General features: G+C 45.7%; 1 protein-coding gene and 1 pseudogene across 1 annotated transcript; one reads left to right on the top strand and one right to left on the bottom strand.

Moving 5' to 3' along the window:
* Nucleotides 1–35130: 35130 nt before the first annotated feature.
* On the top strand, nt 35131–120964 carry LOC135378427 (neprilysin-4-like). Its single transcript, XM_064611458.1, has 21 exons — nt 35131–35323; nt 47249–47373; nt 49485–49535; nt 53725–53886; nt 54678–54773; nt 58246–58451; nt 63878–64075; nt 64163–64249; nt 64504–64634; nt 68930–69155; nt 72839–72937; nt 73013–73090; nt 77693–77805; nt 78800–78858; nt 84346–84397; nt 84887–84954; nt 117083–117213; nt 119014–119079; nt 119162–119266; nt 120634–120710; nt 120830–120964. The coding sequence occupies exons 2-21, from the start codon at nt 47283–47285 to the stop codon at nt 120927–120929; spliced, it is 2196 nt and encodes a 731-aa protein (XP_064467528.1). The 5' UTR covers nt 35131–35323; nt 47249–47282; the 3' UTR covers nt 120930–120964.
* LOC135378571 (uncharacterized) lies at nt 107654–111713 on the bottom strand (annotated as a pseudogene).
* Nucleotides 120965–130926: the final 9962 nt, after the last annotated feature.

Genomic DNA, 130926 nt, shown 5'->3' with positions numbered 1-130926 from the left:
AGCTTAGTGAAATCAGTTGCTCGAAAAAGTGCATTTAATGTCACAAATTTTGCAACTAAATCCAACAACTGTCTGAAAAGATGCGACCAGTGACGTACCGAAAGGCATATTCACTACTGCGAAAGGAAAACATGTTTCTTGGCAGAGAATGACTCACGTTCTAACGATGCAGTTGGCGAAACAGCGAGCAGACGACAGCATCCAGTTGCAAGACGAGGACGATGACGATGATTCACGAGAGCAGACGACCACGTGCAGGCGATCTGGCGTAGATTCGTAGCGGAAGAGCACTTTGATTGGTTCATCTGCAGTTGACGCTTCCGGAATCGCGGACGCTGGGCGAAAATATCTGGCATGGGCAGATCGGCGTCGGACGCTCACATTTTTGACGCCTCGCGCTGGGCGTCCGACGCTGAGCGAAGTTCGCAGCTTTTTCGCTGTACATTCGCTCCATGGAGGTTGCCCTTAAAGGCAGATATATTATCTACCACAGTGATTTAGCAGACACCCGACACCCCCGAACACCCCCCTCCCCAAATATTTGGCGACACCCCCTAACTTTTTTACCTATGCACCCCCTACAAGGGGGACCTTGCTATTTCACCCTTACAAACATATCGGTAATGATACGTACAGCTGTTTCACTGTTAGAAAAAAAGGTATAAATAAGGTATAATAATGTGCTCTTATACCCCTTTTATACCTTCTGCTTCAGATACCTTCTGCTTTGGAGGGTATAGAAGAGGTACAAATTTCCTATTTATACCTCCAACCTTTCTCAAGGGTATGAAAGAGGTATAAAGGAGGGCTAACGTACCATATCACCACACGTTTATGTCCGGTACTAGGAATAGATCACCGGCTATGCCTTTCACGGTATAGATGAGGCTGCTATACCTTCTGTTTCTTTATACCTTTACGGTTTTTATACCTTTGCTTCCGCAACGTGCTGTATCACATCATTATTATTTTTTCTTGAGACAGTGTCAGCTGAGTTAAACGGATATTTAATTAAGGAACACAGACATCACTGCAGTACTATCTGAATCCACTTGGTTAGTTTATGGCTGTATGATATCTGTATTGCTGGAATGTTGAATCCTAGATGTCCTCACCCTTATAGTTGCGTACCAGACGAAAGCTTCTCCACAGGTTGTCAAGTCGCTATACGGGTGTATCAGTATTTGTTGTTCTGTAAATGTCTATCATCGTGATATGTCGTGACTTGATGACTGCGCAGAGCGATCTTGCTCCTTGAAAATTTTCTTTAGTTCTTAACTCCATATTTTCTTTTCTTTTTTTACATGGGGAGTAATGTGCACGAGCTTTGCTTTCTACTTCACAGCCGTATGCGTTTGCGTGTGTTTGTAGTACGTGTGTGTATGTCAATTACTTTTCTTCCCTCCAAAGGTGATTTTTCTAGTTCCTCCTGTAAAAATGTCTATGCCTACAGGTGTGATTTAATACCATGATGGTACTCGTGCAGACGCTCACAGGGGTATAGAGCTGTACCCCTAAAGGTATGGCATATAGCCCTTTGTTGAGGACTATTTTTCTATACCTGTAAGCGGGGTATAAAATAATACCTAAGAAGGGCTAAGTTATTGAGCAGACGATCTATACCTCTAAAGGTATAGATTTTTCTCTGAGTGTACGATGTAAATGCAATAATGACCCCCAATTATGTGCAACTCCGTCCCCCCGTGCTTGGGATTCTGGATAAACTACTGAACTACTACCCGTGCCAAGTCGCGTCATCGTGACGCCAAAGATTATGCGGGTGTTCCAAAAAGCGACGTAGCCTTCATGAAAGAGGTCAATACCGAACAAATATGCGAAAGGCGAGGTCAGCTCGATTCACCGCACAGAACTTCATGAAGCTACACGAATATTAATTTGTGGGCTTACGTTGTCACACAACTGCGATCACGAGCGACGGCACAGTAGTCGCGTCTGTGGATTCCTCTTACTGAGGGTTCTAAACCGTGCGCCGAAATCTCGAAACATGGCACACCACATTTAACGTTCCTGGTGTAAGACGGCGTGCCTGAGCAACTTACATCCTTCCGCGAAGTTGCAACCGTCCTCAGACGGGTTCGAGCCCGCGATCTTGGCATCAGCAGGCGGACACGCTACCAACTGAGCCACCGAGGGCGACGAGGCTTAGAGAACTGCACGGGCTCGGCCTTTCCAGATTTTATTCGGGCCTGGGTTTCAGCCACCGGGCCCGGGCAGGGTACGGGCTTGACAACGCCGGCCGTGGTCGGGCATGTACGCGAACATATTTCACGAGACTGGACAGCTGAATTTTCATGTTACTTTTTTTCTTTTTTCCATTGGGTGTGGGATATCATGGTGTTCTCATCTGAGAACTATCACTTTTTTATATGTGATCATGCTTATTTCGTTTAATGGGTCTAGATTTCACACGTGCACTCACACACATTTGGGGACGATTGGTGTGGCGGGCGCACTGAGAGTCCGGCACGAGGGTCAGTTAGGTTAGGTGTTCTGACATATTTCGTTCGCATGAGAGTCCGGCACAAGGGTCAGTTAGGTTAGGTGTTCTGACATATTTCGTTCGCGTGAGGGTTCGAGAGTGGGAAACTAACACCGGTGGATCCGCAATAGAACGGAGAATAGAACGGAGATGAGTCTCTCTTAAATCACGAGGTACATACATATCGCCCACGCGCCGCTGCGCGCTGCCTTCCCAAGCAAGCAAGCACCAAGCACAGAGCGGCTTGCCAGCAGAGAAACATAGCCGCTCCGTTGGAGTGTAGCTCCTCACCCACCACCAATTAGCTACGTCCCTTTCCTCGCTGCGTTGTGCTCTATAGTAAATCTAAATACGACTTCGGGACTCGAGAACTCATAGAGCACAGGCGGGCTAGGACCGGGCCTGAGGATGGAAACAGTCGGGTACGGGCTAGGCCGGGCCTGGGCCGGGCACGGGCTTGAAAATTAGGCCCGTGCAGCAGGGAAGGATAACGGACGTATTTTGGTTACCGTTTCCATTTTTGTTACTGCTATATTTTCGTTTCCGTTATCCATTTCTGATACCGGTCTTCCAATTGCGTTTCCGTTTCGTTTCCGTTACTGTTTCCGGTAATAGAACGGTTGTTACAGAGCTGTAGGAGGACGGCCCGTCCGGCTGTATCAGCACCCTGTTTTGCCGAAGTGCTGCTTCGGTGTCACGCGTACACGCAACAAAAGTAATTTTACGTCGTTGGGATGCGCACATCTTGCGAGACAAAAAAAAAAAAAAAAATGTAGGAACATGCCTTCAGTCACTCGGAGTCCAGCAACTCAAGGTGGGCAACCTTCACACAATGTAGCATTTATAAGCGAACGCTCTCAGTAGTAAATACTGCCCTGGCCACGGTGAAATGAAAAAGAAAGTCCAAAACAAGTAACTAAAAATCGTAGCCTGTCACCCTCGTGGAGTATAGTCATGCGTTGATGTCATGGAGGACTGGGATGAGGTAAGTGGCGGATGCACCCTCGAGATCTAATATGGCGCCTTCTTTCCATGCTCTCGTGTAGTATTTAGAGCATTACAGGGAATGGAGTCATCAAAATACAAAACCAAAATATAAAAAGTCACTCAAATGTCATCACACAACAGAAATAGCCATTACCCGAATTCAATACCGGACGATAAATTCGTTTCCGTTTCCGGTAATGGAGGACCGTGGTATGCGTTTCCGTTTCCGTTAGCGTTACCATCTCCAATTTCGGTAGTATACCGTTTCTGTTTCCGTTACCATTACCGTTACCCTTCCCTGCCGTGCAGTGCTCTAGCGAGGCTACAAGACGCAGGAGGCCGGAAGCCGCAGTTTATTACAGTGTATGTCCTCCTTTTCTTCTATTCTTTTTCTCCTCGGGGGATACCGCGTTTTTTGCAAATTCATCCTCCCAAAACGTATTGTACGTTTAAAAACGAGAGCACAAGCAGAAAAACACAACTCCTGTTTCACGTGATCTACAAATCTTCATTTGCTTTCTTCACTCAGTGCCTCTGTTCTTCCATAACGACGAGCGTTTTATCGAAAAACGTCCATAAACGACTAATACCCCTGTCACACGGCAAATTGAATATCATTCCCAGCGAATGATATTCGCATTGAATGACATTCGTTTCGTGTCTCACGGTGAAATCAAATGGTAATACATGCGAATGATATTCGCCCAGCGAATGAGTTCAAGGAACTCATTCGCTTTTCCCTCTCGCATCGACAGCGTACCCTCGCAGTAGAGAGGTGGCAAAAACAACAAGGATAAGCCGTTCGAAGAAATGACACGAAGGAAGGAAGGCTAAACACTGTTTTTCGGTGAACTACCGTCGTTCCTAGTCGCCACGTTGCCAAGTGCGGTGCAGATTGGCTTCTTAGTTGTCTTTGCTCGTGGTGGCTTAGCCAATTAGGTGTCTTTGAAAAGGCAACGATTTTATGAAATAATCTAATGTTTCGCTAGTTTCGAGCAGAAGAAATAAAAATATAACTAGTGTACCTGTATAACTGTTCAAATGTTCGGCCCCGGTATCTTAATTATCGACTCTGACATCATTTGCGAATGACATTCTGTTGCTTCGTGTAGCATGATGTAAGACAAACAAATGACATTCGATGTGATTGTCATTCGCTGGGAATGTCATTCGGTTCGCCGTGTGACAGGGATAGGCTTTTTTTTTTTTTTTGCTTCTGAAATCATTTTATTGAGTCTTGGGAATAGTCACTCAGAAAAGTAAATAAGTTACAGCTATAGTTCCTGCACAAATAAAGTAGATTAGTTACAGTTACTCTTCAAGAATAGTGACTAGTTAAGTTACTGTTCGAGTATCTTAGTTACTTCGCAGTTAGTTTCCAAATCAGCAAGTAGAGAGATTCGGGTTGATGGAAGTTTTTTCTATCAGTTTATTAGGTACTTGCACAAGTTACATTTGTAAATATGTTCTAAATTCCAAATCACATTGAAATAATAATAAAAGACGGATGTGCCTGCACGCTTCGTGGATGAGTGCTGCGAGACTGTGCAGCGATAGCCCTTAGGTAGTGATCAACGCTGTTTAAGAATTAAAAAGTCAATTACTTGAAGGCATTTCTTCAAGTTCGACGTAGACGACTTGCTCGCACAGTAAGTCCTATTACAGGTCATGCGTCGAACTTTCAGATTGCTACCTTCACTAGAAGTCAGATCAAATGTTTCCCAATACATGGGCCAGGCAAGCTTCTGTGGCTCATCCTGTTTTTCGACTATTTTGAATGTAATAAGTCTTACTAATTTTACTTCAGTCATGAACGCTGATGTCAGTGCCGAAATCTCTAAGTTGACCCCGTTAAGAGGCTCCGCTCCCTCATTGCGGGTTGCGAGAATAGCCTCAAATAGACGTTCGTCCACGATTGCAGTGCACCACGGGTCCAGTCAAGCCCTTACATATTTGAAAGTAGCATCACTCTCCTCCATGCGCCCGCTTTCCACCTCACTTCGCCTCGCCCCTGCCGCGCACGGCGCTCTTTTCCTTCCTTAGCGCACTTGCCAGCAGTGGGAATTGCGGGAATAAATAGTTATTTCGTTGTGTCACGCCAGCAAGTGCGCAGTTCCTTTCACCATTGACATATGAATCGCCGAATTTTGCTATGCAAATGAGCCCACACCAAAACCGGGCCGATCAGGCTGTAATAAGCTCAACGTTAAGGACCCGCTAATAAGGGTAGTTGTTGGACTATTCCTTTCGCGTCAGCGCAAATCCGCAACTTGTTTTTTTTTCTTCCTTACTGTTTATCGTCTTAAGAATTAAATGGTCCAGGCAGCACGAGGAAAGCTAGGACGAGCACGGTCCTCGCGCACTTCTCTTGCTGGACGAACCAAAGGTCAGTTGACTGCTCCCTTGCTCCTCCGGTTCTGTCTTGGAACGACACGTCGCGGTTGCCGCACAATAATAACCCCAACAGTAGTCGCGTTGTTCTGAGTTCGAATGGATTTTGCCCTCCCTTTTCTACTAGACTACCTCCTACAAGCCCCCTGCCCCACACACCTTCCAGCTGTCCTCTCTCCATCTGTCATCTGTGCGCCTCTTTAGCCACAGTTCCATTGCAGCGCTAACATACACAAAAAAAATACCCCTACAAGAGCAAGATGAGATTCAGCATAAAAAAGTAGTGAGAAGCTTCAACTTCAGTATTCTGGTTGAAGGCTCAACCAGAATACCCGTACGTAGCAGCTAGTCCTGATGAATTAATTTCATGTGACTACCATGGAAGTGGAATTGTGGAAATCAAGTGTTCTTTGGAATATCGCTATCTGAACCCTGATCATATTACGGAAACAAAAAATTACCTCTAGTACAGTACTATTCCCAGGTACAGATATCCATTGTCACTGTGCAGTTATGTAACTTCGCATGCTGGGCTCAACAGGTGGCGAAGATGTAACCTAGTATTTGTGGGTGTGGAAGATAGTGAACAAGAGAGTTGGAAAGAATCTGAAGAGCTTTTATTACTCTGGATAGTGAGCTGGCGCGACCTAGACCTCCATATCGTTTTTGTTTGTTTGTTTCTTCGTACGTACGTACGTAAGCTCAACTGAAAACTAGACCGTGCTATGACCGAGCGAGCCCACAGCGTCAGCAAATTCTGTAAGAACATACCAATTATGGTGAGGTACGGATCATTTAAGCACAGGCAAGCGGTCTGGTTGAACCGGTATAAGCTGAAAGATACCCTCTTTCCGGAGCTCTCGAAAAATGTTCGTAATGAAAGGTAATTGTAGCGTGATTTGGAGACGGGACAAGGCAAGGCGTCTAAAATACCGCACAACAGATCAACAATGAATGGCAAGACGTACATCCATAATCCTGAACGAGACTGCATTCGTGAGATTAACGCGTGCTTATATTTAGCTGACAATGTCCATCAGCGGCAGTCGAAAGCTAACCATAATAATTGTGAATTGCCGTAGTAAACAAAACTGATTGATTTCCTGCCTTTATAGGATCAAGTGCGCCTCCTATCATTTTCTGAACTCAGTCTTTGCTTGATGATACGATATCTGACTTTGTTTTTTGTTTTGTTTTTCTGAGTGGTTACAGTGTCTATCGTCGAGATAGACATAATCATGGAGGAGGAGTCTGTGTGGTTCTTGACAAATACTTCTCTAGCTGGTTAGTTGAATTTCCATCTACTTCAGCTGAGATGTTGTGGCATCGTATAAGATTACCAAATGGTCGTCCTGCTACTCTGTGTACTTATAATCAACCATCGCCAGCTCAGTGTTGTTCCCTGACTTATTAAATCGGTTCTCAACTATCAGAGATGATTTCATTCTCTTTGTGGTGATTTGAACTGCCCAACATTTTCGGCACAGTTACATGTGAAGTCGGCAAATGTGCACCATCCCCCCGAGCAACAAGCACGGACAGGCACACCGCTCAGAAATAGCACGCCGCCACCACCACCACCCTGGTATCAGTGACCACCAAATAGTTATAGCGGATTTTCTCATTCCGACGGGGCGTTGCCGAAGATATCATAGTCGTAAGCTTTATCTGCATGATAATGGTTACAACGATGGCAATAACTATACTGACTAACGTTCTTCCTGAGTTTCTCGTACTTCAGACCTCAACTCATTGCGATACACCAGTGGCGATTCCTTCAAGGATAAACTCCTCTTCCGTATTAAAACTTACATACACTCTGAGGTAGTGCAGGGGAAACTGTGATATTAACTAACTAAACTGGAACTATAATGACCTGAGGAAGTTGATTAACAGAAACAAAAGGTTGCTTTCTAATTGCGAACTCGAGCCAGTCATTTCGTGAAAACATGGCCTATGCTATAGCGCTCGGACATTGCTACTTTGGCGGCCGAGCTGGATCACGTGACCGTTGCCACCCGAACATGAGTGCCAGAAATCTAGCGGATTTAGTGGTTTAGATCACGCTAGGGGCATCGCGGTCGCTCATGAGCAAGATTGACGGAGAAACTAGATTGGGGGGTTAAGCCGGAAGCCACCACGTGGCGTGTCGAGGATGAACTCTCCCCCGTCCCTCTCCCCTCTGCACATTCGTCCAGGGGCGGATTACTGGTCATTGCATCGGTGCGTCGGCCTAACGTGGCAACGCCCACCGTCGGGCAAGCGCGTGCTGCCGACGCACACTCTGAAGTGGTCAGTAAGGACACCGTCGTCCGCTGGGTAGGCGAGCCTCGCCAGCGCGATGAGCAATGCAGCTACTCTCGATGGCAGACGCAAGTCTGTCAAGCAAAAAGCCTAAATTTGACGACATTAATTTACTTTGTATTTACCTTTAAAAAGTATAAATTTTGTTACCGCGTGGAAAGAAACCTTTTTGCACATACTTCGCTAGATGAGCACGTAAGACACGAATCAGCCAATGCGAATGCAGTGCGATATCATCTGCTGCAGTCGCCGGCTCGAAGGGAATCCTTCGGCGCTCGGAGCTGTCTCTTTCTTTTCACTCTACACATGTGTTGAAGATTAACTGCGTATTTTATTTTAACATCACATTCGTAGAAGACGAGGACGGTGATCTGTGCACTATACGCCTCGTGGAAGATTGCTATACTGACGAGAATAAAATTATTTGGTGGACTTACGGTGTGCTTCCTGACCTTTTCGAGTGGTCTCCTCCTCCTTTTTAGTTGTACAACTAAACCAAGCAGTTATTCGGGTAAGAGATCAGGACGACACACAGCCTGCTGAGGCTTCCAGAGAGGTGCCGGCTACAACAAGCAGCCAAGCTCAAAATATGCGAAGCGGAGGCAGATGTCGACGGAGGAGGGTGCCACCATCAATATCGCACCAACTCCTTGAAGAACGAAGGAGAATGGTGGAACAACAACGCCGGACCGCAGGAAGCATTGACCGCCTGTACTAGGTATGCCAATCAGAGTTACTAACAATACGGACAATAAAATATGTGCTGGCTCATTCAAGCAGGCACTGGCTCCAATATCACAATATTTTGCGCACAAGCTTCTGGAGAAAAGGCATACAAATGAATAGCGCAAGTATTGCTAGTTTTTTTTTATTGCAGTGTCCAAATATTTCATAAATAAAGAAATGTCATGTTTGTGCACGACGAAGTTAATTTCACAATGGTGGGCTACAAACACACTAACTCAGCTTATGCGGGTGCATAACATTCCCTACATGGGAAACACTCGATGCCATGTCCATGTTTCCATATACATCCTGTATGCGTATACACGAGGCTTTGGACAGCCTGAAGAAGGAAACAAACTGCTCTTCCGATAACCACGTGAAGACATCCTTGTGAGCACGAAATGCCCTCATTGATTCCACTGAAGCGGCTCCTTGGTCCTCTAGAAACGCGTACACAAGCGCCATTTTCAACGACGAACATCGCAGCGTTTTGCGTCGGCTGACCTCCTCGCCGAATGGCTACGAACGCCACACGCCCGGCGATGGTGGCAGGCTGCGCGTAAGGTCACTTCTTCCTTCTCACGACGAAGCGGGTCACGTGCAGCACGCGTTACTATGGAGACGACCCTGCGCTACGCACTGACAAGTGGCCAATAATCCGCCCCAGGTCGTCGTACACACCCTTTCCTATAGTATGGTCTGATAAAGCCCTGCTGACAGAAGTATTTTGATGCTTCACCAGAGATAGCCTCTATCGCATCCAGCTGGCCGGATTTCGTGCAGCTATTTGAAGGGATGCATTCTTCTCAGCGTAAAGAGCTTCCCATGAAGGATTCTTAAGAAACTAAGTAAAAGTGACTCAATAATTATTTAGATACTTTTGTATGTGTGCTTAGTGAAATATTACACGCATTTTTGTGTAGGTACTTGTATTTGTAACTCAATTACATAGTAACTTTCAGATTATTTTTCAGAATACTACGACAATGACTAGAAAAGCTATGATGAGCTGATACTTTATATTTCAGTGTCCGATATGTGCTAACAAGTTTATTCAGTTTGCTGTTTAATAAGCAAATACGTTTTTCTATCTGGGCGTAATGAACCAAAGCAGACACGAACGATACACACAGAAAAGTGATCATGTGTGGAGTCTCTTTCTGTGTCGTTCATTACGCCGTTACAACCCACACCCTCAACTGGTCTTAGCGTTATACTTTTCGTAGTGCGCATCGGTGACGTGTATGGAATTCATTAAATACAGAGAAAGCTGCAAAGAAAAAAAAATGTTTATATTAGCTTTATGGATCATTAATTAAATGGCAGTCACTCTCGTGATAAAAAGTAACTAAAAGTGCTGACTTAATTTTTCGGAACACACAATATAATAATTGTAACTGACGTACTTTTTTGACGTTTAACTGCCCAGTCCCCGTGTCATCATCGATGAGAAAAAAGAAAAGAAAAAGGAATCGAGCAAATATTGATATGCGTTGAATTTTGGTATCGTCTACCGCCAAAACCACACACTGCTTCACTTTAGCGAACACCTACTTGGTTTTCTATACATTAACTCCTGTTGACTGAGCGTTTCCTATATTGGAGGGTCCTTTTTTTTTTCGTGCGATTAACTCCGCAAATTATTGTGAAATCAATGTGAAAAGTTGTGGAAACCATTCTATGATAGGCAAGCCTGAGCGATGGGCAAGACACGTAAACTAACACAAACACGAAGGTTCAAAACCAGCAAGACATTTAATTGATAACAACGAACTTCATGAACATGTAGACGGTGCGAGGGAAGACAGAGAGAGGGGAATAGGGAATTGAGGACAAAATGAGTTGAAGGATGTCAAAGGAGGCGCTTGAAGGCCGAGTGGATACATACAGACGGCACACTAATACAATGGACCATTTCCATATTTGCGTCGCCCCTGGCGACGGAATGTCGAACGTCGTGTCTTTCCCCCCAATAATGGTGACGCGCTTTTCGGACTGGCACGTTGCGTGGGAAAGTAGCAAGAGAAGATTGGAAGAAAAATGCGGAAAGAGTGAAAGCGCATTGTACTCGTTACGAGACCTCAAACGTCCGCGTAACCTTGAAACCGATTATCTCCCCACAATGGACATGACAGTCTCCCGCAGGTGGGCCCATAGCGATGTTTTCCACTCAAAGATGGCGGACTCAAGGCCTGGGCATGCGCATACGCGTTGTCGGAAATGGTCCATTGCCCACACTCTGTATGGGCAACGCTTCTCTCAAAAGACGTTTTCGCCTGCCTGGTTCCCACACCAGCACCGCCGTCTGGGACCATAGGGGTTGACAATTATTACAAATTCTTAGATGATTCGACAAATTTGAATCTGTGAAATCTTGTGGTAGTACGGAACTACTGCAATTTTCTTGTTTTTCTCATTTTCTTCCATTAAGCGTTTCGGGCGAGCTTGAAACTGAGCAAGTAGATTGTGCTGTATTAGCTTAAACGCATACCCTGCTATTTGTAATTTGGCGGTCTGTAGCTTGAGAGCACTTAACACAAAATGCGAGCAAGATTTGGTCAATCCACTGGTTATCAAGGAATTTATCAAACTATTTTCACCAACTTAGAATGGCAACTCCTTCGTGGCAGAAGGGTTTTTTTTTTACTTGATGCACCATATACCCAGCATAACCCACCTTTGAAGTGTAAGGTCAAATCGAAAAACTTCAACTTCCCGTCGGTAGGATGCTCTTCCGTAAATGTTAATTCGGGGGCCGATTCACGAGCCACACGTTGCAGTTCTACCAAGCAGGAGCGGCAACGAGACATAAATATCAGATCATCGACGTATCTAGCCACAAAAACACTGTCAGGCAAACACGAATTTACATAGGCACTTAAATGAGAGTCGAGGCAACCTAAATAGATTTCAGATAAGAACGGTGCAACAGACGAACCTATGAAAATACCATCCTTTTGGGTCGATAAAACGCCATCTATGCAAGTTACATTAGAATCCAAATACAAATTCAGCAATTCAAAAAAATCACTTATTGCAATGCCAGCGTGAGACTGGAAACCATTCCCACTCTCGGGGTCGTGCTCGGACGTCCGGCCCGTGAAGGAACGCTTCGCCAACTCAATAACAAAACAATGGTTTATTTCGTACCTTTTCTCAACTAAGTTACAGCAGTCGGTCCAGGTCAACGTCCCGTCTTCCGTCTCCCCCTAACACCGTCGCGCTCCCTTTTTAACTGATTCTTGTCCCTCTCCCCCGGACTCCTTCTCGCCACTCCCCGGCAGCGGCGCCCTCTCATTACAGCAATATCGTAGTGGCCAACCGGCGGCTCCCCTACAGGTCTCCCCCCTCCCTCACACACACACAAACCCAGACCGTAAGTCTCTAAAGTTCTCTTTAAAGGGACCGAAAAGTGAATATAAACCTATCGAAACTTTATGTTCAGCGAAAAGCTTGAACCTTCAAAAGTTCAAATGTCAAAGAACTCCGCTGAAATCGCTGTAGTTTTTCTGTAATCGAATTTTCCATAATCGCATGTCAAGGGACCTAGTAGGAAACCGAGCAGTCTGTCAACAATGACATGACCCCGCGCCATCTGTCGAGGACGCATGTAATACGCGCACTTCCGGGCGCTAATCCGGCGAAAACGAAAATGGTAGTGGGCATTTGTGACCGCTTTCTACGTCGAGAATGTCGACCCTCTTGGACATAAGTGCGCTGGAATTCCGCATTCGAGAACTGTCACTCACACAGAACTGTTGTTCGTGCGTTAGCGTGCTGGAAAGTGTGTTCTTCGCAGCAGAAGATTCCTCGTCCAGAGATTAATCGGAGTCACATTCGTCCTCAGGAGTAGCTCACCGTGCCGTGAACATGGACTGCTTTGTGAAATTTCCATGTATCAGGGAGAAGCACTTATGTAAGCCGAAACAAGCGCTGTTTTTTCGTCGTGCAGGTGTTAATGTGTGAAATGCAAACCGACGGATACTACGGTGGATACTACGGTTTTTGCTGCCGAGAGGTAGAGAATGCGTGTGAAAAGCAGACAGACGATTGCATCAGAACTAACGAATATTCCGAAATACTGTGCTTTGACACCGAAGTACTGCCAGTGTCTTTTACATACATCCGAGAAACCGAAGAGCATGGCAACGTACACGGCAGCGCCATGTGGTCTTTACGCGCTACTTGAACGGCAAACTGGACGGAAAACCCTTATTTCTGCAGGAAATTCCGTTTTACCACCCGTTGGCGATTCACAAGGATATGGGGTGCTCCGTGAAAATACAATAGAAAATACTCCACTGGATCTCGATCTGCGTCATGCATGCTATTAGGGATGCTTTCCCATCAGTGCGCTGACCTGTAGAACTGTTGTCAGCACATTTTCATTTCTTGTTTGCTGCAAGTTTTTCTCATTGCTTTTTCTTTGCTGTCACTGCATACTATAATTACTAGTTTGTTCCTGGAGGGTTAAGTAACCTGTGGGCATAGATGTATTTGTAGGTTATACTCATCTCTCAATTGTATGTGAGGAGTAAGTAAGATAATTTTCATCAGTGTCATTCAGCTGAACTGTGTTCATAACTTTTAGTATACTTCTCAGTGACCACGTTTCCAACTAATAATTGAACCAAGATTGGGATTTTACACTTAATTAACTCTGTTTTGCTAAACGGAGTACTTGTAACTGATTCATTATCACGTCACCAACTAACATTTGTAAAGAAGGACTTGAGGGCTGACTTCAAGTATTATTAACCCTTGATCTGGGTTCAAAGTTAACCATGCACCATTGGTGTGCATAGTACTCCAAAATGGCTAAATAATTTATTGCATAGGTTCTCTGTTACTGTAATTGAGATGTACTTTTGTGAAGTACTTTTGACAGCCCTGCAAATTGAAACTGGCTTCACTGTACACTACAAATGCATCGTAACATTTAATTGAAATATAATATAAGAGCAGAAGCAACGTTTTGTCCCAATTCAAACTATATCTTTGTTTTTTATTGTCCAGGGATTTAGGAAATAGAGTAGGACTTCCTGCCCTCTGATGTTTTGACGTACTTGAACGTACAGTTGTAAAACCTACAGCAAAATAAACAAGAGAAGTATAAACAGTTTCGTCTTTCCCTTTTGAATTGAACAAGCCAGTTATATTTTACCATTTGTTCACTTTTGTATTCTCTGTTGGTGAAAAGATTACAGGAAAAATGATGCTGCAGATCAAACAATGACCTGTCATCTTGATGAAGATCAGAACATTTCTTCAGGCATGCTAAGTGAGAAAAAAGAAATGTACAATGAAGGTTGTACAAAAACAGCAAATCTCCGTCGACGATAACTTTATATATGTGGATGTTACCACATCGTGTAGTTTCCACCCAAAAGTAGGACTAGGCAAGGTTGTTTGGAAGGTTGTTGGGATGTTGATGTGCTATACCGTTAGAGCACATCAATATAGATGAGGGGGAAACACAGTAGACAGCGTAATGGCTGCAAACTCAAGTGAAGATTTATTCAACAGAATAAGAAACCGAAAGCATGAGCAGAGAAAGGCAGTGCCCATGCAGTGTATGGTGAACCATATTCATTTCTGAGAAGGTAGGATCGGAAGAGCAATAAAGAGAAATGACAGTTGCGTCCGAGATAGGGGAACTCTGCAAATTTTGGGATCAATATGATGTGGTAACCTTGCATGGCTCACTGCAGCTCTGACACACATTGAACAATTCCAGTAGTTGCGGCTTCAAAGACAATAAACGTTTGTTGTTGCACTGGGTATTCAAGTGTAGAGGATGCATCTCTAGAAAATTAATTAGTGTTCCTTAGTCATAAAGTCATAACTCCATCTCAACAGGAACTATTCTCGTACCCTTCAAACAAGCTAGTAGTTCTCATCGGTTTCTTCTCCTCTTGTTGACGTCATACTAATGTTCTGCACCTGTCCAAAGACTAAAAAAAGAAAAAATGTCACAAAATCTGCAACACGTAACAAATCTAGTGCTTCCATCTGTGGACTTTGCATACCTGCTTTCAGTTATTTCTGTCATGTCAACTTGAGTGCCTGGATCACACATACGAAGCAGTCTTGCGCCACTTCAACACTGAAAGGCCCCTAAAATTAAATTTGTTGATGTTGACAAAGTTGAGTACGGGACAAGTTAAATAGTTATAAAAGTTCATAAGTTAAATGGAATACGTCGTCGCTATATTATAACTTATACGTGTGTGACGCCACGCCTGTACATACCTAAGACGTTGTGTTGAACTCGTCACCTCGGTGAAGCAAAATCACTGGGTACTGAGCATCAGTGTGCTTCGGACGTCTTCGCAATTCGCCTTCTACGGCATCTTCGTAGTCATCGGCAGCAAAATGAGCTCAGCACATACCACACGACTGCTACATCTAATAACCGAGTGCTTTGAACCACATTCGTTTTCGCGCACTCTCCTGTTGAATCTTGTGGTAGAAACGCCTGCCGCCGATGGTGAACGAACAGGATTTTTGCATCCCCGAACACAAAAACCACACCACTCATATGTAGGTCTCTCGAATAATTGACACAGCAACCACAAACATGTCATTCACTTCTCTTCGCGCGACCAACACGACCGCCCACGACGTAAACAATAAACGCGATAACACAGACGACCTTGCAGATGGCGCGGCGGATCGTAGCTCGTAGCGGCGGAGTAGCTGAATGCTTTATTAACGTAAAAGCTATGGAAGTGAGCGTCATTTTTAAAATAGTGTTTAGCTGTACGATAACGTGCGCCAGCTTCGTTCTCTACAAAATTAGCTCTCACGTGGTAAGGGTTGACCAATACCTGGGAGCCCTGGACCTGAAACCCAAGTTGCTCTTTTTCGCCGTTCGCTGGCAGCACCGTCCATGTTCCGGCAATCTTCAAAATATTTATACGTAAAAAATATGCCGAACTGAGAAGTAATGCTTTGTGTGTCTTATCAAACAACGATGTTGTGCACGACAGTGGGTAAAAATATGGGGGTTATTTTTCACTTTTCGGTCCCTTTAAGTAGTCTCTGAAGTTGTTCTTCGGGGTCAAGTTCGATGAGGGAGTCATCTTCAGGGCGAGGGAGCGGGGCTCTCGCTACCTCCCCACGCAGCAGCTCAGGACGCAGACGACGCAGCATCGCAACCTCAGAGGCAACGTCGACGGCTTCGGGTCGTGTTTGCGCAGTACGGGACCGGTCGAGGTCGCTGCCTCTGTGGGTGGCGCGGTGAAGTTCTGGAACTTGGCAGACAGGGCACAAGAACCGCTGCTCGTCCGTGGAAAGTGGCTGCAACGGGTCGGCAGGGTTCCTCTCTGAAAGTGTTAGTCCCCGGAAAGGCAGGGGGGCTGTGGCGGGGTCGGCGGTCCTGAGTGGGCGTGGCTGAGACGACCACTTTGAATGCAAGGCCCACGACACGGGGTATCCCTGGTGCACTACCGTCCAAGTAGCGGCCGATCTCTGTCGTGAACCGGGGGACCTGGATCGTGGCTGGTCCGTCGTACCAGTAGCCCTGGACCAAGAACGGGATCCCCTGGCGACCTTGTCTTGCTGTCGACGACGTTTCATATTGAACCTAAGAAACAAAGGGAAAAGCAGTAAGAGGGAAACTCCACACTGCGAGCGCCTGAAAAAGCACTCCCCGAATATAAAAGTGGAAGACCGCGTAACGGTAATCACACTAAGCATTACTATAACGTGAGCACCAGGATATGGTGACCGTAATAGGGAGTTAGTGGAAATCCACTAGCTAAATCGCAGTGTCCGCATATTTAAAGGGACTCTGACCAGAAGTTCAACAAATCTTTCGTTTGCATCTATTACGAAGGGATAATATGCCTCCAAGCCACACGCGAAATATTTTGGCTGTGCGCGGCGGCAAAGTTTGCCAAATGGGGAGCTGAAAACCCACTTGGCTTTTCATCCTCAACTCGCGCAATCGGCGCCGAAATGTAGCCTCTTTGTAGTGGATATCCGCCAATTTCCGTGTGCGTGACAAAAACATGAGGTCCGTGTTTCATTGGGCGCCCGGGCCGGAAGTTCTTTTCGAGTGAGTTTGTGAGAGCGGCGGCATCCGGAAAGCGATTTTCAATATGGACGTCGAAGGAAGAAATGCTGAGATTTCAAGCCCGGAACTTTTTTCTGACCTTTCTGCGATCAAGAAAGAAATTCTGTGTGATGAACAGTTCGTGAGCCTCGCTTTCGAAACGTCGCAGATGCCGCAAATGCGCGCCGAAGTCAAAGCACGAACATCGGTCACAGGTGAAGCAAACAGGATCAGTCGCCTCTCTTCGACAGACAGGTAAGCGATGACCTTTTTAACGCACACTGTGATCGTACATGTAAACGTTCTCTGAAATTTCATGTCCTCATATTTAATGCGTACCTGCTGTTTAAGGTGCCGGTGCGGTTGGTGTGTCATAATGCCGAAGGAGATCGAATGCTTGTGCTGCAAGGAGCTCGAAAGCCCAGCCGAATGACAGCATTCGTGGATTGAATTCCGTGGGCAGCGCGAACCATGAGCGACCATATTCACAAGTAAGTCACATGTGGCCCTGTCGAACGATGTTAAAATTTGGGCGCTCAAAATTGGTTTGGCCCTGCATTAAAGTTCCTAAAAACTCCAGTACAGGGTGCAGCACATAAAAAAGACAACATAATACACAACTCTGAACTGGAGAAAAGCAATATAGGCAACTGTGTAATTGTCAGTATGCTGTGTCTTGAGTCATATTTTTATGTATTGCCCTGTGCTTAGGTTTTTAGCGATATTGCTTTCGATTCAGTGAAAAGTAAAAATATGTTGGTTTATAAAAGAATAAAGCACGTGTAATAATATGCAAGGTGTGTGCAGATAAATTGCAGTTGCTCTCAAGTACATGTGGAAATGCCACGACACACACCCTGTACTGTGACCGGTTAGCTGTTTGCCTAAACTATATTTTATGCACATCTTTGTAGAAGATACGGATATACTGCGTATTGCCAGTTTGCAAGGTGTTTTTACCACAAGCTTTGGAAAAACAAGAGCATAGTCATCCCAGCCTGTGCAGTGAACAGCACCTGGCGAGCCTTCCACACAGAAACTGCCACAGGCTTCAAGTACCCAACATCCTAACTGGAGGTATCTCTTCGCACAGCTCGTCTACCGCATTTAAAATAATTCAGCATCTGTATTTAGGATGACTTATAGCTCTCAGGATGATGCATGGTTAATGAGTTCAATATGTTGCGTTGAAACACAACACTAATCCTTTTTAGTGATTTCTTTTTAATGAGACTCGCGGAACGATAGATGAGAACTCCTTTCGTGACATTGTGTACTGTTGCTACACTGAACAATTTCTTGAGCAACACTGATGAACAAGCGAAACGCAGAGTCTGTCTTTCGAATATGCATCTTCCTTGTAACTTCTGTATATGTTAAGTGACCCATGTTGATGTCCCCCCTCATATAATGCCCACAAGGGCCTTTGAGGTATATTCATAAATAAATAAATATATAAAAAAAAGATGTAACATCTATTGTAATACCTATCCTCTCTTTGTGTGCATGATGCATAAACATTCTCTGAAGGTATGTTGTCACACTTTGCCTTATTGTGCCTAAAGCCTAATTCCACCTCTTACATCATCTTTACATCCTCAATCTCCAAAGCTGTACAATGCTAAAGTAATCATGTACTACATAAAAAAGGGGGAAGGAGGAAATTAAAAGCTGACACATCTAAAATTCAAAGAAACCCTGGTGCTTTCCCTGGGCTACTCATGTCTCATTTCTGGATCAGGTCCCCATAGAAAACAGCTTTTCTGAGCCTCAGTGATTGATTCCCTTGATTGCCCCGACTGTGAGGCAATACTCATCGGCTTGGTGGCAAGTGGACTTGCGTCTGATAGTGCGGTTTGGAAAAAAGGGAGCAAGGAACATCTCTCTACGGTCTTAAGAGGATATCAACATAACCTGTCAAGCTGTAGCATTTCATAATGCTTTCAGTAAGTACAACACTGCTCATAGAAGTTGCGACCATTCATGTTGGGAAAGCATGCTAAAGTTACCTCAGGCTGTGCATCCAGAACTGGAAGTCAGGTTCATAGAAAGCACCTTATGAGAGGAACAGCAACAGTGCCCAGTGAAGACAGCCCAGGAATTTTGTGCAGGTTTAGGGAGTCACGCATTTTAACAGTTTTGATGGAAAGCAGGGTGTGTGTAACACTGACCTCTGCTGTATGAGTTCCTGTTATCTCCAATCAGGTACCCATGCTCTAGTAATCTGGAAAAGCCTTAGCTCTCTTGCAGCAAATTGCTAGTGAATCTGAGTGTGCAAACAGGTTGTAACTGTCTTTCTATTCACCCTTCTTAGTTGCCCTAGTAAAAGCAAATACGTAATGGTGCACACAATATCTAATGCTAGTACACTAATAGCTTTGAGTGTTCTCAGGCTCCTGAAATGGAGCTACCTCGTGCATACGCTGTGCCATGTCGGCAAGAACATAAATCAGATTGCCTTTACTTTCGAAATTGGCCCTTCAGTGTTTCATGTGACTGTAAGAATGGTATCCCCTAAACAATAGGTAATAAGAATGATTTCTACAATGTAATGAGCTTTGTAAAACAACAACTTTAGTTGAAAATATATTCCAAAAGCCGGGTGACGACCTCATAATGTAACATCCTTTACTGCAAACACCGCTTAACACAACGATTAAAAACAGAGCGCAAACGTTTTGCCGCCTATCCGGGTGGCATCATCGGGACAGCAGAGGCCAAAGACGAGCACATCAGCCTACTTATGTACGAGGGCATCATACACATCCGATAGGGGCCACGGTTTGTACTACAGGCTGATGCATCATGTCTGATAAACCAGTACTCTAAGAACTTTCTAGGGCCACATCGCTAGTCATGTGCAAAGGTTACCGCACCATCAAAATTAAATATATGTCTCTTAGGCCAACAATGGTAGACTAATTCGGTCCTGGTTTGACTAGCATCAGAAGCCCAGGAAACGTCCCTTGTGTGCTCTTTTAGTCTTGTCCCACGTCTTTTGCCTGTCTCGCCAATGTAGGTTGCATCACAGTCTATGCATTTAACTTTATATGCACAGTCTTAATGCCTGATGGGCACAGTGCCCTTCAAATGGCGTATGAAACACCTTGGATGAAAGGAATGCACACCCCTGATTTGACTCCTTCGATGTTGTTTTTGACTGCTCTCTGTTGTAGCGATGATGCCACCCGGATAGGCGATGACACGTTCACTCTCTTTGTTCTCAATCGTTGTGCTAAGTCGGTGTTTTCAGTAAAGGATTCTACATTATGAATTTTGTTTGAATGATGATTAGTGGCGAGCTTCATACCCTGGGCCACTACTAACAATCGCTTGCGGTAATGTGGTGAAATGGGGTAATGAGCTTTGTAAAAAAATTACTTGGCAATCTGTCATACGTTGCAGAACCGTGTGGTGTTACATAATGGAGGGGCGTGTAATTATACAAGACAGATCACCAAAAGGCCTTGCTCCACACTAGATTAAAATGTGATGCAATTGTAACGTGACAAACGTTGCATGGTGGCGATATGATAGGTTCTCACGTGTTGTTGGCACGGTTGCGGTTAGTCAAGAAACTGCATATCCAGTTGATGGTAACAGGATAAAATTTTTATGAGGCATGTTTGGCCAACACACGAGCATAAAGCACAGTCAAAAGTCCTTACAAAATAAAAAAAGTACTGCATCTACGTGGACCCAAAAATCAAGACAGTTTAAAATGCTATGACCGAATTATGTTAGCTTTGCCTAAATACCCTTTTCTAAAGCCATGTTGGAATTTAAGAAAAAGAAATTGATAGACTCAACATGGTTAACAACGTGCTAGTATATGATGTGCTCCATTAGTTTACAGGGAACCCTAAAAAGCGGAGCTGGTTAGTAGATAGAAGGAGCATAGTTGACACCTCTTCTCAAGACAGAAATTAGCTTGTGACCTATGTCCTCGACTCAGACAGATGCACAGCGCCTCTCACACAGATTAACGCATCTTCGTTCCAGCACTTCCACCTTGAAATGTTCATCGCTGTTGAGTGGTCATTCTTAATGGTCACAGATCTTAATTGAAATGCAGGTGCATAAGGGATGCTCTCAAAAAAAAAATATTTAGTTTCAGTTCTCTTAATGTTTCCGAAAACAATCTTCACAGTGACTATTCTTCTGAAATGAACAACTCCAGAACGAAAGCAAAAATATATATCTGGCCATATCATTGTATCCAACTGAAACATGGCACTTCAATTGAATAATGGCAGTTAAAGATGATGATGATGATTCAGTTTTAATGGCACATAAGCAGCTCAGGCTATAGTGCGCCAAAACCATGGAAAAATTGTGACTATTAAAAATGAGACGATTATACTAAAATAATAATATAATGAAAATAAGCAGTCGAAGAAAAGCAAGAAACAATTGTTGGCATTGTGTGGCTTGTGTCGAGTTTTCCACACTAGGTGTTCAATAATAATGTATGCTAGATATGCTATAGCATCAAATGTACAGCGATATACACACTCAATATGTGATGGGGATATGTAAACCAACATAACACATACTTACATTTCAAGCTTCCTTGAAATTGATGAAAGCTTCATTCCACACTTTCAAGCTTCCTTGAAAGTGTGGAATGATTCATCTTTCGAAAGCAGAGGTGCAGCCCCCACGACCTTTCGTCATCTCAATGCTTCAGAGCGGCATATCTTAGTAAGGAGCCATCAGAAAGGTCACAAAAAGTATAACTGGGTTCATGAAGCGGAGGGTTCTGTGGGATACGTAAGAAAGCATACGTGTTACACAACAGCTACGCGAGAATGATCGGATGCACTTGCATGGTTTTGAGTGCGTAGATTTCGAACTGAAAAATAAATGTGCTAACCTTGTTGGAACTGCTTTTCCGTCAGAACCACACGAGAGCACACTTGGTTTCTTTAGATGAAGGTTCAAAGAATTCAACTTCATCATTTGGGTGCTTTATCGACTGCAAGTACGAAAGAGGTCCCACAACTTCTGGTCAGAGTCCCTTTAAGGCAAGGATGGGCCAATCTTTTACCTCCGGTGATCAACCTCTGTCCGAATACAAAGGGATCAAATGCTCGGGGGACTAACGAGACATTGCAATCATGCTCGACCTTATTTAGACCAGCTGAAAGCCGGCAGTTAACCTATACGGCACCTGCTGACCTGCGTAATGCGGTCCTAACGCCAGTTTTGGCGAAGCGGGGCTTTAGGTAACGAAGTCATCGGAAGCATTACAATCTTCTCACGCTATCGCATCAAGGCTAGTGTAACATGGGTTACGACTGACGAAGAGGAAGTCAGACTGTTGTGTAGACGACGACGACGACGACAATAAAGATTCATTCTTTCATGCACCATCTTACATGGTGTCAGAAGTGTCGCGAGCTGCGAAGCATTCGATTTTGGAATGGCCGATAGAAACGGCGAGTCCAGCCCCGGACAACACCTCAATCCCGTCATGATGTCAAGTTTGCTACCGCCACCCAAAGCCCTGGACACAACTGCGGCTGACACCTGGCAAGAATGGAAAAAGTGGATCATGGAATTCGACTTATTTGCGATGGCGACACACCTCGCGCAGCAGACTGACAACGTGCAGGCAGCCACCTTTCTGATTTGCATCGGAGAAGAAGGTAGGAGAATTTACAACACGTTCGCGTTCGACAGCGAAGACGATAAAAAGAAGCTGAAAGACCTCAAGGAAAAGTTTCAATCCTACCTGAAGCCCGCTGAAAATCTTACCTACCATGAGTATGTCTTCGGTAAACGAGACCAGAAACCGAATGAGCGTTTCGATGACTGGCTCACGGATTTGAAAGCAATGATACGCAACTGCGAATATGGAGATCTCTAAAACCGGATGCTTAAGAGCAGAATTGTACTGGGGACGAACGATAAACAATTGCAACAGAAGTTGATAACTGAAAACCCGACCTACGAGAAAGTTCTCGAAAGGTGCCGCATAACAGAGCGGTCACAAGAACAGTTTAAAGAGATTTCGAGCGACGAAAGAAAGTCCGAAGCATGTGCAGCTGTAAACGTCATGCAACGGAAGACCTCACACTGCCCCAGATGTGGATACCTGGAGCACCGTTCTAATTATTGCCCTGCAGCAGGCAAGATCTGCAGCAAGTGTGGGACCTTAAACCACTTCGCCAAAGTTTGTCGCAACCCACCTGAAGAGCACAGAACGAAGCACATAATTAAGGGTCACACAAGGAAACCGGCAGCTACTCGCAAGACGCATGAAAGGGAGAGGGTGAGGCAACTACAAAGTAGTCCGCACACCGAAGATGACAGCGACGAGGATTATTTCTTGAATCATTTGTCAATCGGGGGCGTAAGGAAGCATGATCGCTGGTCAATGAGACTGCGAATTGAACAAGACGACGTGCACTGCAAATTGGATACTGGAGCCAACTGTTCAGTTATTCCATCAAGACTGGTGAAGTTGCTTACTCCAAAGAAGGTTAAGAACTGCTCAACAACGCTCAGTAAGTTCTTCGGACACCGAAAGAAAGCTGTAGGGAAAGTGGCTCTACAGGTGCAGAATGCTGGTCGTTGTATTACTGAAGACTTCTACGTGGTGCAGGAAGACGTGCCCACTACACTCAGTGGATCGTTGTGTGAACGACTCGGACTGCTAAAACGAATTGAAACGATATCAGAGACAGATCCCAATCCACAAGTGCAATATTCAGTAGCAAAACCGTATGACGATATTTTCCACGGATTGGGAAAAGTAAAAGACGTCGTGTACAGCATGAAATTAAAGCCTGGAGTGCAAGGCGTCGTTCGGCCAGCCAGGAAGGTTCCAGTCGCTATGAGACAGAAAGTATACGAAGAATTGAAGAAGATGGAGCAGGATGGTGTTATCTCAAAGGTTGAGGGACCAACAGAATGGTCAAGTTACATGGTGGTGGTGGTTAAACCAAACAAAGTCAGGATATGCATTGATCCAGTCGACCTCAACAAGGCCTTATTGCGAGAACACTATCCTATGATGACGTTAGAAGATGTAGTGGAAAAAGTTGGTCATCCGAAGTGGTTTTCGACACTTGATGCTGCTTCTGGGTATTGGCAAATACTACTCGATCCTACAAGGTCTAAGCTATGTACTATGAGCACGCCGTTTGGGCGCTACCGCTTCAACAGAATGCCTTTTGGTATATGCACGGCTCCTGAAGTTTTCCAGCGAATAATGCACGAGATCTTGCATGATTTGAAAGGGGTGCAAGTCGTCATGGACGATATCCTTGTCTGGGGTGACACAAAGGAGGATCACGATGAAAATCTTCGGAACGTGCTGAAGAGGTGTCGAGAAGTCAATCTCAAGCTGAACCCTAAAAACTGCCACTTTGGAAAAAGCGAAGTGAAGTATCTCGGACATCTTCTCACGGTTGACGGCGTGAAGATAGACCCCGAACGAACAAAGTCCATAGAAGCAATTCCGGAGCCAACCAACGTCAGAAGGCTCAGAATATTCTTGGGAATGATTAATTACCTGTCCAAGTTTCTCCCGCGGTTATCAGAAAGGGCAGCGCCACTACGAGAATTACTGAAGAAGGACGTAGCGTGGGTATGGGCTGAGAGCCACCAACAAGCCTTTGAAGACCTAAAAAAGGGTCTAACGATGGCACCCGTACTAGCATACTATACGCCGACCAAACCGATCACGTTATCGGTAGATGCAAGCGAGACCGGTGTTGGCGCAGTGATACTGCAAGATGGCAAGCCTCTCAGCTATTCATCGAGAACGTTGACTGAGACTCAGCAGAACTACGCTCAAATAGAAAAAGAAATGCTGGCGATAGTTCATGGATGCACAAAGTTTCGCCAATACCTATTGGGACACAGTGTAGTGACGGTGGAAACGGATCACAAACCTCTGGAGAATATCTTCAAGAAGCCACTTCATCAGTGCCCACTGAGGCTTCAGCGTATGCGGCTCTTACTACAAGCCTACTCGATCGAAGTAAAGTACAGGCCAGGAAAGGAACAAGTTCTGTGGGATGCTTTGTCAAGGTTTCCAGACACCCAGAGGATGGTCGAACTTGAAGAAAAGGTATACGTGAATGCTCTGGAATTCGTGCCTGTCTCACAAGAAAGGCTTCGCGATATCAAGGAAGCGACCCATACAGATGACGAGTTATAACAGCTCAACAAGTATACGACCTCAGGGTGGCCCACTACAAAAGACAACGTGCATCGTCTAGCTAAGCAGTATTGGTCCTATCAAGAGGACATTCATCTCGAAGACGGAATATTGCTTCGATCAAACCGGATCATAGTACCGAGCAAATTAAGGAGGACTGTAACTAAGTTGCTTCATGCTGCGCACGCAGGAGTAGAGAAAATGAAAAGAAGGGCACGAGAGACAGTATTTTGGCCCTAAATGAATGTAGACATCGAACGAGAGCACAACGAATGTCACCAATGTCAAAAATATCAAGTGAAAAACATCAAGATGCCATTACTCAGCCACGAAGTCCCACATTACCATGGGAACGTGTCGCAATGGACTTGTTTACTCACAATCAAGAAAAATACGTTGTGATGGTGGATTTTTATTCCTTCTTCTTCGAAGTCGAAAAGTTGGGAACCACAACTGCAAGTACCATCATCAAGTTTTGTAGGACGACATTCGCAACACATGGCCTGCCAATTGCCTTGATTACCGATAATGGTCCACCGTTTTCCGGCACAGAATTCAACGACTTCTTAACCAGAATGCAAGTGAAACACATCTACTCCAGCCCATACCACCCAAGATCAAATGGGATGGCCGAAAGAGCGGTGCGCCAAGCAAAACAACTTCTGCGGAAGACAAAAACTGAGGACGAATTTTTCTACGCAATCCTGGAGTGGAGGAACACTCCAAGAGATAACATTCTCAAGTCACCAACACAACGACTCATGAGTAGAACGGCAAGGACTCTCCTTCCCACGAGTGCAAAGCAATTAGAACCGCGAATCGTTCCACCCACAGCTGTAAAAAGAAGACTGCAAGAAATACGAAGACAGCAAAAGTTCTACTACGATCGATCCTCCAAGAGCACACCGGATCTTGAAAGAAACTCCAACGTCACACTCTACGACACCTTGAGCAAGACGTGGGCGCCAGCAGTTGTTGTAGGCAAAGCCAAAACACCGAGATCGTACATTGTACAGACTCCTGAAAAGTCTTGTGTTCGCACCCGAGAACACCTTCGAGAAGCGAGAACATCCACAGCACCTGTAACTCAAGCCAACGAACCAAGAACAGAGAAAGTTCTTGAAACCGCAGGAACAAATCACCAGAGCCAAAGAGCTGAAGCTGAAACCTCATACAGGAGGTCAAACCATGAAAGGAGGCATCCTAAACGCTATCCAGAAAACGACTAAGTTAGGGTTTTGTTGTTCTGTAATCTTTTTTTTCTTTTTGTCTCTCTCTCTATATATACACGTACATTTTCTTTTTCTTTTCTTTTTTTGTTTGTTGATATCTTGGAAAGGGGGATGTAACATGGGTTACGACTGACAAAGAGGAAGTCAGAGTGTTGTGTAGACGACGACGACAATAAAGATTCATTCTTTCATGCACCATCTTACAGCTAGGAGCATGGTTTGCTCACTCCAACCAGCTAAAAACCGGCATTCAATCTAGCAGACACGACATTTAGCAGAAAGATGGCGGGAATGGCCCGGGCAACGCATCGCCTATCACTGCAACCTGCTGGATGCGCGTGATTATGACATCAATTTCGAATCCCATGGCGGTCTGATAGGCCGTCTGTTTATGAAGTGTGATAACGACTAATCGTCTGCGTGCCCCTGAAAGGAAGGCACCAGAATTCAACTCTTAACGGCGCGTGCAGCTATGCTTACGGAGGCGAAACCAACCTAGTATCGAAGCGCTGCGTCCTTAGCGTGCACAGCTCGGTTGCACGTTGCTAATGGACTCTACAGATATATGCAACGTCAAATTACGGCCCTGGAGGCACCGTAACCGAGACGTCCTGCGGGGAAGGCACTGCAGACACCATAACCCCATCGACTTGACGGCCTGAGAGAACGGGTTACCGTCTAAGAGGCCTTCATCCGACCGAAGCGACCAATCGGTGAGGCATCTCCACGGGGGGCGGCACTCATACCCATAGCTGTGAGGAGCATGCTGGGCGCCAGGCAGGCCCTGGACAGCTAGTGAAACGACTGCAAAGCTCAAAATAAACACCATGAAGGACCACCATAACGGAATAAACAAAAATAAACCCTCGATACTATTCCCCTACCTGACAATTTTGAATGTAATCCGCTTCTCTAATTAACCCATAAGAATTAGTTCAAGCAACGCACTGCGTTCCGCACACGACCGGGCGTACGAGCAAGTTCGACAACACGGGGCGTTACCCACTAGTTCCGGTGGTGCGGGAGGCATGAGGCTCGTGTGATAAGGAAATTCAAAAAATTCCGCGGTTTTCCGGCTAACCTATCACCAAGGTAGGGAAGCCAACCGGCGCCGGGACAACAGCACGACGCCGTTTAAACCATCCTAAAAAGAATGAAATTTCATAGAAAACAAAGCTCACCCAGACCCTCCGCCACCGAACGTACGAGCACATCCCTAGAAACGTTGGGCGCCAATTGTGGGAACCTATTCCACTCTCGGGGTCGTGCTCGGTTGTCCTTCCCGTGAAGAAACGCTGTGCCAACTCAACAACAAAACAATGGTTTATTTCGTACCTTTTCTTAACTAAGTTACAGCAGTCGTTCCAGGTCAACGTCCCGTCTTCCGTCTCCCCCTAACCATCCGCCGGAAGCTCCCGTTTACGCAATGGTCAGGGAAAATGGCGGGCGCCCCCACGTGACCTCCAGGAGCCACTCACAGCGTCCCCGAGCTGCAGCGCGGGAAAAAAGCTGGGGACCAGTGCGCATGCGCAGACCGACCTCCTTTCTCAACCTCCTCCCTCTTCTCTCCTCTGGTTTTTCGTCTCTCCTCTCGTCCCCCCTACCCCCCAGCCTCGTCCGTTTGTCTTCGGCGATTGCTGTAGAGGTAGAGCAACGATCATGCTGTCCAAAAGCAGACAATCAAAAAGCGATGGTGTATGACAAATCAAGTTTATTTGTCCTCGGGAACTGCCTCGAAAAAACTACAGTACATATCTTTTTACGTCTTGTAACACTGGAGCTTTAGGTGCTTCGACATCGAAGGGCAGTTCAGAAGCCAATGCTGACCTATGTGCGTCGTCGTAGCCGATGGCTGCGGGAGAACTAAAACAAAACAAAAAAAATCTATTGATGATCCGTAACTCTGCAAGAAAATCACTGCTATGATAGGCAATCGATCTTGATTTCGTATTTGAACACCAAAGCGCATTTGTCACGAATGTTCGTAGATCACAGTGAATGAACGGCTGCGACGTGCATGAGGAGCAACTGCATAACCACACATAATTTGATTAGCGGCATATCAGAAACGTACAAGTTACGGCAATGCACTGCACAATGAAACACCGCTAACGTACCGAGTGACTCGTAAATGTTGTACGTCATACACTTAACGTGATAAACCTGCGTTAGTTCCTTCGGTCACAAAAAAGTAATCAAACTTGTCTTACCGTTCACCTGCAGTACGTCGGAAAGAGTGCAGACTTCCTCTCTGACGATTTCTGCGTCCTTTGGAGGTACAGGGATTCCATGTCATGTTCGTCTTCCCGCTGTTGTGATGATCAGGTGGATGTGCCATTCCGTTCTCACATTAGCAGTTCGCAATAATCTAAATCTAAAGCATTCAAAACCCTCAAGCTACCCCTAGCGTCTGCGTGCACAACAGTTGCAGTCCGAAGTCCGAGAGAACACGCATGGCCGGACAAACGCGATGTCTCCTCTGTCGTTTTTCTTTCTCCTCCGTTCGACCGACCGTTTGGATACGCGCGCCTCAATCAAATGACTCTCGCCCAATCAGCGCGAAGGAAACTGACGCCAGTTCTTGGAGACCAATGAGCGTCCAAATATTTATACATATAATGTGCAGCCAATCAGAGATCTTCCGAGAACATGTGAACATGTGAAACAGTGTCAGAACATGTGAAAAAGTTTCATTGTGAACCAGTGAGCAGCCGCGGATGGAGGCATGGGCCGATAGAAGTTGGAGCCCACCAGCCCTCGCTAAACCTATCTTATGGTAAAAGTTCCAATATCCCACAGTTAAACCTATGTTATCTCACGTAGAGATTAGAGGGAGTAGCAGTCGGGTCTAGCGATCAGTGGAAGTGCAGTTCTAGCCTGTTAGGGAGCTCGAGACATAAGTGACCAATGAGAGGCTTGTAGTCAGATGGGCCAATGAGCACTTGCAGATAGATGATCCAGATGGCATCTACCGAGGGAGCTGAGTGACCAACGAGCGCAAGAGATGACCGGGATCTCTCTGATGAAGCTGAACCAACCCACAGCTGGACCAGGAGGCTGGTGTACCAAATAAAGGTTCAAATCATAAATTGTCGTGTGTCTTGTCTGAAGCGACTGCCTGGTGCCGACAAATTCAGGCTAGCCAATCACTGTTCAGTAGGCTTAGCGTGGACCAATCAGGGCCAGACATCGGTAAGCTTCGGTGTGAAGGGACAATCAGTAGGCTTAGCGTGGCTCGGCTTAGAAGTCAGTAGGCTTAGAATGGACCAATCAGCATGAAGTAGGCAGAGCTGGTGAAGAGTTGCGCCATCTGGTGTCAGTGGGCTTAGAACAGGCCAGTGAGGGCCAATCGGTAGTGGCCAATTAGAGCGTTTAGAAAGTCTGGTAGAGTGATCAGTAGGCTTAGCGTAGACTTGCTTAGAATGGACCAATCAACGTGAAGTGGGTGGAGCCAGTAAAGAGTTGCGCCACGAGGTAAGTAGCATGGACCAATCAGGGCCAGCCACAGCAGAACCAAGCCGTGCCCTATGATGCAGCTCGAGCAATGGCATAATTTCTATTAAATGTGTAGGGAACCTTCTTCGGCGCCGTCAGAGCATGCGCAGAAACGTTGTGAACCAATGAGCAGCAGGGTGGAGGCATGCGGTTAGCACGGGCCAATAGCAGTTGGAGCCTACCAGCGTATGACCCCCGCTAAACTTATCTTATGGTAAAAGTTACAATCTCCCACAGTTAAATTTATCTCATCTAGAGATGAGTGTGAGTGACAAATGAGTGGCTTGCAGTTCAATGGATCAATAGCAGTGGGTGAGTGACCACTTGCTGTTAGATGGACCAATCGGAGTTGGAGCCTATGAGGGAGCTGTGACCAACTAGAACCTATAAGGAGCTGGGTGAGCGACCACTTGCAGTCAGATGGACTAACGAGCAGACAACTTGCAGTTAGACTAACCAATAACAGTTGGAATCTACCGAGGGAGCTGAGTGAGCAATGAGCGCAAGATATGACCGCATAGAATTATGGACCAATGATCTCTCTGATGCAGCTGAACCAACCCACAGCTGGACTAGGAGGCTGTTGTACCAAATAAAGCTTGAAATCAACAATTGTCGTGTGTCTTGTCTGAAGCTGCTGCCTGGCTTAGGAGCGACAAATTCAGGTTAGCCAATCACCGTTCAGTAGCCTTAGCGTGGACCAATCAGGGCCAGCCATCGGTAGGCTTAGAATGGACCAATCGTTGTGAAGGGCCAGTCAGCGTGAAGTGGCCGGAATGTTGCACGCCACAAGGTAAGTTTGAACATCTGAGATAGAGCCGCAGCGGGGCCGCTGCCATCTTGAATCTCGCTAATGAAGGCTATGTTCAGCGAGCCAAACGGTGGCGGCGGCCAATCAGAGCGCTTAGAAGTCTGGGAGAGTGATCAGTAGGCTTAGAATGGACCAATCAGCGGAGCTCAGCGATTGGCGTGCACCAATCAGCGTGAAGTGGGCGGAGCCAAGTAATTAGCATAAAGGGGCGGAGCTACGGTCAGCCAATCAGCAAGCAGCAATCAGTGGGCTTAGCATGGGCCAATCAACATGAAGTGGGCAGAGCCAAGCCAACTAATTAGCAGTAAGGAGTGGAGCTACGGTCAACCAATCAACGATCAGTAGGCCTGGCATGAGCCAATCAACGTGAAGTGGGCGGAGCTAATGGCGGCCAATCAGATGGCTTTGGAATTGGCTTGTGTTGGCTTAGAACGGGATTGTGTTGGCTTAGCAGTGGATTTTGGCTTAGAATTGGATTAGAATTGGATTGGAATTGGATTAGAGAAAACTCCTGGCTATAGGACTTCTTTTTATACTACTAGTGTTAGCTTAGCTCAGACCTGGACCGGTAATCCAGAAGATGTGGGTTCGAATCTTACAGCTGGCTAAACTTTTCAGTGACTTCCTTCTTTCATTATTAGGTAAAGTTAAAAGTTGTTTATTACATTCCATTGCAGAGAACTTCTTGTTATCGACGTCTATCTGTCTTTTAAACACAGGGGCACCTACATACACATTCTTCAAGAAGACATTCTTCAAGTCTATGTCTACATAGAAAGTGAAGAAGAAGAAAGTGAAGAATGTCTACATAGCTATTCTTCAAGTCAGTCTCTGTCAGCTTTAGGTCTGTCTTTTTGCAGTCCATCACTGTTCCAAGAAGTAGAATGGACTGCAGAAGAGAACCCACTTGGGAGTGACCACTTCCCAGTGGTGTTAAAATACCTTAATCTAGTGAACACTCTGACGACACGCCCTCCGAGGTGGAAATTCAAACTAGCCGACTGGAATTAGTTTTCTGAAAAATGTGCCCTCTCTCTGATTCCTATTGATAGGGTGACCATTGAGGAAGCTAGCAATCTTATTAACAACATCATCCTTGACACAGCAACACAATTCATTCCCCAGACTTCTGGTCATCTCCCAAAAGCGACCTAAACCCTGGTGGAGTAGTGAATGCGAGGAAACTCGCAAACTTCAAAATCATGCGTGGGGCACATTTCGGAGGTAGCCCACATCACAAAACCTTTTACTCATCAAAAAGGGAAGAGCGAAGCCCAAGCGGACACGCAAACAAGTCAAACGGTCCTCTTGGCGCAGCTTCATATCTTCTCTGTCTTGTAATACCCTGTCCAAAGTGGTATGGGACAGACTTCACAAAATCAGAGGAAAACATATCAGTCATTCCATCCCTCTGTTAGATGTTAACGGTCAGGTATGCGAAAGCCTAGAAGAACAGGCTAATGCACTTGGGGAGCATTTCCAAAGCGTTTCTGACTCCTCTCATTATAGTAAAAACTTTCTTAAGATCAAAGCGACTGCTGAACAGCAGACAATTCCAATGAATGGCGGGGACAACCATGCATATAATCTGCCATTTTCCATGGTAGAGCTTGAGAGGTCCTTATCCTCAGCGAAGGTTACCTCGCCTGGTCCAGATCGAGTGACATAGTCCATGCTTCAACACTTGTCTGAAACATCGAAAGAATGCTTGCTTCTTTTCTTCAACCGAATCTGGGCTGATAGCACATTACCAACCTTATGGAAAACTGCTACCGTTGTTCCACTGTTAAAACCTGGGAAAGATCCTTCAGATCCAACTAGCTATCGACCTATCGCTCTCACGAGCTGCATCGGCAAAACGTTTGAGCGTATGATCAATGGTCGGCTCGTCCATTTCCTAGAGGAAAACAAATGTCTTTCTGAACTTCAGTGTGGTTTTCGTGCCGGACGTTCCACAACGGACCACCTCGTTAGAGTAGAAACAATGATCCGTGAAGCTTTCGTCCGAAGGCAACACTGCCTGTCTGTGTTCTTTGATCTTGAAAAGGCGTATGATACCGCTTATGATACTTGGCGGTATGGTATCCTACAAGACCTGTACTGTTTTGGGATCAGAGGGCGCATACTTAGGTGCATAACAAACTTCCTTCGAAACAGGACCTTCCGAGTACGGCTCGGAACGATACTGTCCCCTGTTTTGGTTCAAGAGAACGGAGTGCCACAGGGATCCGTCCATAGTGTAACTCTGTTTCTGGTGGAAATCAATTCAGTAGCCAGTGTAATTCCTCGTTCCATGTCATACTCGTTATACGTAGGGAATAGCAAGCCCACACCGTGGCTAACCTTTCCCTTTCCTTCTTCTTACTTTGCATTAAACATATCCCCCCCCCTTTTCTTCTACAAACCTAGCAATATGTGAGCGTCAGATGCAGCTAGGTCTAAACAAGCTTACCACATGGTCTCTCGAGAATGGGTTTAAGTTCTCGCATGAGAAAACTGTCTGTGTTCACTTCTCTAAGGTCACAGGAATGTTTCCTCCACCTACTCTTCAGCTGAATGGACAGGACCTTGCGGTAAAAAGTGAGAGCCTTAAGCATTAAGCCTTAGTATTAAGAGCCTTAAGGCTAAATGCATCAAGTCTTCAAGCCTGTTAAAGGTGCTGTCACACAGATCCTGGGGATCGGATCGTGACACGTTGCATAGAGTGTATGTTTCGACAGTGAGGTCTAGACTGGACTATGAATGCGTTGTCTATGGATCTGCCCGCGAATCTGTTCTTAAGATTTTTAACCCAGTGCACCACCAGGGCTTGCGTTTAATAACTGGTGCCTTTCGCATGTCACCGGTTGAGAGCCTATATGTCGAATCCAAGGAGTGGTCGTTGGAGAGACGTAGGTTCTACCTCTCAGCGTCACATGCGCTTAGAGTGAGAGGCTACCCGGAACATCCTGCACTCCAGTGTGTGAGGCAGACACGTTTTAAACAGTTCTTTGTCAGCAAACCCACAGTTATACCTCCTTTTAGTATGCGTGTGCTACAGGGAATCGAAGCGTATCAGTTCATTGAGTGTCACACCCCAATCTTGCAAGCGTGTGTGGGAGCTCCGCCATGGGACGTACTTCCAGAATGTAATTACTCCTTAGCTAAATATAACAAATATGGCACTCCGCCATGTATTCTCCAACAAGAATTCAGTTATCTAACCGAAAGCTTTGGAGATCACAGTGCCTTTCATACCGATGAGTCAAAGACACACACACCGGTTTCATGTGCAATGGTTACTTAATCTAGCACGAAGTCACAGCGGCTTCCAAACTCTGTATCAATTAGCCTTAAGCCTTTTACTGCAGAGCTATATGCAATAATCATGGCGCTTCGCTTCATCTTAGACCGTCAGATCAAGTCTTCGATCATCCACAGCGATTCACTGAGTTCTCTTAAAGCTATATGTACGATATGCAAACAGAAAAATCATCTTGTATTGAGGGCCCAATATCTTGCTACCAAGGTAATAAAAAAGGTCTCTGTTTAGGTTTTTTCTGGGTGCCCAGCCACGTTGGGATGCCCGATAATGAACTCGCAGATGCAGCAGCTGCACTTTCTTTTCAAGTAAGCCTTTGGAGAATCCCTCTCCAAACCTTAGGTCAGTCCTGAGGAGGAAACTTAATGAACAATGGCAACGAGAGTGGGCTACACGAGGAAACAACAAGCTTTGGCTGTCAAAAAACCCAATTTTGGGAAGCATGCCCAGTTTTAAAAGTCGTTTCGATCCAGCAGTTTTCAGTCGTTTACGCATTGGTCACACACACCTCACACATGTTTTTTTACTGCGCCGGGAGGAACCACCGGAATGCACGCACTGTAAGGAGCATCTCTCTGTGCTGCACATCCTAATCACGTGTCTTGTACATGAACCTCATCGTCACTATCAGTTTAAAGAGTTTTACCGATATCAGTTGCCGCTTCACCCAGCCTTGTTGTTGGGTGATAAGCCTCTTTTACCCTTTATGAGAATTTATAACCATTTTAAAGATATTGACTATTTAAATGCTATATAGCTTTACCCAGCTTTGCTCATGTATCATGTTTTATGTCTAAATCTTTCTAAAACGATGATTGTAGTTTAATCTTCCTGTTTTTACATAGTCACAAACCATCACCATTGTCTTTTCACCACAGCTTTGGCGCGCTATGACCTTAGTTGTCCGTGCGCCATAAAAACCCGAATCATCATCATCACATTTCATTGTAATAAAACCTGCCTAGCGCTTGTATTTCTTGGAACGTGTATACTGCTGTTCCGCAGAGTCGCAACTTTTGAGACAATTTCTCAGAAGAGAATTTCGCTTCACGTTTCCGGTTCATTATGTCCACCAGCTGCTTCCTGCATGCCTCCAAATGTCAAGGTATTTCAGTGGAATATGTTTTATACAATTGGAACCTTTACACTATGTCAAATGCGTTCTACGAATCTGTCATGTGTGTGGACGAACACTTCGATCTTTTCTCTTTCTTTTCGTTAATGCGATCATTTAAAGCATTGCACTCCCACAAGGGAACGCTTTACCAGTAATCTACGGCGGTGCGCTAAACAGTCACCTGCCGAAAACGCCAACACTCTACGAGGCTGTTCAACAAGTGTGAGGTGAGCATTTCATTTCATATATTTCGTTCCTTCTATTTCTTCGTTGTCTCGCCTTAGTTTGTAGGTACGAAATTCTGAGGACGACAACGAAGATAAGGGCCCGCTTGCACGAACGTTCAGGCAATAGACCTCTACCCGAGAAACGTCACCATGACATTGCTACACAGGCTGCAACCGATACAAATCTGAAAGGGAGGGCTGGGTTCCACGAGTGGGCACTTGTTCGCTGCCTCCTACTGAAAGCAAAGCATGACCGAAGGTCGCGTCCCTTTCAGGGATCATCGTAATCCCCTCAAGACCGTGGCTTTTGGGCGCGGACTTGTTCCTCTCTAGCTGGGCCATTCCAGCCGAAACCAGCCAGAGGTGTAGCTCGACCCTCTTAGATTTTGCTGGAAAAAAAAAATTGTGTGCATTCCCTTAGGGGTGTTTGTGTAGGATATAAACTTTTTTTCTCAAGATTGCTTTTTTTAGCATTGGGGGAGCCTCGAACTTGGCCCATCGATGAAAGAGTGTTGTCCGTTTGCGCGTCTTTCTGACACATAGAGACGGCATTTCTGCGCTTTGTTTGCCTGGTGTTAGAGGAGAAAGGTCGATCTACCTTCCCGAAGTGCACATGGAACGAGAACAAATCTAGTGACGTGGCGGGACCTTAAGAACGGACCGCGTTTTGGGCCAAGTTTACGATTAATGTTTGGCAAGTTAGCATTCTCGCAAGATCCCGAGATTATGTATGCTCATAAACTACTGTATGGAGATTAGCTTCACGCAAAAATATAAAGCTGATCGCTATTCATTGTTTAACTAAGCGACCGAGAATATCGACAATTCGCAAAAAATGTCACTTTTCAGATAGTATTTCCACATACCTGTGGTCGTCTAGGAAGTGAAAAAAAAAATCGTGCCATTTGTAGAACAAATCGTGTCCTCTTACATAATGGAAATCTACAGGTGTATTTTTCCTTAAACAAGGAAAAAGAAGAAAAATGTTTTTTTTTTTCCTCTCACCATACTCCGCTGCAACTTATTCGTTAGTTGAGGTCATCTAGCAAGTAAAAAGTGATGTCTTTGTGACTCTATTCTGTGAAAAGAGACCCTCTCCTTTACCATTTTGAAAATCTACAGATGTATTTGTTCTTTCACGAGAAAAAAAAATCGTCAGCGCACTTGCATCCCGTCTGTAAGGTACCATTATCACCCCTTGGACGAATTTCGCCTTCTGCTGTTCTTCCAAGTTCCCCCAACTTGACACTCACAATCGCTGCTTCGTAACAGATTCGCCGTCATTTATGATTGCTTTCACATACCTGAAGTCGTCTGGGAAGTGAAAAACTCACAGCATTTCAAGAACAGGCCATCTCTTATGCTGGCGTATTTATTCTTAAACGGAAAAAAAAAACTTGGTCAGCGCATTTGCATCCACTCTGTGAGGCACCATTATCATCACTTTTCTTCCACTGTTCGCTATGCATCTTACAGCGCCAGCTGATGATAGCTATTGACTCAGAGCACGTCACAACGCGACACAACAGTCTTTAGAAGCCATTTAATTGTTATGGTCTCGCGTGCACCTCGCCCACAACAGAAAGTCAAACAAAGGGAAAAGATGTATCTGTGCACGCAATGCATTTGTTTCACTGGAAGTAGACGTTTTTGCTGCATATACCTGAACAGAAGATATAGGCTCAAAGTACCTCCTGGTGCCCTGGATGGAGCATGCCTCATTGTGCTTGACGTTCAATAATTTCTTCTTCAACCGTAAGTCCTCGGTGGTGTGCCGCAACACATGCACTCTCTTCTAGCAATGTTTTCACCCATGCACAGGAACAGCTGTGCTGGTGTCAGAATATCTGCATTCAATAGGGGCGCTGCAAGCTAGCCATATAGCTGCCGGCGTAAACTGTACTGCCAACGTCGTCAAATTGCCCTTTACCACGGGATGAAGCAAGTACGTGGCATGCCAAAGTCATGCTTGTGGAGGCAAGGGTTAGTACTTGTATTTTCTGTTTTTCTATTGCGACGCGCCATCACAGTAGTAGTACAATTATCAGACATTGTTCAATAAACAAGTGAAGAATGGTGTGTACGGTACCACTGTCATGGCATCTTGAGTTAGGCAACCAGAAACGACGACGAAGCTACTACGAAGAGGCGGCTGTGAGTACCCGCGGTAGAACTAACTGTAGAAGGCGAACTTCCTTCAAAGGGTGATAATGGTACCTTACAGATAAGATATGAATGTGCTGACTATTTTTTTTCGCTAAATAAAAAAATACACGTGTAGACTCCCAAATCTTATGAGAGAGGGAGTCTTCCACAAACGCACATTTATTTTACTTCATAGAAGATATCAACTAACGAACGAGTTGCAGCGGAGTATGGTGACGAAAAAAATTTTGCTTTTGTGGTTTAAAGAAAAATACACCTGTAGATTTTCAATATGTTATAGGAGAGGATCTGTCCTACAAATGGTACGGCTTCTTTCACTTCCTAGACGACATCAGGTATGTGAAAATGCTATCTGAAAAGTGTCGTTTTTTACGAATGGTCGATATCCTCGATTGCTTAGTTAAGCAATGAACACATGTCTGCTTCAATCTTTTACGTGAAGTGAATCTCCATACAGTAGTTTATGAGTATAAATAATCTCGGGCTCCTGAAAGAATGTTAAGTTGACAAACATTTATCGTAAACGTGGCCCAAAACGCGCTCCGTTCTTGAGCTCTTACAACGTCACCGAATTTATTCTCGTTCCATATGCTCTTCAGGAAGCTAGATGGACCCTTCCCCTCTAGCACCAGACAAAGAAAGCGCAGAAATGATGTCTGTATGTGTCAGCAGGACGCGCGGAACGAACAACACTTTTTCATGTTTGGGCCAAGTTCGAGGCGCCACCAATGCTCAAGAAAACAAAATCTTGAGAAAAAGTTTATATCCTGCATACACACCCATAAGGGGATGCATAACATTTTTTTCGGCGAAATCTAAGAGAGTCGAGCTACACCTCTGGCTGGTTTCGGCTGGAATGGCCCAGCTTCGAGCGTAGTTCAACTCTACGAAATCGGTGGCGCTGTCGAACACTATGACGTAATTTGTTGGAGAAGTCTATTCCTCAGTGATGTCCTCGATAGCTTCGGTAGTGCTTGCGGCACAAGGTACTGCCGTCGACGCTTATCTTTCTTAGAGCACTGGTACCAAATATGAGTCTTTGGCTCTGAAACCTCAGAAAGACTCCAGGGCCAGTCTCTAGATGTTGCAGAACTATCTGGTTATACATATTATTCTTCAACTGCTGTGGTGTGACTCGTTTTTTTTTCACGAACAAACATCGTCTGATCAAACAGCAGCTGTGTGGACCACCAAGTATAATTAAATAATTTCACGTTCTATGATGTTCTAAATAATTTAATCATTAAAATCACCATGTTGAAGAAACGCTGTTACTTCGTACTGGTTTGCTTGAGGGCTCATTATATTCAGTCTATATTGATCTTAATTATTTGTTCATTCAATGTATTTATTAAAGTATTTAGGGTATTTAAATACTGCATTTGCAAAGTATTTACATCAAGTATTTAAATACATCTTTAAACAAAATATTTTGTATTTATATTTAAATACAGCAAAAATGTACTTATGCCCATCCCTAACCAAATCTGAACCACGAACAATCTCGAAAAGTGGAAAATCCAGTGATTCAGTAAAGGTAAAGATAAAAGTAAAAGCCTCAGGTCCGGAGTCGCCGATATTTCGAGTAAAGTGTGTTCTTCTACTGGGCATGATGACTGCAATGAGAGCGGTGCCAAGTCGAGGATGCCTATGAGGCTTTTGCTTTGATCTAAGGTGTGGAGAACGTGTCCGAGGAGCAAAGCACAGGGTGTGATACATTCTACTAGCTAGCGGAGGGAGATGCAGTACGTCTGCACCTCAGAGTTGAAGTCAAGTGCTCTTGTGAAGGCACGTCATTATTGTACACTCCGAAGTACTACATCAAAGTTGTTCGCACATTTAGTTTTCTTTTCGTGAATCGTGAGGTGATTTCCGCAAGCCTTCCGAGTAGAGCCTAGGACACTGATAGTGCGCAGTGGAAAAGTGCCATTGCAACTTGATTTGCATTTTACACGGCGAACAAAAATAATAATAATAATAACAACAACGACGCTTTATTTTGGTGACGGTAAACGAGGTGTTTCATTGCTATCAGTGGTACTCTGCCCCATTGCACGAAGCACGATGTTACAAATTCCGGCGCAGCCCCGCTGTTTCTTGTTCTTGTTCTTTATGGGGTACGGAAGGTTAGCCTTCCTGGTGGAGGCTTGCTATCCCAAAAGGATTCTTGACGATCCATCCATGCTACAGTGGTCTGTCCATCCTTCGTTACGAAGCCGGCGAGACACTGGTATGTCACCCGCGTCACTCCGTAGTAGTCACTCTCGGGGCGGTGGTGAAGAATTTTCTTGGGGAGTGCATGACGGTGATTGAGCGCATGCAGGGCAGGTAGCAGGTCACCGGAGTTCATCCAGAACTACCGTCAAACGAAGGAAGCCGCCATTAGGCGTCCCCGAGCTGCCCGACCAGAGCAGGCGGAGCCCACTAGTTTTGGCGGAAGAAATCTGGATTATGTTTTGGTTCATGTTTGTCCCTTTTTCACTGCGTGTACGCAAGAAAGACATGTGAGACGTGCAAAAAAAAAAAACGATTAAAACAAGGCTGGGTCATATGTTGGGTTTTTTATTGTTCCGATGTGGTTCTTTTAATCCGGCCTCCCACATAGCTTTGTAACTCGAGTCTACTTAGGTTTCGGTTTCTATTCCGTAGCCGTCAAACGGACAAGCCATAAAGCGCATCAAATTTATTTATACCCTCAGGGCCAAGCACTACAGAGGGGAGTGGTTATGTGAAATTAGCAATGCACAGTTAATGGTTAACAGTAATGGTTAACAGTTAATGGTTCTGTAATTTCGTCCGCCACATCATGTAAGTATCTGGGTGTTAATTTGCAAAACGATCTTTCTTGGAACATCCACGTAAGTTCCATCGTTAACAAAGCTAACCGCACCTTAGGATATTTGAAACGGCATCTCTCGCCTGCTCCCCTTAATATTAAACACATGGCTTACATCACATTAGTCCGGCCTCAGCTGCAGTATGCCTCTGCCGTATGGGATCCATCTACTGCTTAACTTGTGCGCGACCTCGAAGCCGTTCAAAACCGCGCAACCAGGTTCATCACTAGTAACTACTCACCATATACAAGTATCTCTTCATTAAAAAAACACATGAACCTGGCCGAACTGCACGTCCGTAGGAGGGCCGCACGCTTATCACTGTTTCACAAGTTCTACCATTCTCCTGCCCATCAGGTCATCCTATATCAATCCTCCTGACAGAATATCATCTCGGAACGACCACGAACTCAAAGTCGCCCGCTTAAAACGTAACACTAAATCATTTTCAAATTCCTTTTCCCCCAAGACTGCCATTGATTGGAATAACCTCCCGCCCCACATCGTCACCATAACTGACCCGTCTCAATTTCGTAATTCCATCTCAAGTTAATAAATCTTGCGCAATTTATGATACCTTGCGTAACCTACTTGTATAACGTTGTTGTTGCTGTTTTACTGCCTTTTTTTTCCTCTATGTATTATCTTTTTCCTCACTTCCTGTAACGCACTCCTCCCATGTAACGCCCGTATGGGACTTTTGGGAGCTCAATAAATTGATTGATTGAAAATTGGTTGGATTAATACATATCGCTGAAGACGGAAGGTAGTTCCAGTCCAAACTTGTTCGGGGTACAAAAGAGTTAGATAAGAAATCGGTCTTCCCACCTTATGTTGATGATCAATACGCGATGAGATAAACCAGGGTGCAGTGAGCAAATGTTCTTTTAGTATTGTATTGTGAAAATAAATGGCGTGAAAAAGAGTGAGGTGCCTCCGTTTCCGACGTAGTGATAGAGGTTCAAGTGATAATGAAGCCTTCATAGATGTAACACTCGCTGTTCTGTTGAAGTTAGACAGGATAAAACGAGCCGCGCGGTTTTGAATGCTCTCAAGTTGAAGGATTAATGTGGAGTGAGTTGGGGTCCCAGACAGATGATGCATATTCAAGTTTGGGACGAACTAGAGTCTTATATTGTGTTAACTTTAGATCTACAGGAGCCATGGAAAAATTTCTTCTTATATATAAGAGGGTGCGGTTGGCGTTGTTAGTGAGATATTCAATGTGGAATTTCCAAGAAAGGTCAGTCGTTAGTAACACTCCTAAATATTTGTATGTGGTTACGGACTGGAGTTGGATATGGTTAACGCTGTAGCAATGGCTGACGTCTTGCTGCCGCCTAGACACGTGCATATGTTTGCATTTATGGAGGTTAAGCTCCATGCCCATTTTGTACACCGGGCAAATATTTGTGCTAGATCAGACTGTAGGTTATTTTTGTCAGAACTGTTAGTGATTTCGCAGTAGATGACGCAGTCATCTGCGAATAGACGGACGGATGAGGAGACACAGCTAGGCAGGTCATTGATGTATATTAAAAAAAGTGGTCCAAGAACAGAGCCTTGAGGAACCCCGGATGTTACAATACAAAATAACTTTAATTAGTGAGTTTATCGGCGATTTCAAGGGTTTCTTGGTTAGCGGTGCCTTTAAAGGGAGCCTAAATCTGAAAGCTTCCACGTTCAGTTTCGGAAGTCAGCAACGTCAACATGCCCATGAATGCATCATAGAGAACTGCAAGCAGTGCAGAGAGAGGGGATCAGGAGTATCTTTCCCCAAGTGAGTAGCCTACTTTTCCTACTTTCATATGTGTGAAATTCTTCCAATATGCGTTTGAATGAATTAAGTTTGTCTTTCCCTGGCTGTAGAACTTTGTACATCAGAGTACCAATGTATACAAATCCTTCTTTATGATTGTAATATTTACCCAAATTTATAAATTTAAACATTAGAATTTTTTTTTACTAACAGAGCCTTGATTAAAGGGCACATGCCGTTGATCACCCACGGCTCCCAGAGCGGCCACCCACCTTATTCGAGTTACTTATACTTGTTTGACACCATCCAATAAAAGGTACTGAAAGAGGCAGTACAAGTTGCTGCGAAAATAACTGCATTTCAGATACAAGTACATAAAGAAGCACCTTGTGTTTTCTTCAAGATACACATAATACAAGCACTCAGATACTTTCACTCTGCCCGTATGCCAGGCAGAAGATGCACCATGCCATGAAAAGCTCTACACAGGAAGACTCACTTGTGATGGGGATGCATGCACCTGTATGCTGGAAACCCTACAGCTTTTGCAGACACATTTTAAGGTGTATTATGCACGTGTTACATAAGGAAAAAAAGAGGGCACTACTTCTGTTATAATATTAATGAAAGTTTGTCGCCCTTATAGCCTCCTTCGACAATATACGGTACGGTTTTCGAAATGGGTTCGGTAGCTTGACAAAGTAAATGCGAAACCCTACACATACTGCAAACACGACCTCATGTGCTGAACTCATTTTCACTAGGCCCCCTTTTATAGTGGATACAGTGGAGCTGTACTGAATCCTGATGCATGCCCTAGCATTCCGGCAACATGTCAAGAAAACATACATGTTCAGGTGATGGAGCTCACACTCTTTCTTTCTTTTTCGTGACAATGTGCCTCTGTACTTCTCTGTGAATTTTCTCAATTTTGACCTCCTTGTGCTTGTGTGTAGGTCATGCAAGGGTACCCACAGCAACGTGTGTCTGACATGCAAGCAGTTTCAAACATTTGCCACGAAGCCACGACAGGGGAAGGTTTCACTTGAGCCATTCAGTCGAAAATCTGCTTGTGGTACACTCTTTGTTTGGGCATGGGTTTTCGAAATCATTTAGAAAGTTCTAATAAAAAGTACATGATCGTTGCGTAAATGTAATTTTTAAAAGTGCCTTACATGGGTTGGCAAGCAGTTTCTGTGAGCACATTCATCCAGCACATGTTAAATAATTATTTTTTTTTACTTACAACGAAATTATGCCTTAGGTTTTTATGCAATAATACGAAAACCAGGGAAGAATCTCCATTAAAGTGTGCAGGCACTACAACTGCTTACATCAAAGAGCTATGTGCTACGACATGTTCTAGATCTTGGCTGCTCAGTCGTTCATCTATTTTTATATGGGGAGTAGTGGACACTGACAGTGCAGCATGGCGTGGTGAGGGCGCCTATGTAATACAGTCACCAGCTCGATACAGAGAAAGTCAATCTAATGATATTTTCATTGAAACGAAATCGCATCACCTCTCGGTTGATAAAATTACAATTTACGAATTCCCTCGTTTTATTAACAGTGCCCCCTGGAACAAAACGCATTCCCTTCATAATTACGAAATTAAACCTCGATTTATGAATCTCAATTCATAGGAATATTTTGCAGGAACATTGACCGTTCATAAATTAGGTATTAAATGTGTTCGATACAATAAAATAAACCATGATCACCATGTATTTTTGTAATATAGAGGCTCACGTGTGTTACAACAATACCTGTGTATACTTACAACATTATATTTACGGTCTGACTTTTTCAGATTAAGCTCATCTCCTACCAATTATTATCCCGAATGAGCTGTGCGCCGGTTTTTGTTGACCATGATTTCTGTCCGAACACCAATCCCGTATAACATCTACTATTTAGTGGCAATGTGAATGCATATGTGTGATGTAAAATTATTCTCGCACAAAAATAAACTACGCAGGCACATTTGATACCACGAAATTTGACGTTTCTGACCATGATTGCGACAACTGTATACAGGGTGTCCCAGAAAACGTGTCATTGAATTGTAATAAAAAGACTACGCTACCTAGAATCATGCGGTCAACAGCATTTGTTCTTATGAGGTTTTTGCCACCTCCTAACGTGAATGTCATGTACTCCAAGTTTAATTATGTAAATATTTGCGAACTGAACTCGGAAATTTGCCAAGTAAAGGTCACTTTTTTACCCCACCAATATGAAGAGCGTGCCGAATTCACTCAAATTCATGATAATTGACAGTGATATTCACGAGCTATCCCATCGGAAAAAATAGCCGAATATCATGCTTTTCGGGGCACCGGACCATAACGCGCGATGACTTTTTGAGCGCAATCGCTCCCAGTGCGACGAAAGGAGGTTCCGAAGCCAGCCCACAGAGTGTAGTAGAAAAAGTAACAGTTCCTAAAATTGGGTGAGGGAAAGCATTATCCCAGCGAAAGTCGGACGTGATAAGCCGTGCCTGTTTTATCTCTTTCTGCGATGTCGGGGAGGGCTGGGTTTCCAACCTCCTTTCGTCGGACTGACAAAGATTGCGCTGAAAAATTCATCGTGCGCTATTCTGTGCGACCTCCGTAGCGCATGATGTTCGGCTATTTTTTCCGATGGGATAGCTCCTGAATATCCCTGTCAATTATCATTAATTTGACTAAATTAGACACGCTCTTCACATTGGTGAGGTAAAAAAGTGACCTTTACTAGGCAAATTTCCGACTTAAGCTCGCAAAAATTTACATAATTAAACTTACGTTACACGACATTCACATGAGGAGGTGGCAAGAACCCAGTCACAAGAAATGCCATTGACCGCATGACTCTAGGTGGTGTAGTTTTTTTATTATAATTCAATGACACGTTTTCTGGGACACCCTGTATATGTGACCTCCTTTACATTAGATTCAGTTGCTCAGACAGAACAGGAAAGAATGACGTAGCTCGTAGCACCCAAATGCATCGACAGCACCTGATGCCTTCCTTATTTACAGGTTGGAAACTGAAAGACGATGCCTCCACATTTTCCTTCCCTTATCTCGGGAGCCTACGTAACAAAAAAAAAAAAAAAGCCAGACGCAAATATAGTTTGTTCAGATGTAGCCTGTGGAACAGCATCCACATCTATATATTTTGACATACTGCTTGGCAACAGCTGCTACATGTCTGTCGACTACCCCGTGAAACAGCTTAATTTTACTACACTGAGCTCTAATGAAATTGTGACTTGCATTAATAAACAGATTTTCTTTGTTAAATCAAAGTTGAGTGTGGCTGTCCCATTCACCTCCACGTTTCCCTTGAGCAAACAACTTGAGACGTCTATTGCTAGTTCAATTGCATGATGCAGCTAGCACTATGATCAATCTGCTGCGTACTTCACTTCGCTACTTGAAACGAAATCACAAACACGAACGCCGGCCACTGTCCACGATAAAAGCGCTAAATGACACGCAAAGCCAAGGACCAGAGACCCGACAACACTTCTCCAAATTCCAACACTACGCGTGATTGACTGCCACGGAAACAACAAATCACCAATTTCACAAAACTCTGCAGCTAATTGCAGATCAAGAACTTAAAAATACGTTTCTCCAATTCAGAAACCGGCGATTTCGCATAATCTTCGCGTTCGCACTGCTTACTGTGACATTAGGTGCATTAGGCTTGGTTTGGACCGGTTGGATGGCTTGGATTGAATCTGTAATCCACTGCGATTCAACCAATGATCCAACTTTGAACACAGTGTGTCCAGACACGTTTTAGTTTGCGCCAAGTGTGGAGGGCAGAAATTTCTGTGCTAGCAACTGTGGGACGTCTGATGGCTGCCGCCTGCGTTTGACGCGCTGAATAGGTGGAAATACACGGGAAAATGGCGACTTACGCCCACATGGCAGGTAGCTGTCTCCCTTCCCCGTAGCACCTAAGTCCGAAGTTTTCCGGCTTCCGCATGAACGTGCCGCGTCTCGGCCATTATTGGAACCCCAGGGTAGCGAAGAACAATATGAGCAAAAAGGCTTTGAGGCGGATTCAAGGAACGCGTTGCTATTCTGTGGATGAGAGGAAGGTTGTAAAGCGCATTAGTGGGTGATCCTGAGATTTCTGAACTTGATGAACGGACCACTGGTCACAACCACATCCTGGTCCAGACATATGTTGGAAACAGCGAAAATTCATTGCTGAGCTTTAGCCACAAGGTGCTAATGAGTCCAGCGGAAGGCCCGAGTCGATGACCGCGCCCGAAAACCAATGAAACCGTGCTGGCTCAGGCTTCTCAGCACTGACCCATAAAGGAAAATTCGTCCTGACCTTGTGCATGAATGGGATGACGACAAACCATTCTATGGGAGGACATCTAAATTCGGAATTCCCCATTTTCGTGACCGCTACAAGGTGGAGAGCTACAGAATGTGCCCAGGTGTCGGGCTCACCTTGTCCTGGTTTTCAATATTAGGGAAGACGGAGGGAAGGAGGGTCTTGGGCGACAAAATGATTGCTCTGTATGAGATCCGACGAGAGATGACACGATGGGGAGTGGGCGGGGGGGGGGGGACCTGTGCTTTGGTGCGGAACCAATTCCATTGGCGAGGTTGTTGAAAATGTAGGTCTCGTGCCTAACGAAGAGGAAGATGTTCGAATGCATGCTTGCTGGCTCTTCTGTAATTGTTAGTCAGGAAATGAAGACTTGTAACACTAGTAGCCTTTGTAGCTATGTGGGAAAACAGGTAGAAAATCAAGCTCTACTACTTTGTAATACGTTTTCAAGACTTGAACTTCGCTGAAAATTCCGTGACATGTCGGACTTCTGGGCAGCGGGTAGTTTTAGATGTTTGGCAGAGTACTTGTTTTTATGTGCTTTTGTATAGAACATGCAGTACTTACTATATTCTAAACCTCTGCAGGTCACATTTGGTACGTCCTATTTGGCCAAATGCGTCATTGTTAAAACGCAAAGGGGAACTGCATAACACAGTACAAGTGCCCCAATTGGTTTATAATGTACTGTAATAATCAGTTCACACTAATTTATATATGGAATATTTATGTTGCATACTATTAATCCTATTATCTGTTTTTTTTTTGTCTATCGTAATGATTTGTGATGCTGATTAATGTCGCTTTGCGTTTCAGGTTCCTTCAAACGGACACGAATTGACCTTCGAGCATGGGCCGACAGTGCCTGCGGAAACTCGTTTGCCTCACGCTAATTTATTTTAGCGTGTTGTCTCTAGGGATGCCGAAACTATTGCCGAAAGGTAAATGTCAGCAGCTCCATCAAAAGGAGGATACGCTGGGTAGGATGTAGCTTTGTAGCGCATCACGTACATGATAAGGGGCGCGGTACAAGGGTCCGGTCGCTGTATCAAACGTGTCGGCTCAGGGATCGCGAGTGCGCAGATACAAATATTTACGGGTACACCAGCACGACATTCTGGGATACGCTGTTTTCTTCCAGGAACTTTGGACATTTTGTGCCACCTCGAGATTTTACAGAATAGGTTAGAGATCCCGCGTGGAAAAATAATCCACAGACCGACCGCAGTATCGCTGGTAATGATCGTGGCAACGGGTCTCCCTATATATAAACCTTGAGTTATAATATACGTATGTGCGCTTATTTAGCAAGCATGACACCGCGTCAACTGAGGACAGCCGTTTCGTCCCAGTTAGGGTTCTTAGCGTTCTTCCGCACAGCGTTGGGAAGTTACAAGCCTTAGGGAGGGCGTATCATGTGTGTTTCGTCGTGCCATCATACTTCCACCGTGTTACTACACATGTGGAAGCCACAGTGTTCTCCGAAATCGCACTGTGCACTCCATGGATGTTACCTAGATCCATCTGCCGACAAGTACACTTGAACGTCATTAATATGGCCACGACAGTTCCTGCAGATATTGGTGATAAAGCGAAATGTGATATTCGCGAACAACATATCATACGCACGAAAGACAGAAAGAAAACCGTGTGCGAAACACATACTATGCTATTATGTACTGCAAAGCTAGAAAAAATGTTGATGAACATCTTACAGTTTATTTGCGGAAGACATCTAATAAAACATAGTCACTGTGTAGCATGGTCAATGACAGACACGTCCTGCATGTCTTTCTGTTGTTCTCGTACAACTGTACTGGTCAGTATGGCCAGGTGACCAAGGACACTGCTCTTTTAGCTTATTTGCCGGTGCCACAAAGAACTGTATGAGTCATTCTAAAACCGAGCGTGGGCCTTCGACATGCGTCATCCGTTGTCATCCCCAATGTGGACACGTGTGCATAGTATTCTCGTGTTAAAATCTATAGCTTTGTGGGTCTGCTATGCGTTTGTTGGAGCTGTGTGCGTGACTTTCTGGTGCGGCGACCGCCTGCTGCTACGAAGCCGCAAGACCCGAATTCCCAGAATAGCAACGGTCACAAAGAGGCACGTGGAATGGTTAGCCACCGGATTTGGGAAACGAAGCCCAAGTTATCCCTCTCAGAACAGGAAAGCAAAAGGGCTGAAATTTAGGGCAGCTGTCCTGCGAAAGTGGAACGGACACACGGTGAATAGAGAGGACCGCGTGGGAACGTCGTCGCTGTTCATGTAGGGAAAAAGGGCAGCATTCTTTAAAAGCCGCGCGTAACCTGAATTAAGGAAGTGCGTCTGGAGGACTGAAAGTCGACGGGTCTACGACAGCGGAGAGCCGACAGCGGTGACCAAGCCTCACCTTGCAGCCTGCGGCCTAGCCTCGGAGACCCGACCTGTAGCTCCCGCATCTTGAGCCTCCCGAGCCCGACCAGACAGTGAACCTCACTCAGAGTGCAACCGGCAGCAGACCAACCCCAGTGAAAGTAGCGTACAGAATGGCACGGACACAGTTCAAGAGCAACTGCACGATCAGCAACGTGGGACGTCGCCAGCTGGTGCGTCTAAACACACGCGGTTCCCAACTTAAGGTTAGGCAGTACCGTAGGGCTAGACAGAGTGTTTGTAGAAATAAATTGTTGTCAACCCTGTGCCTCTCATCTGGACTCTTCGTCTCTTACAAAAGCGAACTCGATTTGGTGCGACTACCTTCGGAGGCCGCGGTCGTCACACCGAATCCACAGGGCGTTTGGAGGTCAGCAGGACCGCTTGTTCAACCGCCGGCGGCCATAATATCGAGAATAAGATACACGTATTCGCCCCTATTTGTGCAACAGATATTGGTCATTGTCGGCTAAAGAAATTGTCATATTAACGAGGAGGATTTACAAGGGGAGGGAAAGGGTCCTGAGCAAAATGGTCATAAAGCGAGGATGTCAGATTAACGTTTGTCATATAAACGACGTTCGGTCGTGTCCTCAAAAGCGAACATTTTAGTAAACTTGATTTGTTGTTATTCCAGACGAAAAGGTGGACCGCGAAGTATGTCCTACCACTGAGTGTAAAGAAAGAGGTGAGTATAAACCCAAATATGTCATTTGACAGCGCAGCAGCGGCGCTAATGTTCGGGACCTGAAACGGAAAAAAAAGACGCATTTTTACAGGGTAGCGCTTGACTAAACACAGACAGTTCCAACATGGTTTGATACTTGATCTAATTCGTGTGTTTGTTTTTATTTACTGTAATGCGGTTACCAGCTGCGTCGGGGCATCCAACTGCATACCTGCACAACATGTTAGGAACCAGTAGTTGACGTTTTTCTTCTTTTTTTTTTTGCTTTCCTGCAGCTTGTACCACAACTCGGTACGTCTAAAATCGGTTCAGTCTTGTAGAATCTCCGGAAATCAACTGAACATGTGTCATATCGGAAGTGAGAAATATTCGTCCGATTGCAATATGCTGCGATCGGGATTTCGAGCTGCCGTGTTTTTGTTGTCAATCACTATAGTTCTCATCCATTACTACGTGAACCGACCATGCGAATGCCGTACGGTGGCATTGAAAGCTTGGCGCATTGAACTCCCGCTCGGGGTCCATGGCTTCCCTATCATTGTTATTTGATCAACCCAGCGAAATGGGCCTGGAAAATTGACTGCGGAAGCGAGAGTGGCAGCGTCTAGAACGAAACAAGTCGCAGGATGAAGACTGTACCTGCATAATTTTTCTTATTCTAAAGTGCTTGTAGGCGCACCCTTAGCGGCGCCTAGTGCGGCCTGTCCTGAAATGTTTCCTGAAATGTCAGGATGTCCTGACCTCCTCCTGAATTTCTGTCGTCACATAGTGTTTGATTTACCTAGATCGTGTATCTACTATGCTGGCCAAAGCTGGACTACCCTCTAAGAAAAATCCTCGAACCGCCCCTGTCTCTACCCCTACTGTGTTTGAAATAGCACATTTCGCGTCATAGGCCTCAACGTAATAATTGGGGGTTTACGTCGCGAGACAACTGAGATCATGGCCTCAACGTACTATGCCGAATGATCTGCGCAATTATAATCTCATTTTGATGCATTCTCATTTTGGTGCACGGAAGCTCGAGCCTGTGCGTTCCCATCGCTTCCTTGGTGTGGTCCTAGACTCCCATCTGCGCTGGGCTCGCCAAATTAAGCACCTTGAAACCAAAGTGCAGCGATGGCTTCCTGCCATTCAACATCTTTCTGGCCTCGGCTGGGGCTGTGATCAACGCTCCCTCTTAGCCGTTCACGCGGGTTTGGTGAGGGCCACTGTGCTTTACAGCCTTCCAGTCTTGCATAGCCCTCTTCGCTGCCTTGGCGTTCCAAGAATGGCTGAAACACGGCAAGTCCTAGCTGAAGCTGGAGAACTCCCCGTGGAGGTCTCCCGTGAGTTGAGACCGGAAATGGCTCAACACTTCCTACGTTTGCGTGCGAACGTTACCCGTCACCCACTCCTCAGGAAAATTCGATACCGTCTGTAGTGAATTAGTATTTGGTTTGGGCTTGTTAGTAAGGTGTCAGCAACTTCGTCTTCCCGGTTGTGGTTGAGACGACAAAGAGGGCAATGAAAAAGAAGAAAAGAGGGTGCCCTGATACGTTTATGAGCGTGGCGCACTGTCACTGGTTGATTCCGTTGTTTTAACACTGAAGACGATAAAGTTGTTTTGGTTCCTGGTCACGGTCGTCTTGGATGTCCTTTTTGTAGAGATCGAACGAACATTTTTTCACCGTCCTGAAAGTAATTTCCATCACGTGGCGCAGAGGACACGTCTCGCTCTCACCGGCTTCACACCCAGGACTGTTACACCGCCAAACGCCCCCTGGTCTCTGCCTGTGCCACCCACCTTCGCACGTCTTCCTGACCTTCAGGTCCGCAGAGCTCAGGTTCCCCCTCAAGTCCTTCGAGCCCATGTTTATGCTCTCATAGACGCGAAGTTTTCCACCTCTACCCCCGCTTAGACCGATGGCGCATCTCGAAATGGCAAGTCCGCGTCAGCATTTATCATCCCCGACGAAGGCGTAGTTCAAGGACGCCGCCTTTGGCATTGTACATCATCCACAGCTGCGGAACTCTACGCCATACTTTTCTTTTTGCAGCACATCGTTCCATCCCCCCCCCCCCGGAATTGTGTGGTCTTTACTGACTCAGCATCTGCGCTGCAAGCAATTGAAAATTCTGGCATCCGAGGCTCCTCCACACCGTTGGTTATGGATGTGTTAACCGCTTACAAACTTGTCGCTTACAAACGCGGTGTCGAAGGCAATGAACTGGCGGACAGCGCCGCCGAAGCAGCTCTCTCGTCTCGGACACGGACGCGTATTGCACTGCTGACAGGCGATCGGCGGTCCATACTTCGAAGCCTTGTGACTCCTCTGGCTACCCGCCAACGGACCGCCGACATACTACCCCCCGTCATGCTGAGCAGAGTTGACCCAGCGCTCGCTTTCCGCATGCCAGCACATATCTCTCGTCAAGACGCCGCATTAGTTCATCGAATGCGCCTCAACGTGGCCTTCACAGCAGACGGGCGCTACCGCTTGAGACAAGTTAACTCTCCCCACTGCAGTCACTGCGGTGCTGTTGAAGATCCCGAGCACATTCTTGTCGATTGGCCACACTACCACCTTCCCGCTCTGTACTCTCCGCCTTTCCCAACGAGCTAGACTCCCGTCCCCTGTCCCTCATAAAATTGTTTGGCCCCTGGCCGCATCCAGCTCACCAACGCTCTGTCCTCAAGGCTCTGTTCGCCTTTTTGGACGCCACAGGACTTCGATCCTCATTGTAACGGGACACATTCCTTCATTCCCCGCTTCACCTCCAGCAATTGGGTAGAGTATCGCCCCCGGCGATGAAACTCCCCACCACCATCCTGAAATAAAGTTGTTGTTGTTGTTCATTTTGATGTGGACAACTCAGAACAATGTAACAACACAGAAGAACGGTGGCGAGGCTGAAAAATATGTTTCCCAATTCACCGCACAATAAACGATGAAAGTTTGTCAGCCTTTCACGCAGACCCTCAGCGTTTCCCTTTCTCCTCCTGCGCGTAGAACGGTTTCATTGGATCGCTCTCAAATAAGGTACCACAACAACGGCACGTGAAGTCCACGTTGCGTCATGTTTTTCACCATAGTGTTGTGGCCCGCCTGCGAATACCACCTTATTGTTGCTTTCTGAGTGTACAGACGATTTGTCACCGTGCTTTCTCCAACCTTTTCTTTCTCTCATGGGTGAAGACGTACTGTTGTACTGCGACCGTACGGCGGTGCTTGCGTTTCGTGCAAGCCACATTCAGGCGACCTTGTTAGAGAGCCGCGTGGCGAACATACACGTCGAACGAACATCGCCAAACATCAAGTGTGAACACCAGCAGAACAACGCCACACCACAAATGTCTGACATCATTACTGCGTTCTAACAACGGTGGACGGCGAAGTAAATTTGCGTAAGGCTATGGATGGTAACGCTTCCTGATATTTTCGGTCACGTACCTCAGCAGTAAGATTTTAGAGTTTTAATTATTCGTAATGGCTCTCTATAGGTCTTGCGAAACGTTTACGAAAGCGCACGTTGAAGTGTGATCGCACGATACGATTGGTACGAAGTTTGCGGGAAAATGCGACACAGTAGAATTGGAGGCAATTATTATTTGAATCCGCCCTCTGTTTTAAAAATCCCGAAACCATGAGCACGTACTTAGAGATATGTCACCAAATCTTGATATGCAAATGAGCAGAAACGACACACAACAACGACACGGAACGACACACTTCTCGAGCGCAGATACGACATGACCTCCGGCGTATCTGGACCAGGAAACGATCCGGCATTCAGATCAGCGCCTACTTCAATCACATCCGTCGCTACGATACACGTGCCCCTCCGGTGCAAATGCCCGTCGCTCCTTCTGAGCTCCAGAAGCGCGTGATATTGGCTCATTTGCATAGCAAAATTTAGCGATTTATATGGCTCCAATTGTGATATTTCGCATTTCCCAAAAACAAAAAAAACATATAATTAATGACTTAAATAGTGAATTTAGGTAATTAGTCGTTCAGTAATTGCATCAGTCGCATAACACCCTTCTGAAAACCTTATGTAACTAGCTGTCAGAGCTTTATCTTAAAATCCATATAAAGGACAAAAATACAAATACTTGCACAATATGCAAGTAAATAACGTAAGTGACTGTAAGCAAAACAAATATGTAGTATAAACCTGTACCAGCGCCCGTTTATATTTTCAGCTGAATTTCTCCTGGGTATTCTGGATAACAACACCGAGCCATGTGATGACTTCTACGAGTACGTTTGTAAGAAGTGGAGAGACACGCATCCAATTCCTGACGACAAGAGTGCATACGGAGTGTTTACCAAGCTTGCAGGGGATCTCAAGGAAGAACTCAAGGGTATGTGGGTCGAGGAATTAAAACGTTGCTACTTTATAATGGATGTCCAGACAAGATGCGTTGAAGATAGTGAGACCACTAAATGAACTGGACAAAGTCCACGGTGTGTCCCATACATAATTTAGAGATAATTCTGCTGCAAAAAAACGGTGAGCCTAAGGTGATCGTAACACCATAAACCCTGAACGGTTTGTAGAGTAATCAAGCCTGCTTACGGGTGCACAAAAAAGGAAGAAAGCAACATACATTGTGGAAACAGCAGCTTTGAGAAGGTTCCTCACAAAAGTTCAAAGCGCAAGCGGTTCAAGTCAACTTAATACGGACGTTGTTCTACTAGTACCCCAATAGAATCGTGACGAACATGAATAGCCTATAACGGATTCACCATTTAGAACGATTAGAATAATTTAAAAAGTCTACGCACATAAAAGGGACAGAGTTGAGCCATTATGTGGCGTAGACTTTGCTCCCGAAATACCTACTGGGACACTTGGAGGCTTAAAGGGCCACACCAAGCAGTTCTTCCAGCATGTCTTGTATGAGAAATTCATTCAGCTATTTATGAAGGGAAGTGGTTCAGCTATTTGTTAGTTTCGCTGTGATCCAAAAGTGACAACACCGCTCGTTAGGTGCACGAATAGTCGCGTAGGAGAAGTTTTGTTAAGGACCAAACAGCCTATGTCAGTGTCTATTTGTCTATGGGAGTTCGTTATGGCAATGGCAGAAACTCTCAACAGAAGACTATTTGCTATATTACGGAGACTCACACAGTGTGTTATCTTCCATTGCAGATATATTTGACAACGCGACGTTGTCTTTCCAGCCCCCGCAACATCCAAACATAACGCACAAGATACTGAATGTGTACCAGTCGTGCATGAATGAAAGTGCGTATTGTTTCTTAACATATACGATTGACTAAAAACAGATAGTAGTACAGCTACTCATCGTAAATATAGCTCATACAGTCTACACCAGGGGTTCTCAACCAGAGGGGAATTCCCCCTAGGGGGCGGAAGAAATTTCGCAATGTCATAGGGGATTCAAACCATGTAACATTCGCCTCCTATCGACCTTTGTGCGCTCTCTGCGTAGTATATCATTCACAGGACATTTTCCTCGCCAGGAACGCCAAGACAGTATGTCGTGATGGCTCATGTACACGGTACTGGAAGGGCTATTCAGCGGTAAGGTCGCTAGCCACAAACAATGCTTTCAAGACGCTCGAAAGAAGAAATAAAACACTTCCAATGTTTATGCGTGTATTGCCTAGGATTTAGTATGAGGGAGATAACGCTTTGGCGGAGCAAAAAAAAACGTTTGAGAACCACTTGTCTACACCAACTATAGGCGCAGTGTTCTCTGTGCCCTGACCGATGTTAGGTCGATTGTGCCGTGATCTCGTTGCGCTGTTCTCTCCACATTTGAGGCTACAAAACTTCACGTGTACCATGAGCGAATACAACTGCACATTCCTTTATCCCGGCACAAAAGCAGGTCCGTTAGACGAAATCAGAATGGACTTCATGCTCTGTATGAAGGGTTCCCAGTCGTACAACCCCACAATTCCCACTCACACCGTGCGAACGACGTCTGCGGTATGGCAGTTTATAGGCTGGTTTACAGTCCGGTGCAAACTATCGTCAATCGACGCCCGCGTTCCGCGCCGCCAGCCAGGGTTCGCCACGTTGCGCTTCACCGTCCTCATCTAGTTCATACGGACGGAATTTGGCTCAGCGCGACGACGGCACTATCAGGTCATTTTGAGAATTCGTAGCGGAAGTCATGTGTAGCAGTATGTCAGCAGACAGTCTGGTAGCATGTAGCAGTCATGTCTGGCAACGGCGTACGTGCATACACGAACCTGACCAAGGACAAACCGTGTTCTATTGTTGGTACCGTAACGTTGTCCAAACATGAACACTGAACAGAAGAGGAATATCGCCCCGATTCCGGCCTACAGGGGATGGAAGCGTAAAAGGAAATCGGCAAGATCTTACATACGGGTTATGGATACCGAACGCACGGTGTACAGTGAATTTCATTAGCTGGTTCAGGAAATGCGAATAGGAGACCCGTAGTGCCACTTTCGCTACTTCAGGTACGTGTTGCTACTTCACTCATTTAAAATGTCCAGTGTACAAATGAAGGCGTAACAGGCACTGACTTTTTCGCAGAATGACTAAAGCAGAGTCTGATGGCTTCTGGACCTTGCTCAACTGTACGTAACACACCTGCCGAACCATGCCCACCCAATCCACGCAGACGAACGTCCCGCCGCGACTCTGAGGCGTGTTCTGGCTCAGAGTCGTTTTGATATGACTTGCTCACTGTGGTTTGAAGACATGTGAGCCCTTCTTTAGTATACACAAGAATAATTTATTGAGTTCATTTCTCTTTCCAGTACTAATTTGCCATACACTCGCATGCGTGTTAATGCTCTCACATTTCTCTCACAAGATTGTGGGTATGATCGATAACACATTTCACGCAGGTCTACTGGCGAACTACAAGGAGCCCATAGCCATGAGCTACCGAATGGACACTGTAACGGTCACGAAGATATTGCAAGACTGCGATGCCAATTGGAAAGCACTGTCTCCACTCTAGTTGAATCACACATCGCAGCTTGACTGGAACCTAATCAATCAGCAGTTCGTAGAGAAGTGGAACTTTCGAGACTGTGCAGCTGCAATAGAAGGAAAGCACATCCAGTACACATCCATGCAACGTACGGAATTCTTAATGGTGTACGGTGGCACTCGCGGGTGGTACTCCGGTGCTCCGATGCATACATTTTTGGAGAATCATCCATTGTCGATTGTTTTACTTCAAACAGTTCTAACTAACCACGTGGAACAGACTATCATTTACAGCAACAACAACTTTATTTCAGGCACGTATTTCAGGCTTTAGAAGGCGACGAAGGGTTCCCAAGTCATTTCTCATTCAGCCCTTCCCAGGCCGAGAGCTTGACGACAGAAAGAAAGTGTTCAAGTCACGGCTCTCCAGGGCACGAAGCGTCGTGGAGAATGCATTTGGAGTGATGGCTACACGATTGCAATTTTTTTATCATCCCATCATTGGGAATAAGGAGCTAAGAAATGACGTTGTCCAAACCTATGTGTGGCTGCATGATGTCCTCATGGGAAGCAGTCCCACTACTGCCACTCAGAATTTCTCGTCAGTGAAGACACTCTTGGGAATTTGGTCTCTTGGGAGAGTCACTTAGGAGTCACTTTGCATCGGCCCATGCTGCGATGAAGAAGGAAAAGCTAGCAGATTACTTTACGTCAGAACAAGGTGCCTTGCACCGGCTGGATTACAATGTGCGTAGAATGAGATCTGACATACATTTACACGTTCAGTTAGAACCCGGATGAGATACTGGGCTGGACTGGACTCTTCTAGACTGGATAGATAGGTACTGCCGTTATTTTGGATTTATTGAGGCGCTCAAGTTATTAAAATGAATTTGGAACTCTAATTGCAGACTGTCATGATACTCAATGTCAAAGAGAATCTGCTGGATTCTCTTTGCGACAGTTTTTTTTTTTTTTTTCTTGGTGAAAATTGCTCAAAGGTGGCAGCAACATAAAGTCCATAGTGCTCGTTTTCTGATGTCTCGTTATGGAAACAATTCATGAGCTCGGCATCAATTTCGCTGCAGGCGTCACTCTCTTTTTGCTTTCTTTTCTTGACTTGTGGAGCACGAGGCGTTGGCAGTGGGTCCGCAGGAGCACTGCTTCCTGTATGATGCCCACTGAAGAGTTACCTAATTCAGTAATTCAGGCGTAGGCTGTGCGGCAGGCACTACGTCACTGCCCTATCTATATAGGTGCAGTGCTGAATAGGTGCCCTGTCAGAAAGTGGAAGAAAATAGGACGTACACCCATTCACACTGTCAACATATTCACACTCATTCACATGGTTGGTCGGCTCATTTGCATAGCAAAATTTGGCAATTTAGATACGTTCGCTTCTCGGTGTGTTTAATGAGGACGTTGGATTGGAATAGTGACTAGCTGCAATTCTGATGCCTCGGATTCCCCAGAAAACATTATTCAGTAATTTAATTAATGAAGTTTAGGTAAGATGGTCGTCCACTAGTTGGATAGACTGTCCTGCAGGATATCCGCCTGGACGCATAACCTGCCTGCCAAGATGGCATCAACGCTTTTGCTTTCTTGGCGTGCCTGCTAGTTATTAGTTTAGAGTTGGCGGCAACGTATGCCCGATACTCAGATCCAGGCCAGTGCGGTGCCCTACAGTAGCACAATGGACATCTTTGTACCCAATAGTGTATATTACGCCCAAACTCTCTCTACATATTAATGAATTTCGTTACACATATTGCAGATATATCGGAAGCTAAAGGCATGGAGGCTTTACGAGAAATAATGAGTCAAGTGGGCGTCGCGATGTGGCCCGTGACCCCTACAAATGTCAACATCCCTGACTGGAACAAGACGTTAGCTAACCTCGTGGTAAAACTTGGTCTATCGCCAATACTCAATATGTTCGTATCACAGGACGTGAGAGATGTTACCAAGTATGTGCTGGAGGTGAGTTGCCTTCACATAGTAACGTTGTTCGTGTCTCTTTGTATGGCAGCGTACACCCTTTCTCAGCGAGAAGCGTCCATCAATGCGGACGAACAGGGGGCCCTTAGGGCGCCCTATGGGGACGAATAGGGTGCACGAATGGATTCAGGCACGCTACGAAGGAAACGATGACACGAGTCATGTGGGTTTCAGCAAGTGTTCCATACTGATTAAATGACAGTATGCCCAGGAGGTGTGTGGGGGGATATGTTTATTGAAGAAGAAGAAAAAAGAAAAAAAGGAGGAAAGGTCAGACAGGTCGAAGCCGACTTGCTATTCCCAAAAGAGAAAAAAGAAGCAAAAAAGGAAAAGAAAAAGTGGCGGGGGACGATGGGGTGTCTCAAAGGCTGCTGAGCAGCCCAGTGTCCTTCAGGTATCGCAAGAGTGCTCGGGTGACTGCCCACTGTCTGGAATGCCGGACAGGTCCCAGCAGCGTCGCCACGGAAAGTTCCCTGTGGCCAAGGGAAGTGAGACTTGAGGCGAGAACGGCTCGGAGGCCGGCGTACCGCTTGCAGTGCAACAAAAGATGGCATATGTCGGCGACTGCAGCACTGCAGGGACACATCGCGGACGTCCGTCTATCCATCTTAGAGAGGAGCAGAGGGGTCAGGGCAACATCGAGGCGAAGGCGATGGAGGATCGACTCCTCCAGTCGCGACAACCGCTGGGTGAAAAAAACACCCTGTATACATGAACACAACAATAAACACAACTTTTAACTGTACTTAAATTACCATAGCACAAAGCCACTGAAACAGCTCAACAAAACCAAAAACTATGTCACAGAGCAAAACTGATATAGCGTTGCACCCTTCGACCTGAGACAACTGATGTTCGGAGGCTGGAACAACATATAAGGGAGAAATACATACAAAACCTCAGATTGCCTAAGATATTAACGATGAAAGATGGAAGTCATTGAAAAGGTTAGCCAGCTGTAGGAGGCGAACCCACATCTTCTGGATTACCGATCCAGGGCTCTACCGATTGAGCTAAGCTAACACGCCTTCCCAGCCACTTCTAGGGTTCGTCATCTGAAGGGACAAAGCAGCCACTCTCTTTCACTCAACCTCCTTACCGCGGTATTCTTGAACGAGCCTCGACTCGAAATTTGACTCGAGCTGCTCCTCGAGGCCGGTTTTGCGCTTCATAAATCGACCTTGACTCGAAACGCTCCTCGAGTGGAGGAATTCCTCCATGCATTCCTCGAAAATCTCGAGGTAGCATCGGTGCTACCTTGAGAACGCTCCTCAACTCGAGTTTGGCTGGTGTCATGGCGCAAGACAGGTCGTTCGCTGCGTCCATCGACTGCGTTTTGTGCCACGATAGCCTTTAACTGGGTGCTGACAACATTACCACTGAGCGACAACGTTCAATAAGGGGCCATCAAACTCCTTTTGACCATTTTGATGATCACGAGTTCCTCATATGGTATACGGTTGTCTTCATGAAGCGGTACCCGCTTCATGAAGACAACCGTACGAAGCCTTTTGGATATATTGCCGCTGGAGGAAAATGTGTGCAATCGTGGGCTGCCTCTACCTCCTGTGCTACAGCTGCCCGTCGACATGTGATTTTATGGCGTTAGGACTTTTCGAACTGCCACGGGAGACATTGTGAATGTGTCAGAAACGACGGTGTGCCGCGTTGTGGACAAAATCCCACACCTTCTCGCAAGCACACTTTTCAAGACAAGGTGTAATAAATTTTCCTTCTGTCGCACTATTTAGCACAAAGAAGGTGTGTTTGAAGGATGTTTTCACGCAAAAAGTGGTGCAAAGAAACAGTGCATTGACTGGACATCTAAAAAAAAAAAATAAGCATCTGATCTGCCTCCTCAATGTTTTCCCGTAATCTTTATACTGTATCAAGCTGGCCCAACCCCTGCTCCAGCTATCACCGAAACGGCTCAACAAATCTTCCATTCATGTTTTTTTTTCTCTCGTTTTATTTTTCTTTTTTTGCAGTTGTTGTTCCAATAGTACGAATTCCGTTTGTTGCGTGGGATAACAGGCTCCACCGTTTAGGCAAAGCGCGATTGAGGTCCATAAAAGTTCGTACGACATGCTCGCGGTGACTCCCCAAGAATGGTCTCCCCGATTCTTTGCTCGGGATGTCGTTGTAAAATCTGTTTTGTTTGTTTGATTGTTTATAGCTACCCTCAAGGCGTTGGGTAAACGTACCCATCCGCTAACAAACAGTCATTCACGCCACATATTGTAACATAATAGAAGAGTGACAAGCAGTGACATCATCATTCATATTATTTGATACGAGGTGACCATGCCATTAAGCTAGCTGCTGCCGTTGTGGTTGTAATTGCCAGACCAGAAAACTAGGAAACCTATCAGTCTGTTTCCCTGTTCGAAACACCTGCACCCTCCTTCAAACACTTGCAGACCTTTGTGTTTGTGTTTGTAATGCACGTTGGTCGAAATAAAGTAACGCATTACATTTATTTTTCATGCCATAAGTGTGTTTTAAGCACGATAATTAACATTTTCGAGTGGTCCCGAAAGACGGCTGGGGACGAGACTACAGCTTTATTCGAGGACGGTTTCTCGAGGAGCGCCTTGGCGGAGGAATTCCCGATGCGGGTTCATGAAATGCATGGGCTCTTCGAGTGGAGCAGCGCCACTTTCCTCCACTCGTTGGAGTCGAGGCGGAGCGTCGAGTCGAGGCTTGTTCAAGAATACGGCGGTTAGACTCTTACATTTTTGCTCACTCATACACACATTCATACGACGGGATCGACGAAAGCGGCACCTGTTGAACATGAGACAACTGATGTTCGGAGACTGGAACAACATATAAGGGACAAATACATACAGAGCCTCAAATTGCCTAAGAAATTAACGATGAAAGATGGAAGTCATTGAAAAGGTTAGCCAGCTGTAAGAGTCGAACCCACATCTTGTGGATTACCGGTCCAGGGTTCTACCAATTGAGCTAAGCTAACACGCCTTCCCAACGCCTTCCAGGGTGCGTCATCTGAAGGGACAAACCAGCCACTGTCTCTCACTCAACCTCCTTACACTCTTACATTTTTGCCCACTCATACACACATTCATACGACGGGATCGACGCAAGCGGCACCTGTTCAACATGAGACAACCCTTATATGTTGTTCCAGCCTCCGAACATCAGTTGTCTCATGTTCAACAGGTGCCGCTTGCGTCGATCCCGTCGTATGAATGTGTGTATGAGTGGGCAAAAATGTAAGAGTGTAAGGAGGTTGAGTGAGAGAGAGTGGCTGGGTTTGTCCCTTCAGATGACGCACCCTGGAAGTGGCTGGGAAGGCGTGTTAGCTTAGCTCAATTGGTAGAACCCTGGACCGGTAATCCACAAGATGTGGGTTCGACTCCTACAGCTGGCTAACCTTTTCAATGACTTCCATCTTTCACCCTTCGACCGTTCGCGTTGACTAGCGCCCATCGTGGCCGTCAACTAAAACATGACCGGCACGCGCTCGCCGCTATACTCAACATTCCGTTTCTCAGGAGCAAGCAAAGGGCCGTGTTATAGGCCCCCTATGATTAAGTGGTGCCACGCGGAAAATAAAGCGGGTCAGTAGCGAATCTGTAAGGATTGCAATTACATGGCGGACGCATGAAACACGGAAAAAGAAACAGAGGGGAAAAATTCACTGGACGCTTACGATAGTCGGTAATGCGAAATTTGAGCGCAGCTATTGAGGTTGCGTTATATACCACTGTTTTTATTTTTCACACATAGTGCTGTCTTCAGGCAGCGCACGTGAAGTCGTTGTCCACGTTGGTGAGGTAAAGCCCGGTTTTGTCTGTAGTGCGACTCAGAGCCACGTATACCAACTTTTGCGGATGACACTTGGCATAGGAGTACACGACTTTTTCATACGTGCGATTTTGCGGCCGCCACGGTTCCAGTTGCAAGTTTGGAGCCAAGCTCACCGAACTACAAACAGATACGTTCTGGCTTCCCAAGCGTGCCCTCCTTCTTCGCTGTCCTCCTCGCGCCCTCTTCACTCTCGCAGCACACTTACCCGCTGCTTTCCTCATCACGCTCTCCTGTACTTTCATACTTCGCTTCGCTCCTCGTTCGCTCTGCCGGTTACAACAGCGACGCCGCTCAACGCATGGACGGGCACCGAAGAGCTGCGCTCTAAAATGAACACAGGAAGAGAACAAACACAGGGAAAAAAACGAGCACATCATTATTTTGAAGCGACTCTACGAGAACAAAATTGACACCTGTAAACAGGACCGTACTCGTAAACCCAGACCTCCCTTGCACCTCTGCTGTGCCCACTTGCCAGGACGACTCGCCAAAGGGCCTCAGTGTAGCGTAATGGTTAACGCAGGTCACCACCAACGAAGATGTGCAGGTTCGAGTCCGGCCGCTCTCTGGCTTTTGACATCTGCTAAGTTTCAAACTTGCAGGTTCTTAGGCACATTTAGGTTTGTGTTGTGTTTGTCGTTTGTGTCTTGTGTTGCGTCTTTCGTTGTATCCTCCATTATGGCATGATATATACAGGGTGTTTTTTATCCGTTACAGGTTTAAAAGAAAGCTGTTAGGGCAGCACTGAAGCAATTTTTGCGGGGGGGGGGGGGTTACGCTGCCAGCGGACGTCCTGTGGGAAAGAGCGTATAACTGCTGGACGGCTAATTACATAAAATGATAAATCACTTTTTAATGAGATGTTTTCGTGAAAATGCGAGACAACATATTTGGAAGCGACCATTATTTGGATCTATCCTCTTTCTCGAACATCCTGAAACGAGCACGTGCTTTCAGATATCAATCACTAAATTCTGACATGCAGACAAGGCGGGACCAGACCTACGCACTTCTTGAGCGCAGAAACGATATCGCTTCGGCTTATCCGGGCGGGAAAGCGGTCTATCTGGCCAACGGGTCAGCGTTTATTACAATCAAATTGATTGCTTCAAAACACGTGGCCCTCCGACCGAACACCCCTTCCCTCTTTTTTGCGCTCGAGAAATGCGTAGGTTCTGGTTTCGCCTATTTTGCATACCAAAGGTTGGAGATTTATATCTCACAGTAGGGTGCTGGCTTCAGTGTATGTGGAATTCAAATGATGGTCGCCTCCAATTCTGCTGTCCCGCATTTTCGCGAAAACGTCTAATTAAAAAAGTTAATCAATGAATCGTATGTAGTTAGTCGTCCAGTAGTTGCATGCTCTTTCCTAGAGGAACATCCGCTGGCTACGTGACCCACCTTTCAGCCTCAGAACATCAATTTCCACCGCCTGCAAAGATGGCGCCAGTGATGCTCTCACAGCTATTTTTTTTTCTTTTTAAATCCGAAACGGATTAAAAAAACACCCTGTATACGTACCTATATTTCCATTATGATATGGCGCAGTAAAAATAGCCTTAAACTTTCAGATGGATCAGCACAGTTTCGGCATTATTGGTCGAAACCAGTTTCTGAACCAGTCTGACGAGCACAACTGTAAAATAATCCGTGCTTACAAGCAGTACGTCATGGAAATCGTAAATCTTACGAACTACGGGACGATGAAGGAGGAGGATCTTCGAGCTCTTGCGGACGAAATTGTTGACTTCGAAGTTCAGATTGCAAACGTAAGCCGAAAACTTATAATAGAAAGTGTATCTGTGTTCTAGTAACGCAGACTCCACATCAAAGCATACGTGGATGCGTATTTACAGAGAACCCGATCGCAAGAAGAAAGGCGTAATTATGATGCAATGTACAAAAAAGTAACTCTGCGTGAAATGCAGAAGGAGCTTCCGAAGGTATGATACCTTGTCATCATACAATCGAATTTACTCGCATGACGAAATGGTTAGTACATCAGTTGGATGCAAGTCCCTGTGTAAACCCATACTTCTTGTATGGTACCAATCAGATACCGTAACTTTAACGATTGCTCCAGATGCGCGTGTACCTCGTAATCGCATTCGATTACGTGTTTTATTATGAATGTTTTTTTTTTCTCCGTAATCGTTGAAAGGGACCAACCTTCATTTTCGAAATTTTGTTATTTCAGTTTCCATGGTTGGAGTTCTTCACGGATGTTTTCAAGAATGTCAACAAAACTATTGACGACAATGAACCGGTTGTTGTGTGGGAAATGGGGTACTACAAATCAGTATTGGACTTCCTTGACACTGTGAACAGGTGAGACAATTCAGCCAGCTATTTCATTCCATACATAGGGTAATACTTTAGCACTCAGCCAAAAGAAGACGCTTGCGCGCTCATACGGATTAGGATCCCACTATCGTGGTCGACAATCAGCCGACAATCTACTTGGCTAATCTTTTCGTCTTCTGTGTGTGTAGAGAAAGTGCTTAGATATTAAATTAACAAATTTTAAAGCTCAGTACTGTTTCCGCAGCTGCCGAGGCTCCGGCGACAATGCGATCAGCGTGACGTCACTCCCTAACAGGAGGAGTGAGAGGGCCGCAGTCAGAAAAGAAAGTCGCCGTCCAGCCGGTCGCACCGCCGCGGCATCCTTTTTCTCAAAGCCGTGCACTGGCCGTGGTGGTGTAGGGAATGACGGATGTTTTCGCCTTTTTCCAGAGAGGGAATTTCGGCATACTCTCGATATCCAGAGTTTGCTCTTGACATGTATTCCATCGAATAGCAGTCAAATTGCTCGACTATTTCGCGTGGAATTTTCGTTACCGTGGTCAGTGGTCAACGAGGAGTAAACGGACACCAAACTTTCGAAACCGACTGGAACGGATGCTGCCGTTCCTTTAAGGGCATGGGATGAGTTCATTTCTTGGGATCAACGTCGTTTTCTTGGCGCCACTTCCTTGCGTATATTGTCTCGATCATTGTTCTGAAAACGGCAACACCATGAGCGCCGAACTTCTATCCTTCATTGTTTAAAGTTCATTAGTCCAATTTAATGAGGACGACGCTCCAGGAGGTCGGTAGAACAGCCATAAGCTAGCTAATTATTGTAAATGCACGAAAAAGGATTTCCCTATTTTCTAATCAAATGGAATAATTAGTTGGGACACCCTTTATGTGCTGTGTATCAGTACATGTGCTGCACATACACTCTGTTTCGTTATACGCATAACTATGCGCTTCGTATTCGCGTCGGATACTTAGTTATTGGATTCGTATTTCATTCGGTTGCTTAAAGGGACGGTCGCATCCGTTCCACTCGATTTCGAAACTATAGTGTCATTTTATTCCTCCTGGACCATTTACTACAGCAGCGAAAATCCCACGTGAAACAGTGGCGTAGTTTGATTGCTCTTCGACGGAATACGTGACAAGACCAGACGCCAGATGTTGAGAGTATTCCGCATTGCCCTCTCTGGAAAAACGAGAAAATGTCACTCCCTAAGAACCAATGAGAGCACGACCTTGAGAAAAGGAATACCGCGGCCGCGCGAGCGTATCATACGGGTACGGGGCGTCTGGACGACGCCTTTCCTCCTCTGAGCGCCACATTCTCACTCTCCCCTTAGCTAGTGACGTCACGCCGTCGGAGCTCCCGCGGCTGCGGAAGCAGTGCTCATTCTTAAAACATGTTTATTTAATATCTAAGCACTTTTTGGACAAATAAATTTGCCGGGTAGATTGTTGGCCGATGCTGAAATTTGGACGGTTTCATAGATGGGTTTCCGGATGCGACCGTTACTTTAACTGTCCGCTTCGTATTGATCTCCGTTTGACAATTACAGTTCGCACATAGCGACTTTAACCATCGACATACCAAACTCTATTGTTATGGTAGACGTTCCGTGTGACGCGAAAAATTCAGATGCTACCACAGGAGCATTGTAACACTAAGATAAAAAGTATGGGGCAAACAATGTCTGCGGATATGGCGTCATACAATACTAAACACTACATATGGAGTTTGCGGGAAACAGAGCTTTCTGTTCGCTGAATACGCACTTGATCATCATATAAACATTTAGATCTGAAACAAGTGGCACGTGTGCCACCGATACGTTGCGTACTGCGGAAGGAAACGTTAAGTTGAAACTCCACAGTATACCGTTATAACAATTTAATTATCTAGTACCGTGCTCTTTTGTGGCCCACTGACCAACGTCACACCCACTCATCTAGAAAAGGAAGCTAGTCACAAAAGCAAAACTCAATGACACAACACAATCTCCAATTCACTCGATAGCAGTTGTCTTTCGTGTTCCGACACGTGCGCCAGCAAGCGCCGTTGGTCTTGCTATCCCTAACAGCCACCACGTCGAGGTGAGGATTGCTCCGATGTCAACGTTGCTAGAGCATAAAGTGAATTAGTCGTAAGAAAAAATGCACTTATGTTACAAATTTTACAACTAAATCCAACAACTGCCTGAACAACCGTCTACAGTAATGCACCGAAAGGTATATTCAATACTGCTACAGGAAAATGTGTTTTTTGGCAGAGAATGCCTGGTGTTCTAGCGGTGCAGTAGGCTAGGCAGCGAGCAGCCGACAGCAGACTCATGTTGAATTCGAGCGGCTGATTGGGAGCACTTTCGCAACCAGTCTGGCTGCTGTGTCTGGAACAATTATGTTCTGTTGGCAGGTTGGTAGCAGAGTCCGAGCCTTCTAATGGCAGTTCTCGCGCGGCATTGGGGCCAAGGTCGCTCCATGGAGCAACGCCGATTGCTCCGCCAATATCGTCAGATTTGACCGCACCTTCCCCGTCACGTGGCATGTGGTTTGTGCTTCCGGTTCGCACTCTTCGCTTTCGCTAACATGGCGGAAGTTCCCGCTGCAGGTATATGGTATGGTACTGTCAGCTGGGCGAGCTTGAGGTGTTGCACCCATGCCTGCTGGCATTTCGCCTTGCATGCTAGCGCTTTCATGATGATAATGACGACACTGGGTGGCTACTTTTCTTTCTTATCTGGTCGCGTGCGAGCGCCCCCACCACACCCGCTTGCTCTAACGGGTGCGCGAACGTTCCAATCGCAGATACAGATCGTATGCTCTTAGCCGGATTAGGGCGCTTTCTCGCGTGGAGTCGGTCGGCTGCTCCAAATTTGCCATTGGAATTGACCATCAGATATCAAGTAAGCAGACGACAAGTCAGCAAGACGTAGATGGTGCAAAATCGTAGCGGAAGTGCGTTTTGATTGGCCGACCTGGCATCCATGCGCAGTTGACGCTTCCGGAATCCGCGGACGTTTGGCGACAATATCTGGCATGGCCAGATCGCCGGCGAACGCTCACATTCTTGGCGCGTTGCGGAGCGTGTCCGATGCAAGGAGAAGTTCGCCTTTTTTTCGCCGCACATACGCTCCATGGAGGTTCGCCTTTAGACGTGCATCTTGGCATCCGTAGTTCTGACGTCACCGAACATGTCTCCATATCACATCAGTACTCGTAAGAGAAGGAGCGCGAGTGAGAATTTGGCCGCGAATCGAAAGAGCAAGGGGAGAGGGATGCCACAGTGGAAACAGTTGCGCCGTGTCAGTGGGCACGTCCCTTGTTTAGTGTGAGAGAGGTCGGCCACGTAACGCTAGACCACGCGTAATGTAAGTGCGAGCATATGCGTTATTTTTCAGTTTGTTCTTTTTTGTTCAACTCGACAGCACCCGTATACAATGAAATATAATATCTAGGATTACTGATTACAAATCTGATTTGTGCCGTTCCTCCTCGTAGCCGATGAGCCCCCAATGTCTGATGAATGCTTAAAGTGCAGAAAACGCACAAAGAAGGAGCGCAAAGCGCATGGAGAGTTCTCCCGGCGATTTCGCGACGGGTTCACACGTGACTACATATATTCGGGCGCATCTCGCACGATGAAGATGAGCTGGCGTTCTCCAAGGAGCAGACAGAAGACGACGAGGGCGCTCTCCCCTGTGCAGCCAATAAAGTTGCGCATGAATAGTTCCCGAAATATCCGATACAATATTCTTCATTTCTGATATTAGAAACGAACAAAGCGCGGAAAGCGCAGAAAACAACAAGATATGAACTAAATAAGGAACTCAAGGACCCTGTTTCAGAGTCCTTGAGCTCCTCGTCTGTTTGTTTCGTCCATATTTGTTGGCCTGCCTCAGTTAACTCTCGTTGTTTAAGATCGGAACGTTTCTACAAAATACGGGTGCACGAATATGGCAACATTTGTGGTAGGGGTATCGATCGCTCCGCACGCGTCCAATGCGTTTCGTGCGGACGCATCGCGAGCGTTTCGCAACAATTTCACGCTGCGAAAACGCTCCATTCGTTTCAGGCGTAAGAGAATCTGTCAAGCATCGACGTCTACAGGCTAACTGCTGTTTTCAGAGTTTACTGCGTATTGTGTATTGTATATAGGTCTTCGTCACATTATGTTTTATGTGTGCACATTGCATTATATCGTACATCGTGTGTGTTCGAGTGAATGAAATGTATGACGCGTTCCAGTGAGACGGAACACGTCTATCAAAGAAAAGAAAGGTAGAAAGTACAAACTCCTCAATGAACATACCCTCTATCCCGTACAGGAGCACCATACACAACTACTTTGGCTTTGAAGTAGTTTCGAGTTTAGCCCAATGTACAAGTGATAGCCTCCGTAAAATTCAGTTTGAGCTGGACAAAGCAGTTACAGGAGTCAAAAAGGTCAGAGAAAGATGGGATCGCTGCATCACAGATCTTCAGGCATACGCTGAGCATGCATTGGGGCGTATCTACGTAGACACAATGTTCAAACCTGAAGCAAAGAAAGAGGTGAGTTCCTTTAACAGAGTTCAGCTTGCCTCGTTTCAATCTACGATAAGGAGGAGAGATAATGCATCATCAGGACACGCAAGATACTGCTGAGGAATGCGTGCTGCGTCTAACCTGATACAGTGCCAGAAACCGGAGCAAGGTGTTGAAAAATTATAGTGACATCGCTTCAGGTTAGGATCGTACGTGTTATTGTGAACATAACGCTGCTTCTATGGTTGCGGAGATAAATAGATCTCAGTCAGCCTTGATGGAAAGTAGCCGGAACACGCAGACAGACAGGACAACATAAGCCTCAAGGTGCCTATGTTCTTGGGCACCTTGAGGCTTCCGTCGTGTTCGTCTGCTTTTGTGTTCCAGCCTCAGAACAGTTACTTTCAATCACGTTCACCAGATGCCGTTACCTCGTCGTGTGTTGTATGTATGTGTTTGTGCATAAGAAAACTTGCAGGAGGGAATGTGAAAAGAGAGAGAGAGAGAGTGCGTGTGCCGTTAGATAAATCAGGCCCTTTGACAAGCTCTTGGTGTGCCGTGCCTCTGTAGCATAGCGGCTACCACACTTGACCGGCAATTAAGAGGTACATGGTTAGATTCCCACTGCTTTCTGGCCTTTTCGACGACTGCCATGTTTCAATTAGTCCACCTTTTCGTGGTTGCCGCCATGTTGTGCACTTAACTGTCTGTTAGCACCCCGTTTTCGCAGTCGTTTAAAATCTATCCGTCATGCAATATGGCCTTCCAGGAAATGACGTCGTACTAAGTAAGTGATGATACTATAAGACAACGTAAACTCACCTAACACGACCCAAACAATGGTCAGTGGATGACGCTGACTGGTGGCCAGAGAGGGCAAAGTTGCAAGGTGACACAATATCGATTGCGGTATGCAGCAGGCGAATCAGTTTTGCAATTGCCTCTAGCGCTGATTCCTTCATTAGATGTTCGGGGCTCTAAACTTACCAGCCACGTATGACTGCCAATTCCGACAACATCTGACTCCCAACTGAGGGCGAAAGAAGCTGCACGCTAACTATTGTAATGAGCGCGGTGGACACACGGAACACAGCAATTTGATGTCTTATCTTTCAAATATATTACTTAGGAGGGTATTAAAATAGCCTAGAGTCCGACACAGTTCAGCAATGCGAATGGGGCGGGTGGTTGAATATCTCTACGTGTTAAACATTCATATACCTGGTAATAACTCTCATTGCGATATCTTATCCTTTCACGTCAGCGCAGCGCCTCGCTGCTCATTTTATGGCGACATGTCGTCATACAATAGACCTGTTTCTGTGGGCCAGGTGGCGCGAGTGAGCAGCAACGTCAGCGACCCAAAATATGCAACGCGCGGTAGTTTAGCAGACGACGTGGCACTTCCAAATACATGGTCTCGAGTTGGTCGCACTTGGCAAGATGCACCGCTTTTTCTGCGGATTTCTTACAGGCTCTGTAGCTCTCCTTGGCGCATACCGCTTGAAACACCACGTAGAACCCGCTGATGAAACTCCCTACTGTTTGGACCCGTGGCCGCTTGAGGCCGAAATGGCTCTGTGCAAACTTTGCTGCAACAGCCCTGTGAGTACCGAAAAACTTCGATAGGGGCGAGGCACCGCTTTCCACATTCTCGAAGCGCGATGAAAACATAACAGCTAGATATACAGGATGGAGAGGAGTTTTCTCCAATTCTTTCATGGATGGTTCTCTGGAGTCGCTTGCGGTGCGAATATATGTACATACATATACTCATATGTAGTAAAAGTATGCTGATAGAGGAGCCGATGTTCGGAAGTGCACGATGAGCAATGAAGGAACGGCTGAAGGTTAAGGAAGACTGCACTAGGGGGAATTTTTATTACGTTTACTACCGGAATCGTCGTTTCGAAGACGACGCTGTCCTCGAAACGCCAGTGCGGACATGCCTCTCCATTTATTCTTTCTGTTTCTCTTTCTCTCTTTCTGCTGTTCGAGACTATATTTCATACATTGCGTGAGCAGGATAGAAGAGGGTGGCGCGCGCCGGTATCGGACAATGATAGGCGCTTCTGATCTCTGTAGTCCGGAATGCGCTCTTTCGAAATGCACTGTATTTTGACACATATCTCATACGTCATACCTTGCTTATTTGTGCGAGTAGTTCTGTTTCGCAATTTCTGTCTCAGTTGAAAGGGAAGTCTCACCGCTAGCCCTTCTTTACGGTTCTAGAACACTACACCAACATGCTCACATTCATTTTTCATGCTACACTCGCTGTATCCTAATCTAATCTGGCCACACATTCCGCGCAATGCGCATTATCGCCACATGTCAGCACACGCCATTATCGAACATTCAGTGTGTATGTGCGTGTGTGTGTGGGGGGGGGGGGGGTTCTTACTCGGTTCGCCGTTGTTGGCCACACAGGATCGGGCGACTATAGCAAAAAATAAATAAAATAAAACGCACGAAGGGTGGAGGCTGGAGATGCGCAGGGGTCCGTAGGGGAGTGCAAACGGCTACAGGGGTCTTTGGGCCAGACCCGCCTCCTGTAGAAAGAGAACAAGGCCCCTTGCTTTATCGGACCGTTCGGCAAAAGAACCACCGGGGTAGATGATGTACACTAGCATGCTCGAGCTGCAGTGAGGGAGATGGGCGTCCCGCGCAGCATGATATGCTCGGCATTCTCGCAGGATATGCTCGATTGCCGATGATCGATGCCGCAGCCGGCGTTGCCATTATAGCCGATCTTGGATAGTCAAGAGTTGGTGAACGCAGATCCAGTGCGTAGCCTATGGAGCACGGTCTATATGCCTCGACGAAGGTCTTTTATGGGAAGAAGGGGGCGATGATAGTGCACTCCGCCCGGACTGACCACACATGCAAAGTTGAGCATATCCATTGTCCTTCATCCCAGTTTCTCAATTCCTTCTTTCCACATGCTATTGACATTTGGAATGACCTTCCCCAATCCATTGCCACCATCTCTGATGTTTTTGCATTTCGCAGACAGTTGTGTTCCTTTTTTGAATTATAAAGTGTGTCTCATTTACTTGTATTATTTTTTTGTGTGTTACTCAACATATGTAACCTCGCGTACTAGTTATATTAATATATTCATTATGTGATAGTGCTTGTTGTATTATTAGTTCACACCCCCCTCATGTAACGCCCCTCGCGGGCATTTGAGGTATTCGCATAAATAAATAAAATAAATAAAATAATGTCCCGTATCCCAGCGTGACGCAGTCCAGCCATCAGCTGAACAACCATTTGCCAATCATTGTATTCGAGCATATCTGCATATTGTATCTCATGGTACTGGCCATGACCAAATTACGTCACATAAGCACACGTTTGACTCACTCCAGTGCTTTGCGCGCATGGTCTAAAATGACCCAAAAATGTTTTAAACACTTACATTGTCTCCAGCGTTTATCTTGGTAACACAACGATAGCACACATGGTCGTTAGAAATATGAGTGGACTGCATCGTGACTCGGAAGCATTACCCGTGCGCCTATAGACCGAGTCATGGACGTCCGTTGTCATACCGGACCGAGACATGGACGTCATATTGGACTATGAACTTTATCTTACCGTGAAATGCCACGTGAGCTGCATCCTGTGGTCTTTGAGCTTTAAAATTCGCACTTCATTCGTGCGTTTGACTATGTGCACGCACTATAGTGTGTCTTGCGTTTCAGATGGAGACATTTGTGAAGGAGTTAAAGAGAGCATTCCACGGGCTTATAAAAAATAAAACATGGATGGACGAAAGCACAAAAAATGAGGCTTTGAAGAAGGTAGTGGTCGTCATGTTATGCAACAGTCTGCATAGCCATTCTTAATAGTGTTTAGACACCTTTTGCTCTTCGCAGGTGGAGACAATGCAACAGAAGATAGGATACGCGGATTGGCTCATGAATAACAGCTACCTGGAAGAAAAGTACAAAAACGTAAGTATTGTGCTTATGTAATGCAACCTAAAATACATGCAGGCTTCCTAATATACACCATGCTACACAACGAACTTGCATGCTTCGCAAACCTTCCCACATAACTACTAACCTCTCTTTCTGACCGCGTTTGTGTGAAGGATGCATTCGTTCACCTAATTCACTTCCTCAGCCCAACAAAGCGCCTACAGGACGCAGGTTCTTCACCATAGTCGTGACACACTACGATCAAGATACGGGACGCTAACGCATTAACTTACTGCAGTACTGAGTTAAGTGAGGTTGTGAAACCAACTTGAGATAAGTGACGTTTGTCGTTTTTCCAGCAAACATTCCACCTCCGCCGGTAACAGATGTGGTGTTGATGCACATATCCGTGCTTCATAAATAGCTTCATATAGTTCGCCTTGATTTTTGCATACAGCCATGATCTCGGTGTGATCAAAAATAGGAACACATTTGCATGCCTTGAAACGTAGCTCCTGGTGGCCCGCCCGCCGGCAACTTGTAGACCGAGCTTCTCCTAAAGCACGCATGCGTTAGGTGAAGCCGCCTTGCGCAATGCTGGCGCGTAATGTTGCCCGATGTTTTCCTGATATGTTCCCTCTATGTGTTCTGGTCGTTGTTTTTCTAAGCCAGCGCGATGTTACACAGCTTCGCGGTTTATTGTTGCGAGGGGAGGGGGGGGGGGTAAAAAGGTCAAAACAGAGATAAGGTTCCCTGCCGTGTAATCCCTTTGATCTTATCTCCTCCACCAAAGCACCATCAAAGCCATTGCTTGCATTGCATTGTACTGTGCATCTGTACCATCGATATCGTTAGAAATACCAGCCTTAAATAAATACCAGTCGCAGGATAACGCGATGATGTCGCGCATGAAAGTAGGAGTGCGCAAATTACGCGAATTTTTATTTTTAAATTTTTTTTAGTGAAAAAGTGGGGGTGCGCAAATTACGTGAGGGCGCAAATTATGCGACTAAATACGGTACTCGAAAAAGTAAGGTACTGAGAACAAGGTAAAAAATCAGCTCCATATACCACATACTCAAACTCAAAAAGTATTTGAGTAGACTACTAAATACATGCAAAAACTAACTCGTTTCCTTCGACATACCAGCAAGTTATAAGTTGTGAAACTGATTGTCAGCCAATACAAAGTGGAGATAGAAACGGATATTTGTTAGAACACTCCTGCTTTTCCACGATATCTTCTTGGCCTATGCTCTTCTCCTTGCTGTCCTCTGCTGACATCTCGAGAGAGAGAGAGGAAGACCCACACAAAACGAACGTGAACTAGCGAGCCACCTTAAACTACATCAATTGTTGTAATCAACTGTTCCTTGGAACTATAAACATCTGTACCCGCCGTCGCTTGCTATATAACTCTATGAAACACTCTGTCCCGTCCCTCGACTTCTTTACAGTCTTCCAGCATTTACCAAAATTCTTTGAAGCCAGCACATTGTCTCGCATACCACTAAACCTGACCCAGGCAGCACACCACGATTGGGCCGATATTTGACCGATATTGGCAATCTAGATTGCCAATATTGGCCCAATATGGTAACTGCAACATGTCCCAATATTGCTCTAATTTTGGCAGCCAATATTGACAAGCCAGCTTTGCCAGTGTCGTGCCGATTTTACCCGATATTGGCCCAATATTGGTGATCCAGTCTGCCAATCTTCCTTGTATACCCGTCCTTGGACAGACGGGAACCCCATTTGGTAACGTCGTCGTTCTGCACCAAATTCGCCCCACTCTGCAGCCGTACTCTCATGGAGTGCTTTTGAGCTGCTCAATAGAAAACGCACTCACTCCTTGTTAAATACACACACACATGTTTATTTCACAAAAAAAAGTTACATATCTGAGAACTGCCGGTCCTCATTCTCATCATTTGGCGGGGGGGGGGGGGGGGGGCGACAGTGCCCGCATCTGTAAGCTTTGACTGCTTTTGACGGCCGCCGTGTCTGTCAGCTGCCCCAGCGAAGAATTTTCCCAATGCTTTTTCTGCGTCTTGCTACCCCGCTTTGAGAGCTGGCTGCAAGATTGCACCAGGACAGAAATGTTAACTGAGAGGCCTCAAGACTGGTGCACCGTTTTCTAGCCAGGTAAAGAACTATGCACTTCATCGTATGTTATCATGGAGCAACTTATGGTTTGTGGAAAATAGACAAAAGCAACGACAACAACAACTGTATTACAGGATGATGAATGGGCTGTTTCATCGCCAGGGGCTATACTCTACCCCATTGCTGGTGGTGACGCGGGGAATGAAATGTATGGTCCTATGAGTAGTATACGTATTGGCCGTAGGAAAAGCTGGATCAGTTATAAGCACGTTCATTGACCCCTGGGCCAACTTCACTCGCCAATTTTTTCCCACGCGCGCTGGCCAGCGCGTGGGCGGAAGGCCGCGCGTGCGCTGACGCTCGCGCATTTTTCAGCCTGGGCCGACTTCTTTCGCGAATTTTTTCCATGGTGCAGAGGGCTGCCCGTACACTTATGACTCCTCTTTGCATGTATATGATATGTTATAAGTGTACGGGCTGGACTCTGCACCATGAAAAGAATTCGCGAAAGGCGGTGGCCTAGGCGGAAAAATTTCGGAAGTCGGCCCAGGCTGAAAAATGCGCGAGGGTAAGCTGACGCGCGGCCCTCCGCCCACGCGCCGGCCAGCGCGCGCGGGAAAAAAATTCGCGAGTGAACCAAAGTGCAAAGTTGGGGTAGTTGGTGTAACATAACTAATTTAGCCTGCAAAGGGGGCTGACAAGCTGTTTCTGTTGTTCTGTTTCTGTTCTTAGGTTATATCCTGGCGGCACTCATTGTAACACTGGCAATTTGTCCACACTTTTTTGGCACACCCTGGTATCACCCATGTCTTTGCATACTCTGCGATCGCAAGTATTCAGACAGTCACGAGAAGAATATTAGGGCGATAAATGATGTAGCTTTTTAGAAACTGGCTTCAATGTGTGACCTACCCGATTTTTCCCATTTTTGCGCCACTGCAGTGTGCGACACGGTGCACGTGCAAATACCAAACGTATATCACCAGAAAGCACATTTCACAACGAACAAAATGATACAGTGCTTATCGCAAACTTTTCAGCAGACGCTATGCAGGACGGCCCGAGATACAACAGTAAAGTGAATGACCGGTCAAGTTTGCCGTTTTTCTTACATAAAGATGGGGTTTACTAGAGCATTTTTTGTACACTCCTGTCCACTGTGCTCTATCTGGACAGCAAGAGAAAAAATCCAAAAGTTTCTTCCGGGCGTCGCGTCTCCAATAGGAGCGGCGAAAGTTCGGAAAAACGAAACGTGAGATAAAAGCGAATTCCGCCTGACTTCATCCTTAATTTTTTTCTGGGCAACGGATTAACATAGAGACTTGAAACAAACGACTTCGTCACCTAGAGACATTGGCCAACAACATATAATTATTCAAGCAAAATCTGAGACCGCGTCCATACCAGCCTGTCTGTTCGAACGTGATCATCTCCCACAGAGAGGCCATGTTCCCTTAGCCTGATATTCAAACACCTACCGGCTTGCCCTATGTGTTTCCTACGACACGAAACTGGCATGAACTAAACAGCAACTCTCTGAGTGCACTCCATACACTCCTTCTTGGAACTGACCTGGTATTGTATGGCCTTCTCTGGCCTTCTGGTCTCTCTCTGCCCTCTGGTCTCCCTGGTTTCTTGGCACAGCAGTATAAGTTTTACGGTGGCAGTCATTAGTAAGGGTTTCTGTAAGGCAGCTTCTCATTCTTTTTGTCAGTGTGTTTTCACAGCCGTACCGTTGGCATACCAAGTGAGCGTAGCGATGGCATTGGAGGTTTTGTTGACGTCAACGAGTATCCTGATGGATACAGTTATCGCAACCTTTGTGTGAATATTGCGGCGGAGGCCCTGCCCGAACATAAACAAAATGGCTGAAATAGATATATCGTGTCACGATACTTGTCGACGTCAACATACTGGTTGATATTATTGTTAACTTGCCCCTAACACCCGTCTCAATAGTTTTACCCTAAATAAACACCTCGTTTTTTTTTTGTATTTTCTCTACCTATCTCTCTCACCTATCTCCCACTTACTTTGCATCAGCAAATACGTGCACATGCATTCTCTCTAATTTTAAATTCCGTGTTAGCGCGGCGAAGCAACTGTGGCTATAAGAGGTCTTAGACGTGGACCCATGGAGAAGCAGCAGGAAGGGGTGGGAAACAGGGGGTTAGCATGCGTCCCGAACCGACTTCAGGCGGAAGTGTGCCGACACTCGTCTGGAAAGTCTGACGGAAAACCAAGGGAAAAGCTCAGACGGCACAGCTGGTGGTGGGATATGAACCTACCACGTCCCAATTCTCAGCACGACCACCTCCAGCAACGGAGCGGACAAAAGCATCCGCTCGGCCATGCCGCTGGTATTATCCTGATGTGTTCATCGCATGTCGCACGTCGCGTCTAAAACTACTACATTTATACTCAGAGTATAGAAGTCGCATCCGCCATATTCTATGAAGGGTACTGTTATTGTAAAAGCGGTTTATGCCTTCACTTCCCTAAGCATGCAGTTGAAAACGTGCGCAGGTAGACCTGTTCGAGCCGGATACACCGTACGTGACAGTGATCGCTAACCTATGGAAAAATCTCGCTCTCGTAGAACTGGGACATCTACACACTTACTACAACAAGACAGCTGAGTGAGCATTCGTTTGTTACTCACGTTTTTCTCTCGGGGAAACGAAGTGAGCTGTAGCGTACGTTTGCCGAAACGGCACTACACGGACGCATACCAATGGCGCCACTTCCACATAAACTTAATACTTCCCAGTGTCCCCAGGCAATTATGAACTCTTCGGTGTTCTATATTTCGGCCAACGAGATGGAGAGGGTACTAGAGGGACAAACCGGCAGCCATATTTGAAGCCACCATAGATTGCGCCATGTTGACCTCACCTTGCCTTGTTTGCAAATGGCGGACATTAGGAACTCATGCGGTGAGCGTCCTTGCGCGCGTACGCTTCGAAATTCCGTGACATTTATTGATTCCGTAATGCCGCCAACAATTTTTCCAAAGCCTGCGGAAGAGATAACTATGATTGTCATATAACCAAACAGTGTGATAACGAGATGCATGAATAAGATCACCAGAGAAATCACTGAGGCCGAAAGATACCGTAATTTGGAACGTCGTGTGTCAGCACCCCTTCCTTGGCGCCGTCTGATAAGGAATCGGCTTTATAGCGAATTCAGCTGATTGCTTTCGTGCAGTAACAGTTGCGCTGGCTCGAGCGTGCATGTCCCACGGCCGCTTGAACGCAACTTGCGTTGCGCACTCCCGTTTCATTGGTCCTTCGGTTCGCGCTTCGTTCGTTTTTTGCCTTGACAGAAGGAGTACGAGAGAGAAAGGAGAGGGTCGCCTACTGGCATCAAAGTTTGGAGCCTCGCCAAGGCGGTTGCGCACTCTATTCCCTCTATTCCTCTCTACCTCGTTGATTTTGGCAAGCAATTCATTTGCAATATCCATATTATACACGTGAAGGAGCGCGAACATTTTGGTTACATCGTCTGCGTTAGACAAAGAGCTAATGCATCCAAACGCAGGATAAACGCATGCCAATCCTTCCAATACCGAATAATTTTTGTCTTGCGAAAGGCGTGGATGTATTTGTTTGTGGTCTCGCAACATTTCAGGTGGCGCACTGGCCCAGCCGTTGTAAATGCCTTTTACGACCCTGGAAGTAACGATATTAGTAAGTATCTCCCATTGTCTACCTTACTCTGAGCACAGCAACTGTACATTATTGAAACATGTTTTCGTTTACAAGTACATATCAAGCCTTTAGTTATTTTTGCAGAATTTAAGCTTTTTCATGGCGACGGTACTGCTCCTATGTTGTAAGTTTCCCTTGTTACTCCCGTCGTGTGTCAAGACTGGATTGTACATTGAAGAAAGAGAATGTTAAGATGTCGCATACATTCAAACAACTTAGATGAAACTTTGCATTGACACCTGCGGTTTGAAGAACTTGTGTCATGTGAGTGTACACCGTAACTTCAGCTTACTACCCGCCCGTGCCCTGCTCGGACCACGACGTGCAGTCGTGGTGACCTGCAGAGCGTGACACCACATCTGTCAAGCTCTCCACCAGGAGCCATCATGCAAAATATTTCCTCTCTGCAGTGTATTATAGCTGCGCGATCAAATCAAAACAAGTCAAGTTAAAGTCAAAACAAGTTACAAAAGCAGTCGGAGAAAGCAGCCGCGGACGTCGGACACGATCCTTGCGTGACAGGGAAAAACAAAGAAAAAATTGATCCGGGCTTTTTCTTCCTTTGTTTTTCCTCTCAGCTCACGCCCTTATACATGTTTGAAGAGTGCCGCTGTACGTCACGGATCACGTGCTGGGGGATTACGTTACGTCACGACGTCCTCTCGTTGTGCGATGCGCTGTTTTCACGAGGAGATGATTCTTGAAAAGTATGCGGAACAAAGGCCTCGCCCTCTCTCTGTAGGTCACCTGCGCTCAGGGTTGTTTGGATTTAATCCACCTTGATTTTATCCGGTCGATTTTTTTTGGGGGGGGATTTTGTCCACACAATTTAATCCGGATTTTTAAGAGATTTTGTCCCGATGCGATGTGAAAGACAATCTTAATTCAACGTCACACGGGAAACTCCCGCTTTATTTTATTGTAATGTTGACTGTTTACAAAAGCCCATGTACGCGCAACGTTGACTTCTAACTTTTTTAACTTTTTAACTTGACCTTTTTGAACTTTTCAGATTTAACTTTTTTCCCGTTTTCTTCTACTTCTGCCCATTCAGGGAGAGGCTTTCTTCTGCTTCCTGGAGGCATTGTAACTGAAGTACGACAGCTAATCCAAGCGTTCATTCAATGTTACTGGGACAGGCAGTTTCATAAAACGAAACTATGAGCGGTTACCCGAAATCAAGAAGAACAGCAACACACATTTGTTTTTACTGTGTGTCACATTTCTAAGGCTTGTCTATATTCTCCAAAAATATCCGGGTTGTAACAAAGACCGGTCAGGTTGGTACATATTGCTGACAGACGCGGCGTAACACATAAAAGGCGAGACGAGATGTCGCAACTTTCAACCTCTGTTTACTGAATGACAACAATTGAATCAAAAATACATCAAGCAAGCCGAACTACAAGACTACACCCCGCCAGGTTGCCTCCTCTCTCCTCTCATGCAAACCGCGTCTCTTTGTTTATCAGGTCTTCCTGTTTCTGTCTTTTTTTTTTTTTGTTAATATCGCAGTAGGCGAGCTCACACATTTATCGTTTGCTTTCTTTATGTTCCAGCTTTCAACGACTTGTCTGTATGCGTATCATGATATCAGTAAATTACCTGGGTGGCCGTGAGCCGCCAACTGCGAACTCTGTCTATATTTTGATCTAACTTTGTTTCCATGTTCTTTCAATCTTTGTTTTAAACACCTGCCTGTCTCGCCATATACCGTTTGCCACAACTTAACGGTATAGAGTACACTACTCCAACTTTACAGTCGACGACTGGGTTTCTATGTTTTATTTTACATGCATTACGTGACGCTCTACTTGCGACATATCGCGGCAGGAACGAGAGCCTCTTCTTCAAAGAGGTGATGCTTGATCCCCTCTTTGACGTAGAGAGACTTTTACTTTGACCTTACCACATAATTTCATGAGTCTATGGGTGGCCCCATGTATACAGGGTGGTCCACCAACCATGATAGAAATTCATAGTAAAAAACGTAGGCCCCGGAGAGACATGCGGTCAAGGGATTTTTTCTGCCTTTTGCTACATATTGGTAACATTTTTATTTCATTTCAATTGACTTAAAGTTAATTTCTTGAATTGAACTCCGAAATTTCCCAAGGCAACCTAACGTTTTCTTTGCGGAAATGGGTTCCCCGTGGTCATTTTACTCAGTATAGCACATAATCCCACTCGTAATGCAATGGCAATAGCCGAAATAAATTTGCCGAAAATCCCTGGAAATGAGCCCTCGGCTTCGCCTCTTCTTTGACGGCTCGTACTTTGAGCGCTTAGATGCGAAGAAAGGAGGTTACGTTGACACGCACACGAGGGGGGAAAGGGTTACAAGCCTTACCCACGGAACAAACACGCGCGGTGAGTGCGGGAATCAGAGCTATCTTATCAAAAATGAGGTCGCCGGACGGCTAGTAACCCTTTCCCCCCTCGTGTGGCGTGTCAATGTAACCTCCTTTCTTCGCAGCTTTGCGCTCAAGCTACGAGCCGTCAAAAAAGAGGCGGAGCTAAGGGCTCATTTCCACGGATTTTCGGCGAATTTATTTAGGCACTTGCCATTGCATTACGAGTGGGATTATGTGCTATTCGCCTCGAGATCGAACTGTAGGTGGCGCTGCGACGGATGCCATAGTGGGGATACAGCATGATCGGACGCAGCAGGCTCTAGCTTTTCTACGCGGATATCGCAGTGTTTCTGGGTGAAATGCCGCTGTCAGTGCCTTACATATTGCGGATGTCTTGAAATGCGATACTTAGAACGCTGATATGGTGTGGAAGTTGACAAAAAGTGCTGCACTGCGAAACGCTCAAACTGCGAAGTTGTGAAAAGAAAATCTCCTGTATGCTTTTGAAGGGAAACACTGCATCCTTTGTTCAAAGCTCCATTTTGTTTTAGTCTTTTGCTGCTCTCGCTCGAATATTTATTCGTCGCTTGTGTATAGCTGTCTTTCCCTGTACCTTTTTATCTTACGTCGCGACAACAAGGATTTAAAAAATAAAGGAAAAACTCAAAATTCCTGTCTCCACTGATCTAAATGTACAATGTACTAATCAATAATAACAATGAATCTAAGTGTACAAATGTGCAAGAATGCAACATAGGGGCCCTTGGCTACAATTTTTGTGTCGAATAACAGCAGTGGGTATTCAGGTCGTGCGAGTCCGGGAGCGGTTCGAGGTTTGATTCATTTCCTGTTCGGGCATTCATTAAATGGTGCTAAAATATGTTAGCAGATGACCACACCTGTATGGTGGACTTGACTTTGTGTGGGGTGCTGCCGGTCAGGAAATAACTACATATAAACTAAGTTTTTGGTTCCAGCGGCAGGTATATTCTGAAATACGCTGTTGCACACGTGCTTCATACACCCCCCTCAAAAAAAAAAAAAAAAACACGCGTGTTTTACATAGAACGTTCAGGGATGGTGCATTTTACTTTGAATGCGTGTGTTCCAATGATGTGTGCCAATGATTACGTATGTGAAAGATAAAAGTCTAGCCTGTCATACAGTCAGATGAAAGGAGACGAAAGCTTCAAATTCACACATTTAAAAGCACCCGTGCCATAAATATTTATATATTCATGCATTCATATATTCCATATATTCATACATTCGATACAACTTGTGTTTAGCGCGTGCAGAATATCCTAACTGAGCACTATGAAGTAACTTCGAACAGCTAGCACAGAAAACATTCTATAAATAACTGTGACATAGTTGTATGCCTATGATAAAAAAAACTGTTACAACATTGACCTAAGCTCTTGGTACATTTTGTTTGACACACAGAACACCAGTGACAAATATAATATAACAAAGGCCGAGTGGAACATATGCACGTTCTGTAGTTTTCTTCCCTGCTAAGCACGCTGGCGCAGAGAAATAGAGAAGTTGAAAAAAGTTTTCCACCAAATCATTTTCACTCATTTTGAACCGATTTTAAAAGCCCAAAAGTCCAGAAATTAATCCTTCCAAGCACATTTTCGAGTACGGTGACGACAGCGAAAGCACCGGCTCAAGCGGCGCATCCCCACTAAAGGCAGTTCACGGAGCAGCCGCATGGTGGCGACGCTGTTCGATCTCGAGGCGAATACTGAGAAAGATGACCCCGGGGAACCCATTTCCGCAAAGAAAACCTTAGGTTGCCTTGGGAAATTTCGGAGTTCAATTCAAGAAATTAACTTTCCGTCAATTGAAATGAAATAAAAATGTTACCAATATGTGGCAAAAGTTATTGACATAAAAAATCCCTTGACGGCATATCTCTCCGGGGCCTACGTTTTTTACTATGAATTTCTATCATGGTTGGTGGACCACCCTGTATATGGAATCACCACCGTGGGTTGATCTCTCGAGTCGCTCACTTACCCTTGGATGGTCGTCTTACGTTCCAGGAGCCTTTGAATCCTCGCCCTCACGAAGTCATCTGGGTATCCTGTCTGCCCCAACTCTGTCTATCAAAAGATAGACAGATAGACAGATCAAAAGATAGACAGAGTTCGCAGTTGGCGGATCAAAGTTTTGATGTCTGGGTGCGACCCGCAGTTCGAGGCCACCCAGGTAATTTACCGATCTCATGCTACGCATATCAGACAAGTCGCTGAAAGCTGGAACATAAAGAAAGCAAAATATAATTGTGTGAGCGCGCCTACCGCGATATAATAAAAAAACGAAAACAGGAAGACCTGATAAATAAAGGCACGAGCCCAAGCAGCACAACGTACTGAAAGTCGAGTGCTACGGGGGTGGCCGGGTAGGTGGAAGGACTTGAACAGACCCGTGAAACTAAAGAACATTGATAAGACACATTCCGTCCACCCCCACTGCATTCGACTTTCAGTACATTGTGCTGCTTGGGCGGTTTGGATGAAAGGGGAGAGGAGGCAAGCTGGCGGGGTGTAGTCTCGTTGTTCGGCTAGCTTGATGTATTTGTGATTCAACTGTTGCCATTCAGTAAACAGAGGTTGAAAGTTGCGACATCGTCTGCCTCGTCTTTTATGTGTTAGGTCGCGTCTGTCAGCGATATCCGGGTTTTATCCAAAAAGCCCACTGGAGAGGATCTTTCTTTAAAAATAACCGCATTTTTTTCAAGCTTGCCGGCGCGCATTGTTCTTTCGCAGCAGGCTCACCTCAGTGCTCCTTTAAGCAGAAACATTCTCTCAATGGATCGCGCATGCTCCGATCGCGGAATTACACATTGCGCAATGTTGAACGCAACGTAGAGCTTCAGAAAAGCCGAAGCGTTTTCGGTAATGTTACTTGCAATACGTCATCACTTGAGCACCACTATAGTGCTTTGATAAGCGTAAAATTATTTAGATAGTGTTTGTGCGGCGATTTTCCAATATGCTGTGTTATAGTAGATTGCACTAGAATAATATTTTGAAACAATTTGCTCTTTTGTTGCACTGCTGGAAGTATTACTGCCACAGTGAAGGTTTCTTTTTCACTGTAGCGTTCCCGGCTGCGGTTCTTCAACCACCATTCTACAAGTACGGTTTACCGCTGTAAGTAATAGTCACTTCCATTTGGCCTAGGCCAAATATCCAGAAATCCGAGTCCTGTGTTAGGAATATGCCACTAAGTAACAGGCACTTGTCAAAATCATGTAAACCGTGCACGTCTAGCTGAAATTTTATGTGCGGGGACCTTCCGTGACGGTTGCTGTGAAGGGCTCCCGTTGTGCCTGGGACAAGTTACTGTGCGATCACATAAATGTTCTTTAACGTCCCCTGGGAGATAGTTCTGGTCCCAGAGAGTACCCCTAAAACGTTGTTTTGTAGTGGCTTTCTCTCTGTATGGCAGCAGTGGCTTCCTCTCTGTATGGGAGAGATTAGATTAAACGTCACATATGCTTATGAACTATTCCTGTTATGTCTTGTGCGCGGTGTACTAGGAAGAGTTCGATGGTTTTTACTCTGCTGTGGCGTTGCTTTTACTATGTTACAAAGCAAGGGCTTTGGAAATTAGGTTGTCTGTAACCATCAGTTCTGCAGGTCACTGAACATCGGAGCAATTGGGATGGCTATTGGCCACGAAGTCACCCACGCTTTTGATGATACCGGTAAGTGCGTCGGAAACGCTTAGTTTTGCTATAGCTTCACATGACTATAACAAACAGATTATATTTCCCAATCCTATTTCCTAATAATATTTTCTGCGCTCTTTGCTTTTATGTACAAACGTTTCGCCCTAGGTCTCGCGAATTTAATTTGTCCGCAGCACTACTTCCGTCTAAAAACTGGTTGGCATATACTTCTTAAAAAGCTCATGATGTGGCTTCTATATCAGTTCTGATGACTTAAACACGTAGAGAGGAATGAACATGTGGGTTTGTTGACAAATGTATCGTAGACAGTGAAAATTGTGGGAACCGTGTTTACGAAGGGGCCGGGGAGGAAAATCGCGAAGCAAGTGGTGGTCGAGAACTAAGTTCACTGTGTCTGCCAGCGGGTCTTGACAATACTGGTGCCCCTCGCACGCCTGTGGCTGTTCGGCTGCTGGCTTACTCAAGATGATAACGGATGGTGGAAGGTCATGGTTAAACCGCGCGCGGGCTGGGTTCCTGAATCGTTGGAACAAAAGTTACTGGTGTGGTCCTGCGTGGACAACCGCAACGTACGGCGACAGGTACTGGGTCGTGTAGCTCGAGAAGGTGCCGGTAGTCGACGCTTCAGGAGAAAAGTCTCAAAGCGGCAAGCGGCGTGACGCACCCTGGTGTGCTGCGAGGCGGGAGTGTTTTTGTAGAACGCCAGGTCGTTGAATGGGCATGGAACGCCGCCGCCTAGTGAGTCCTCGTAGGAACGAGGTATCATAGATCCACCAATGGCCTCCGGCGTATATAGTTTATAAGCGCTCTTCCGAAATTTGTAATGGTGAAGGGCTGAATTGTCTAGACTGTGGTGTCCCTTGTCCGTGTCACGAAATGCAGAGGAGACGGTGTACCTCTACGTGTGTCCTGATCGCCGAGGATACAATGTCGTAGAGGGCCAGATATGCAGGGGAGCTTCTCAACTCGTGATCTCATTCCAGGACTGCATCAGTAGAAGGTGGATTCTTTTCGACATGAAAGGCGCTGCCCAATTTTACGGGGTTTTTTTTTTCACCTAGGGTGCAACCGAAATGGCGGAAATGCTTCTAACCGGTGCAGCCACCCTTCGACCTAAAAACAACGCGAGAGTGCAAGAGGATGCCGTCTGCTGCTGCGTCGTCTGCCATGCAGTGCAGTTAGATTGCAGTTCACACGTTGTTTGTATATTGTTCGCGGTCACTGTAGCAGCATGTACTACAGTTGGCGTGCTTCGGCTCCTTAATACAAATTTAGAAGAGGCAACAACTTCAGCTGTAGCGCTCGGCAAACTAATCCAGGTTCTGCTACATACTGAGAACGCACCGCACCGCGTTACTCTAACCGAATGCGAGCGCATATTGACTTTGACACGTTAAATCAATCTCAACAATGCTTGCGTATCCAGTAACTTATACGAATACAAACAGAGCGATGTGACAATATGATTGCAGCAAAAAGCTATATGCAATGAGGAACTGCACTAACTACTGGGATCCCAGCGGGAAATCGATGTCACTCAAAAGATACGCTTTAATGGGTTTGCGATACGTAACAGCCCTTGATCATGCTCGGCAATCACGTTCCCATTTCCATAAAGACGTGAACATGGGTGCGCTTTTCCAGGCCGCGTTACTCTGTGTGTCGTCCGCTCGTCCTGCCTCACACCCTTGCACCTACTCTACCGACGGTCCAGACGTTTTAGGGTCCTGCGCCGAAACGAAGCAATTTGCACCGTGAAACAAATGCGAAATAGCAAATTGCACTATCGAAAAGAAAGCAAAGATGCTGCCCTCTTAAAACAAGTGCTGGGAGTTCAGGCAGTCCCCAAAAGCTCCCCGTAGAGCCCATTGTCGGGGATATTTCACCAGTGATGGCCAGTAGTTAACTACATGTAGTTAAACTACTAGTTAAACTACCTAATTGTAGTTAAAAAGTAGTTATCAACTACTTGCAGAAATGTAGTGGCAACTACTAGTTAAACTACCTAATTGTAGTTAAAAAGTAGTTATCAACTACTTGCAGAAATGTAGTGGCAACTACTAGTTAAACTACTATTTTAAGTAGTTAACTACAGTAGTTAGGTTACTGAAGGCGCCAACTACTTCCGATTTTGCCGTAACGTTTACGGCACGATTGTGCTTCCGACTTTTACCTTGAGCTACTTGTTTGATGAGAACGGAGGGGCAGAGCAGTTGTGTCGTGCATGTGTACTAAATCTTCACTTTTAATGCTTTAAAACAGGTTGCTTGAAAAACAATGTTTAAAACTCTGTTCGAGATATCGGCAGCTTCTGTCCTGAGGCAACTCCCTTCCTAATGTTTAAAACAGGTTGTTGAACATACACCATAGCTGATCTGTTCTGTTTCCCACCACTGTACTACCGCACATTCTTTACCTGTTTCTTTTTTTGTTTTTGTTTTTTTGTAATGTCCGCAGTTTGATTCCAAAGCGTAAGGATTTGTGTAGTTTGTTGCAATCCTGTGGATGTGACCCTGTTGCAGTTACTGAAACTTGGTTATCGCTAGATATAAGAGACAGTGAGCTGTTACCAGAGTGTCCTGGCTTTACCTTCTATCGCTGTGATCGCTAAATAGACGAGGAGGTGGTGTTTGACTCGTTGTTAAAAACTGTTTTAAATCATATGCTGTTCATTATACATTTCCAATCGAAGTAACGTGGGTATTGATTGACTGCGTCACGTGTAGATTAGTAGTTGGTGCATGCTATCGACCTCCCTCAAGCAATGCATTCATCTTAGAATTACACAAATCACTACATCATATATTTCCCAAATTCCCAAATTCAAAGGTTATTCTTCTTGGTGACTTCAACTACCCCTCAATTAATTGGAGATCCACCTCAGCCTCTGGCAGTGAAGAACGTTCTTTCATTTTGTGTCATGTGTTTGACCTTCATCAGGTGGTTCATGAACCCACCCGTGTAACTCCCACCTCGTCAAACATCCTAGACCTAATCCTCACTAACGACTCAGATATAGTAGGTTCTGTATTTTCTCCATGCGCCTTGAGTGATCACAAGGTACTACACTTTACAATATCTGTCCCCAGCGGGATGACGCCGAAATAAATCATGTAAAAATAAAACGTTCAAAAATAAATCTCTTAAATATCAAATTTGCAAAATAAACTCTTCAATATAAATCATGAGAAAATCCACGCTGTCGAAATAAACTCCGAAAAATAAACTTTGAAGAATAAACGCTTCGAAATAAATCTTTTAACATCCATGGTCCCTGATTGGTGGACAGCCGACGGCTCTACGTCCGCCGCGGAAAATAGTACCCTCCTCGCGCTTGGGGCTAGCCAGGGCTATAACTGTGAACGAGGATTTCGGTACACCGGAAGTAGGTTGTCTGTCTGTATGTGATCCGTGACAAGTTTTGCCAACTTAGTAAGGGGACGGGGGGCTGATATCATTCGGAATGACGGATGCCCGGGAGCGTATTATTCGGTGAAGTTCTCTTTTAGCAGTGCAAGTAACGCGCGATATCGGTGTAATATAGTCTAATATAGAGCCGACTATCAGGAGAGTTTGGCCATTCTTTGGTATGTTTTCTGATTTTGCGTTTCTCTTTTTCGTGTGCGTGCGCGCTTTCTTGGCCTTTCTTTTACCAGTGCGAATGCAATTGAAACGTAATAAAATTACATTACAATTACTACGAAAAAGTAATGACATTACAAAGTCATTACTTTACCATTATTGGCATACATGATCCCGAGATTGTGGAAGGCACAAGGGACACACAAGTTGACGAAACTTGCCTTCCCCGAAATTCGAGGAAAAAAATGTATGCTTACAATGTATCAACAGTTAGCTCGTACTCTTCTATTTGTCTCTTCTACGTGTCATGCTAGTGTGCCACGTATGACGTATCGTTCCACAATGCAGAGACGAAGGAGACACAATGTATCACGACAACAGGAAGATTGTCAGGAGGATGGGGCCCGCAAACAATGATTCTCCAGGGCTACAAACCGTTGACCTAACAACGTTTGTTTGTGAGTGCCCTGCCTAAGGCAACTGGCTCGTAGAAGGGAATTGACGTTCCACGTGCCGATTGAGTGCGTCACCGTTCATAGTGCCGTTGGAATTCTTTTCACTTGCCAGTCCCCCAACTCTCTTTCTGCCAAGTGCCAACACAGGACACACACTCGATTCTTTTGTAAAAAGTAATGAGTAATGTCATTAAAATTACAGCCCAATTAAATTACATTACAAATTACCTAATGTCAAAAGTAATGCGTTACATTACAAATTACCAGAAAAAGTAATTCATTACTGTAATTTTATTACAGTAATGCTATTACTACCCAGGTATGATCAAGTGTGCGTGTCCTGTATTCATACGCGCATCGTCGTCATCACTTTTAAGCTGGATATTTCGAAATCCTAAGTTGTTATGTAATTGATAGCAATACAAACATGAGTAAGAAACATCATAATAGCATGTTTCGCCGAAAAGAACATCGTGTCGCCCATACGGCTACCACTACTTTGATACGGAGCATTACCTTCCGAAGCCTAACCATGATTTATTTTAACTGAGTTTATTTTGAGGACGTGTATTTTTAAACGGTTTATTTCAGAAAATGGATTTCGAAGGGTGGAATTTTAAGCGTGGATTTTTGATGTTTTATTTTAAAAGATTTATTTCGGCGTACAGCCTCCCCAGCGTGCCCCGTCGTTCCTCATGCAAACGCATAAGATTATACGATAAGGGTAACTACGACCAAATAAATTCTGAATTATCCAATTACTTGGCTAACTTTCTCGCTAATTTTGAAGTACGGACAGTCGAGGAAAACTGGTATTTATACAAATCCAAGATTAATGCACTTATTGAAGCCTATATACACTTCATTATCATCAAGACACATTGTCATGCCCCATGGTACAATCATGAAATCAAACTGCTCGAACGTAAAAAGAAACGTCTGTACAGGCTTGCTAAGCGCTGTAAGTCTGCATCATCACTGCTAAATTATCAAGAGTGCGCCCGGAAATAAAAATCATTGATGTCTTCTTCAAAACGCATGTTCTATAGCGAGGGCCTCGTTAACCTCTTGAAGCACAACCCCAAAGCATTCTACAAAGCTATAAACCCAAAATCTCCATCGGCAAACATCCAGCTGAAAGATCGTGATGGTAATTTTGTTAGAGATAACCAATGTTCTCTTATCTTCAATAACGCATTTGCAAGCGTGTTCACCAACGACGACACAACTCCCCCTGCCGCGCCTCCCACATCCATCTTCAATAGCATGTCACCGATAGCGATATCTCCTGCTGGCATTGAAAAGATTATCTCTTCCATCAAGGTTTCCTCCTCTGCCCAAGCAGCACAATGTACTGAAAGTAGAGGGCAATAGGGGTGGACGGCATGTGTCTTATCGATGTTCCTTAGTTTCACGAGTCTGTTCAAGGCCTTCCACCTACCCGCCCACCCCTATTGCACCCGACTTTCAGTACATTTTGCTGCTTGGGTGCTGGTTTCGATGGAATAAACAGCAAAATTCTTAAAAACACAAAGGCTTACTCGAGCAGATTTCTTGCTGCAATATTCCAACAATCACTTAATAGTTCATAGATTGGTAGAAATCCAGCGAACTGGTACAGATGTAGGAAGGGAGTTGCCTCAGGACAGAAGCCGCCGATATTCCGAACAGAGACTGTTCTTCTTCAGGGCACCGTCCTCATCACTGGCATGGTTTAAAGGGACAATTCGCATGAACCTTTAAACACGTCACACCTAACCCTTTATATACCATGCCAATGATGAGGACGGTGTCCAGAAAAAGAACAGTCTCTGTTCGAAATATCGGCGGCTTCTCTCCTGAGGCAACTCCCTTCCTACTTAATAGTTCTGCCAGAAGACTGGCGTCGGGGAATCATAATACCAGTGCATAAAAGTGGTGTCACTCATTCACCGTTGAACTATAGACCAATCTCCGTTACCAGCGTCCCCTGCAAAATCATGGAACACATTATATATTCGCAGGTAATCAACTTTCCAGAGTCAAATGCTTACTTTTCCCCTGCCAGCATGGCTTCCGTAAACATTTCTCACAACTAGCTGGTTTTATCCACGACCTCCACTCAAATATGGACAGTTCTACTCAAACAGATGCCGTGTTCCTGGACTTTGCTAAAGCCTTTGATTCTGTACCGCAAGCTAGATTAATGGTTAAACTCTCACAACTAGGCCTTGATGCACATGTTCTCTCCTCGAGTCATATGTTCTTAACTGACCGCCTCCAGTCCACTTTCGTGAACCACCATTCCTCGTCCTTTTGTCACTTATCATCTGGTGTCCCCCAGGGTATGGCCTTTGGGGTATGTGAATAAATAAATAAATAATGCTTGTCTAGTGAAGCCTCATTTGCTGTGAAATAATTCTGCAATTTAGTTTATCGCGTAGGCACAAAAAGAATTTCGCCGCAAGCTTTATATTTGACGATCGTAGCAATGGCTTGAGCCAAAGTTTATCATTGCTTGTGATTCATATTTAGGTGTCCAAGAACACTACAAGGGATTGGTGTTGATGGACAACGTTATGTAGTTATAGATGTAGTTAAACTACATTGCAGTAGTTACAGAAGTAGTTTTAACTACTCCCCTGAAAAGTAGTTGAACTACTAGTTAAACTACTCAATCGCAAAGTAGTTAGTAGTTATAGTTAAACTACTGTAGAAGTAGTTAGTGGCCATCACTGTATTTCACACAACACTGCGCCTGTGGTCAATCAGAATGTGTCCTTAGCTCCCTCAACCATCCAGCCAGGAGCGTTCCCGTTCGGCCGTTCCCGGCTCCCATCGACTCCTACTGGCTTTCATGTCAACCGTGCCGTGATCCCAAAATAACTGGAAAACAACTCTGAAATGTTCTGGCCAAAACAGACATTTATTGACGCATCACGCTGGCTCGCACGCCTAAAACATGAATAAGCGCCCTAACTGTCGCGTTTGCTAACACACTGTGATCAAGTTCAAGGTTGTAAAGCACGCACACACACAGTCGATTCCTAATAACGAGGAAGATTTACATGGCCATGTCCTTTCGTCACGTAATACGTCGAGTAGTCCCAGCGAAGAAAAGTACGTACGCTGCACGTTTACCTTTGTTGCCACTGTGTTCGAAACCGGACGGGTTCACCGTGGCTTCACCAAACGACATCATTCCGAAATCTGATAGACTAGCCGATATCTGGGTCGAGCAACAGTACAACAGGTTCAGAGACACATCATAACACACGAGTAAGCCTGTTGCGCACAACTTTTTCAATAAAAGATGACTTCATCAAGCCGTCAATTCGCGCAGTTGCCCACATTGCCCACAGTTGCCCACATTGCGCAGTTGCCCACAGTTCAAATGAAACCGTCGAGCCAACACGCAGACGCAGGTCCGCAAGCGAGAAAGTACGAAGTGCCGTTTTGAATCCTAGCTACGTAATTCTTGCAAACCAACAGGAACACGTTACAGGTGCCTGACATGTGGGAGTCTCTCCTTAGCTCTGCGTGCAGTAATACTCTGTTTCCGTCCGCGATTGCGGATATCTGTGGTTGTCTGGACCAGGCGAAAAAAATGCATCTGGAATTGACCAGTGGACTAGCGCGCGGCGGAAGTTGGACGTCAACGTCAACGGGCGAATTAATTACATTAATCGTCCTTCATTTTTTTATTTCCCGTGTGGGCTGTATAAGAGAAGCCCCGTTAAACATTATTGAATTAAACTAGTGAATGCAACATCTGTATTTGAAATGTTGAAGACCCGCACTGGACTACACAAAGTTACAACACCACAAAAAGTAAAATAATTGACGTTACGAAACCCATGCGGGCCTTATCCTCAGAATGAAGTTGTCGAGAATCACATGTCTGTTAAACAACGAGAATTAGCCGAGGCAGACTGCAAACATGCACGACACAATCACATAACGCCCAGAATCCATGAAATCAAGCATCGAATCTCAGGAACTCTGGAATCCTGACGTCAGCATCTTTCTCCTGAGTTGTTTAAGGGGGTGCAACACCAAGGTATATCTAAACAGGTAGCGGAACTCCCATAAGCCCCTGTGTCTTCAGAATGACGCCACGATAGAGACGGGTAGCGCCATCCATCCGTTGCGCGAACTACTACGATTGTAAATAAATGGCGTCAGAGGTGACGTCAGCAGTATGAATAATAAGTAGTGCATAATTGGCTATGGCACGTTTTCGTTAGCGCACTTCGTTTGCGTTGTATTCCCTTTTCCTCACCCGTGCAAGAGTACCAGACGAGAACACAGAAAAAATAAATCGCATCAGGTTTACTGAAACATATCAATACGAAATACATATATAGTTATCACATATCTTGACAACTCCAAACAGAAGGGCACCGTGATATCACATAGAAACGAGGAAATTCACTTAGGCTCCATTTCTCACCTAGAGCAATACGCACACGCAGTGATTAGACGTTTGCATTTATTCAATGAGTGGCCATTGCAACAAAACATGACATCGTTGGTGCACAGCTGATTCCTGCTAATACTCACGCTATCATGGCCGCTCGTCCCATGATTTTTTTTTTCGCGGGCCCAGCAACAGGGGATGCATTGTATTCATCAGTTCACACGTGTTAATCTTGGCCTACAGCTCCGAGATATCAACGTCGCTACCTGTTTAACCCAAAAAGTATACGAACTCCGCATTACAACGCACGGACACACGGCACGGATACAGAGATGCACGGGTAAACACGCCCACTGTGACACATGCGCAAAGGAGCAGGATACGGAAACGTACTCGGGTGGTAGATGATTTCGTATAGGTGCACGAATGGGGCAACAGAAAGTTTTTTCTACATTGAAATTATGAATAACCTATTAGTACGCACACAACCCATGCCCACGTTCTAAAGTTTTTGTGTTTACGATCGTAGCTCTATTGTCAACACCCAGGATCGCTCGCGCCTCATGATGGTAGCCTTGTCGATGGGTCTGATTTAGTATTTTCGCTTGTTTTCACTACCAGTTTAGATATACCTTGGCAACACCCTCCGCGTTTCGTCAATTCCTCTCAATAGATGGAGCATAGGACGATCTAATTGAATACCTAGCGTTCACTGCGGCGGCTCCTGGTACTACGGCGGCAGACAGTTACATGTTACATTACACGACTGATCCACCATATCAGCGGAAAGGATTACAATGCACTCTTTTCCTCTTGCTTTGTTCTTTACCTTCGACCTCTAGCTTGCCTTCATCACCTTGAGAACAGCGTCCGCGTGTTATCTGTTATTTGTGCGTGTGATAGCAGACGGATCGACAATTTCATTCAACAGAATCTCGCGAACACACCAAATGTTTCCAACACTCGTTGTGGAACCGCGGAGAAACAAGAAAAAGAGAAGAAGAAAAAGAAAGAGCAGTAGCTGATTGCGCAGACCATCTACATTAATTTGAAAAACAGTTGCTGGCCTATTGTGAAAGCAATGGAGTGGTATGGCTTGCGGGTGCTCCAATGACTTCATGAAATTCATGGCAAGCTTACATGTGCGTCTGTGTATTCAGAATCGTCGGGATCATTTCGTGAACAGCAAAATTACTGCACCATCGTCAGCCCCAGATTATCAGTGCACTGTCCTATAAAATTATTGTGGACTGTTCTGTGATATCACGGTACTTTGACACTGGCACTGTATTTTTGGGTCAGTGTGATCGGTAAAGACGAGCCAAGTTGTGTAGTCGGCGGTGCGGTCTTACATAGCGTTCATTCACAGTTTTGACGGCATCTGATCACCTGAATAGTGATGAGTGTCTCAGTATAGTTGGCAGTGCTGTTGTCGACTCATTTACGCCGACGCCACAAGTTCGACACTCATATTTGTACACGAAGTCTAAAAAGAAGGGAATGAAGCTGCATATGACAGCGGCGGTAGTTATCTTCACGAGCACAGTGACAGCGGTATAGTGCTGGTGGTGGATTTTACAACGTGCGGGGGCGTCGGGCAGGTGGCTGGTCGCCATTGGTGGGCATCGCTGTAACAACCAGGGGGGGGGGATATGTTTATTACGAAAAAAAAACAGAGGCAGGTAAAAAGGAAAGGTCAGCCAGGCAGAAGTCGACTTGCTATTCCTTGTAAAAAAAAAAAACCTGTCTCCGTCTTCCGCAGACAGGTTTCCTGCTATGCGTAAAACCGTGAGTTCTTCAATGTGCGTAACAACCGGATGACTTGATAGCCAGATGCTTTTGTAACGAGGTGGCATGCATTAACAGTTGTGCACTGGAATTTCTAAGGCGAGCTCAGTGCACAAATTGTGACCAATGAGACGCGGACGCTGACCATCGGCCATCGTACTTGCAACAGGTCCCTCCGTTCCCTCACCTGGAGAAGGGCGATCTGGCGTACGCGAAGTTCTATACCAAGTTCTAGGCCACGTTCTACACCAATGTTTTAACTGCCAGCCAAACTGTTCGCTGCCAGATGTTTTAGTACACAGAATTAAGAACATCGCAATTGTATAGAACTGTCACCTGTGGCACATAAGTGTAATCGTTCCCTGTTGTATTTTACCCCATGAAAAGAAAACTAGTTTTCTTTTCAACACACAGCGTTTCAACACACGTTTCAACACACGCGTTTAGCTTGCACCTGCTTAGCTAAGCAGGCATGTGAACGCTGTGTTATTTCACTGAAACTCACGCATCCCTCATACAGCACGTCCTAATCCACAAGGACAGTTCAAGACAATGTAACATTTGAGTGTTGTCTATAACAGGATGCGACTGCCGCACACAAAAGGGGGGGCGGATAAGCTGACCAAGTGCAGCGTTGTGCAGGATGCGCATATTTCAGTTAAGCGGCATAACGACTAAGAAGAGCTCAACTATGCGTAGATAAAAAACGGACAGCTGATTATGAGAATCGGAGACACCTGTGGCTGATCTGAGTTTGTTCGCACAAGGGTTCTGGGGGCAGTCTAAAAGATGAATACAAGAGATAAGCTTATAATAAACAGTACCCAATGGACACCAGAAGCACCACGGACACACAAACATACATGAATTAAGCTTCCTGTGATAATGATAAGTCAGCTAGGGTACAGTGTCACTCAGTGTGACGCTGTCCACGCTCCACGGGAATGTGCTGATGTTCGTCATGACACCACAGGCGGAGCAGAGGCTTCGGCCAATGGATCCGGTAACTTGGATTTTAGATGATGAAGGCCACATTGGGGTCAACTGCAAGCACAGCTATGCAGAGCACTGTGACGGAAAGGGAATTATTGTGCATATACTATACACAACAGTATGAATATACACAGTCTGACGAAATGGTTGCACTACGAAGACCCCTCCTGCGTGTTGTGTTTCTTCTTGTAGTCAGGGTCCCTGATCGGCATACTGCGTCGTATGCGTGGGTCAACAAGCTCTGGATGGAGCTAATCATTATAGAACCGCTCAAAGTATACCCAGCCCTAGTGGATATCACATTGGATACAGCTACTCTGTTCACGTCCATACGATCTGACATACGATCTGGTTGGCCCTCAGTAGCTGCAACGGCCTTCAGCAAGCACATTTTGCATTGCAGCCTAATTTTGCTCCGCAATCCATTTCTGTTCTCTGACGTTATCTTCATGACAGCAAGTGTGCAGTTGAATGGGCTGTGGATTCTCAGAGCTTGAAATTAGTTGAACAAGTGCATATTGTCCACAATGCTTCGCCCTTCAACAACACTGGGTCCGTTTCCGGACGTTCCTGCAGACACGTCTTGCGTACCGTCGCTTCTGCTAGCTCTCGATGAAAGATTGCTTGATTCGTGAGAGTCTGGTACTACTTGAAGATTATCCAGATGCCTTCTCTTGTAGAATTTCAGGGTCTGTTCTTTGCGTCTCTTCCGTCTTCCGCAGACAGGTTTCCTGCTATGCGTAAAACCGTGACTGGCAGGCACAGCACAACCACGGAACGAAGGATTCCGAGATAACGAGCGACAGCTGCGCGTCCACACTCCATTTATTATCACATGCGAAAAGACAGATTGTGACAATTCATCCGGTTTTTCCCACTTGTGCAGATTTCTGTGGCATGCAGATAGATGGCACCACCGCGCACAGCCAAAATCCCAGCGAGTCAGCATTCGCTAACCACTGCTCACAAGAATCCGTGTAGCAACTCTATGCTTCGACATAAACAAATTCTTTCGGGACATATTGATTTTAGATATATTTTTCTAGTACTTAATGGGATTAAAAAAATTCTCACCTTAGGTCTATTTATTTTGTGACCAGCCAACAAATTTAAAGGAAGCGCGAAACGCAATTTCCGACGTCTGCGAAAAAATTTCCAACACAAAAGATGAATTTCTGGCACCATTACGTACTAGAACCCATGAAATCTCCAATGCAAGACCTATTTTATGCAAATTGAGCAACTCCTTGCGGAGTTATGCGGTTTGAAAAATGCATGAGGAATGCCATTGAGCCAGGAGGGTGTTGCACCCCCTTAACATGTTGGATTGTCGATTGTTTATTGAAGAGGGTGGCGTAGCAATTCGGAAACGGGTCTGGGTGTTTATTCCTGCAATCATTGTTTCTTTTGATATGCCAGGATTCAAGATTATTCCGTATGCCCCAGCGACCTTCACGTTCCCGAATGTTTCTGGTTTCTAAAAGCTGGTTCACACTGCTGCGTTTACGCTTGCGTGCAGCGGTTTGCGCTTACGCTCGTTTTCTCACAGAACGGGCTCACGCTATCGTACACATCGCCCCGTTCACGTTTTAGCGTTCTGGTCGTCGCGTTCCTCCAATGAACTCCCACTCCGATTCTCTGCTCAGCAGCGCACCGCTAGCGTAACAGCGCGTACTTCTCGGATTTTAATTCAGTTCAATTTAATTCTTTATTCAATTACACCACGTCAAGCAACACGCAGGGACGAGACCAAAAAGCAGCCATGTTGGCCACTTGACGAGGGCACAGTCCCAATATTTCACTTCTGTTGGCAGGACAATATGAAACAATTTGATAGTTTTAATCTGTTCAAGAGGTCATAACTACCCACTTGACAACATATAGCAAAACTAAGCAAACAGAACATGAGAAAGCGCTAGGTACCTAAGCAAACGATATGCCAGCAAGCAGAAACATAAGAACGGAACAAAAAAAGAAAGAAAGAAAGGAAGAGGCGAAAAAAAAAACACAAAGCACTGTGGAGTTAATAAAATGATGGGCACAAAGGTATTGAAATGCTTTCAACATTTACTTCGTTGCTCGAAAGATTGTTTAGTGTTTTTGACAATGTACAAGATAACAGTTGATCGGCATACCTAGTCTTAGAGGCGGGAATTTTCCAGCGTGCGATACACCGGGTGCGATGTAACAGATGTCGCTCCAAAGAAAACAGTGACAATGCAAGTTGGTTATTCTTCAGTGCTACCAAGTAGATTCTGAGTAGATTCTATGGAAGCTCGTTATTTTCATAGTCCTAAGTGCGCTAAATAAACTTTGGGTATCACTGCCATCAGCAACGTTCTTCTGAGATACTAATAGTACGTTGATATTGCACTGACACGTGGCGCAAAAGACTACAAGCAATAAGGAAGTCACGGCAAGTGGCCGTGAAGAAACGTAGGAAAGATAAGAGAATTATATATAACAATTTAAAACCTTTTGAGGCAGAACATGGCGATAACGGTTCATAAGCCCAATTGGTTTAGAAATGTTTTATTTGACGTTGGATACACTGCGGTCCCAGGATACGTTTTCAGAGAAATATACTCCCACGATCTTGATGGACTTTACACGTTCGATGCTGTTTCGTCCAAGGAAAAAAAAGAAAGAAAAAGAAACAGGAGTCTCAACGGGCTTAACAACAACAACAACAACAACAACTTTATTTTCGACCTTGGACAGTGGGGAGTTTCATCGCCACAGGCTTATTTTTAGATCTCAAGAGTATAGCTTTTGTTTTTATTACACCCTGTACAGTATTGTCAAAATTGTTGCAAATGTTATTGCTATAATTAGGTACATATCGCCAGTCAGTACTCAACTCCCAGTCGCTGCGGCATAACGCCATCCATTGGTCCCGCAACAGCATATCAAGGGGTTTTGCGTAAATAAGAATGCCGATGTGGACATGTCCACAAATAAGTGCCAGCCGTGGGAATCAGTGCTACATCAGGGAGACCGAGGCCCTGCGAAATGGGAACCGCTCAATGGCGTGCCACTCGAAAGAGCAGTGGGAGTGCAAGGCCGCAAATGCAAGACCTGGGCTGAGAGAAAAATTCGCTGCGTTCACCCTAATAAAATAGTGCAACATATTTTTGCAGCTACATTTGGGGCATACGTTGGCCTTTCAGTAACCGCAAAATTATTCGAATAAGTATTGCAGCGGCTGGGGCAGCCATACCAAACATCGGCAATTTTCTCATCTCACCTAACTTTACTGATATCTCTTTCGGCAACAAAACGTGGTAGAAAGGTGTTCTGTATATTGAACGATAGAGGAAATATTTCTCATTAAAAATATATGTCATTTAGGGATATCCGACCTGCCGACGAGGAGCTAGGAGCGCTAATAAATGTACTATTTTGTGACATATCTGCCGATTGCGGCATTCTTTCTTCAGCTTCCTTTTACAGTGTGATCGTTTACACTCTGTACAGGTATACTAGAGTGTCCAGACTTTACGCGTGCCAGCCATGAGGGTTGTGACGCGAATGAAATGGCGTCAGTAGGGCTGCAGATTCACGAGAAAAAGTCACGTCGCGCAGACGGCGCAGTCTACCCCCTCTCCATCTGCGGACTGGCTGATCGTAGGAAGCAGCGAGTACCTGCTTTCGTCTTCGCTGAAGGTCGTTTCCAACAAATATAGTTGCTGTTTTTTTCTTCACTGAAATTAACAAATGTCACCGGCCGACCTTGGTCGATTTAAAATGGAATGACCCCAAGGCGGTTGAGCATTCTATTCCCTCTCTGTCTCGCTGGGATGAATGGGTAAGAGCGTCCCCTCGTTGCTGGTAGCCAAGATCGCACTAAAGACTGGGAGCTGCTGAGTTCGAATCCTACCACCGGCTGTGCTGTCTAAGGTTTTCCATTGGATTTCCAGCAGATTTACTGTAGACGAGTGTCAGCACAGTTCTCCCTGAAGTCGGCCTAGGACGCGTACTAACCCCTCTGTACTCTGCTCGTGCTGTCCTCTCTCCATCTGTCTACGTCTGTACGCCGCTCACAGCCAAATTTGCTTTTCAGCGCTAACACGGAAAAAAAGCTACAGTGAACATCAAAATAACGTTCGGCCCCCTCCCCCCCCCCCCCAAAAAAAAGAAAACTGATACGCCTGCTCAGTCAGCCCAAGTATGAAATACCACTAAAGAAATTAGCCGTCTCCCTGCTGATGAGGGGTAAATCGATTGCAATAGTTGAACTGCTAAGAAAATCCGGGGATGATTTAAATTGCGCGTAATGGTTTGCAGATATGGGTCAAATGTAGGGTAGGGAATCTCGACGCCTTTTTGCTATCCCGGGATTTCGGGATTCGAAAATCGTAATCCCGGGATCCCGGGACGGGACCGGGATTTTGTGCAATTCCCTTTTCGGCAATAGCCCGTACGTCCAATGACACATTGCAGGCCCTCTCTAACGCTATACGAAAGGAACAGCTTGTTAATTTTATTGCCCGCATTGGTCTCCAGGTTTTTTAAGGTTCCACAAACAACACTTTCACGCGCAAGCAAAGCAGCCCTGAAGTCTCAGTCTTTAGCACTATCACCACTGCCTCGTTGCTCAAAAAACGGCCTCAGGAAACACAGAGCGTCCAAGGTACTGTCGTCAAGCCGTGACCGAATCTTTGTGCAAAGATTTCCTGCCGAGCTGAAAATCCTTTCGGACTCCACGCTGGTCGGGACAATGGATCGGAGGTAGAGATTTGCCTCTTCTAGAAGGGCTCCTCTTCCTCCACCATGCCGAAACAGTCCGATTTCTTTCCGGAGGCGGGATTCCACTGTGCAGCGATTGGGTGATGATGCCCCAGTCCGTTCACTCGACGCCGATGCCATCATTATTGCATTGTCCAACTTTTTCTTGAGGTCATGAGGATCTGACACTGCTGCAGTTGCTTCCTGGATATCGTCTATCTCTCGCTCGACAGGCGAAGCAGACAGTCTTGTTGTAGATTCTTCCCGGCGTTCATTACGCTGTATGACTTTTGTAAGAAATATGCGGAGAGCGTCGGAGGTGACGGTCCTGAAAGACGAGTCGAGAAGACGTTCGACGTGATAGCCGTAAGAGGGGTCCTGCAGTATCTGCAGAACCGTAGATGCCATCGTGCGGCGTTGACATAAGCGTGTTCTGATATTTTCCTTCAGTAGCCGCGAAAAAGCACCCTCCTGTTCATTTAGACATTCGAACACAAATTTGATTGTGGCGTCTGCTGACAGAAGGTGGGCATCGCGACGACAAAGTGCCTCAACAGCAAGGTGGACGGGCTTCAAGCACGCGACTACGCTAGTTATGCACGCGATGTCTGAGTCCGAAAGTTCACTTCTCGATCCTATGTCAATTAGCGCTTTCCTGACGCTGTCGCGTACTTTCAGGTAGCGCTCAAGCATCGCAAGAAGCGAATTCCATCTCGTTTTACAATCCAAAACTAACACCTGTTCCTTGCCATGATCTTGAGTGATGTGAGCTTGCAAGATGTCGTTGCTTTTCGGAGATCGCTTGAAGCGCATGATCTCCGCACGGACGTTATTAATGATGTCCCGGATGCAATCATCCCTGTGAGTGGGTGACCGGACCTCTACTGCGTCATCCATTATACTCATACCATCAAGTTCTTCGTCTGTTTCCGACTCCGAACTACTACTTTTTTCCTCTTCATCCGCGCGAGACATGTTCGCCGGCAAAGCGTATAAGGCATCAGTGACTGCTAGATGGAATCCATGCGCCATGCATAATTGGTGCTGCAACGGCTCCAAAATTTTTCCAACCTTAACCATTACCGACGCTCCGTCTGTGGTAAGGCCGACGACATCTGTGCCGAGGGTGACGCCGAAATCCAGCAGCCTGTTACGAATGGCGTCCACGCATTGTTCTGCCGGCATCGCGCACCTGATCCTTACGAGTCCCAAACTCCAAGAGCAAACACCGCTCCTGAATTTTGCACCAGCGGTATGAACATTGATGTTCATGTATCTACGGTTCCTGACCGACGTCCATTCGTCTAATGTCAGGGCAAGTTTACGCCCTGCTTCGAGCTCATTCTTCAGGTCCTGCTTGCACACATCTTTTATCTGAATGTAGAAGTTCATTGTGTACTGACGGACAGTTTTTTTATCCTTAGGGAACTTCAGTCCAAGAGCGCGCATGCCATCACGTATGTCTTCTGACGAAGCAATCACATGAAACGATAACCCACACTTGGCGGCCATCCGTGCTACCCTATATTCAATCGAAGTGCTCGCGCTCGCCAGAAACGAATCAAGCGTTGGTGAAGAATATTTGGGTACCTTCGATGTCGATGGAAGGCTTCCTTTTGTGGCGTCTTCGTTTGCAGGCCTCACTCGAAGGTTTATATGATGTTGCAGCAGATGCGTATGGAGACCTTTCGTCGAGGCACCGAGAGTCTTTAACACCCTGTCGCATCTCTTACATTTCGCCGATTGTCCATCTTCTGCACGTAAGTAGTAGAACCATACACTGCTACTGTCACTGCACTTCGACGGAACTTCGAAGAAGCGAACGGCGGACATTGTCACGCTTCAACCATTTAGTGGCAATGTAGGCACCACACGGACGCTCGGATTGTGTCGGCGAGACAGTCGGACGCCGGTGCGACTGTTGCCACCAGTTCAAGACAGAGGGACCCCGTGCGCTGACCGGCCCCTCGCCGGCGCAACGGATGAGAGCTTTTGCTGTGCCGTGGCTACTTTTCGCGGACGAAAGCTTCAAAGAGCGAATCTACGGAGCCATTGTTTTCATCAAGCTACCTCTTGCATTACACCAGCAATGCCAAGCCATAATGGGAGCTTTAAGATCCCGAAATCCCGGGATTTTTGGTCAGAAAATCCCGGGATTTCGGGACCGAGAAATCGTCCGGGATCCCGGGATCCCGGGACGTCGGGATCCCGGGATCCCAACCCTAGTCAAATGTATAGGAGCAGAACTGCAATGAGTTACGACCTAATGCTAGAGAGGATAACGCGCTGTGGGGTTTGGCGTCAAGGAATAAGCTTCACTGACCCGAATTAGAGGATAACTTTTTATTCAAGCCAATCTTGTTTGTTTCTTCTTCATTGTTTACACGGGTTTAGCGTATGAATAGTAACGGCTTCTGATTGATAAAATACGTTATATAATTCGTGCACTCCAGCGTGTTCAGTTATCTTGCAAGTATGATTGGTACGTTTCAGCGTGTCAAGTTCACAATCAAACTCGAAGTCGATTGTCGTTAAGCTAACACGCCTTCTCAGCGACTTCCAGGGTGCGTCATCTGAAGGGACAAACCAGTCACTCTCTCTCACTCATCCTCCTTTCATTCTTACATTTTTGCACACTCATACACACATTCATACGACAGGGATCGACGCAAGCGGCAATTGTTGAACAAGAGTCGATCCCTGTCGTATGAATGTGTGTATGAGTGTGCAAAAATGTAAGAGTGAAAGGAGGATGAGTGAGAGAGAGTGACTGGTTTGTCCCTTCAGATGACGCACCCTGGAAGTCGCCGAGAATGCGTGTTAGCTCAACTCAGTTGGTAGAGCCCTGGACCGGTAATCCAGAAGATGTGGGTTCGAGTCCTACAGCTGGCTAACCTTTCCAGTAACTTCCATCTTTCATCGTTAATTTCTTAGGCAACTTGAGGCCTTGTATGTGATTGTCCCTTCTATGTTTTTCCAGCCTCAGAACATCAGTTCTCTCTTGTTCAACAATTGCCGCTTTCGTCGATCCCTGTCGTATGAATGTGTGTATGAGTGTGCAAAAATGTAAGAGTGAAAGGAGGATGAGTGAGAGGGAGTGACTGGTTTGTCCCTTCAGATGACGTACCCTCGAAGTCGCTGAGAAGGCGTGTTAGCTTAGCACAACTGCTAGAGCCCTGGACCGCTAATCCAATCGATTGTCGTGCCGGCGACGGTCACAGGCGCCTCCACTGAATGATGCATATATCACACTCCTTCCTTTCTTTCCTTTTTTTGTTTTGTTTTGCCGTGTATTTTGAGAGCCTTTGATTTTAATGACTTGAAGCATTCACATGAAACTTGTGGGTATGACGACAAACCTAAATGGATTTACTGCAACGCGTATACAACGGCCACTAAATAGGAAATCCGAGAACGGCCGTTTGTTCATGTCGGCACGCCCATGCCACGGCGACGCAAGACGCCCCTCTCCCACCTTGGCAGTCTCGCTTGCAAGATGTAATACGCATGACGTATCATTGTAATGCCCGCAGCTGTCTCGTGATAATTTCACCTAGTAAACACCCCCGCCGCTATGCTTTAGTAGGTACCCTTGTCTCACAGTTGCACAGACACATGATCTGAAGCTATATGTGATGCCGACTGCATGTGATGCCGAGGGTATTCGAGCGCGCACGCCGAGCTGCATACGGGAGAAGGGGAGGAGTCACGTTGAATACCCTGCCATAAGCTCTTCTGCGGCTTCACGGTTCCCGTGGCGCGACCTATCGTCCAAGTTTTTATCGTCCAAGTTTTTGGCGGAGAGCATAGGAATTTTCGAGGGGTGAGCCCAATAAGCTCCGGGCAGAGGCACGGTGGCGCCACGATCGCCACTCCCCTAGTGGGAAGTTCAACAGAATTTGCGGGGCATGAGAAGCTGAAAATGAATGACGAACGTGAACCACTGGTGATATACACCGGCTTCCAGCCCCTGAGTGCGCTGGAAAACTTCTTTAGGGAGTCAAATTTGCAAAAAGGAAGGCTTCTATATGAGTCTGAGCACGTTCATGGCGTGTATGAGTCGTTAGACGACAGCGGCAGCGATATACACGGCGAGTGCATCACTCAAACTCATATCAACAAGTCCAGTAAGCTGGTGATTTTGAGGGTAAGTCTTATACCTAAGAGATAGGTGAGCTACCTTGCGCATGACTCAAAATATCGTTTTTGTCATTCGAAAGCTTAACAAGGAGAGGTACATCACGGAGGAGCGGTGCGACTGCAAAGGAGGTGTGGCTGGGCGATGCAAGCATGCTGCTGCCGTGGCATTGCATGTGCATTGCGATGAAGGCGCATCAAAAGCCAGCCAGCCACAAGCATGGGGTGTTCCAAGTAGAAAAAAAAGTATACCCGAAGTTCTTTTATGGCTCCGACGGAATCCTGGCAAGTGAGGCTCTGCAGCCAGTCGTCTTGTGTGACATTCTGTTTTTCTCGCAACAGGTGTACCAGCGAATGCAGAGTCAAGAGACATGTCTTATGTTTTGAAATTTTTCCCTGGCATTAATTGCCCACTGGTTGACATGCTAGTTGCTGAAAACAGTGAGACTAGTGATGTGGCTACAGGTGACCCTACAGGTGGTACACAATTGACAAATGTGTTTCAGTGGGACGAGAAGCGGCGTAGCTTTCCCAGTTTTTCTGTTTGTCATGCCGGTGAAACCTTGCTTTTCAAAGAACAAAAGTTCATTTCAGAGCTTACTGACAAGAAGTTGAAATTTTATGAGGATAACATCCTTGTGTCACGTGGGGGAAGAGAGACACTTGCGGCTGACACATTTCGTGACAGGACTCTGTGGGGCAAGGAAAGACGAGGAAGGATAACAGCGACAAAGGTAACAATATGATCTGTCTCGCGGCATGCTTCCAGATTCTGATTCAGCAGTTGAGAGTTTGTAACTTAACCATTTTACTTTTACGTGATTACATCCACCACCACAGCTTTGACACATAGCATTTGTTGCTTTTATGCCACAAAACTGCAGTAATAGTCCTTATAATTTGTCTCGCTATGTGATCTACAAGCTCAGTGCACTTACAGGCTCATCGTGTAATTCACTGGACAGGGGAGTATCAAAAGTTGGCAAGTATGATGGCAAATGAGCACCCCTTCTTTTCAAAAGCAACAGAGTATGGGATAGTCACGGAACCAGAGGCACGACAACATTACGAAGGGCAGTATCAGGTGTCAGGTGCCAATATGGACTTGTAGTACATCCCGAAGAGCACTGGCTTGCATGCTCTCCGGATGGTATTTTTAGGTAAGTAATAATAAGTAGGTTTAGTAAGGTAACAAGGTAATAACGGAGAAGCCGCTTCTATGCTTCCTCAGTGAATGCAATGATGCCAGTACCCTCCGGGAGGAGAGCAGTGCATATTACACTCAGGTAAAATTTCCATGCATGTGCTTGGGTTGCTTGAGTGTATTTATTCTTCAAATGATCAAGTCAGGTTAGTAGTTAAACGGAATGACAGCTCTCTGTCAGAGCTTATTCCTGCACTAAGGAGCTTTTACTTTAATCATTTTCTTGCTGCACTCTCAGAGTAAGTATAGAGACCAACAACTGTATTTATAAGCCATAGAGCATTTTATTATCTACTACATTAACATTAGTTGTAAGCACAAACAGTATGTTATAATATGACTGTGTGTGCAGCAGTATTGTGTATTGAAGTGCAATAAAGATAAAGTGCAATAAAGATATTCATTTTGGGATGAGGACACAAATATCTGAGATACAATGCCGATAGCCTTGAACGCTAAGCTATGGTGTTCTTTGCACTGCGCAGCCATACTGCCACTACACATGGACTTTTACACAACATTATGCATCACTCTCAATTAGGCAGGATTTCAAGATGTGGAAAACAAAGGCCCGCTTTCACTGACACTGGTTAGCATTGAACCAAGGTCAAGGGTCCCTAAAACTTGATAACACTCAATTTTTTTTTTTTTTACTAACGTTAGTGATGTGATGAATTTTCAGCAACAATAAGGGTTGTTGATGTCGGTTCCAATGTTAATCTGGGTTGCTGAAACCGGGCCATAGCAGGCCAAATTAATCACAGTTTGAGTTAACAAGAATGTACTGCATGTTGAACTCTGTTTTTTAGAGGGGCACTAAAATGCAAAAACAACTTGCTCTCAAATGAAAGTCTATGTTTCAATGTATAATTCAAGCAAAATTAGTTCACACAATGCTTCCAGTTAGAAGAAAAACGCAATGCGAACTGAGCCGTCTTTGGCGGCAACGAATGGGATCCCCAGGACGCAAAGATTGGTGGTATCCAATGAGACAGCGGGAGAAGCGCGGGTGTAGCATGTGCGCACTGCTGAATTTTTCAATACCGATTCACTGAACTGTAGCCCACAACAGTTCTCGCGAATGTTCTACTGACAGCATTTAACTTCACGTTCCTGTTACGCCAGTCTGCTTCGCAATGCGTACTATGTTTTTCACCGGGACTGCTCCATGGTGTGGCACGCGCAGTATGGACTAACAACACTGTTGCACGAGCTGAAATGACATTCACTTCTTAGAGCCGAAGCAAAAAAGTGTCCGGTATAATTTTGATTGTAGCTTCGTAACAGAATGAAAGTTCTGAATTATGATAAGTACAAAAGTAACTTAACGTGTAACGTAATTGAAGTGAACTTGGTTTTGCATTTTAGTGCCCCTTTAAGTTGCTTCCAATACAAAGTACGTGTGGGACTGATGATATCGGCAAAAATTCAAGCTGTCACTTGGTTAGCAATGCCTTTTTTAAACAGTCCTGGCTTCAAGTTGATTAAAACACATAGAACATGCACAATCTTGTCCATGTATGGGGTCAACTCCTGCGGAATTCGGTGATTCAGAATGTCATAGACCTTAATCCGTTGTATGGCCCGTTCTACGTGTATGCGGACATTTGCAGTGTCATAGCAGGCATCTGATTCCGACTCCGAGAACTGAGGGGAACTTGCAAACGGTGGCATTACTAAGGTTGCATTTCGGGTACCCACGCCTGTGCGAATTCCCGGGAATCCCTTATCAGCGAGTACCACATCTTGCGCTTCCAACTTGAGAAGAAGCTGAGATTCCATTGTCAACGTTGCATCTGACACTCTTCTGCCCATGCATCTAGAAAGAAATGTGATAAGCCCACTAGGCGCAATTCCGATTAAGTACTTGAGGGTGTGGTGTCCTTTGTAGTGTGAAAAACACAAGTTTTGTTGTTCAACTGACGAAGGCCTCTCAATCTGCAGCTCTGTGCAGTCGATTATTACTCTGCACATAGGATACAGTTCACGGAAAGACCGTGGCATTGTTGCTTGCACGGCTTTACCGGCTCGGCCAGTAGATCCAGTCTCTTGTCACACCACATATGTAGTTCAAAACTGACTTGAATATTCTGGACGCGGTTGTACGATCCACAGAAAATATTGTTGTTAAGAATGAGAAGGGCACTCCGTGCTTCATCTTGATTAAAAAAAGCAACAGCTTGTCCTTCACTGAAAGCTCATTTCGCTTCCTGCCTGTATCTGGAATGAGACCGTGGAGGAGCGCGAATACATCTAAAGGAACCGCAGCTAGTGACATGAACTTCTGCTCATTGCCGTCGACTGAGCTGAAGCCAAGAAAGCAGCACTCCTTGTAACTTGATCCGACACACACATCAATCAGAACTAGTGGTGTCACTGATGAGGGTCCTGGGTCACTCGTACCCTTTTCACAAGCTTGTGCAGGTGGCTGGCTGGTGACTCCTACCTGAGAAGACTCTGGAACCAACTTACTGCTGTTGACAACTCCAAAGATGCCTACAGAGCTAAGGACTGCATTTTCCCCTCCATCAGTGTCTAGATCCTGGATATATGATAGGAAGGTTGTGGGATCATACCTGGCCCATCATAGGTTATTATTATTATTATTTTGCTAATGATGTGACTAAAATCAGAAACAATGTTATGCTACGTGTTCCAAATCCCTTTGAGATGAACATCAGCTCAGTGCATCAGTCATCCTCTATTATCGAAGCGATCCATCCAGTGTTCACCACAAGTATTTTAAGAAAACAGTATTGCACACTCGTTTCTGGAGTACCTCATCAGGAAGCAAATCGGATGATGAGATGTTTACTCGTGCTCCTGCAGTATCTTGGGTGGCCGCCTTCGTCGCGCACCTTTTGTGTCTGCCAACGTACATGTGTTGATCATAGGATACGGTGCGAATGAATGCCTTGGACACTCACCTGAGGTACCGTGCCTCGTCATTTACCGGAGCCCGCCACTTATACACTTCGTCAGATATGTTCCGGTTGTAGCTCGGGTGTCCCTCCTCGTTGCTTTTTCAGTTGTTCACGAAATGTCGACAGCATATTCTGGAGCAGGATGTCCAACCGAAACGTTTTTCGTTCCGGTTTTCGTTCCGGTTACATCATAAACGATCCGGTACCGGTTCTGCTCCGGAGCAAAAAAATAACGGTTCATACCAGTTTTTAACCGGTTCCGCTTCTGCTGGGAATATTTATCCCCACAAAAAAAAATCAATGTTACAAAATGTAAACCCGTTTATTCCGCATACATGGTATTTAATATTAATAGACAGCTGTGAAATTGGTAGCTCCTGGTTCCTGTAGGTTACTGTCTGTTCAAATAGGCTTTCTCCTTTCTTGAAGCACATGCTACAAACTGACTTGTTTGTCGTGATGTCATACGTAAAGTACTTTCTTGCTGGGTTGGAGCGATCGCGTCCCATCCGTATGTCTGTTGCTACTGTCTAGCCAGCAAGCACCACCGCACGAGTACGACGCAAATCGAGGAACACCTTCACTCACAAACGGGCTCGACGGCTCCGTTTTATTTTCTTCGTGTCCTGTCCACAAAAGAGTTGCCACTTCGCACGGGCTTGCCCTCGCGTATACGTAAATGTATTCAACTTAGCTGCTCTCAAACAAGGGACGCGTTGCGCGACATTACCGATAAAGATGGCTACGTGGCTACGAGGGAATGTGGCTACGCATATGCACGTACAGGTCGGCGACTGGGAGGGGTGATGTCTTTCTTTTTTTACCTTTTCATCTTTTCAGTTTTCTTTCTCATTTCATTCATTTCATTTCCTTTGTGGGAGTAGCAGAATTCGTCAGTGATGAATTCAATATCTTCCGTTTTTTTTTTCTATAATCAAACTCAAACTCAAACTCAACCGATAAAGAAGCCGTTATGCAGCCGCCTTGGGTCGCTGTTTAGTTGAGGAGAGTTTGCGGGGATCAAATTAGAACGCACAGTACGGCACATTGCTAGAGAGTCACATGTACCTCTAAGTCTGTGTGCGTGCGCGAACGATAAACCATTACAAAGGGAGCCTAAGGGTCATATTATGCCGACATACATTCCACCGTAACCGTAACCCTCGTATCCCAGCAAACCATTAATATCCCTGGGACAGCCCTACAAGGTCGAGAACGTTCTGAATATCTCGACATCCATGGGATATCTATGGGATATCGCACAATTTCATTGCGTTTTGGGCTTACTCCAGTAAACAGCAGATGTCCCTGGAAGGATATCGCGCTCTGGATGTTTGAATGTCCCATGGCAGGCAGCCTGGAGATCCTAGGGATGTCTATGGGAGATCCAGGAAAGATTTCTTTGTCCTTATAGAGACGGTAACCTGAATTAAAAACACAGTAGTTGATAGGAAGGGATGTCAGAAATGTTGTTGGGTATACTGTGACTTGAATCAGAAACAGAGGAATTGCGAAGATACCTCCTCGTCACCGTTACAAATGTTTACGCCACGCTACCCCTAACGAACGTGTGTGTAACGATTTGTATTTCAGTATATGTTCCATCCAGCTCGCAAATAAAGGTTACTGCGAGTTTTCCCAAGTGGTCCAAGTGAGGCGGGCAGGGTTCGGCACTTATTCTGGCAGGTCCCACGGTATTGCTGTACTGTGATGAATCCTGTTTGGAATGTTTTTGTTCCCAAATGGGAACAATAGTATCAAATGGGTTAAAACACACAATAAATATTATTTGCTGGTACACAGTTGCAGTGGTCTCTACGCACTCTACAAACACTAAATATCTTATGCACAATTTTTAAAAGCAAAATATGTACGATATTTGTAATCTCCCATACATATCCAAATATCCGTGACAGACGTCGTAGGGACTTTCAGTGGATCTACAAACATGGCAGAAACGCTAGTCGCTGGGATATCACATGGATGTAAAACGGATCTGTGGCAAGCTCCACTGGATATCCAAACGTCCCGGGCGAGATATCTTACGGACATTTGCTGGATGTATCTGGTTTGCTGGGATGGTACCCATGACATGACTTCAGAGCACACGACGTCTGTTTCATTCGCCTATCCGTAGTCCAAACCGGCGAAGTTTTTGTTTTTTTGGACCGAAAACCGTTAAATATATTTTTCGGTTTCCCTGCTGAGCGAAAAAAAAAACGTATACGGTTTCGATTCCGTTCCGGTTCGCACCAAAATAGCGTTTTTTTTTTTCGGTTTTCGGTTCCAGTTTTCGGTTCGCTCCGACACCCTGTTCTGGAATGCTTTGTCGGCTCCCAGCTGCCGCCATCATCGCTGGTAAAACAAATAATTATCGACGAATCAGAATGGGCCGCTAGCAGGCAACCGCAGAACCTATTTTGGCGCCGAACAAGCTGGATCCACATGTTCCGACGGTCCTGTTCATACGGCTTCGATGGGAATGAATACAAAATTATCTCAGGATCGTTTCTGTATGCCTTGCTGCAATTTACAACGCAGCAAATGTTCTTACATTTCGGCATTGTCGCGAAGGGCCCAGAGACACAACGTCGAAGCGTATACCCCGTCGCACTGTGGCCCCGCAAGATCTGAAGGCGCCTCCACTGCGGGGCGCCACTAGTACGGAGGGAATTACATCCGCACGGAGCTTATAATGGTATCGCATTAAAACAAGCGAGGTGGTATGTACCAGACTTCCTGCGGGGCTCCCTTAAAACACACATCGGAGAAACTGGCCGTAAGTATCATCATGGATGGACGAACACAAAACAGCCATAGACCGGCCTCCACGGATCAGTTGGTATAGTGTGTCCGCCTTATGATGCCAAGGTTGCGGGTTCGATCCCTGTCGAGGACGCCAGTAACTTGGTCGCAGGGTACAAGTTGCTTAGACACGCTTTCTGTGAGGGACCGTTAAATAATGTGCGCTGAGATTTATGCGCACATTAAAGAACCCTAGGATGGACAAAATCAATCCACAGACTGGCCACTGTGGCGTCGTTCGTGATCACACCCAGGCAGCACCCCAATATGGGTCCCAGGCTGGACAAATATAGGCTGTCTCGTACTTCCAATGTTGGCCCAATTTTACAATTGCAACCCTGCCTAAGTAAGGCCTAACATTGGCAGCCTATATTCAGCTCCAGCATTGCCAATGCACACCCCATATTACTCAGGCAGCAGCTCAATATCGACCTCACATTGGCCCCATATTGGGTAAATTCGAAGTCAATATAGGCCCACGCTAGGCACTTCTCGCGACACGGTTGTCTCGAATCTCCTGTCCGCAGTTCCACAGCCCATGCTGCCTTCGTCGCGCAGGAAACTGTTGTGCCACTATTGTATTTTAAAGTGAACCATATCCCAGGCAGCACACCAATATTGGCCCAATGTGGGCTGCCAGGTTCTCCAATATCGGCCTAGTATGGGCTGCCAATATTGGTCCCACATGAAAAGTGTCACCAGGCTCCCCATTGGACCAATACGGGCTGCCTACATTGGCAATCCCATTTTGCCCGAATTGTGCCAATTCTTCCGTGATGATGCCGATGATGAATTTGTGTAATAATAATGAATTATCCGGTATAATATCCACTACTAAAAGTGATATTACTTCATTGGCTCTTCTTGTTGTGCTGATCTAACTGATCACGGTTGCGTCGCTTTAAAAAAAACAAAAAAACATTACATCGCCCTAAAAACGGGAGCAATGCCCGTCTTGCTCAAGGATCCAGGTAGTCCCAGATTTTAGGAAGAAACCCTCCCGGAAACAGCACCGCAAGCGATTGGGCCCCGATGACCGTTTGATAGGCCCCGTGTTCAAATGCACGACCCATCTGGAGACGGACCGCGTTATCAAGGGGCTCCTCTCCAGATGAGGGACCGGCTCTCATTTGCCTCTTTCCACCGCTTACGCGGATTTAAAGAGAGACAAGAGCCCTACCCATCCCTCATAAGCCTTCATTGGGATCTTACTACCATATGACCTAAAAACTTACAACCCGCTCCTAAAGTACGAGGGGTGTTGAAGTCAAACCGGGACTTTCTGTCTCCCAATTGTACGAATGGCTCGCGCTACTTCTTTTTCATCATTTTCACACGCGACAGGCCTCCGCGTTCGCCACGTGGTGGTCCAAAGTTTGTGCAAAACAGAAGACACGTGCTGGACAAGATGGCCGACAACGAGGTGAGCGCGCACATCGAACAGCGAATTGTCATGAAGTTTCTCGTGAATGAAGGCGTAAAGTCATCTGAAATTCACAGAATACTTCTGGCTCAGTATGACCTCGATACACTTAGCCGTAGCAAAGCGTTTGAGTGGTGCAAAAGGTTCCGAGACGGCCGTACATCAGTGCAAGACGATCCTGGTCCAGAGCCCAGTGTCAGAGTTCCTGAGGACATCCAACTGATGGAGCGCCTGATCCTCAAGGACCGACGGATAACATGTCTCGAACTGGCCCGAAAGACGGACCTTTCTGTGGGAACGTTGAGCACTATCATTCATGAACACCTCCAGTTTCGGAAAGTTAGTGCCCGTTGGGTCCCGAGGCAGATCTCCGTGTTTGACCGGCAGAGAAGACTGGAAATCTCCCAAGAGCTAAGGCACCGTTTCGACACTGAAGGACAGCCGTTCCTTGATCGAATCATCACGTGCGATGAAACGTGGGTGCACCATTTTACTCCTGCGCATCAAAACAGTGGAGGCATCCGGGCTAGCCAACTCCCAAGAAGTTCCGAAGCACCCCGTCTGCGGGTAAGGTCATGGCCACGGTTTTCTGGGACAAGGCTGGCGTTGTTCATGTTGATTTTCTGCCCAGTGGTACCACCATCAATAGTGCATATTACTGCCAGGTTCTCAGGGACGTGCATAAGGCGCTGAAGCAAAAGCGGCCGGGTCTCATCACCAAAGGAGTCCTCCTCCTACAGGACAATGCACGCCCCCATACCGCGCATCTCACGACACGCACCTTACAGGAACTTGGCTGGGAGTTGCTGCCACATCCCCCTTACAGTCCAGACCTCGCCCCCAGCGATTTCCATATCTTCGGGCCACTAAAGGCGTTCCTTGGGGCCGCCACTTCAGCCGCGACGACGAGGTCAAGAATGCGGTCCGATCATGGCTGGTACGTGTCGGTAAGGATTTCTACGCTGCTGGCATCCAAGCCCTCGTGAAACGCTGGGACAAGTGCATTAGTGCAGCTGGAGATTACGTTGGAAAATAAATTTCTCGCCTGTAAGTTCATTTTACTTTTGCGAAAAATGAAAAGTCCCGGTTTGACTTGAACACCCCTCGTATAAAGGAGCGAAGCACTGTCGTGACGGTGTCGGTGAGGGATATACGCCTCAGCAACTCGCACTGCATCTACAGTAGCTTCAAGGCACCTAGCGTTACAGAACGGATATCCCTTTGTATCAGACATTGAGTTTTTACTTCACATACAGCTTCCATTGTCATTAGAGACTAACTACCGAAATTTTCGCTCGAAGGAAATGACCGATCCGAGTGTCGCGCATGCGCATTAAGAGTGGTATGACACACGATTTCAGTGAAACGACCACACGCTCTGAGTCGTTTCGTTTTATTCCGCAACTACAACTGATTGGCATTGTGAAGTAAGTTGACGGCTGTTTGCATCAGCAGTACTAGCTGTATCAGCTGAGTTACAGTGCATGTTTAGTTGGATTTCCAGCGTTCACTGTTTCGAGCAATGTGTATCGTCTGCGGGAAGTAGTTCGATGTAACGATGTATTGAGTAGGGCATTTCAAACGCTTCAACGTCCTATCTTGCCATGCTGCTTGACATTAATTGATACAAGAACCGAACACGGGATCGTCCCATTTTCCGAAATTTCAGACAGTATGGGGCCCATAATGCAAAGTTTGAGCCAATATGCGGAAAGTCGTGGCAAAACTGGTCCCATATTGGACCCGTATCGCCAATGTTCAGCCAATATGGGCCCAATATGTAGACCATATTGCCCAGTTGCATCCAATATTACGCCATGTTTGCACATGCATTACAGGCATGTGTCGGTAATATTTCCAACATTCGTCCGATGTTGTTTGGTCGACGGCTATATGTACAGTATACTGGCTAGTTGCATCCAATATTTTTTTGGGGTTGACGGCTATATGTAGATCATGTTGCCCACATTCATTCAATATTTGTTCTACAGCTATATGTGCATCGCATATTCACATTGCCCAGTTTCATCCAATATTATTTCGTCGACAGATATATGTAAACAATACTAGCAGCTTTCAGCCAATGTTCATTGGTCGATGGTATATATAGACCATGTTGCATCAATATTGTTTGGTCGACGGATATATGGAAACAATATAGCGGTTTTCAGCCAATATTCGTTGGTCGACGGTATGCATAGACCACGTTGAACAGTTGCATCCAATATTATTTGGTTGACGGTTATATGTAAAAATATTAGCAGTTTTCAGCCAAAATTCTTTGGTCGGCGGTATATGTAGAACCTGTTGCCCAGTTGCATCCAATATTGTTTGGTCTACGGATATATGGAAACAATATAGCAGACTTCAGCCAATATTCGTTGATCGACGGTATACGTAGACCATGTTGAATAGTTGCATCCAATATTATTTGGTTGACGGTTATATGCAAAAATATTAGCAGCTTCCAGACAATATTCGTTGGTCGGTGGCTATATGTGGACAATATTGCCCATTTTCATCCATGTTGTTCGGAAGCCGGCAATATGTAGACCTTATTTCCAACTTTAATGGAATATTGTTGGGCCGACTACTATATGTGCACCATATTGCCCATTTTCATCCAATAGTGTTCAGTCGTCGGCAATACGTTGACCATATTTCCAACTTTCATGGAATATTGTTTAGCCGACGGCTAGATGTAAATAATATTGCCATCTTTTCGGTCAACATTATTTGGCCAACGGCTATATGTAGATCACATTGCCCACATTGAACCAATGTCGTTTGGTCACCGGCTATACTCGGACCGCATTGCCCGCCCCCATCCCATATGATTCGCTCCTCGGCTATACGTACACCATTTTCAGCCAATATCGCCTGCTTCATGGCCATATCACGACCATATTTCTAGTGACCAGCGAATATTGAACGGTTGACGGCAACCTTCGACCAACATTCTCATGCAGCAACGACTATTGGAAGAATAATGGTAAACGTGTCCTGTATAGGACCGGCAGTTCCAATGTCCCGACAATAACTGATCTGGATAGTGTGCTGCCTGGGCAGTTGTCTGACGACGTAAAGCCACGAATTATCAACAAAAGGAACATAGATAACTGTATCAGTAAGCAGGCAGAGCTTTGTGAAGACGTAAAAGCACACACACGCAGTAATGTCCAAATATTATAGTGCGTGAAGGTCACTGGGGCGTAATAGAAGCATAGGAAATCCTGCCATACCAAAAGAAACAATGGATTCATGCGCAAACACTGGCACGTTTCTGAGCTGCTACGCCCCCCCCCCCCTCCCCTTCCCCTCCCCCCTTCAACGAATACCCGACTGGTGAGTGTCAAAACCGTCATTCTGATGATGAGACCCACATGGACTTCGAAACATTAATGATAGTACTTTTTGTGGTGTTGTTATGTCGTGTAGCCGTTACTGGTTTTTACCATTTCGAATAAAGATGTCCACTCCCGGCTCTTAACGCACTATCTTCAGAGGCCAACATCCTACTTCACAATGGGGATAAGCTGCACCCTCGAACGGGGTATTAATTTCTTATATCAGTAGCATGGCCTATACTCGCCTTCCTCAAAGAAACAATAAAGTGTGTCAGAGAAAAATGATAGCAAAGTCTGTGTTGCAGTTTTCAGTGAGGTTACAATGTTTATGATGATCTACTTATATTGTGTGCGACAGGTAGTCAATTCAACGCTGAAGGAGAATTACACAACTGGTGGACCAATGAAACGAGAAGGGCATATACGAACCTCACAGAGTGCTTCATAAACCAATACGGAAGTATCAATGACAGTGAAACATCTCTCCTGGTAAGTGTACTTCCTTACTAGAGCAGCAGATGTAATTTAGTAACGTGTCAGCATTTAGTAATCATCATACTCATCTCATCCTCTACCTGACTGGAACAGAAGAAAAGAAAGCTCTACTTCCACACCATATGCTTATCTATGGGCGTGCGTCATGGAGTTTTCTTAATAATAAATTGCGCTTCAAATATTATATTCCAGTTAGTTCCATCGATGTGCTTTCTGCCGGTACTTTGACTTCTGCAAATCTCATAGGATTTCATAAAGATACATACAATGCAATGCAAAAGTTGCAAATACCAAAAGAATTGCATGACTTCCTTGAGTGGTGCTTGTCTCGCGAACTGTTATGCATTTAACAAACATTCTTAAAACAGAACTTCACCACAGAGCACGGTGAAGGCCAACCATTACACAAAACGATGCCTTTGTCACTCCTGATTTGTGGAAAGCGCGGGCGTACGCCTTTTTGTGACAATTAACATAACTACATGAGCATCACAAAAGGGCGTACGCCTCCCGTTTTCAGCCAGTCAGGGGGAACAACGATGTCATTCGGGATGATGGTTGCGTGCTATGCGGTGAAGTTGTGTTGTGAAGAGTGTGCAGTGTATTAATATGCGTGGGCTGTGTCATTGTAAAAAATTGTTAACTGCCGACAGCTTATTGCTTATACCCTTCCCAAGGAAGAGAAACGAAACACGTCATGTTTCCAACACTTTCCAACATCTTTCCAACACTGCATGAATACAGACACCTTTCGGGTGTAAACGGGTGTCCCATATACAGCACACGGCTTTGTGATGTAAGTTTCACAAAATATAGAAGGGTGTTAAATTAAACGTTAAATTAAATTACGTAAATTACTTTTACAGATGGTGTATTTCAAAGAAAGCACCATTTCAGGGGGCATATTCTGCAGAAAACCAGCTGGGGTGGGGGCAGTGTTTCTGTTAAAACGCTATTTGAGATGGGTGTTTTCGAAACACTGTTTTCAACACTGTTAGTACACCTATCAGCGGAGCCTGCGGAATAAAAAAGAAATCGTGTCTGTCGACAAAATACCCTTCTTGCTACTAAATGCTACTCGCATTTCCCTGATAACCTCTAATAAAGAAAAAAAGGAAAACGTTGAAAAGCACAAACGTGCAAAAATATCTACTTGCGGAATGAAAGCAAGCATTACCTTGACACTAACATAAAGGGAACGGGATTCGTTCGTTGCGTCGTTAGTGATTTATGATCGATAGAAGAAGAAAACAAAAACACGATGGACGCGTTTCCTCTCCTTCTCAAGAAGCGCGACAGTGCGGAGAGGCTTCGGATTTGTCTCCTCAAACGATCTCCAGCGATGATTGCACAAATCGTTTGAAGAGACCAATGATGGCCCGCCGCGGACTGTCGCGCTCCTTCAGAAGGAGAGGGAGAAGGAAAGCGTAAAGTACGTTTCTTTTAATCATACACTCTCAGAAAAAAAAAAGGTGTGAAAAGGTAGTAAATTCTATAGTTACCACCCAAGCCAACATAGCGTCTAATAAAGGGTGTAAAATGGTGGTAAAAGCAATCATCATATATCCAAAGTGCTACAAAAGGCGTATAAGGCGACATAGAACGTCGCTGTCATATTACTCACAGCTCATTCCTCACAGCGCTCACAAGTCATTGCGCAGCACTCATTGCTCACAGCATGCGGTTAACCAGCTATAATAGAAAGGAGTTTAATCATCCTGGGTGTGTCATTCAATATTTGGAAGCAGGGCTTGGTGGTATCTTGAGTGTTTACTTTGTTCTTCTTCATTTTAGCTTAACGGCGTTAACACACAAGGCGAAAACGTTGCAGATAACGGAGGACTAATTGGAGCATACCTCGTAAGAGCTCTTTCTTTAGAAACGCTTAGTTCTTGTAATAATTGCGCTTCTAATCTTGTTTGTTTTATTTTTATTTTTTCAGACGTACAAAGCTCTCGCCAAAAATGACACAGAACATCCAGATTTAGCTCTTCCTGGTCTCGAGCATATCAGTAGTGACCAAATGCTTTTCATCTCAAACGCCGTAGTAAGTATGCTGATAGAAGGTAACGTGTAGTAGGTTAGCGTAAACATGTGTGTGTTGAGTGTTGGAAAGACTCAGAGGCAGAAATGCTTTGCTGCGATTGAAGTTCACGTGTCTCTACTTAAAAAGCCGGCACACCCGTTAGCCTGGTTGAAGTTTGGCTTTTCGTGCTGTGGTACACATGTCCCTCAGGCTCTACAGAATTGCGAAAATACGACGTGTTACCTACGGCTTAGCCGCTACTGTGCTATTGAAGGCAGCTGAATATTTGAGTGAACAAGAGCGTTAATTAGCTTAACAATTCCCTTCGTGTGTGCCCCACAGTGAGAATCTCTAGCTATGTTTTTGATGCCCCACGCCTGCGAAACTGTCATCCAGCATTCCTTTAGATACATAAAGATAAGCCTATGGCTCTACGGCTGCAAAGATATAAGGAACATTGCAATACACAGCTACCGATGACTGAGGGAAGAGACACGCTTCAGGTGGGGTGAGGCTTGTGGGAAGTGTTAGGTCTGAGCTGGCGGCTTGGTGCAATGAGACGATGGTAAAGTCGGCAGTGGAAGACAGAAAGGAAACGACAATGGTACCCTGAGAGAGGGGGGAGCAATCCCCCGTGCTCTGGGGGTTTGGGCAGCCCAGAAAGTGTGCGAGCTTCCCTCAGTAGCCTTCTTTAGCGGATATCCCTGTACCACGGTAGAACTAAATAATGGTAGTTGAAGAAAAAGCACCACCGTCGTGGCCTTTAGTTGCCAGCCTTTAATTGCCTCAACTACTACTATACGTTACCACAGTAGAAGCCGGAATAATGGTCGAAGTCACTCCATCACACGCTGTTGGGCCGGTGCCTCGGCGAGACATCAGTCTTTCATTGTGTCAGCAACATATCTGGAAGCCGCAGTGCAGGTCGCGGAAGTACTGTAGGAGACACGGTTGTCTAAAATCGGCACTCCGTGGTTTATCTCATCTCAAATCTCCAGGTGTTACAAGACTATTTCTTTGGAGTAATAAACACGTGCAGCACATGGTCCACCTTCAAATACAATATTGGCACAACAGACTTTCAAGCGCAATCGAGGTAACATGAGATGGCGACGTACTGACAGGCGCTTTTAGATAACTGTGTCCCCAACAGTACGTATACAGATAGAGTAAATAGATTGTTGCACGTGAAGCCTTTTTTTTTTTTATTAAGCGTGTCACTCTCCCAGTTGCGGAAGGCCATTTCGCCCAGATTGTGGCTCATCGCCACATCGCAAGGAAGTGACACGCTTTTGTGATAGTGACAACAGTAGAAGTGACAGCCTTTGATTGTCCGTTCAAAGTGTGAAATAGATGTGTAGTACTAAAACTCGAGTATTTTGATTCAGGTGTGGTGCACCAACATGCGTCAGCCAGCACTGCGACGTCTGATAGAGTACGACCCACACGCCCCTCCGAAATACAGGTGAATTTCAGGAGCAACAAATGTCTTTTATGACGGTTACAAGTGGTCACATTCATCGGCATAATATATGCCTGATGGTCGAGTTCGCGTAACTGTATAATGCGTGCCTTCTTTTATAGGATTATCGTACCTATGAGCAACATGCCCGAATTTGCAGAAGCATTCGCATGCCAAGAAGGCAAGCAAATGAATCCACAAAAGAAATGTAGAGTGTGGTGAAATAAACGTTGTTGCTGCGTGCAACACCCTGGTAATGTTGTTACAACTTTAGTATGTTAGTCAAAACATGAAGCAAGGAGGAAGACCAGGTGTGGAATACGAAGGGCTAATAGTCAAACGGAGGGGAAGCAGCCTCGTAATTATCGTCTCTCTGACAGCCGGCATGTGGCGGCAATTTGGTGGTTAATACACTATAAGCGCGAAGAAAAAAAAAGTTAATTTAATTAATAAAGTTAATAAATTTGATATAATAATGATATCAAATACGTCTTAATTTGATTTCGTAATGCACATGTGAAATTAAGATCACGGAATTTGCGCCCTGTACCGGTTTATCCTGTTGCACCTTGAGAGGTCGCGCTTGACAAAATCGCTTTGAAAACGGCACTCTCGAAGGCAAAGTGACGAGTTCGATCAAATTTGGGGCTTAATATCATCTGATTTAAGAATGATGTCAAATATATCTTAAGCTGATTTTGTAAAATGTACATGTGAAATTGAGACCACGGAGTCTCAGCTTCGTACCTATTTCCCCTGTTACACCTCAGCGGTCGCGTTTGACAAAATCGTTTCCAGAACTGCACTTGTCACGGCAAAATGTCAAATTCGTCATATTCGGTACTTCATATCATGAGGAATAATACTAAAATCAGAAATGTCGTAAGCGGCCGGAACGACTTGTATCATGATGCCAACGAGATATCATCAACGGTTTATGCCTTGCCATTCTACTGCGGTTGTAACAGAGGCAACCACAAAGTTCGGAGAGGCAGCCGTAGAGCCCTTTGAAACGTGCGAAACCCCTTTATTGATCTTGATGTCAAGGCATACCCGTTTCTCCTGTTGCGCCCTGAGAGGTCGTGTTTGACAAAATCGTCTCAAAAGAGTCTGAAAAAACAATGTGGCGAATAAAAAAATATTTAGGTTCAACATATTACGGCTTGCTCCTGCGTTGCTCTGTTACATTAGCTAGAGCTGCCACAACCCAAAATAATGATTCTGCTTCAAAAATTCTGCGCGAGCACCTGCGTACAACATGACAGTCTCGTTGCTCGAGATCCATCAAAATATTTGTGATGCATATGCGCGAAACATGCTTGCGGATTTCAATTAAGTTTTTAGACACATCGATTTTTCAATTTCTACATCGACTTAAAGGGACGGTCTCGTACCCCCTGCCCCTTTCATAAAGTGTACCATTCGATTGCCCTTTGTTGAAAATGGAATACTGCTAATTTACCCGACAAAACACGCCACAGTTATTAAATAACCGAATTAAATTGATAAAGATTGCAGAGCACGCCGCGATCTGTGTTGGCAACAATAAGAACGGCCACGTCACCCTGCGGGTAAGTCCGTGATAGGATACAGAAATCGTCTGCTTTTGCGCGTGGTAGTGCATCGGCGTGAGCAGACGACTTTCACAAGTTACTGGGCACCGCGGCAACTCTTGTACATTTTCTTTCAGGTCTCAGGTGAAAAACGTGCATTCTAAGTAGTGGCAAGCATGGTGGTTGAGAACAAGTATGTTAATCCTCAGAAACAAGTTAAAAGTCGCAGAACAACCCCATCCACAATCACAAATCTGAAGTCGCTGGCCATCGGCGCGCGCGGTCGCATTACAGCTCCGACCAAAAATATATTACGCGCGCTTCCATTACACTCCCCGTTGTACACTGATCATGCTTCGAAATGAAGTGTCGCTGACGCCGTACATGGAGAAGGAGGACGTGTTTATTTAAAAACCGCATTAAATACTCGCGGAAAGAAGACACGTGACTTAGCTTGCACGTATCCGATTGTGCGCCACATTATGGGAGACCCCACAGTGAATGCTCGGACTACGTTCTCCGCTCGCGGAGGTATATGCCTGTGTGTCCCCAATCGAGAGCAAAGGGGATTACTCAAACCAAGGTGCTTCTGCAAGTTACAATTAACATGACAACGACGACGCACCCGCAGGCCGACGTCATACGTGACGTATGCATGAGAGAAGCGCAGCTTTCGTCGTCTGCTCTTACGGCACGTTTCGACAAATTCCTCGAAAACGACTTGGTTATTCCGAATGAAACTTTGACGGTTGTATGTGTACAGTACTCGTGAAACTAGTTTTGGCTAAGTTTCGGAATCGGCCCGGCTGTACGAGACCGTCCCTTTAATCTCAGTTTTCCTTTGAAAAGACTTCCTCGTCGAGTGGCAACGTAATGATTACACAGCATGGACAAATTCTCTATGTGTATGAAGTCTAAGAAAAAGTGATCAATATGGGTTTGCACGGTTTCACATGCATTCATGAACCCAATATGTTTGTAAGGGGAAAAGGCGAGTGGGACTTCTCCCTATACTTTGTTATTTCGGAGATACTGAAAGTCGCATTGATAATCTACGCATAGGCCATCATCGGCTAACGCTATCTGAACTGGGAAGGTCGTTTTGCAGTAGGGACCCTGGGAACGGGGTCACTTCCTCTTTCCACGTCCTCTTTCACGTTGTGCAACCAGGTCCCTTGCACTGGCTCTTAAACATTGCGTGCATGAATACCGATTCCTCTCACATATTAATCCACACGAAGGAGGAAGGAAAAATAAGGAGTGAGACTGACGTAATTCTACGAGATTCGAGAAGTTGGGGTGAGAGGAAACAACGGTGTCAAACAATTCTCCTCTCCCAGCTCGCGGAGGAACTTAATCGTTTAGCGTAATCGTAGCTTAATTAAAGAGTAATTGTTGCTTCTAAAAGTTCACAGCGTGCAGCGACTCTGCTACACAATTTATCACGTCACCTGTCCGCCGCTAGTATATCGTATCTATGCCGGCCTACGCCATCTACACTGGCAGCTGAATTGTTTGTTCCTGTTGTGACGATGTCTCGAGGCAGATTGGTCGGCGCCAGTCACCTGATCTATATAAGGTCTCATAACGTGCACTATATGTCGTCACTACTTCTACGCTTTCGTGATTTCGAAACAAACAACGGTGCTCCCTCCTTAGCTTTCTTTCCTCCATGATCCACACAATGCAAGTGAGTCAGTAAGTTGATGATTTGTGGCGCATAAGCTACTATGGTCATGACGCGCCACACAGTGGTAAATAACGGTGTGATATTGTATGGTTAGCGCATGACAGCATCTGTTGATAGATAACAGTCAAGGCCCTTAGCCACGTTGTTAACCTGATGATAGGGTGCAACTTCATTACGCCAGCGTCAGTGTGCAGCCAGGAGGTTTGCATGTCACTTTGATGAATAAACATCATTGCCGTGTGCCCACAGCTGTGGGTTCTTGCTAGTAGAAAGACACAACATCTTGGGGAAGAGAATGGGATCCCAGGACGATATTAATGGACGGCATTCAAGAAAAAATCGTCAAGGGGAAGAAAGCAAGGAAGCTGAACACGGAAACAATGGAACCAGCTCGTGTGGCTCAGTGGTTAGCGTGTTGGCCATGTTACGTCGAGACTGGGAGGTCCCGGGTTTGAATCTCAGTTCCGGCTGTGCTGTCTGGGGTTTTACCTGGGGTTTCCTCAGACGCCTTCAGACATATGTCAGCACAGTTACCTGAGAAGTCGGCCCAGAACACACATTCCCCAGGGCGTCAGTCGTGACATTGCCCACCTTTGTGAGGCCGATAACGGCGAGCCCTTTTACTATCAGCACCACCACCACGGAAAGAGCAAGCAGCAGCAGCAGCAGCTGAAAGTGAGCAAGATAGATTATATTAGGAAAGTCGATGCGTTTCTCAGCATCATAGGCCCGAAAAGGTATACATTGCTAAGGGCGCTGCTCGCACCAGAGAAGCCATCAGACAAAACGCTCGAGGTCTTAAGGAAGACATGACGTGATAACAGTAGTAATGACTGGACACAGACTGCCGCCAACACACAACTTGGTCTAAACACGATTTAATTATCAATTAAGGTTAACTGGGACCCCCCACATTAATCAGCACCCTCCAGGGAGTCGTTACACTAATTGGGGAGCATCTAACTCGTGTCCAGACCAGCTGTGTGTTGGCGGCAACCTGTGTCCATAAAAAAGAAAAAAAAAAGATAGAAATAGATTGGAGAGAAACAATTTATTGGAAAATCAATGATGACGCGGCAAAGAAACCGCTCCGGAACAACCCATTGACCAGCGACCGCCATGATGGTTGTTGACGGCCAGTAGTTGCAGAGATCGACGACAGGTGGCCACCTAGTTGCAAGGCGTCACACCAGATGGCGCCACCATCATAACTCTATGCAAGAAAGACAGAGAACAACAAGATACTAGCGGCAGGTAAAATTGCAACACTGCTCAACAAGTGTAGGCATGCCAGAGAGCATGGAAAAGGTCTAACCGCTACTGCTAAACAGCACGGAGAAATTAGTACACATCGGGGAAAAGGCTTAGGGGCGACCGATTAGGCCTAACCTCAGCGTCACCGCACAAGGCTACGAAATTCAACAGCTAACACAAGACGACAACCACAAAATGCTAGGCTCACAACGCTAAACGTGCGTCAACAGGCTCGGTACGCTACACGTCACTGCTAAACAAGTCTAAACATGCGCGTACAGGGAATAAAGCCTATCCGTTTCGGCAAACATGCGAGAAAAGGCTTAACACGGGGCGGTAACACAATGCACAAACATCAAGCACAGCAAATCACTCACCTTTTCCCCCGCGGCAACGGTGCATCCGATCCCGATGACAGTTAAGGATCAACTCACTCGTTTCTTTGCGCATGTTTATTTCAAAACGCTGTATAGAGGCAACACGCACTGCGCTCACGTCATCATTACACGAAAATGTTCAGCTACCACACTTTAAAAAATTGCCCCTGTATCCACGCTTCTTGGGAAGAAGTGGAGAATGAACAAGAAGACTTCAACTTCAACAAGGAGAGTCCCCGTAACGAGCTCGTCATCACTGCTTTTCGCTACGTGATAGACATGGTGGGCTTTGGCAATATAGGAGAGGTATCTCCGGGACCGTTGCAGGAGATGGTGCGTCAGATCTACGCCCGTTACAAGAACGTCTGTATAACGGTGGCGGACGGACCCCTGGGACTGATGAGCGAATATGTGAGCTCGACCAATGCCAAATTCAACTACGTCTCTGCAGACATCGTGGACCTTCTCGCTCGTGCCATTGCTCATATTAAGTATGCCCTGAGGAAGCAGCGACATTTGCAAGCAGTCTACATTGAGAACTTTGTCACTGATTTATTGAAATACCGTTTGGTTATCGAAATGCAACGCATTAAACAGTCCGAATAACTTTGACGGGACTCTGTGTTTTTTTCACGGACACATCTTTATTGAATACATACAAAGACGTCTCTTGAGTTGGTCGATAGATGCCTACACCCTCCTTGACTTTCCTGAACAAAACAGTGTGGGGAATCTTCGTTGCAGCATCGTCATTGCGCGGGTCACCGCACCAGCACGATGGCGGAATGGTCATTCTTTTCATACACCCATTCCGCTACCACACTGCCACGATGACCCGTGCTTCTCCTGTCTGAGAGAGAGAGAGAGCGTATCTCGACTAGAACTTTTCTTCTAGATTATATGCACGTGCACGAAGGACTTGCTCTTTGTTCCACAGTCACTCGATCCCTGACGACGACGACGCTCTCAGGATCTCTTCTTCCGGGTTTTCCGGTGCTGCAGAAAGAGAGAGTACTATCGTAATCCTATACGTGTCAAAACACCATCACAGCCTACCGTATTCGCGGCTTCCGTAAGGGAAGGAGTGTACGGCATCCACGAGATAGCGCTTGTTGTCGTAGGGGACCAAGCTCTCCTTGAGTCTCGAAATTGTGTAGATTGTTTGCTTTATACTCTGGATGGTGCACTGCTTCTGAGAGACTGTATTCAACAGAGAATCTCGGTACACTTCTTGCAATAAATGTTTCCTCACCACGTCTTTCTTGGCCCCTTTCGCTCTCGCGATCTGTTTGTGTGTCCCAGCCAAGAGAATGCTGTACATTTTGGCTCGGATGGCTACGACTTCCTGAATAACACCCCCGTCTCGTCTTTGAAGTACCCTATCTGGTTCGCATGCTCGTCGTTGAAAAACGGGTGGTCCGCTGGATAGGAGGACAATTCGTCCTCAATTTTCATCAGCTGCTTTTCCAGGCTTTCACACGTGAGAGAAAAAATTATGCTGTCCGTATCGCTATAGATCAGTTGCGCTGGACACGTCAAGCGAGAAAAGAGCGACTCGTAGATGAAGCTGTACATTCGGACTTTGGATATCTCTAGAATGGCAAAGCCCACGTAAAGGGGGTGCGTGCATTTGATGTGGCGTTGTTTTATCTCGTACCAGATGCACTTGTCGCTCAGAATGTGAAAATGATGACTGTTGACGGAGCTAGCTTTTCGGAGTGCGCTTTCTTTGTCGTAGGCTATAGCATACCTTTTCATGCGTCTCACATTTTGTATCGACTTACCGAATGTACTGTTCGACAGTTTTGTACAGAAGTTGCTCGAATTTCGTGGTCGCGGCACTCCTCAACGCGACGTTTCTCTGCACAAAGGTTCGCAAAAAATTGTCTTGGCGGAACGAGAGGATGCAGTGAACACGTTTTATTTTCATCCCCAACCTCACATACAGAGCGAGCAATGCATAATGAACGACGTAGCGTTCTTTGTCGCAGCACGTCAGCAAGAGTTTCTTTGTGAGAGGGGCGTTTAGCGCCAACGCGTGTTTCAAGTGCTACTGATAGGGGGACAGTTCATTCTCGTCCACGCACCTGTGTTCGGGTGCTAGGGGAAAATCTCTGGTGAGCGCTTGCAGTTCTTCGGGATATGACAAGTCTACCACGTAGACGTAACCCACTTCCGAATCGTGAGGGATGTTGAGAAAATCGATCTCGCTCAACCTCGAAGGATCGACCCACTCGAAACCACCTGTCGGGAGATGGAAAGTCATAGGGTACGGGTACAAACCGTTCACGTCGAGGTACTGGATAAAAGTCTTTCCTTGCTGGGGATCGTAATCGTCACACCCCTCGTGATTAGCCCGACAGTATCTGTGGAAGCTGTTACAAACGCCTCCCCTGATTCCCTTCTCGATCGTTTCGTACATCTCGCGATCGCTCATGAGCTCGAGTTTGACTTTGGTGAGCTTCAGAGTGCTGCTCCACGCGTAGCTGGCGAGGGACATGGCACGTAGGATATCCATCCCATCCGTCTCTAGCGCAATCTTCCTGAAATACAGTACGACGTCGCAGAGGTGACAGGCGTCGAGCGTGATGCAGAGATGCGTGTAACCGCCGAGGTTCTTACATTCGAACAATTAGAAAATCTCGAAGGCGTACTGATAGTCCTCGTCCGTGGTCTCTTGGTCGTTCAGGTCACTTTTGAAAGCTTCCTGTGGCAGTAGCACGGGCAAATTGTACGCTTCGAAACTGTCGACGAAGGTGTACGGGTAAATGCCCTTCCTGAGGAGGCGCCGGAAACGGTACCATACATTTGACGGGTGCAATGAAACGCGCTCTCGCCGCCGCTGGCGAGGAGGGTTTCCACCAGGTTCGACAAGGACAGGTTGAAAAACTGCGTGGCATCACGGAAATGGAGATCGCCAATGTTGAACCCTCTTATCTATTCCGAGCTTGAAGCTAAGATCCACGGTTCACCCAGATTTAGAACGTGCACGTGGCGGAGAAGGGAGCTCAAATTGCACTGCAGGTTGTGCACGCACACGACGAGTTCTTTGGTTTTCCAACACGTAAGGTCACACGTATCACACAGCGTCGCGACAAAATTCGGAGAACCGGGCTCTACGAAGCGGGTGTGATGCGACAGCTTCCACGTATGTCGGTTAAATTCGATTCCACAAAATTCGTAGTGCGTTGCGCTCGCGTGTCGAAAGAGGTCTTCCATACTCATGACCAACGGTGAGGGACAGCGGTTCAACCTATCGATTTGATCACTAAATCCCTTGAGCGCAAGCAAGCATTTTTCTGCTGCGTTGGGTCCCAAATAGCCATCTAGGCCTAGTATTTTTCCGTCGCAACTTCTCACTACAACGATGCAGTACGAGCTCATCCTGTGCACGCTCACGGCGTCCTTAACGAGTGCATCCTTTTCCAAGAGGCTCTCCGTGTCTAATACCGCGAAATAGGGATAAGGATGCATGTACTGTATCTTGGGAAAAGATACGCTTTCCCCCGCTTTTGGCATTTCGAGAATCACTTCATTTACGTCTCGACACAGACGTTCGTGCTGCTGCAATGCCTCTCTCGTCCCATAACCACTCGTGCATTTCTCGCAATGAAAGTAGTCACTTCGTCCCATGAAAGTGCTACATTTCAAATGCTGCCTAACCTCGAGCAGATGGACTTTATCTTTATGGAGCGTGTAGGGAACCCGTCCGGTAGATATCGAGCTCGTCTGCTCGTCGAACACGTAGATGTACACAGAGATTTTGTTTTTTCTCTCCCACAGGGTAATGCCTTCGTAAGTGACTGGGAAGCAGGGTGGCCAGTATGTTACGCACGTCTCCGGATTCGAAGGATTCATGTATTTGCGGTATCTGGTATCATCGTTTGGTTTGTTCCTCAACAGATGCAAGAGTGCCAGCACGCTATACTTGAACCACTCGTTTTCGTGATTCGGTGGGAGTTTGACGTTTGTGAGAGTCCTTGTGTTAAGGAAGAAGTATACAGATTCATTCCGCATGACCTCGCATCAGCGAGCTTCACTTCTATTCCTGGTTTCCATTAAGCTCAGTTTGGCAACTACCAGAGTCCTTGATTTCTTGTACATTTGGTGCCGAAACCCAGGAACTGTCATCCCGGTTCCTTTTGGTCAAGACCTAACGGCAAGGCTTTCAGAACGACGTTGGCATGGAAAACCTGGAGCGCTTGAAGCGAATACGGACTACCACCAGTTCAACAGTCACGCGAATAATCAACGAACTCAAGGCGCTCTTGGCACTATCACCTCCAACTATCGACCAGCTAAAGGCAAAGTTGCAATTTCTAGAAACGAAGGCTTCAGCCCTACAGCAGATGGATGGTGGCATTCAAGCAATCATCTTGAGGAGTTCTTGCAGAATGAATGTGAAGCCTGCGACCATTACTGAGAGTCCATCACAAGCACCGTCGTTCAAGTTCGATCTGTGCTGGACGCCTCACAACAGGCCGGGAGACAGATGACAAATGAAGCTGATAATCTTCAGCCACTCTTGCCTATGCATCGTCCGCCTTCTGGCAGCCAGCCCGATGGGATCGCCCTACCGAAGCTCAAGATAGACTCCTTCAGTGGTGAGCTCTCACATTGGCAGGGATTTTGGGACCAATTCCGTGCAAGTATTGATGATAACCAAAGACTATCGAAGGTCAACAAAATGAAATACTTGATGTCTCTCGTGGCTGGACCAGCGGCCCGCGCTCTGGACGGATTGACTATTAGGGACGAAAACTATGAAACCGCCGTTGATTTTCTCAAGACCAGATTCGGCAAAAGTGAATTCATAGATTGAGAAGTTACCTGTCAAAAGAACTCGTTACAAGTTAGGTTACCGTGTGCAAAATGTAACTAAGTTAATAACGAAGTTCTTCAGCATGAAATGTAACAGTTACTGAGTTACTGAAAAAAAAAATGAACGAGTTACTTCCAAGTTACACCGGACACAAAATAGCATTACGCAGGAGCAGCGGGCGTGAGCAGTTGAGTTAGACCTTGAGTTGCCCGTAGAGCGTGCAACACACTTAGATCGTTTTCGTTTATGTCCAACAATATACCTCTACCTGTTTGTAAAGAAATGACGTCATAGTGTTCGACAGCGCCAAAATTTGGTACAATTGAACTACGCTCGAAGCTAGAGGTGAACAAGGTCGCGCCCGAAAGCAACGGTCTTGAGGGGGTTACGACATGATCCCTTAAAGGGACGCGACCCTCGGTCCTACTTTTCTTTCAATTGCTTTCAATGGGAGACAGTGAACAAGTGCCCGTTCGTGGAACCCAGCCCTCCTTCCGATTTCTTTCGGTTTCAGTCTGTCTAC

The sequence above is a fragment of the Ornithodoros turicata genome, chromosome 1 (assembly GCF_037126465.1).
Source record: "Ornithodoros turicata isolate Travis chromosome 1, ASM3712646v1, whole genome shotgun sequence".
NCBI lineage: Eukaryota > Metazoa > Arthropoda > Arachnida > Ixodida > Argasidae > Ornithodoros > Ornithodoros turicata.
Note: the sequence above shows the minus strand (reverse complement) of the source record. Positions and strands in the feature narration are given on the sequence as shown.

Coding starts and splice junctions, on each gene's coding strand:
- LOC135378427 (XM_064611458.1), top strand. CDS start 47,283: ATGGGCCGACAGTGCCTGCGGAAACTCGTTTGCCTCACGCTAATTTAT. Junction 47,374..49,484: donor GCCGAAACTATTGCCGAAAG/GTAAATGTCAGC, acceptor TTGTTATTCCAG/ACGAAAAGGTGGACCGCGAA. Junction 72,938..73,012: donor AAAATGAGGCTTTGAAGAAG/GTAGTGGTCGTC, acceptor TGCTCTTCGCAG/GTGGAGACAATGCAACAGAA.